We start from the raw sequence: 144179 nt of genomic DNA, 5'->3' as shown, positions 1-144179 counted from the left end.
AAATCTAAAAACATAGAATTATTTCCTAAAACAGAAATATGTTGATTCTCCAAGCAAAATATAAAATATTTTTCCAGTTTTTCTTTAATATATCCTTTTTCATTTACAAGGTTTGTTAACTCACCAGTTAACATTATTGTATCTATATTAAACATTTTACTTATTTTATGTAAAAGAATAAATGTATATTTTAGTTTATCTATATTTTCGCCATTTAAATTTATCTCCATACTAATAGGTGTATGAATGACTTTATCATTAACTATATTATTTCGATAAACACAAAAATAAAAAGTTTCACATATTTTCTTAATGATATTCATTATGAAAGTAAATTTTTCTACAATATTATTATCATCTTTTTCATAATTGTAGATATTATCAATAGTTCGTATTCTAATTTAAGCGTACAAACTTCTGATAAATATAAATTAAGAAGTTATTTAGATACATACTTAAGACCTTATAATGAAGGCAAAATTAATAGCAATCATATTGCTTATCAATATCTTGAACTTGACTGGAAGATTATAATAAGTTAGGTCTGCGAAAAAATACTTAATGCGACTAAAATTACAGGAGTTAATCAGTTAAGAGAAGAAGATATTTATAATGATTATATAGCTAATGTTAGTGTATTTAGTAACAATTTAAATCAACTCGTTAACGCATTTAATAATATAATCAAGAACAAAACTGAATCTAATTTAACATACGATAGCATTATGAAAACATTAACTTCCAAACAAAAAGATACATTAGTTAAGTATAAAGACCAGTTAAAATTAAACGTAGCCGCGCTCGAAGAAAGATTTCTAAACATAAAAAATTAATTATAAAATTTAACATTATCGTATATAAAATAATCATGTATAAATCAATAATTTATATTTTTTTTGCTAAAATTATAAGTAGATATTTATCAATTTGAATTACGTTATTTTTAAGCAATTAACACAGCATTTATTTAAAATTAGCGCTTGCAGTGCATTTTCCGCACTCTTCACTCACCCTCCCACACACACCTTACATTTCTTTACACTCACTCTCTTTACACAGATTTGCGCACTGCATCGTCTCTATTTACGCACGCAAAAGTAACATTAATAGAGAAAGATATAGTCGGGCAAATGGGTAGAAGAGCAAATAAAGAAAAAGAAGGTTATAATGGTAAATCATTGGTTTCCGCATTTACACAGCGTGAACTTGAAAAAGGTTTAGACGGCATTGTTGATGAGATAAATGATGAAACAATAGATGGATGTTGCGAGATTGATTTACCATCATATGGTGATTTTAACGATAAAAAATTTCCTAAAGATTTTATTCTCCGCGTTGAAGAGTTTAATGAAAATGTGAAAATAGAAAGATTCATAAAAATTCGCAGCCAAAAAATCTCCAATGATGATTTAATTAAATCGAAGCGTTGTCCCTCAGACGATCTCATATTAATGCATTCCTTGTTTCTACAGAGAAAATTTTATGATCACAGTCATATTTATACTTTCGCTGGAGGTGCGGTCATAAGCATTACAGTGAATGATTTTGTTTATCTGCTTGACGGCGTTGAAAAAATCATGTCTTTAAGCGATAAAGAAATAATGGCAGCTTGTAAAGGGATAATATGCCCTATGATTAGATATCATGGAAAAAAGAACAAATTGCCTGATTTCACAGCGATGTCTGAGAGCATGCAAGAACAAGTCGAATACAATATAAAAAGAAGGATAATGGACAACGTAGATAGAGCGGAATCGTCTAAACATCTTATATCTAGATCGCAAAACTATGAATATAGTAAAAAGATAGATGAAGATCTTTTCGGCGATCCTGTTGGTTTCCGCGAATCATCCAAACGCGTAGATGAATTTTTCACAGGCAATCATCATCCAAGTAGTCAAAATGAAGATCTTTTCGGCGATCCTCCTGGTTACCGTGAATCATCTGAAGCTGTCGATGATTTCTTTAAAGGTAGTTATTTTTCTTCGTCGAGCAGAAAAGATGATCATGGTTGGTGATCGTTAAATCAATCATTCTCCATGGTATTAATATATTAATATACGCTGTTATATAATTAATATACGCTGTTGATCCATGGTATTAATATATTATTTATTATTCAAAAAATGAATAATAAATAATATATTAGATCAACAGCGAAATATTGCAAAATATAATAATTACGTAAATGAATATACATCGTACTTCTTCGATATTGATAAAATAACATTTATAAATAAATCTATCGAAGAAAAAAATAATTTATATAATGATGCCCGAAAACAATCATATCGATCACCTCATAAAAAACAAAAATTAATTAATAATTTAAAATATTTCTGCGACGATAATATAAGAAAAATAAATGATATATTTGCCGGCCATATATGTTCTGAATCGTATAAATATGACCTATATGTGTATCAATATATAATATCATTTGCCGAAGATCTCGACCCGTATAGTGAGAGCAGTTTATTTCAAGCATGTTATACGTTTGGATTGACCATCGAAGAATTAATTTCTTTTCACGAAGAAAAGAAATCGCGCAAATACATTGTTGAAGAAACAATCAAAAGACTTGAATTGTTATAATATTTTTTTTCGCGAGTGCAACTAAAATTTGAATTTATTTTTAACAATTAATAGATATCAAACAAAACATGATGGATAATTTTTTAAAACCATGGTCCTACTTAATGGACGAAAACCTACTGAAAAATATGGAAAAAATTGTACCGGTCGAAAAATTACAAAATTTACTAAAAATATTTTCGATGATAACAACGCCGAATAAAATAAAATTAATTATTATCGGAAAAGATTTATTTCCATTCATAATTAATAAAAATATTTTTGCATCGATGATAAAATAAACAAAATTCAATATTTATTATATTGTCAATTGATGCATTTAATTTCTCAAAATGTTCTCATACTCAACGTTGAGATACCAGATGAATACGGAATTTCATCATTATGGAAAAAATTTTATAAACATGTTTTTGATAAATATACAGGTATCACATGAAGTATCAATATATACTTTACCTAACTCAGTTGTGATTGATAATTATCATTCAAAGTGATAATTATCATTCATGTCAAGATATAGCTTGTACTTGTCTAAACAAGATTAAAAATTTATTTAATATAAAATGCAATCCGTATTTGTATGTGTTTTATTATTACGATTACCAAAGATATGCCATATCAATTCGAAATGGTTTTAATGAAACATTAGCGATCATAGATAATAAAGTTTTTCAATTTGCATACAATATTGATAAAGATTATACTCTTTCACATACAAATCAATATATATGTTTAAACCAAGAACGAGCAAGAATATTATCAATACTTGAAATATATCGATATTTGATTAAATATAATCGATTTACTATCACAATGATAACATCGATGCGCAGTGCTATACATCAATCGAATATAGCAGATAATATTGTTGATCTTAAAACAATTATAAACAAAGTTGAGAAACGTATGACCAAAGTAACAAAATCAAATATATTATTTGTTTATAAAGCTTATATCAACAGTGATATATTAACGCAAGTTAAGCGCGAGTTAAATATTATTTATTAACACAAATATTAATTTTAAGTCCGACGATTCTCATATGAATATTTTTTTAACATATCGTATTATTGAGATGTTCGGCAGTCACGTTAATCGGAATCACGCAAAAAATAAATCTGCGACTATCGCAGAACACATTGAAGCTGCTCGCATTGAAGCACTCAATGGCGCAAGTTTTGTGATCAAAGTTGTTGCGACTTTGACTACGCAATTTCAGTCCTCCAGAAGTTACAGAATATTTAAAGCGATTCGAGTTTGACTCTAAAACCAAGAATTGTTGAAATAGATTTTCTACTCAACTGTCTTTATATGGGCCTAATATGTTCATTTACCAAACGAACATAATTAAATAAATTTTTTTCTTGAAAACAATTGCAGATTTACTAGCACATTAATTGTATATAATTTATAAGCAGATTTACACACCAACTCAAGCATACCGTAAGAATATTACTCAACCCACCGCATGGACTTTGTTAACGCAAGTCTCACAGCCTAAGCAGTTTCAGAATATTTAAAGTGTTTTACTTAGTCGGGTTTCGTCCTAAAATCAACACCATATCTATACACTAATTCTGTTTAGCCGCATGGACTTTGACTACGCAAATTCAGACCTACAGAAGTTACAGAATATTTAAAGCAAGTCGAGTTTGACTTTAAAACCAACAATAGATGAAATAGTTTTCTACTCAAATGTCTTTATATGGGCCTAATATGTTTATATACCAAACGAACATAATTCAATAAATTTTTTTCTTGAAAACGATTGCAGATTTACTAGCACATTAATTGTATAAAATTTATAAGCAGATTTACACACCAACTCAAGCATACCGTAAGAATATTACTCAACCCACCGCATGGACTTTGTTAACGCAAGTCTCACAGCCTAAGCAGTTTTAGAATATTTAAAGTGTTTTACTTAGTCGGGTTTCGTCCTAGAATTAACACCATATCTATACCCTAATTCTGTTTAGCCGCATGGACTTTGTTTAATTTCAGACCTCCAGAAGTTACAGAATATTTAAAGCGATTCGAGTTTGACTCTAGAATTTTAGAAATACATTTTCTTCTGAACTGTCTTTACATGTGCCTAATACGTTCATATACCAAACGAACATAATTAAATAAATGTCTTAGAACCTAAGAAGTTTCAGAATATTTAAGTTATTTAGTCAGGTTTCGTCCTAAAATTAATAACATATCTATACCCTAACCCTGTCTAACCACATGGACATAGTCTACGCAATTTTAGACCTACAGAAGTTACAGAATATTAAAAAACGAGTCGAGTTTGAATATTCTGTAACTTGGTTAAAACCAAGAATTGTTGAAATAGATTTTCTACTCAACTGTCTTTATATGGGCCTAATATGTTTATTTACCAAACGAACATAATCAAATAAATTTTATTCTTGAAAACGATTGCAGATTTACTAGCACATTAATTGTATAAAATCTTTAAGCAGATTTACACAACCAACTCAAGCATACCGTAAGAATATTACTCAACCCACCACATGGACTTTGTTAACGCAAGTCTCACAGTCTAAGCAGTTTTGGAATATGTATTTTACTTAGTCGGGTTTCGTTCTAAAATTAACACCTCATCTATACCTTAATTCTGTTTAGCCGCATGGACTTTGTCTAATTTCACACCTACAGAAGTTACAGAATATTTAAAGCGATTCGAGTTTGACTCTACCGCGATAAATCCGGTAAATTTATATCAAATAACAAAATAATTTATTTATTTAGTTTAATAAATAATTATGTCATTGTTAACGAAATGCTTTTTCCCAAAGGACGTTACCCTCTCGATGAAAATAATGAATTATATATAAGATAATACCATATATTAATAATACAAATAATAAAATATATAAATTCATAAAGTTATATAACATATATAAGAACAAAATAATAAATGAAATAAAACGATATAAAAAAAATATGAGAATATTACTGTACGATGAAGATTCCGCATCTTCAGTGATAATGGAAACTATACTCCATATTGATGATTTATCTGACAAAGATAACAAATAATATAATGTTTTCGCAATATGATTTTTGTTAATATTTTTATTTTTTATTACCGGTGGTGTTCGATGATAAAAAAATGAATTTCAATATATATGAATATAAACAAAGATGTCATATAATAATATTTATGAAGCATATACTGATCAATTAATATTTCTTGATAAACTAGAAACAATTTGTACTGATACTGATATAATTTGTACTGATAGTGATACTGATATAGTGAATGATTAAATCATATTATTCTATAATAAAACTAAAGATCAAGATGCGATTAACAAACTAATAATTGATTTTTTTGGAATTGATTTAGTATTCAATGAAATTCTTTTAAAATTGGATATAATTGGTAATTATATCATTAAATATGGATTTGATGATAAATCAGTGTTCAGAAAGATGGTTCAACAATCAATTAATAATATAAACAATAATGAAAAAGTATATCGCAATTATAGATTAATAATGACGAGAGTCGAGCAAAATTGGTCAATGATTATCCATCTCAAATGAGAGAAAATTTAATTAAAAACGGAATGACTAATGAAGAAGTCGAAAACTTTATCGAAGAATGTTCAGTAACTGAATAAACAATTATTATTTTTTCGTCTCAAAAATTGAATGCCAATATAATTATAAAAAATAAATATGGGTTTGAAGCCTCCATTTGCGGACATCTATCAAGCACACAGCGCGATAATCACATCAATGAATATTATTGATTCATTGCAAAAAAATTTCTTTATAGGTTTGGATCAATTACATGGGCAGTATTCTAGTTCTTTTATTTCGATATGTAATTTTGTGAACTCACAAAATTACATATCGAAATAAAAGAAGAAGAAAGTAAAAATATTGATAAATTACATTTATATATAGGGAGAATATCATATGCCGAACCGATGCTTGAAATCAATGCTGAAACAACGCTCGATGATTTGAAAAATTTAAAACTACTATATGAAAATAATTATTAAACTTATGTTGAACATCGTGTCCGCATCATTGATCAGATTGCTAATATGATAGAACAAAATATCGAAGGATGCGGACCCGAAGATAAAAAGAAAATTCAAACAATGATCGACTATTATCGAACATATGATGATTGAATAATAATTTATTTTATATATATATTAATAAATTTGAATCATTTTTATTATATAAATATTCGAAAATATGGTTTTCCATCTCTTGTCGAAGTTCATAATGAATATTTCAATATATTATCGTGTATTAATCACACATGGGGAATAATATTAGATAACAGTGTAGTAAAGACAAACCGATAACATGTTATATTTTTTTGATATTTAATAAATTTGATTATGAATTAACCCCAACATAAGTTGTTATCTAAAAATGACGACCGAATATGTTAAAATATTATCGGAAACAGCTCATACAATGAAAAATGATTTAACACAATTATGTGAAAACATTGATCAATTAAGTGAATGTTACGATGAAAACAAGTTAGATATGATTGATATAAATTCAAATAAATTTTTCAATGGTTGTTACAAAATTTAACAACCCATATTCCAACTTCGAGTCTCAAATTATTTTCTGTGATTATTTTTTACCAATTCTTTATAGTTCAGATCCTTATAATCAGGTGGGGACAAAATTTTTAAAAAATAAAAAACTATTTAATTTTATTGAAAAATTAAAGAATTCTAATTATTTTAATTTCTTAAAATCTGTAGAATCGGAATCAGCCCACCTTTAATTAAATTTTATTTCATTTACTAATTGTAGAATCAAGTATTACCTAAGTCAACTTATAATATAAGTTTAAATATATTATGTTAAAAACTTGAAAAATAACTATATAATTGAAAATCTCATACCTCTTTTTTTTATTATTCAAATTTAGATCAAAAATAAAACATCCTTTAATTTGCATAGCATATCTTTGGCTGCGTAGTTTAGCTTCATTTCTTGAAATAGTTTCACCTTTATATTCAAGTAAAGCATCGCCGACTTTAAACTCTTTTTTTGTAAATACTCCGTATCCTTTAAAAATCATATGATTTGTTAAATCACAAAGTATATATAGGTATGAAATAAATATATATACATATATATATATGTATATATATATATATGTATATATATATATATATATATATATATATATATATATATATATATATATATATTTATAGAAGCTGTAGTTAGTTAGATCTGCAATTTGATTTCACACATTTTTTTAAGGGACGACAGATATATATGTTTGTACATTAAATCACTATTAGGAAATACATCTAAATAATCGAATTAAGTTACTTACCAATTACATTATCAATGAAAATCTTTTGAAAATCCTTCTCTTTATAATTAACATCATAGATTTTTTCTTGAACTGACGGTGAACTTTTACGTCTTCTCTTAAATATAACAACTAGTTTTACTACAAATAAACTTACATACTTTACATACTATACTAATAACATGTTATTAACACATAAAATATGAGTTTGTGTATTTAAGAGATCTAGAGTAAAAGTAATATACATATATTTATATATATTAGTAGAAAATCACTTAACAAAATTTTTTTTCCATTTAACACTGTGTTTCATCAACAAAGATGTATATATATTTATTTCATACCTATATATACTTTGTGATTTAACAAATCATATAGATTTTAAAGGACACGGAGTATTTACAAAAAAAGAATTTAAAGTCGGCGATGCTTTACTTGAATATAAAGGTGAAACTATTTCAAGAAATGAAGCTAAACTACGCAGCCAAACATATGCTATGCAAAATAAGGGATGTTTAATTTTTGATCTTTCTTTGAATAATAAATATAAAATATATATATATATATATATATATATATATATATATATATATATATATATATATGTATATATATATAATGTAACAATATATTAGTATATATACAGATGTCACAACAAATGTGTGTGCTTTATTTAAACACTTACATTAGGATAGTTTTTTTGAAGGTCCAATCTTTTTATTAAATAAATAAAACTATACTTAATTTAAGTATAATAAACTATGGTATAAACTAATCTATATTTCAACTTAGATGCCCAACTTTACAAAGTGATTATTATATATTATGTTCAAAATAACTATATTTTGATTAAAACTATACTCTATTATTCTTTATACTAGTATAAACTCAAGTTAAAAAAAATAAAAAATCAACAAAAACAAGATGCGGCCTAATAACTAAAATTATTAGGAAAACAAATCAACGTTTTCTTGTGAAAAAAATAGTAACAATAAATAAGTCTCAAAATCTAACTCAAAAACGGAGTTCAAGACAATTAGAGCAATCTGTGTCACCTCGTAATACTGTAAGCCCTGGGTTTACAGTAAAATTTTATTTCTAAAAAAATTTGTATTGATCTTTTATCTATTATATTTATAAAGAATCCATGTGAAGTATTTCAATTTTTGCATGGCTATTTCCTTTTATTATTTTATATTAGCTATTTAAGACTTAATAAACGAAAAAACATATAAGGTAGACATAAGTCTTGTCTAAATAACATACTTCAAAAGTACACAAAAACTGATTTTTTATTTCTTTTAATATTCATTTTCATCCAAAGACTTTGATTGTCTGTAATTTTTTTATTTAATTATAAAATTTAATTTTAGTATTGTATTTTAAAATATTAAATTAATTACATTAATTACGCAAAATCGTTACGCCTTCCCCCTCACTTCTGCAGCGCAACCTATTTTATGAATAGCTGTTTGTTCTCTATGGGTATTTTTATATTTTGAGGTAATTGAACTTTAAAATTAAAAAATAATAATTAAAAAATAACAATTATAGACTACCAAAGTCTTTTTTTGATGAAAATAAAATATGTCTACCATATATATTTTATCTTTTATTTACGTAAAATATAAAAAATTAAATAACTATGCAAAAATGGTTCTGCTGTTCTAATTTCATATTTGAAAATGTGTCATTAGTGGGTAATTATTCTTAAGTCACTATTTCAATCTTTGAAATTCAATTTTTAGAAAATGTATAAATAGTTTTGATAGTTATTTCTGAATTGACTGAATAGTATAAATAGCAAAAGCATAAATAATAAAACAGTTTTGAAGAGTTACTATTGAGCTCTGTCTAATAATTACAGAAGGCAGCTTTTTATAAAAATTAAAGTTATCTATGTTAAACATATCGCGATAAAATAATTATCTTGTTCTACCTCCATTTTTTGAAAAAATTGAGTTATTGATAGTGTTGTGTACTTCAGAATAATGTATTTCTACTGTATATAAACCTAAGTTATAAGTAAAAAAGTTACGGAGAAAACATAGTTGTTAAAAAAATTTTATATCCCGTCTTTTAAAGTCTTTCTTTTTCAAATCGCTTCATCTCAAAACTCAAAAATAAGGACATAGAACGAGATAATTCTACCGTAGTGATAGGTTATTGTTTTATAAAAATGAAATAATATAGATATTTTTTATTATGGTAGATAAAAAGTCAATGCCCATTTTTGAAAATTAAATTTTTCTGTAAACCCAAGGCTTTAGCCATATTTTTATGGGATTAAAACTTAGTCATCAGAAAAAAAAGTTACTTCGTTTTGTTTCCAAAAATTAAAAAAAAAGTAAAAAACTATCCTACGGTCAAGCCTTGGGAAACCCCGAAAGTTAATAGTATTAAAATAGGGGCGCCCCTATTTTAACAAATAAAATTACAATACATGTTTTGACTATTTTATTGTTATCTTCAGTTGGCTAAAAAAATTTTCAATTTTATATAATATTATAAAGTAATAAAAAATAAATTACAATTTTTTATTATTAATTGCTAAAAAATAGGCAATAGCAAAAAATTACAATAAAAAAATTATTGAATTATTTAACAAAAGGTTAACGACTAATAAAATGATAACTTTTACGTAAAATGTGATATTTTATAATGGTTAAACTGTTTTTTCATATCTAGATTTACATTCAATGAATAAACTTTCCTTATTTTAAATCAAAAGTTTATTGGAGGCAGAATCCTATATTGAGAGACAGTCATTATTAAATTATTAAATCAATTATTGTTGGCATGCATATGTTTGTGTCTGTGCGAGTTTTTGTCTCTCCTTTAGTGTTCAATCATTCATGTTTTAAGGTGGCGAGAAGTTTTGCCTCTATAGCAGGAATTACATCCTGCGCATACTAGTTTATAAACACAACGGCTGATTTAAAATCTACAGGAAGAGGATCATTTGGTGAAAATATATTAGAAATTTAAAGGAGGTAAAAATTTAACTAATGTTAGTAGGTTTGCAATGTTTTTTAATAATATAGTTTAAACTCTTTTTTTGTTTGATCTTATATATTACTAACATAAGTAAGCGTAAGTTAGCTTTTTATGATTTCTTGGTTTTTGGATTCGTGTTGATTAGTAGAAATAGTTATTTTTGGCAAGATAAGAGTTATATACTTTATTTTTAAACCAAGTTTAATACATGTTGCTTTTAAGTACGCTAAAAAGATTTTTAATATCGTAATAAAAACCAAGCTTTGTATTATTAATTTTAAAGATTCTATAAACTAGGCCTTAAATTAAATTTACCTTGTGTGAAAAAGAGATGATACTACAAAAGGAAGTATGTAGACCTGAAGAAGTCTCCTTATAAAAAATAAATGTAGATAAGGAGCTGTTTACTTTGTTTATATTAATGTCCGACAAAGAGATATTAGATTCTTTTTTCATTTTCTATAGTAAAAGATATCGAATTATGTTATTTATTATATAGTCAAGAAATTAGTATGCATCATTTTTTGATAGGAATGTGGCAAAAATGTCATCAACTCAACGGTTGTAAATTCTGGCTTGACTCCATTGTATGATTTTAGTCATTTTTCTTTAAAATGACCCATAAATAAATTAGCAAGAACAGGAGCTATTAAGGATTTTTCAAATTGAAAATTTAATTGCAATGTTGCAAAGATGAAGAGTTTCTTTAAATCTGTTTTGTTAATTTTAAGATTATCATTACTGCCTAAAGTTGAATACTTGTACTTGTTGCCAAATCATGGAAAAAATTATCAACTCACATATTGTTGAATATCTAAATAAATATTACATAATATCTCCTAGTCAGCAAGGTTTTATCAATAAACGTTCTGCATGTACGAATCTTTTAGAATCTACTAACAATTGGAGTACGGCACTTGACAATCATCTGATTACAGATGTTATATATATCGACTTCCGAAAGGCGTTTGATTCCGTATCTAATTCAAAAGTGATATTTAAACTTTCATTAAACAAAATTCGTGGTAACCTTTTAAAGTGGATTACTGCATTTCTCACAGACAGATCTCAACAGGTAAAGATTAGTAGTGCTTTATCAGATCCGATTCGAATTGTAAGTGGTGTACCTCAGGGTAGTGTGCTAGGACCAACTTTGTTCTTATTATTTATAAATGATTTATCATCTGTAGTAAACAATCTCGAATGTACAATAAGACTTTTTGCTGTTGATTTAAAGTTATACAGTTCGTACCGCAATATGAATCATAGCTACGATTTAACTGTTGCTCTTGATAGAATAATTATTTGGTCGGATTCTTGGCTATTGCCAATTGCCCACAAGAATGTTTTGCACTTAGAATAGCACTTTCTCCATTGCATAGTATTGGTTTTAATTACAAGTTAGGTGATTGTATTCTGGATTAGTCATCTAACCTTAAAGATCTTGGATTTATTATGGACTTCCGCAAAAACTACAAAAAACACATTGCCAGAGTCATTCATGTAGCAAATACTAGAGCATATCTAATCTTAAAATGCTTTAAAACTCGCAATCCTATTATATTAGTACGTTCATTTACCACTAATATAAGACCAACTATTAAATATTGCTCTCCAGTGTGGTCGCCACACCAAATTATGTTAATTAAATCTATTGAAAATATTCAAAAACGATTCACAAAAAAATCGCTAATATTAGTTGTTTAAGCTATTCTAGCCGTTTTCAATTGCTTGGTTTGGATTCTCTGGAACTCAGACGTTTAAAACATGATTTAGTCATATGTTCCAAAATTATGCATAGTTTGGTTTGCATAGATAAAAACTTTTAGGATTCGAGAAGTAACGATGTCAACTCGACATTCGCAAATATTGTTTTTCTCAACGAGTTGTAAATATCTGGAATAATCTGACATCAGAAGCTGTGAATGCTGATAACATTTGTATTTTTAAAAATAAAATAAAATCGTGCAACTTCGATAAACATTGTGTCTATAAAGAAAATGAATGAAATCTTGAATGTTCCTATTATGAACTATATTTGTTCCTAATGTACTTTTTTTTCTTATTTAAGGGCATATTGTCAGTGTCTATTTATTGGACCTGTATGTCCTTTAGAACATGTATTTTTTTTTTAAGCCTCTTCTAATAAATCTCTATTTATTATTTATTTTATTTATTTGATTTGAATAATTCAAGTCCATTCAAACTAAGCTGTAACAATAAAAAAATTATTTGTCAGTCCAGCTTTAATTAATTCAACTACTTGATCTTTAATGTAAAAATGGTAATATAATTTATCATTTAATATTATCTATAAATTATGGAACTTTTTTACCAAGTAGACTATTAATGCTTAAGGGTAAATCAGGATGAAATAATTTAAGTCGACTTAATAAATCAGCAGTCGCAGCATCAGTTATGTTAAATTGAGTATGCCACTCACGGGGACTTGAAATAATGTCTGGTATAGCTGACTCATTATTAAAAAACATTTCTTCGTTATCCAGGTAAGAACCACAATAGCTGCTTTCTTCATCAGATTGCAAATTTGAATTTCATTCAGTTTCAAAAAAATGTTCTACTTTTGTATTTTTATCATAAAGTACACTTGTGAAGAAATTGTTGCACGGTGAACTAAGATTTGGCAAACTCAAAGAAATATTCTAAAAGTTATTTAAACATAATTCACTTTCGTTTGTTTCTATAAATTGTTTCATTATATTATTCGTGGGATTCAAATGCTCGCATATTTAATTCTTCACTAAATTTATTTCAGATAAAACTTTCCTTCTTTTTGTCCAGGTTGAACATTCGCTTTTCCTTTAAAATCTCATGAAGAAAGAATAAAACAATATTTAAATAATATAAAGTAAATGTTTTAAACCAATTTAGATATAACTTTTATATTAATATATTACAAACTAGGAAAATATATTATATAATACTATTAATGATAGTATTATATAATATATTATAATTTTAATACTATTAATAATAGTACTATATCGAGGGTATACTGCCAGAATGCACTAAGTCATTTTTTGTTAGTTTTTAGTTAAGTCAACATAAACACTCATTATTATATGCTTTATAACTTCCGAAACGCAGCAGACCTTATGTTCGTATAATAATTATAATAATTATACGAATATAAGGTCTAGTGCGTTTTGGAAGAGGTAAAGCATATAATAATGAATGTTTATGTTGACTTAACTCAAAACCAACAAAAAATGACTTTGTGCATTCTGGCAGTATAACCTCGATATAATACTATTATTAATAATAGTATAAATAATAAATTTATTATTTATATATATTATTAATACTATTATAAATAAATAGCATGTCAGTTTGTAACATTATGAATTACATTACACTATTATTTGCTGTTGTATTATAATATAACCTGTTCCAAATTACAAAGTTTCTTATCATTTATTAATGAACTAAAATAAATTTATTACAAATAGAAAATCGATAAAAATTAATAAGGAAAAATTAAAAAGAAAACTGACGTTAGTTAAAAAATTAAAGATGGTAAATTTTATAAAATGGGACATGCGCAAACGCAAAACTTTTATTTTATGACAAACGTGGTTTAAGCCTGGCACAAGCTCGGCAAGATCGGCAAAGTTGACCGATCGTAAAAAAAGCGTGGCCAACGATTGGTTGATGACCGGCATCACAAGCGCGGTGATTCCGGTCATCAACCAATGAATCCCATGCATGGACCATGTAAGGCAAGTTTACTGGGTGTATATATATATTTATATATATATATATATATATATATATATATATATATATATATATATATATATATATATATATGTATATATATATTTATATATATATATATATATATATATATATATATATATATATATATATATATATATATATATATATATATATATATATTTATACAACTTTAAAAGGTATTCTACACAATAGAGTGCTCTATGTTCTTAACAGAACAGAGCAATTATATTAGTAGTAGAAAATCACTTAACAAAAATTTTTTCCATCAAACACTGTGTTTCATCGACAAAGGTTCATCAGAAATCATTTCTGATGAATCTTTGTTGATGAAACACAGTGTTAGATGGAAAAAATTTTTGTTAAGTGATTTTCTACTACTAATATATATATATATATATATATATATATATATATATATATATATATATATATATATATATATATATATATATATATATATATATATATATATATATATATATATATGGACCTCAGAGGTAAACTGCACTACATCATTAATATCAAATTTCTAGTAAAGCGGTTTGAATGTGATTGAGGCTGTTGGATGTCTTTCTCTACTTTGTAGTAAATTTATTTGCAAATTATAATAGTTTATTTAAATATATATATATATATATATATATATATATATATATATATATATATATATATATATATAAATATGTTATATATATATATATATGTTATATATATATATATATATATATATATATATATATATATATATATATATATATATATATATATATATATATATATATATATATATATATATATATATATATATATATATATATATATATATATATATATATATATATATATATATATATATATATATATATATATATATATATATATACACATATATATATATGTATATATATATATATATGTATATATATATATATATATATATATATATATACATATATATATATATATATATATATATATATATATATATATATATATATATATATATATATATATATATATATATACATATATATATATATATATATATCAGATTAGAAGAATTGCCAGAGTTGGTGGTGTCAATGTAAAAGAAATTATTGCAAACGTTTTAAATAGGTATATAATTTTTGCCTATTATTTAGTGATTTTTTACTTTTATTAAAGAATTTAAAGAAAGGCTTACGTAAAAAAACGTAAAAAAAATCGTAAGGCAACTTGCTAGTTTTTCTACGTACATCACTTTTTTTTTAATCTTGTTTTCAATGTTGTTTTTAACTGTTTTTTTAATGTTGTTTTTGAATATTGTTTTCATGGCATAATTTTTTATTAATAAAAGGTTGATGGCGAACCGTTTAATGAGCAATTTCAATATGAAGGGCAAGCATAGAAAGCAACCCTTCAGTATTACTTGCGTTTATAAAATAATAAAGGGAATAAAAAATTTCATTAAATAGTTATATGTAATTAAATAGTGAAATAGTTGAAATAATATGTTTGTTTTATTTTAGCAAACGCTCTTAATGTATGTAGCTCTAATGAAAAAGAATTCGACGAGGTCATTTCAAAACATCTTAAACATGCGCCAAAGAGAAAAGGTGGTCGTAAGTTTATCAAAAAAGATGTTTAATAACAGTACAGTGATTTATAACAGAAGTAATTTTTTTATAACGTATACCTTTAAAAAAAATATATACTTTTCCAAACTTATTTTATGTTTAATTTATTTTGTAAACCAAAGTAACTCCAAAGTATATTTTTAAAGCAGGTATCATAACGACTTATGAATCGTTATGATACCTTTACTGTAAAACCAATTTAAGTTGGGGTTTTTGATATTTAGGTATGCCGTTCGTATTTTTTATTTTACCGGTTCGGATTAAAACACCGGGATATGGACTACACATTATTTATTCGCAAAATCTTAACTAGTATGTAATGTTTACTAATAACCAAAACTTTAAATCAATATTTATCATCCTTAACTATGAATGTTAAATATTAATGCCAAATTTGGTTAAAAGTAAATTTCGCATTAATGTGCAGTATTTCTACGTTATTTCAAATCTAGATATAACCATTCAATTGACGTAGAAACGATACCGTATTTTGACGTCAAAATATAGTCAGTTTTCTGCGTCAAAACTCAACGTTTATTTCATGTCAAATTTCAAAGTTATTCAGTCTTTCAAATCGATACCTATATTTAACGTCAATACGACGTATCGATAACCTAATTTTGCTGGGTTAAACATGTAGACAACCAAACAATACAAGACAATAAAACAAGAGAAATAAAAAAGAATGCGCTTTTACTTTGGCTAGGCAATTTCTTTTTATAGTTTCAGTCCAGGTTATTCTGCTACTGGTAACATTTAACCCTGTAAAACCTCCTTCATGTCCTGCTTCCCTGTAGGAAACGCTTTTTTACGCTAAGGGTAGGAGAAACCAACTCCAACTTAAAGCACCATCAGCCTTGGGGCTCTTGCTTGAGTAAAGGCTAGAGAAACCTCTTTCCATTCAGTAAGCTTGCTGTTGAATATAACCTTTTGTTTACGATTTGAAAGCAACTTTGCAATCCAGAATGATAATCATGATGAAAGGTTGATTTCAAGTTTTTGCATAAAGATAATGCGGTCACCTAGGACAAATGCTTTTGAAAAATCATAGAATATAGCGGTTGATGAGGTATTGCAGTTAATAACGTCTTTCCAGCCCTCAATTACTTGTTGATGATGGGATCAATTCACGTGTATGATGGTATTCAAGAAGTTAATACATTTTTTAATAAAATGCTTTTTAAAATGGTGTTTTATTTGAGATTTTAGAAGAGATGGTGTCTCGATAATATTCATCTTGGGCAGATGTGAAATGGAAATGGCTATTTTCTTGTAAAAAGCCTTCTAGGAAAAGACTTAAGGGGTGAGCAGATTTTATTTGTTGACCAGTCTTGCACCCTTTCTTCGTCTATTAGGCTGGCGCAGATGTACTTTTAATACACTGTTTCCATTTTCTTAACATAATGCATGGATCTTGCTTGTGTCTCTGTTTATATGCCAGGCAACTTATTCTGTTATCTTGTAATGAGGGCACAGCTCTTACTTTCAGTTTTATGATTATGAGGCCGGCTAGTAGTCAGGTTTCCTGAACTCTGTGGTAGCCCTCAGAGAGGCTGATTCCATCAGCAGCTAAAAAATATGAGAGTACTTAAAGAGTTATTTTGCGCATGGATGGTGTCCTGTTTGTACTATCGGATTACTACTATTGAGGCATTATTTGGAACCTTCTGTTGCGGCTTAGGGTCTAATAACAGTAAGGAGGCAATTGCTTGGGTTATTATACAGTGAACTGAGTTTTGCCTATGTTTTGAGTCAAGTTTTTTAACAAATTTAAAAATGAATAAAGTGCCAAATACAAAACACACAAAACCATTGTCACCACCAAGTTCTCTAAATCTATAACACACTAAGATTCGTGGTCTTTAAAGTAACATTTTTTCTGTTGAGTCTTATCTCTTGCTAAGTTCACCAGACCTACTTGCTCTTTTTGAGACAAATTTAAGTTCGATTTTTCCACCTTGTGATCTTGGTGTTGATGATTACCTTCCTTTAACTGGTAAAGACTCCATAGTCACATGCTTGGCCTGGGCATTTACATTTGAAAAAACTCGCCCATTTGTCTGGAAACTTGGTTTGAATACACAGACTATTCTTTTACGTGCTTTCGTTTAACACCATTTCACTCTATCGCCTTTGTCTTTGTTCTATATCGCTCTCCTTCATCTCTATACATTCTTTTCGATGTTATTTCTGATCAAATTGACCAAGCCCTTTTTCTTTATCCATCAGACATTATCGTTGTTGTTGGTGACTTTAATACTCATCACACTAAATGGCCGAGCTCTAGTGTCAGTCACTCTGCTTGCGTTAAGACCCTCAACTTTTGCCTTTCTCACTCTCTAACTCAAATAGTCAACTTACCAACTCGATTTCCAGACAATCCGAATTATTTACCTTTTTTACTCGACTTATGTCTTTTTTCTGATTCTAGTCAGGGCTCAGTTTCTCCACATTAACTCTTAAGTGATTTTGATTATGGTTTGATCTCTCTAAAACTATTATCTCATTCTCCTCATTATCAGAATCCCCCTATCATTGTTCCTTTTTACAATTACCTTAAAGCTGACTGGGACTCTTTATAAGATTTTCTTTGTGTTGGCATTCGGGTAGAAATCTTTCGTCTTTCTACTGACAAATGTGCTTCTTACGAAACTTATTGGATTCAGGCTGGCGTGGAATTTTTTATTCCATCTCGACAATTTCAGATCAAGCTACACTCTTCTTTATGGTTATCTTTACATTTTGCTGCTGCAATTTCTAATCGAAACCATTACTTCCATATCTATCAGCAAAACAATTCTTCAAAAAACAGACGGCTGTTTACTATTGCTAGAAATCATTGTAAAAAGGTTTTGCGTAACGTCAAATCTCTCTATTCTCAGGTCATAAAATCTCGTATTTCATTACAAAATTTGGCTCTTGTGACTTCTGGAGAATCTTTAACAGTATCAATAAAAAGGTCAGTTCTGTTATTCCACCTCTCTTGTACTCGTCTGACTCGTCTACCATTCCATTAGTCATCTTCCTATTATAAGCATGGTTTTCGAATCTTTAATTAACAAACACTTAATCTCTCATCTTGTTTCTAATAACTTACTTTTCGATCATCAATATGGATTACGATCTTTTCTGTTCTACAGCTGATTTGCTAATAGTAATAAACGATAGGTTTTATCGTGCATGTGATAAAGGTGGAGAGGTTAAGGCTATCGCTCTTAACATTTCTAAAAATTTTGATAAAGTTTGATATGCTAGTCTTGTCCATAAATTTTCTATTTTCGGTGTGATCTGGTAACATCTTTAAGTTTATTGAGTCCGTCTTCCTATTCGTAGTATGTATGTTCGTGTTAGTTTTCCGTTTCTATTTATTCTCTATCTCTATAAATCTCAAATCCGGCCTTGCATGGAATTCTGTTGTTGCGGATCTTCTAATAATGCTTATTTTTTTTTAGACAAGGTTTAAATGCATCGACACATAGTTAGACCTGCTCTTGCAGGTCTAACTATGTTTCGATGACTTTCGAGACTGCTCTAAAGGGCTAGCGTCTCTTGTACCATCTACTAAAATTCATTCTCGTGTTACTCGTCATTCAGTTAAGTCTCATTCTTTTACTTGTACAGTTCCTAAGAGCTCCAAAACTCTTTTTCGTCTATTTTCTTTTTCCTTAAACATCAGTTACTTTGAATTTGTTTTCTTTATCTTACTATCCTGAGTTACATGATTTGAAACCTTTTAAGTCGTCTGTCACTCGTTATCTTGCTCCACAAACTTCATCTTTTTACTTTTAGTAACTTCTAACTCTTACAGTTGTTTCTTGCAGCCTTGTTGGAACCGAAGATTTGAAAAAAAGTATTGTATTGCTACCAGGAAAAAAAATAAATAGCCAATATTTTAATTATTTATCTTGAACATGCAATATAATATGTTTTGCAAGGATGCACTCAACTGTTTTAAATGCTGCAGATGTTATAGAAATTGGTCAGTATTCAGGTGGTAGAAAAGGAACATTGATTGATGGAATAGGTATGATGTTAGGATAAAGCCTTTTAGATGCTACAATATATTTGTTGATACAATGGGTAGAAATTATAACAAGGGTTTTGACTAGTTTAAGACATGCCGCATAGAGTTGTTTGCTACTTATGCTGTCATGATCGGCTGATGTCAATTTGATGCATTTGAGTTGTTCACTTACGTTAGAGAATGTGAAAGAAGGCAATTCTGATCGAGATCCAATGGTTTTGTAATATGTAGAAAAATCTGGCTTAACAATTCCTTGCCAAACTATATGTGAAAATGTATTTATAAAATTATCTTTAAAAGACCTGTTGCAAACAGAGGCATTTATGACAGTTTTATAAGTTTCTGAAACAACATATACACAGGCAAGACATTCATTATTCTAAAAATTTGTTTTGAACACTTATATAGAGTTGATAGAAGTCTGAGTAAAATGTTTTAAATGGAAATTTTGTGTAACTTTCATTAACATTTTACTTATTTATAAAAATGGAACAAGAAAAGGTGTTAAGTGAGAAAGAAAAGCAAAAGTTATAGATTAATAAATGGGTTTCTCCAAAGAACAAATTGCAACGAAAATCAAAAGATCTCACCATGCAGTGAAAAATTTAATATAAATTTAGGATTAAAGTTAAAACAAAAATCACCCTACAATCGAAATGAAAAAATAACTTAAAGGACACATTCTTCCATTTTGCATCACCAGGAGTACAAACATCAAGTTTTTTTTTTGTGTGTGCAAAAAAAAATTAGGCGCCTTTGAATTTTTTTTCAATAAGGTACTAAAAAGCCATTATATAAGCAAACCCGGACACTATTTTTTATGGTTTTATATTATTATCGTTTAAAAGTAAAGCAAAGCCATTATCAATTTTTTTTATGTTTTACAATTTCTAAGTGTCAAATTATTTTAAAATAGGTTTATAGTTTATAAACTATAATATTTTGATTATAATTTTAAGGCAAATTAAATTTATTTATGGCAAAAAATTAATCAACAAGAGTTGTGATTAAAACTTATTTCTTTATTAATCAAAAAAAAAAATCAACAAAATTTAAATAATCCAAATAATAACAGTAATAAAACGAAAATGAAACTAATTAGAAAAACATGACAAAAAAATATGTTTAAATAAAACATAAAAAATATTGCATAAAATATTAAACTTTACTACTTAGGGATTTGCCTTGCTTTGATTTTAGCAAAATCTTTACGCAACAGATCAAGGTTAATAGATTTGGCAATGTCCGATTCTTTGGAGATTATTGCCAAACCATTCAATTTTTCTTGCTCCATAGTTGATTGCTGGTGATTTTTAATCATTTTTAATTTAGAAAATGTCCTTTCACCTTAAGCAACAGAAACGGGCAAAGTTAAAAGCACTCTTAATGCAATCAGTGCATTTGAAAAGAGTTGTTCAACGTTGTTATTATAAATCCCTTTCAAAATGTTTTCTGGGTTAGTATCATCTTCATTTTTTCGAAACAACAATTTCATCTCAATTTGTAATTCGTTTGCGTCAAGATCTTTTTGCTTTGCTTTAAGTTAATGTTGTTTCTAATAATTTACATTTATCTATGAGTTCATTGTTCTCCATTTCATCACATTTTTTAATATCATACAAAAGTTCAAAAGGTAGCATAACACTTGAAAATAATTCAAAACGTTCTTTCATTGAAGAAATTGCTATTGTAAATAATACGTCGAAAAATTTCCTTATGAATTTCATTTTAGGAATAATGGACTCGGGTGCTTCAGGCTCCTCTCCAAAAAAATATCAATAAAAAATTGCATGCAAAGAAATCGTTAAAAAACTAAAAATAAAAATAAAGAATAAAGATAAAGAACGCGGATACTCAAAGATGACCATACTGGTCATGTCACCGAGAACCGCTGCTGAAGAACTTTGAATTTAATAAATATAAATAAAATAAATAAATACAAATTTTTAACTTTTCTTTAGTTATGGCCTTTATGGTTTGAATTAAAATACCAATTCTTCAAAACCGCATGACTCAAGCGAAAACAATAATATAATAATATTCTTGATAAACAAATACGTCTCGCATTTTACTCGCATCTTTACGATCACTGATTCTTGTTTACGCTTCCACCGACAAAAATGCTAAACCACTGTCAAAGGATGGTTAACTTCCAAAAGTGTCATACATACAATATTTTCAGATACATCAATTCACAAACTTAATTTTTTTTTTTTTTATTTATTTATTTTTTTTTGTTTTTATCTTTTTATATATTTTTTTTTATTTACAAAATTAAATTCAATATTAAAACTATATACCGTTCGTGATACAAATTATTTACAAATATTACGAATTAAAATAAAAATTAAAGTAAACAAAGTAAATAATAAATAACTACTGCACAAATAATGTCAGTGCAACTTTTAAAAAAAAATTCAAATAATGGTGTTTAAATATAGTTTCTCACATAAACTTTAAATCGATATTATATAAAAGTAAAATATAAATGAGTGATGACAAAACTGGGTACAATTAAAAGTATATAAAAATATTTTCAATTTAGAAAATTACTTTTTTTAGTTTTTTTTTGAACATATAATAATTCCATTCATGAGAAAAATCAAAATTTTTTAAAATTGTTTGGTTCCATAAAAAAGCTCTACGAAAGGAAATGCAAAATTTACCAAAGTTTGTTTGAAATTTTGGTTGTTTAATAAATTAATTGTTTAATATCATTTCTTAAAAAATGTTTATTTTTTTCTTTTAAAGAATATAAATAAAAAAAGAATATATATATATATATATATATATATATATATATATATATATATATATATATATCCAATATATATATATATATATATATATATATATATATATATATATATATATATATATATATATATATATATCATGCCTTGTTTAAGATGTTACTTATAGAGCGATTTGCGTACGCCTTAAGTAATTATATTCAAACCAGTAACCGATTTTGGTTAAGCTACTTTTTATCATTTTTTTACTTTTTAAATCATTCTTTTCGCGGTAAGATAAAAGAAGTTATTAAAAACTGCGTTAACTTTAAAATGACATTTATATTAAAATATTCGTTACCAAAACTTGAATGACAATCCAGTTTGATATAAGCGCTGTTTACTAATGAAAAAATCAAATAAAATTATTAATTTATTCTAATTTTGTTTTTGTTTTTGTTGTAAGGATTGATCTTTTAGCTTGAAAAACGCAAATACTTTAACTTAGAAGCAAAGATCGTAATAATATTGTTTAATTCTGATAAATAATATATGATTTATTTTAAAGCTTTATTTATTAAAAAACTTAATAAAAGTATATAACTTTATTCTGATAAAAAAAATGCATAAATTAATTTTGATTTAAAAAATATATTCAAGTTTATTAACATTAATATAAAGTTTAACTTAACGTTCAAATTTATTTAAAAGTATTACAAAAAACTGTTCAATATTCAAAATTTTTTTTATTAAAAAAGCTCATTTTTATTGCAATTGTTTTTGCGGTTTTCCTTCCTAAACTTTTTTTTATTACTCAAATTTAAATTTTAAACGGCTGGATCAAACATTTAACGCAAGTTAAATGGCAGTTATCATTTTTTTATAAATGTTATAAACTAATATACAGCACAGTGAAGCGAAACAGTCAAAAAGCGGCCAAAACTCAAAATTTTGTAAAGTAATAAACGTTTTTATTAAGTTACTGTTCCTATTCAAAAACAAACTTAAAAAGTTGGTGATTAAAAACTTTTCAAGTTGTAGACCACTCCCTATACCCCCTCTTCTCTCCCCCTCCTCCCTTGAATTTTCAATGCAATTTTTTTTAATTTTTAGATTCTAGAAGTTATTCTTAAAATATTTTCAAAGTGAAAAAATTATTTATCTTATTTATTAAGCATTAATATGTAATCCCTGATTATATATACTGATAAATGAATTTTTATATGAAAAAGTTTAAATTTGAAAAGATAACATTTATTAAGAAAAAAAAAACCATTCATTTCCTCTGAGGAGGTCCTGTACGTCAGGACCTAGGTTAGGACCAGAAATTGTCTTGGGGTTCCTGAACGCAATCGACGAGATGACAGGGTCGCTTCTTACTAGAAAATAATAGAATTGGTTCTGCATCACATTAAATCTAGATATTTTGCATGTGTGATTAAGTCTTGCATTTCGTATGGCCTTATTTTGCGCTTCCTGAGCCTCCTCCGAATACGCTGCAATGGGAAAATCTAAATGCTCAGCAATTAAAAATCCATGTTCCAGAACCTTTTAAAGTGTAGGTGGCATAATGTACCAAGGATAGGTTTCCACTATCAGCTCTGAAGTTTTATAACAGTATGCTTTAAAAGCATCCAAGTTCAGGTGGAATCCACTGTAAACGGCATTCAATATGTTTCTTAGCCTTAAAATTATGTCCAAACTAACAACTGTTATTTCAGAGGAAGATTCTGCTGCTAGAAATGCCTGCTTAGGAGTATCAACCATTAAGCTTAACCTCTCTCTAAACTTTCTTTTGATTTCTTTTTTTTGAGATTTTACAAATAATTTATTTTCTGGAGATCGGGACTGGTATATTTTAATATCCATTTTATATCCTCCAACTCTTTGAGAGGAGGGACAGTATTTTAAACATAATTGTTTTCAAACCTTAAAATAAAATTTCATTTTATCAATAGAATTCAAATTTCATAAAAAAATCTTTTGGCGTTCAGAAGTAATGACCACGTACAGTTTACAACCCCCTCGTTGTGGGAGGAAAAATATTTTACACAGATTTTTCTTTTTTATACTTATGCCCATAAATTCATTTCGGGCAATTTGGGGTAGCTGCTTTTTTTTTTTGGTTATCCATGATAGCATCCCCAAGGATAAAAAGTCATTTCATAGTGGAACTCTGCGGAACTTTTGAAATATATTTTTTTCAAAAACAATATTTATCGGAAAATTTATATTTTCACCTAATATTTTAATTATTCATTTGGCACAAGCTATATTCAATATTTTAAGTTTTTTAGTTTTGAAAAAGATAAAAGAATGCCTAACTAATGCTTTATGATAAAAAAATAAAAAAATCATCTAAATGAGTAAAAAAAAATAAAAATTAGTAAAGTATAAAAAGTTCGCGAATTTTAGCGAACTTTTTTTACCTTCTTCTAGGTAGGAAAAAATGCTTCTCTGACTAGGATAGTAGACATAAGAGAACCAAAATATATTTTTTCTTATCATTTGATATTTTTTCAAATAAGTTGTTAAAAAAAAATTAATGAAATGGTGTATTAAAAAAGTTCCACCTATAGCCACTTTTTGAGCTTTTTGCTTCATAGTGTACAGCAATGTAATTTTAACAAATTATGTTTGGAAAAATAATCTTTGCTTTCACAACGAAAAAAAATTTTGATTATAAAATAATATTTACTATATATGACATATATTTACAAAATTTTTTATTTGTTACTCTCTAAATATTTTTTAAATAAAAAATCATTTGCAGTTGCAAAGCCCCAATAGAAATTTAAATAAAATTAATTTAAAAATTTGAAATTAAACGTATTTTAACTCATTTATGCAATTGCCAAGAAAAAATAAAATTTTGTTAATATCAAACATTTTTAAAAATGCAATATTAAATTTAATTATTTAATATTAAAAAAAAAATAACAACCCTTATAGTAAAAATAAAAAAGAATTTCAATAATATTTAACTCGTTTTGCATTAATTAATATTATTGCCGTAATTTAAAAAAGGTAATCTCTTTAAAAAATAAAAAAGTAAAAAGGATTAAATGATGACAAATTCGCATTAGGCTAACGTGTTGAGTATTTTTTATTCAATACAAGGTTTAAATATATATATACATATATACATATATATATATATATATATATATATATATATATATATATATATATATATATATATATATATATATATATATATATATATATATTTATATATATATATATATATATATATATATATATATATATATATATATATATATATATATATATATATACACATATATCACCCCCTAATGGTTTTTCAATAAAAACAAATTTTTATATCTATAATTATAGACTTTTGACCCGAACTTTTTTTTTAAATATTGAATTTACATCAAAAAACATTTTTATTACAAAAAAATAATGTTCTTATACTTAAAACAAAAATTATCCACTAAATTAGAAAAAGTCAAAAAAGTGTATGACCCCTTAAATAATTATTTTGCTTATATAAAATTAATAGCCTATTTGTGCGCCTTTTGCCTTGATGACTGCAAGACATCATTTAGGCATTGAATTTACTAAGTTTTTAAGCCATTGTATGTCAAATTTTTCCCACTCCTCAATGAGAATTGCCTTTAATTGCGACAAACTGGATGGTTTTTGATTAGCTACTTTAATTTTAAAAAGATTCCATAAATTTTCAATCGGATTTAGGTCTGGTGACTGAGGAACCCAATCTAACATCTTAATTCTGTTTTTCTTTAACCACTCAGTAACTAACTTTGTTGTGTGTTTAGGACCTCCATCCTGTTAAAAGACAAAATTACGAGATAAGCCAGCACTTCTGGCGCTTGATCTCAGTTTTCGCTTCAGAATGTCTGTATAAACCTCTTTTATCATTATTCCGTCAATGAATTCGAGTTCGCCAACACCACTCCAAGCAAAAGAGCCCAAAACCATCATTCGACCTATGATAAAAGGAAAAAATAAGTTAGAAGTATATATTATATTGAAATTTTATAATAAAGCTTAATGTCACCTCCCCCATGCTTGACAGTTGGTCTCATACATTTAGGATTTAGCAGTTTGAGGATTTACAGTTATAGCATGATCTGTTTGTAAATCTTTTGCAAGCTTTGGTGCAGATAACCCTTGATCTTGTTCAACTTTTCGAATAATTTCTCTATCAATGCATTGGGTAGTCTTAGCTGGGCGTCCTTTTCTTGGCAAATTTTAAACTGTACCCGTTTTTTTATATTTTCTAATGATATTTCCTACACTATTAGGCTTAACATGGACTATTTTAGAAATAGTTTTTCCACTTTTATAGTGTCCCATGATCAGTTTTTTTACTGAATCATGAATTTCATATCTTTTCGCCATAATTTTCTTATTAAGAACCTAAAAAGAAAATAAGCTTTGTTAAAAAATTGGTTAGAATAACTTCTTTCAATCAAATTTGATTGTTTTTTGCTTATTTTCTGCAACTTTACTAATTTAAACATAAGAAAAGTTAAAAAATGATTAGGGGTGACTTTTTTGACTTACACTTTTTTGTGAATAATTTTTGTTTTAAGTAAAAGATTATTAATTTCTTGTTATAAAAATGTTTTTTGATATAAATTCAATATAAAAAAATATATTGAGGTAAAAAATCTAAATTTAAGCATACAAAATTTAGTTTTTATTGAAAAATCAACAGGGGGTGATAGACTTTTTTGACATACTGTATATATATATATATATATATATATATATATATATATATATATATATATATATATATATATAAATATATATATATATATATATATATATATATATATATACATATATATATATATATATTTATATTTATATATATATATATATATATATATATATATATATATATATATATATATATATATATATATATATATATATATATGTATATATATATATATATATTTATATTTATATATATATATATATATATATATAAATATATATATATATATATATTTATTAATAATACATAATATCATTGTCTAACCAAGTCAGTGCGTATTGCAATCACTGACGCGTTTTGCCCTTAGGGGCTCCTCAGGCGTGACGTTGTGATACCGAAGGTGTGTAAACACACTAGTTCAGCGTCTTGGCAGGTTAATGATACTTGCGGTGCTGACAATCCTACACAGAATTGTTAAAAAACCTAAATATTTGAAAAAAATTTGAAAAAATATTTTGATTATATGTTTATTTTACGTTTGGTAATAAAACTCTTCAAACAAAATAAAAAAGCCTGTGGGTAGGGCTTATCTTGCATCTTTAGAAATAGCCGCTTATCTTGCATCTTTGGAAATTTGTTCTTTGATCTTAATCCTTTAAATCTTTTTTAGTGATTGTACTGACTTGTAGATGTGATCAGTACTGACGCACTGACTTGGTTAGACATTGATACTACGTATTATTTATATACACCAATTTTCTGTGCTAGTAGTTACTAGTCGTCTTGTGAGTGCCGTACCGTGGTTGAAACCTTTTTCAATTATATATATATATATATATATATATATATATATATATATATATATATACATATATATATATATATATATATATATATATATATATATATATATATATATATATATATATATACACATTCTTTTATGGTATTGTGTAAAAATAATGTTTACTAAATATTACATGGGGGTTACATACTAAATAAGAGAGTACTATTAAGAATTTCATAAATTTACAATTAAAATGTAACTATTTGTATTATTTTTTTTAAATTTAGGCAAGATAACGGCTATGTTAACAAAAAGTTTGGGGAAATCCAGAGCTATTTAAATTTATTAAGTACTTTATTTAAGTTGAACAATATAATAATTATATTGTATAACAATTATTGTATAATAATTGGACATTAAAACAATATTTCAATTTCAAAAGAAAATTAAATTGAAAAAAAAATCAGAGATGGTGAGCCGTCGGATTAATGTTTAGGCATTTTAATCAAGTACCTTTATATAATGACAAGTAAAATTATGGCTACTGAATAAAATAATTTAACTAGGTATAAATTTTATATTTTAAATGTAAAAAATTATGCCTTAATTTGAAAACAACAGTTTATTTTTGTAGAAATAGGTTTTAGAAATGTATTTTTGAGAATAATGCTTTTGAAATAGAGGAATTGTAAAAAAGTACACACTTCATATTTTAGAGAGAATGGAGATTTTACATCTTTATAACTTTCAAAAACTGTAACAACTGCAGTAAGCTTTGGCGAAATATAAACTTTTAATATATTTGCTTATAATTTTCCTCTTGTTAATTGTTTTAATGATTTTCTTTTTAACTTTATACCAGTGTTAACGCTATACGAACCATTTTTTTTTCCACAAATTTTTCCACATCTTAAATTTCAGAGCATTATTTGTTTAAATAAAAAAGGTGTATGTAAAAAGTGGTTAAAATGCCTTCGTTTACGATATGTAAATATATGGGGATTTAAATTAATTCTTTTAGTATTATTTAGAGTATAACATAATAGAGTCAAAACTAATAGCTTTTAACAACATAGATGTTTTAATTCCATTTGTTGTTACAATAATATTATCAATAAGTTTATAAATTTGAATATTAAAATTCTTAATCTACAACTTACAGCTATTTTCGCAAAGTTTTATTATTAAAAAACAAATACACTTGTCAATGCAACATTCTTTTGATACCAAATGAAAAATATAAATATTTAAGAAATCTTTAAGAACTCTATAATAGTTTACTTAATTCTTAGTTTTACTTAATTCTTAGAATCTTTAAGAATTCTATAATAGTTTACTGAATTAATTCTTAAAAAAATATTATTTAAACAAAAGAACTTTTTATTTACTTGTGAAAAGACGTTAAGCGTTTTAGTACACAATAAGCGTTTTTTACTTAATCAGTTTATGTACATTAAATACGTGTCAGCCAATAAAACTTTTACAACAAATAACAATAATTATGTGACTTTAATTGCAGCCATCTTATGTTACTTTTAATTTTATGCTTTTGCTGCGAATTATGTCCAATAAAGGTCCGTCAATGGAGTACGTTCATTCATAGAGGGGTTGGGGATCCGCTACTAGCGTTTAAAAGTACGTACTCACTAATTTAGAAAATGGAATTTTATTTCCATGAAATTGTTAATTTTTTTAATTTATCTTAAATAAGAAGTACTTATTAATAAATAAATGATTTTGAAAGCAAACAAATTTATAAAAATAACTTTATTGTCTTTATAAAAATAACCTTATTGTCTTTATAAAAATAACCTTATTGTCTTTATAAAAATAACCTTATTGTTCATAATTCGCCATCTAACCAATAGAAATGGTAACTTTCTGAAAAAGGTTCTTAGTTTGCCAACATAAAAGAATGTGTTTAATGAGTAGGGGGGGGGGGAGATGTAGTGTTTTCCTACGCGCACACACACGCGACCCTTTATACACTGACCTTGAGTACGACAGACGTGTATATTAGACAATTATTTTTGAATTCACAAAAAACAAGCTTTATGCTTTGTATTTATCACATATTTCGCGGGAAACTTGCTTTTTATGGACTTACTAAAAGGGTTGTCTAAAAAAACGCCCAAACTAAATAAAGTTATTGTTTATTTGATTTTTCATTAAAAAAGCACTATAGATGTGTACACTTACTAATAAAAACTTGTTAATAGTAGAAAGTATTTAATTATAACTTACTTTTATTATAAACCGCGATTCGATCCGGGGCCATGGGTTTGCAATCGCTCACAATAACCTCTCGGAAATATTAACTATTAGGGAATAGATTATTAATTTAAGACAATTAAAAAATATTTGTGATTATATTCAGTGTTGTTGTAACATATTCAGTGCCGTGGAAAGTATTTCTGAGGGACCACCCCACACCCTCAAAAAAAATAAATCATGTCATCAGGGCTCCAATACAAAGAATTTTTTTCAAAAAATAAATTTTCCGCATTATTTAAAAGGGCCCCTAATTGGAGGGTGTGGGGTATTTTTTTCCCTAATTGGAGGGTGTGGGATAACTTAGACGCAGCTACAGCATATATAGTTCACGAGAGTATTGGTGCAAATAATACTTAATTTTAAATAATAAAATTGTAATATAATTTTCTCTAAGCGCCATATATTCATCAAAAAGATGAATATATGCCTAAGCTGATTAGGTAATTAACCACTTTTTCTTTTTTTTTTTGAACATTATATTTTGCGATGAAGAAATGTTACAATCTACATAATTTACAAATAAAATTAAAGACCGGAGCAGGAAGAAAACATTATTTTTGTCTTAGCGCGGAGCACCGTGTTACAATATATATATATTTTCCAAACTTTTTTCCAAGAGTATTACGTCTAAATTAAGAAATAAAATTATTGTTTAAATAAATATTACCATTCAAATAAAATTATCTTAATAGGTAACACCATAACTAAATAAGATAAAATAAACAAACAAACAAAGAAACAAAAAACAAAAAAGAAAGATCTAAAAAATTATAAAAACGTTGCGATTAATGATAATGATTCACATCAGTAACTATTTAATTTAGTTTGAACTTACAGGGTCATTGAATTTATGATTAACTTAAAATAATTACATCGATTTTTGGTCGATTTAGTGTTTTAGATAATTTTATTTTATTGAACTTTTTTACAAGAAACATGATAAATCAACATCTGTGTGTTATAAAGACCGCTTTGATTTAACTTTAAACTAATTAAGCTTAATATTTTTCTCGGCAGCAATGGTTGGAAAACTTTTTCACAAAAATGCGCCGCGATTTCGATTTGAATAAGAACTCAGTTTTAAATAAGATTTTGGTACAACAAATTTGATTTTGGAAAGTCTCGTTAAATACCTATGATATATTTTTTCAAAATAAATTTAAATTTTTTTTGGAGAGAGACTACATTTTGTTTTATACATAAACTGTAAAACTAGATTAATGTTTTACAGTTTATGTATAAAATGTTTGATGTTTAATTTTAGGATATATTAGGCGCCAAGTCTACATAATAGAGGTTCAAAAGAAACAGCATTACCAGCTCCAAATACAATTCTTACTGCATGTTTTTGCTTGCTGCACAGTTTTCTTAACTTAGTGTGGCTAGTATTGGCCCATAATATTTTGCCGTAAGTTAAATGACTATGTATAAAAGAAAAATAATTTTTAAGGAACTAAAATTTAAAAATGACTTTGCTCGATCACGCCAATGCTTTTTGGAATTTTTTTTTTTTCAATACAGCTTAAATGCTACTTATATGATAGATTTTCATCAAAGTTCACTCATAATAAATTAACTTAGTTTGCCTGTTAATATCACTTTTTTAAGTTTTGAGATCAGTTTGATTAATTTTGAGTATTGCTTTTTATTATTATTATTTTTTTATTTGCTTGGTTTGTTATAAAGAGAAAAATTTGTTTTTTGAATTTTTAAAGGCAGTTTGTTGCATATAAACCATTTGTTTGCTTTATTAAGTTCTTCAATGACTACTTTAAAAGGTATTTTAATTTTTTTATGAGAATAAAAAAGCCATCTGCAAATAAAATAAATTGAAATAAGTTTGATGTTGAAGATAAATCATCAATGTATAGTACAAAAAATAAAAGTCCTAATATTGAACCATGTGGAACTACTGAAGTTAAAGTATTTTTGGTTGTTTCTACATTATCACGTTATACTTATTGTAAATAGGTAATTAAAAAAGTTTTAAAAATAACGGGTGATGCGGAAGTTATCGGACAAAATAAAAACGTCAAAAACTTGTTTATAAATAAAAAAACAAACTACTATTATATTTTTTTTAAATAAAGCATTTATCTTTTAATAAAAATATATTATATTTTATATGAAAAAACACCACCATCTGCAATTGATCTCAATTTTGCTCTGACGCTTTTCATATGCGACTGTAAAAAGTTTAAAACAATTTCTTGTAGTTTTAGTTTAATGCGATCAATCAAAACTTGCTCTGTTGAAGCTTGCTGATCTCCCTCGTAAACCTTCTGTGCCAAATGTCCCCAAAAATTTTCAATTGGTCGTGCTTGAGGCACATTTGGGGGATTGGATTCTTTATCAACGTAATAGACATATTGGTCCATCCAATTTAGAGAATCTTTAGTATAATGAGAACTTGCTAAATCTGGCCAAAATATATAGTTAAAGTCTCCATGATACTTGTGAATAAATGGAAGAAGTCATTTTTCTAAACACTCATTAATATAGATTGATGAATTGATCGCTACAGCCTTGGAAGTGCGAAACAATGGCTCGGACATACCACTGTCAGATATGGCTATCCACATTAATAATTTTTTTGGAAATTTCTCTTTTCCTATAAAATGAACACTTTCTGGGCATGTCTTTTTGTTGTTTGTGTAGTATCCAGAATTTCCAGGCATGTTGTTCTCTGCAAAACAAAAGTATTTTTCGTCATCGATGACTAGAAGCGATTTTGTGTTATAGAGTTAGTTAACTAGTTTCCTGCTTCTTTTCTTTGCCTTTATTTGTTGTTCTATAGTGTATTTTGAAGTCTTTTCACGTTTTTTATATTTAATATTCATTTTTTTTAACTGACGACCGATTGTCGATTGATTTACACCGAATTTAATACCTATTTTTCTCTGACTGCCCCTTTTTCGATTGTTGACAAGTCTTGTTAATTCGGCTTTCTTTTTTCTAGTCCATGATGTCGGACGACCAGGCTGCTTTCTATCAGAAAACGATTGAAAAGTTTCAACTCTTTTAAGGTTATCATATATTGTATTTCGAGCAAATCCTTCTGTTTCAAATCATTTACGATTTTTTTTTTATATTAGGTTTATTTACAAAAAACAATTTTAGTCGCTTGCGAAAAGATTCTTGTTCAGCTGCATTTGACCTCATTTCAAATAAATGTGTTTCAAATAATAAAGTTTATATTTTATAGAACGTTTATGCCTACGCATAAAACCACAAAAACTAATTATTATGCTCAAATAATAAAATTAGGATTTGTCCTATAACTTCCGCATCACCCGTTATCTGTAATATCTCTCTGGGGAAATATTATATGATAAATGTATTATCATACAAACAGTTATATAAAAGTAGCGTTTTAGTATAATATCGATTTGCGTTAAATCGAAATATTTAATGCTAAAAACTTCACGAATTATTATTGAGTTTATGTGCGTCTTAATTTTCTCACGAACATTTAGTAGCCGAGAGTAGTTTCAAGCAATTGAATACGGCAATGAACAATAGTGAAAATAAACGTGAGTTGGATGACGTTCATAATTGGATGGTTCAAATTAAACAAGCTAAAGAAAAGCTGACGGATTTACTTTAGCCCGACCTTCCGAGCAGAAACAATGTTGAGAATGTTGAGAGAAGATTGACGAAGCACAATTGGATGCAACGTAAACAATAGACTAACTTTCAACAGAGTATCGGAAAAAGAATGAATTTGAAATGGTGACAAAAAACACTAAAGAAATTAAAGCAATTGAGTCTGTCTACATGGAAGCAGACGAAATGACGCACAAATATCTTTACTCACGAAAACATGATGCATCAAGCATTGTCACAATAGGAGATTGCGCTGAACGTTAACGGAAACTTGAACTGATCTCTCAAAAATGAAATTAAAAAGTGGAAAACAAGGTGGCTGTAATGAACAACATGGGGCGGGAGAGATGGAAATGGGATTAATGCGTTGTGAATTAATTGGTGTAAAGATATAATAATATATAAAATTGATGGAGCAAAAACGGCTAATTGAATTGAATGAGTTAAAAAATAATCAAGTGAATGCACAAGTTAAACGGCATGCTCTGAAGTTAAGAAGAGCTATCAAACACGCTCTGTTGGAGCCGTGTGGCGGCTAGAACCAGCTAGCATCTCGAGTACGAAAAAAAAATTGGACAAGACTTACGGATGCATTTATATGGAGTATCGATTTCTATCTTTTCAGGAGATAAAACACATTACGAAAATTGGAAAGCAGCGTTTGAGCATCTAATAATAGAGCTCAGGCTACACCTGAATACAAACTGTCGTAACTACGCGAGTATCTGTTAGGAAAAACTTCCAAAATTGTTGAAAGTTTGGGCTATTCAATAGCTGCGTATAAATCTGCAAAATGTTGTCTCAAAAAGAAATACGTTGGCAAACGACGACAAATAGCCTTGTATTTGGAGAGAGTATATAATATCAGCCCAGTAAAACATCACAACCCAAGTAATTTTGAAAATTTTGCTTATATGTTGGACAATGCATTCATAAATTTAAAAGAGTTGGGAAAATTCGACGAGTCAGCAGATGGCTCACTTAAGAAGAAACTTATGAAAAAAGTGCCGAAAACAATATCAAGTTTATTTTTACAATGGTGATTTGAAAAGCAAACATTTAAAGGCTTCAAAAAAGAAACATCCGGATAGCACATAACGTTGGTCCAACGTTGGATCAATGCCGAAAAACTTTGCCAAAACGTGGATTTGGAAGTCGGCGCGATGTCGGAGCCAACCGTTGGGCTAACGTTGGCCCAACGTCGACATCTGACGTTGGGCGAGCATCGCATTCTAACGTTGGTCTAACGTAATATTATAACATTACGTTAATCAATTTGTGCTTATCAAATGTATTAAAATTTATTAACGTAATATTATAATATAACGTAATCAATTTTGATGCATTTGGTAAGCACGTGCTTATTATTTCAAATGTAATATTGTTTAAAACTATTACATAAATTTTTTTTTCCTCCAAATAAATTTATTTGTTTATTTGTATTTGAAAAATGAACAAAATGCAAAAGTGAGACAGGTAATTACTAAATTACTATAATGTAACACGAAAAAGCAAAAAACGAAAATTCAATATTAGTAAATGTGGAAAAATCAAATTAGTAGCCTGCGTGACAATTTAAATCATACTTTTTAAACTCGATTTGAATGCTGACAGTGAGAGCAAGCTCACTATGTGTTCAGCGAGTGACTTCTATACTTTAATGATTATTTCGCTGTGAAAAAATCTTCTAGTTTCATTAAATCTTTCCCTACCACAAGCCGCTGACAGCGGCTTTTGTTTTTTAATTATTTTGACTACAGGCCGCTAGTTGCGGCTTTCTGATGTGCCTCATTATTTATCATGTTTTGAACATTAGGACAAATTTATGACTCATTTGACTAATTTATTCAAAAAGTGTACTTAATTCTTTGCATTATTAACAAAAAGTAACAGCCATATTGTATAAATTATAGCAAAGTATGATATTAAAACGTTTGTGGTTTTTCAAACCGCTATTAAAATGAAGTCAGCTAAAGTAACGTACAGTGCCAATGAAGCTTCTAAAATAATGCTTGAATGGCTAAATGAAGATCATAGTGAATCATTATTGGTCTCTAACTGATATATATTGCAGACTTTGGTATAACTCTATGTTTCCAAGAAATATATTTGAAGCAATATACCATACAATGCTTAATGTTGCTTCATCTCAAGAAAGCCATGCAAAAGAAAAAATTGAACCATTTATGAAAAATCTTATACAAATTATCAAAAAGCATTTTATTCATACGAAGATTTTTCTGTAGATGAAATGGTCATTAGATTTAAGGTAGATGGAAAAATAAACAATATAACCCCAGCAAACCAAGTAAATACCATATTAAAACATTTGGTTTGTTTGACAGTACTACTGGCTATGCCTTTAACATCTTTACCTGCTTTGGAAGTAATACATCTTATAACTCTGATACATATCTAATGGGAAAATCGGAAAAAAAATTTGGAATACTAACTTAAACCTCTTGGAAAGGGTCAGTATATTTTTGCTGATAGATATTACAAAACACTATCTTTGATCTCCTATCTAACATCCAAATCATTTCACAACACTTGAACCTTAGAAACAAATTGCCAGAATTTTCCAGATAACATCAAATTCCAAAAAGGATGTAGAATAAAACATTATCAAACATTATTATTGCAGTGAATCTGAAATTCTACTTGTTCAGTGGTAAGATAAGAAAGCTAAAAAACCGATAGTAGCTCTTTCTACTAAGTTTGCAAAAAATGTTGTTGCAGTATCTTCTCGTCGCAAAGGAGTCAGGGAAATACCACAAAATATTCACCGGTACAATCTATCAATAAATAGTTGTGATCATTTAAACCAATCTGTTTCATATTGCAGTAATCAAGGTAGAAAGACAGTTAAGTGGTGAAAAAAATTTTTTAATTGGCTGATAGAAGTAACTCAAGCTAACTCTTACATATTATATTTGTTAACTCGTTCTCATAATTCAAAAAGAATTACTCTAAAAAAATTTAAGGAGAATCTTGTTGAAGAACTAGTTAATTCTTGTATTACCATGATGCCTGATAATTCTACACTTTTAAAAAGAGCACAAATTTCAAATCCAGTCTTAGAAAGATTCAACAATACTATACATCTGCTTAAATATGTTGAAAGCGATAAAAACTGTGTAGTCTGTAGTACTCCTGTCAATAGAAAGCGCACAAATTTTATATATGAACCTCATTTGCGTTCTAAAGATTGTTTTCTAAATTACCATTCCAGATAATTTCTTAAAGTATACAAAAGAATTTTGTTTTTGATTCAATTTTTTTTTCTTTCAATAAAAAGCAACGTTTTTGAACTCCTTGCATTTTCCAGTATAAAATGCTGTGTATTTAATATTTGTATATTTAAAAAGATCTTTTCTTTAGCTTCTTTTATATATATAGTTTGTTATGGTTTCAAACAAATTTATTATTTGAATTTCTATTAGTTTTGAAAAATGTGTGATCTTCTTTTTTTTTTAATCAGAGCGGTGACGGCGAAAAGTTTTTTTAAAAAAACTGCGGTAGTGAAAGAGTTAATGTATTTATTACGTGGAGTAAACTTTTGTGAATGACTTTTAGTGAAATATTTTGAATCGGAAAAAAGTAAAAATTTCTGAAAATAGTAAAGATTCTAATACAGACGCACATAAACTTTGTTAGCTTTTTACAAAAAGTGAGAATTATTAGAGATAAAGGATTTTAAAAGTAAGTAAATGCAAAGTGTGCTATGCTTGGAATACGAGAGCAATGATTAGAGAACTTCTTAACAAAGGATATGGTGATTCTAAAATCTTGATTTAAATAAACAGTTTCAATAATGGTTACGGAGTTTAATGAATAAGGACGAGTAGGTATGTTATATCTTCCGTAGCATAAATGAAAACATTTGTTAGTTGCTTTTTTAACTTGCCAATCATTGAACCATGCCAAAATTTTTTTTAGTGTTTACAAGATCAATGTTGTTGTAATCATTTCTCGATTGATACAACCTAATATCATCTGCAAATAGCCTAATGCCACAATCCATCAGTGCAATAAACTATGTCGTTAATAAATATTAAGAACAATATAGATCCTAGTACAGTTCCTTGTGGTTTACCACTCGTAACTGGAGTGTTTTTAAAATGTGAGGTACTAACACACACATTGGAAGCAATTAGTTACAAAATTTTTAATCCACTGAAATGGTTTGTATTTAATTCCATAGTATTGCAATTTGAACTTTAGTTTAGGATGAGTTACTGAGTCAAAAGCTTTTTCGAAATCAATAAAAGTGATGTCAACTGTTTTTATTAATTACGGCAGTGGTCAATTTGTTTAAGTTTGCCAGCATTTTTAAGCATGGGTGTTTGCAATATATAAAACCGAATTGGTGTTGAGAAAAAGAGTTATTTTCTAACAGATAGTTTTTTTTATGGTTATAGCAATGATTGGTTCCATAACTTTGCAAACGATACAGGTCATTGAAACAGGTTTGTAATTGGTTGGTAGAGAAGGGTTGCTTTACTTAAATATTGAATAAAATATTGCTGATTTTTAAATTTTAGTTATAGCACTAGTGGTCGTTGACATTTTGAACAAAATAGAAAGAAGAATGGTAAATGGTAGTTGCGATTGATTTTAAAAATATTGGAGGGTAACCATCGGGAGATTTGGAAAACTTTGCTGGGAGTTTTAGTAGTAACGAAACGACAGAATCATATGAAAATAATACTTCACTCAAAGAGTTTTGATAAGATGGAAAATCTAATAGAGGACTAACAACATTGTCAGTAATGAAGACAGACGCAAAAAATTCGTTCAAAATACGCGTTTTTTACTATCGTCTAAACAAAGGGAACCATCAGAACGTGCAAGTGGTGCAACATAATGGTGACGCTTTTAAAGTTCTTCAGGAACATCAAAATTAATTTTTACAGATTGGATGTTATTTTGCACTAATATATGTGAGCCACCACCATTGCCATTACGATCACGTCAAAAAATTTAGAAATTGTTTCCATTTAACAATAGCAAGTCTGGAATTTTGTTTTTAAGCCAGGTTTCCGTGATAAGAATAACATCGATCTGTTTCGCAGAAGTATATGTAAACAATGTAGTTTATTGTTAAGTGATCTTGCATTAAAGTATGCACAATTATTGATTTTATTTAGTTGTCCGTTTACATTTTGTTTCGTAGAACTGTGTTTCAAAGAATTATGTTTTAAAGTTTTAACAATGATCTGTATAGGTGTGATGGAACGTTTTATTGGAATATTCTAGAATAGTAAATGTGTTGTTGGAGGTGTTGCTGGTTTTTGATTAACAATGGTGGCTAATGATGTCTGGTTATTTCTTTTATTGTGTTACCTCGAATAACATAGATTGTTGTAGCGCTTGGACTAAGAGCGACGTTACTTTTTTTGCATTCAGTTCTGAGAAGATAAATCTGGTTTTGTCTATTTAAAGTCATATCAGGGTTGATGAATGAACTGTGATCATCAGGGTTGATGAATGAACTGTGATCTACTCTGTTGTTGGTTAAGCAAGAAAAGTGGCTTGTTTAAGTACTCTGTTTCTATCTGATTCATCTGTAAGGATTGCTACTATTGAACTGGGTAGTTCAAGGTCGTTACATTGGATTTGATGCTGAAATGATTTACAATAAAGGTTTGTCTGTCCCTAATAATAGAAATATTTTTTCTGCTTCAGATCTGTCCCGAGCTTTTGCAATTGATGGATCGGTACTGGAAGATTTCTGGGCACCTCGTATAATTATGTTCTTAGCTCTGTTTTCTCGTTGTTTTGATTCGAAGGCTATTGTGTTGATAATGTTTATTTGTTCTTGATGTTTTGGTGTTGTTTTTAAACCCTTGGCGACTACAACGTTCCAAGCATTGGTGTTTCCAGCTGCGGTAAGTAATGGAGTTGTTTTGAGAGTATGAAGTTCCAGATTCAGTTTGGTAATGCGTTCTTTTGAGTCTATCCATAAGTGTGCGTATAATCGCATCTTACTTAGAAGACAATTCTATTCGGAGATTTCCAGTTGCTTTGATCATTTCAAAATTTATATGGGAAAAATTGAATTTTATAGGATAATTACTGTTTAGGTTGTTGCTGATATAGTTTCTTTTTAGTATAAAATGATTTTTAATGCTTTTTAGTAAAGTATTTTATTGTTATAAAAAATAACAATCATTAGTGAAATAAGTTGCTTAATTTTTATTTTAATTTGTGATGTTTTGTAGCCATCTGTTTTTAGGTTTTAATTATTCTCTTGGGATAAAGTGTTTATCAAAAAATACGGTCTGTTGAACGCTAATTATAGTTCCAGAGTTTATAAATAAAAACAGTATAATATCTAACATAAGCAATAAAAATCTACTTTAACTGGTTAAATAGCAGTGTAAATAAATAAATAGACAATAAAAAAACGTAGATAATACTACCATTGATGGTTTGAATAATTTATTTTCATTATAAACGAAAATTAACTTTTATGATAATAAATGAAGCAACTTGAATTTCATAATAACACAGAAAACCAAATTTTTTGTAATAACTATTACAATAACGTTAAAATATTCGTACCTGTAGCAAATTTTAGATACATGGATTTATTGAATAAACTTGCTCCAAACTTGTTATTTTTTTCACTGATATTGTTATAACTTATAACCATTTTACCCAAATGCCTATAACTTAGTATCAAAAGATAGATGCAAGAGTAGGCTAGAAGTTTAAATTAGTCTATAAATATGAGGGGTCTCTAGAAAGCCAGAGCACAGCCAGAGAAAGTATCGGCACACCATCATAACCTTAAAAAAATACAAGTTTTTAACCCGAAAGAGTGTTTTTCTGATAGAATTTGTTATCTTTATACAATAAAAGGTGTTTTAATTTGCTTCCATTCTAATTCCAAATATTTGTGGTCCATCTCAGATTAAAGTGTAGATGTTTTTGTTACGTTTTAAAACCCTCGTAGTGAAATGTTACCTTCTTATAAATATTTTAAGCTTAAAAACACTGATTACATTTTTTGTTTAAAAGTATAAATCATATTTTCTTACTTAACAGCATTTACAAGTGGTGTATAAATTGACATTATGGGCGGGATTTGTGCCACGTTCAACCCCTCCCACGCCAGTCTTCTTCAACTTAAAAAAAAAAAATTTAAAAGAGATTTGAAAAAGGTTTTAAATTGAGTTTATTGAAAAATAGAAATTAGTTTACAAGATTATTTTACTAGATTAGTTAAGGGAGGGGTGTGTGCCACAACTTACGCCCTCTCTCCTCTCCTTCTTATTTAAACTTGAAAAAAATATCGAAAGAAATTTAAAAACGTTTTTAATTTGCGTTTATTTAAAAAGAGAGACATAACTTTACAAATCCTACCACATTACAAGATGACATTTGTCATTTCAATAAAATTTTAAACGTAAACTTAACACTGTATTTAATATGGGCGATGAAATCTGATTGTATTTGAAAGTCTATAACTATTTATAGAACTTGACCACTTTTTATACTACATCTTTTAATTCCATTGAAAACACAAAAAGTATTTAATTAGAACTATTACACTTTTCAATGCTTAATTTTTTAATTATTTTGAATAAAAAACTTCAAATAAATAATTCAAATGTTAGTAATTGTAAAAATTGAGACAAAATGGAAAAAAAAACTTGATAATAGTACATATATATTTTTAATAAAAAAACAAGAATTGTGATGCCTTATGATTGTGTATGTCACCATTCATCACAAAGCTGCCACCATGCTGTCTTCGCCTGCAAACTTCAACGGTTTCTTCACATCGATTTCCCCTTCAGCTGAAGCTTCTAGTACCCCTGTTAGTAGGATGATAAGTCAAGGTAAAGGATTCTTCATCATTTCCTCCTAAATGAACCCATCACAAAAATAAGCGATTGCTAGTCTCAATTGAGTAATACGCACCATATGTAAGCTCTAAATGACAATGAATCATAAATAGATTAGTACTGATTGGCATTATGTAATATTTAATATAAATCAACTATTTGTTAAAGTTATTCGCCTAACAAATAAAATGAAAGACTAATAAATCAACTATGGCTTTAAAAATGTTAATCAAAGTAAAAATTTAAATATTGATATTGATTTTAATTACATTGCACTTTCAAGGATAACATAATACAAATGTATTAAATAGTGTATATAAATAGAAATATTATGAAATAAATAATCATTCAGAATCAAAATCTAAATTATAAATTTACCAGCAGAAGGTTGTGCAAGTCCTGGAGAAGGTTATGAAACTAAATGTAAAAAAAGTTTGCAATTGATAAGAAAGGCATAAACATATATGAATTAATTGTTTTATGCATACATCATGCAAAAACAGATTCGAAAATAATTGTTTTTAAACTTACCAATTGTAGCAGCTGAAGATGTAACTCAAAGTTAGCAAAGGTGCAATAAAAAATAAATTTGCAGTTGACGAGAAATGCATACATATTAAAAAGTAACAATTGTTAAACTTACGATGAAGCTAAAGTTAAAAAGTTGTAATAAAAAGTAATAGTTGATCACTTTAAAATTGTTATTAAATCTATATACAGATTAAAAGTTACTAGTCTTTAAAACTTCAAACCGTGGCAACTGATGAAAGGAGTGAAGAATAAAAATCATATTAATTAAACCAAAGCATACGTACTTGTATTTGTAATTCTCTAATCATTAATAAAAGTTACCCTAAACAAATTTACTAGTATGCTGTGTAGATAAAGATAATAAAAAATTATCTTTATCTACACAGCCTGCTAGTATATTTAAACTAAAGATAATAAAAAATTGTAACATTACACAAAACGCTGTTTAATTGTCAATTCTGTGTAAGATGCCACATTTTCATTAATAAAATGAAAATAAACAATGAAAATATATAAGTGTAAAAATATGAATAAAATATGTTTATAAATAACCTAACATTAGGAATGTATATACTTTGGTTTATACTGGTATAATGGTATTTATTTACTAATGCTGTATACTTTTTTTTATATATAAATTATGTTATATTGGTTGTAGTTTTAAATAAACTATGTTGTTTATACTTATGAAATCTTAAAAATAAGCACAAAGTATGGTAGGATCTTAACAACAAGTAAAGATTAGGCATGCTTGTATAATGATTTGAACAATAATCCACAGTTAAAGAAGTATATAATCGAAGTAAAAAATTATGATAATAATATCTTTCATTATATTTGAAAAACACTAACAAGTTTTTTGTTAGGAATAAACCAATGAAGTATCTGATTTATGTACTTATTTATATGTGGTGTGTTAATAAAATTGTCAACTGATACGATCAGTTAATAATCCATTCAAAAGCAAGAATTTTAATCTGAAACATTATTCTTTTTTTTCATGCTACACATGAAAAAAGATTAAGGTTTTATCATTTATCAATAGTTTTTTTATTTAAAATAGTTATAATATTATTATGAAAAAAAAAAATTAAACTTAATGTCTGCGAAAGGGTCTAGAAAAACATTTTTCAGTTTTATCCATTATAATTTAGATCTAATAATAAAAATCAAAATAATACAATATTCGCATTATTTTGAAAGTTTTTATACAAGTTATATTAATATGAGCTGTTACAAGTTCAACAACATCAACAACAAGCTGCAATTTTTTCATGTTGCAGTCAACAGCTTCAGTATTAATATCATATTTATTCCAGCAAGAAATAGTTTAAACTATATCTATACATAAATATCTTGATAATATATTCTAATACACAACAGACATCCAAATTAGTGCACACCTACATTTAGATTAAACCCTAAAAAATCCTCCCTAAACATTTTTGCAATAGAAAGAACCTTACTAGTAAAAACTTGCGCTCATAAGGGAAAGCAGGTGCAGACACTTTCTTTCACCAATGAGCGTAAGTGCTTTATGGGCGACCTAGCTGTTTAAAAGTCATTGTGTAATAAGTTTTTCCTAATTTTGCTCAAAAGGACTCAGCTTAAAATAATGTTTATTTTATTATAAAAAAAATAATAAATAAAAAAGCTTTTTTGTATTTAACCCTAATAAATTACTTATATGATTCTTTATAACCGTAAAAGAAAAGAAAAAAAAGGAGGAAAATTTTATACAGTTTTAGGAAAACCACTCTAGGTTTATATCACGATTAAACAAAATTGTAATACAATTTAACATTTCTTTCTAAGAAATAAAATTTTATGTTTTAATAACAGCGGTTTGTAAATAAAGATATGTTTATTCAAGATTCAAATAATAATAAAAAAAAAATTAAATGTCAACGCAAAACATTCAATAAAACGTAAACTACGCATACAGGGGAAAACATATTTTTGCCTTACGCAACTTTTATAACTTAATAAAAAAAAGTGTGGAGTTTTTAGGAAAAAATACTCATAATGATTACCCAAATTTTCAATTTAATTTTACTATCAACGCAAGTTTTATGTTATCAATCATCAATAGCTCAGAAAAATCGTGGATCACAAATAATACCTAAACATTACGAATCACCGGTATTTCGATTTGCAAATCATTATGCTCATCACATGGTTTTGCAAAAAAGTCCATATAGATCAATTATTTGGGGTTTTGGACAAGAAAATAGTGACGTAATTATAGAGGTAAAAGAAAAACGCTATCAGACTGTCGTTCAAAAAAGTAAGTCTAACTTATAGTAAAACTTATGCACCGTTAAAAAAGTTAATCTTTATTATACTTGATCATCAGTAATAAATCATGTATTTTTTTATTAGTGGTAATCCAGGAGGTGCGTATACATTTTATAGTTTAACGGTTACAGTCGCGGAAACTAGAATTTATTGGAACAAACTCTTTAGTGCTAGAACTTTACTTTTTTCTGATTCGTAAAAGTATAGAATTATTTTATGCAGGGTTATAAACATACAACTATAGAATTAAAAATTGTCGAGATATTGAAAAATTTAATTTTGAGTTTTTTTTATGCAGGGTTATATACATACAACTATTTAATTAAAAATTGTCGAGATTTTGAAAAATTTAATTTTTTAGAGACTTTCAAAAAATTGCAAAAGTTGTAAATTTAGTCGTATATGCTTTTAAAGAAAATTTAAACAAAAAAAATTTATATAAAATTAATGAGGGGAGATTTTTAGAAAATTGGGCTTTTGCTTAAAGTTTTTGACGAATGGTGCTACTATTATAAAATGCAAAAAAATATCTATCTAATAAAATCGAAATGTAAATTTATGAATTATACTATTTTTATATCATAATTATTACTTAATAATAAATTAATATTACGTCGTATTACAAATAATATAGCCATTTTTTAAACACTGTATATTTCACTTAGAAAATTACAAATGGATTTACTTGACACAGCATGCTATTGCCATAAACAAACTCCCCTTCCCCAAGACTGCAATTTTGCTTGCCATCAACTCCGACCTAAATAACGTACTTATATAAATAACATATAAAAACAATTTGAGATAAAATTGTTTGTTATGTATCTAATTTAAAGTAACTTGAGTAGCTGAATCAAACATACATAATTTGCTTACTTAGTTTGCCTAACTCTCTCCATCATAACTAATTCTCTCCTATACCTAATTCTCTCCATCAAAACTAATTCTCTACTATACCTAATTCTCTCCATCATAACTAATTCTCTCCTATACCTAATTCTCTCCATCATAACTAATTCTCTACTATACCTAATTCTCTCCATCATAACTAATTCTCTACTATACCTAATTCTCTCCATCATAACTATATATACATTTTTGATATAACTATTTAAAAAAAACCTTATTTATTTCAACAACAATTTATAAAAAGGAATTTTTTTGAATTCAAAAACTAATAATGTCAAAATCTAGAAAAAAAAATTTTTAATTTTTTAACATGAACTAATGCAAGTTATTATGCAAGTATTATATGCATTATGCACAACTGTGTAAAGTATTTTTGTATATATAATTTTACATCTTAAATTATTCAAGTTAAACTTATATCTTAATAACTTATTAAAGAAATTCTTAGTAAGACTAAAATTTAAAAACAATCTTGAACCGTAATTCAAGTTTTTTGCAATCAAAAGAACAAAAAAATGTGAAAGGCCTTGTTAAATGGTACAGCAGGAAAAAAAGTTCTTTAGAATTTCTATAAACTTTTGAAACATTTGACTATAGAAATTTTATAGAATTTCTATAAAATGTCTATTAATTTATAATGGAATTGCTGTAAAACTTCTATAGATGCTATGAGATAAACGTAAATACAGGCTTTTTAGCTGTCTTAGCTATAAAACCTTCTAAAAAAGAAGTAAAAATTTTTTTTAGGATTTTTTAAAGAATATAACAGAGACATAGAAATTTTCAGAATTTTATAAAATTTCTCTAAGCCATATGTTTCAAAAGTTTATAGAAATTCTATATAACATTTTTTCATAGGATTCCGTGGTTCTCTGTGATAAAGCCTTAAGCACTTCTTGGAGTACCAAAATAACTAATAAACTGAAATAAATAAAAAAGACGTTTAAAGCCAATTTTTAACCACAACTTTTTAAATTAAAAGACAGGTTTTTAACTGTTAAATGCAAAACTAACAAACAGGTAACCTTATAAATTTTCTAGGTATATTATTTCTGACATAAATAATATACCTAGAAAATTGTCTGAACTAATGAGTCAGAAATAATATACCTAGAAAAAAAGTCTGAACTAATGAGTCAGAAATAATATACCTAGAAAATTGTTAGTCTCAAATACACTAATAAAATTTATAACCTACTTAAAATAGAGGCAATGTTATTTTAAAATGTTTCTATTGATTATTTTTATTGCCTGTTTTATTGACCGTCATGAAAAGTCTGAACTAATGAGTCAGAAATAATATACCTAGAAAATTGTTAGTCTCAAATACACCAATAAAATTTATAACCTACTTAAAATTGAAAGTATTTCACCTTGATAGAAATACTCGTATCTATACTCAAAAAACTATTATATATCTAATAAATGCTTTAAATATGTCATACAAAACATTAATAACGTTAATGTTTATTGAAGTGTTGTGCTAATGTTGTCACAAGAAAAATTGAAAATCAATTGGCCTTTATTACAACGTTTCACAAAAAACGCTAACGAAAGTTTTTCAGTTGGCACCAATGACGTATCAATGTTGTATTATTTTTACTTTGCTGTTGTATGTCGATTTGACTTTTAACGAGTTCGGGTGCCCACTGGGTTTATATTCAGAACACTGTTTTTGAATTTTTTAATGAAAAAAAATGTGTGCTCTTTATTATATTGAATGTATAGTTAAAATTCGTTAAAAATTAAAACAAAGTTATTGTCAAAAAGTGAAAAATATAAATATAAATATAACTGAAAAATATACTTTTTTTTATTTTCTTAATAAAATTAAAAACATTTACTTCCATTAACATCTAACATGAAGAAGTTTTTCTTTATGTTAGATGTTAGTGAAATCCTTATCTGCATATTCAATAATGCAGATGATTTTTTAGTCACCGATGTCAAGTTAAAATTTAATTAAAAGCTTTATAAATACATTTATATACTTTTTAATATAAAACGAAACTTTAAGTCTTTTTAACGTTTTAGTTTATGGCAAAAGATTATTTTAACAAGCATTTTTGAATAACCAAAGGCATAAAAATCCAATATTTTTTGTTTAAAACAGGCGTTGATACGCAATATTTTAGCTTAATTTATATTATCCTAGTTATTTACATTGTTTTTTCATTAAAATGTTTTGAATTACAAAATATATATCAAGGCAAATGTGTTTGGCCGAAGCCCAAATCCAATGCTACTCCATCAATAACGCAAATTGCATTTAGCTGAACCTGTATACTTAAGAAATGATTGTTTTAGAATATTTTTATTTAGTAAAATATGTTATGAACAGTTTGACAAAATTTAGTAAAATATTTTATGAACGATTTGACAAAACCAATTTATATTTAAACATAGCAAACGTTAAGAGTAGTTTTGTTCTATGATTGTGTAACTCTATGTGTAAAAAAATAGCAAACTTTAAAACTGAGTATTTATTATTTATTACTATTTATTATTATTTTTTCAAACTTTCAAACTTTTATTTTCCGTAGTAGAACAAAACTTTAATTTGAGTTTCTTTTTTTAGTTTGAAAATCTCTGAAATGTCAAATAAAATTGTTTTGACAGAAACCAACTTAATCTATTCCTTTTATTTTGAAACTGGAAAAACCACCAACCAACCCACCTTAATATATTTTGTATTTGAGGAGCCCATTTGCAAAACGCGTTAAGTCACAAAAATAAAAATTCTAATAAACTCTAGATAATTTTATTTCCACACTCTATATACTGAAATCTATCATTTATTTAAATATTGAACCAAATGAAAAACTTTGGTTCTAAAAATGGGCAAAAAAAATATAAATATCTGTTAATGAGCAACCAAGAGTAGTTTAGTTTTTCATTGTTTTCTCGAAGTCAGGGTTAGGGTTTCATTGTTTTCTCGAAGTTAGTTTACTCAAACTTAGCGCGTTTTGCAAATTCGCTCCTCGATTTTTTTTTATGGTTAACCATTTAATTTGACACCAATATAAGCATTAAAATTATAAGTTTAACAGTACTTTTTTCTTTGTACTTCGTTTAGTACTTTATTTGACCTTTTATTTACTTCATTTAATACTTTTTTTTCCTTTTTAGCAGCTGTCCATTAATTACGTCACCAATTTTTTGCCATTTTTTACCTCCCACCTCCCATATGTCAACAACCTGCCAAACTTTCAGCGACCCCCTATAAATATTACGTCAACAATTAATTTACCCCTATCCCCCTTTATATATAGTATATATAAAAAACATCGTCGAAAGATTGTGTTATATAAAAAATGATCATTCTGTTTTTTTGCTCTGTTGTTTCATAGGCAGTAGTATGATGATGATGATCTAAACTCGAGTTTTTTAGTAAAATATAAATATATTCAAATGGAAACAATAAACTGTGAAAATTAATTAGTTAAGGTGGTTATAAAGTAAATATAACCACCTTAGTATATCTAACTTTTTCGACTTACCAAAATTAGTAGTAAGGCTAAATAATGCTTAATTTAAAACGTTCAAATAAAAATTTCTTTACCTTTTTTAATGTGTTAATTCAGCATTAAATGCAAAAAAATTAATAAAAAAGAAAGCTACATTTTCTAAGCTTTTTCATGGCATTACAAGCTAAAACATAACGCATTAATGGATTATAGGGTAATAAACAAAAGTATACTAGAAAAACTTTAAATAATAATTATTTTTAAATTGGAAGCACTTTTAATTTTAAAGGAAATTTTTGATGCAAAAACCTTTGTTAGATATAAATAGATTTTACCAAAAAAGAAAAATTATCAGATTTGTTAAATTTTAATATAATTGAAATAGCTTATCTTTATTACGAGTTAAAAAAAACGTTATAAAAGCCATTTTTTTAATTCTGAAATTTTACAGAAAGATTTTATTTATAAATAGATTTCCAGCCGGAATTACTTTACTTATAGCTTTTTTATATTTATAGATGGCTTTTATTCAACTATTTGTTTCTAGTCATAATTTTCTTTCCTTTTTATTACATTAATATATTTCCATTTTTACATCAACATTTTGTTTTCATATATCTTTAACCTTGCTAATTTTCATAATTTTCTATTATTCCTCATTGTGTACATAAAAACAGTTGAGTTAAAAGCTGATAGAGAAACTGATTAAAATGCATTGTATAAAAATAATAAACAACTGCGTTTATTTAGATACACATCCAGTAATTTTATCTTTCCTTTTGATTTTTGTATTAATTTGACAAAAGCTACTCTGTTAAACTTTTTAATTATTTGAATTTTCAGCATAAAAATACTAAGTTTCAGTAGCAAATATAAATACCTTTTCTGTTTGTATTGTTGTATACTATTGATAATTTATCTACCCTTTAATTTACACTATTTAAAACAACTTTTTCTGATTAATTACCCAACAAAATAAATTAATACAAAAAAAGTATTTTTTTATATATTTTTTTAACTTTTAGGCAAATTTAATAGATAATAAAAAATGCCCCGTCCCCTTAAGGGATGGTGGTGCACATTATGTTAAACCTTAAACAAAGCTTGCCACGGCAATGAACATCAATATGCCTAGCAAATAACAAGATAAAACATTTTTTGAAAACTTTGGAAACAAATTATCATCGTTGCTAGTAACTATTACTATCACTCAATATACTAGAATCAGTCACCTATTATATTTTGATGGGACTTCTGGTGTTAATATAATACAAAGCTTTTATCTTTTAAAAAAGAAAAAAAGCTTGTATTATATTAACATCGGAAGCTAATTAACACTAAGCTTTTTTTATCTTTTTGCAAAAAATAATATATATATATATACTTTATTGATGACTATCGCTCAAACAGCAGTCTCAATATATACATATATATATATATATATATATATATATATATATATATATATATATATATATATATATATATATATTGCTCTGTTCTTTAAGAACATTGAGCACTCTATTTGTAAAATACACTAACATAATTTACATATATATATATATATATATATATATATATATATATATATATATATATATATATATATATATATGTATTTATATATATATGCATTTATATATATATATATATATATATATATATATATATATATAAATATATATATATTTATGTATATATATATATGTAGTTATATATATATATATATATATATATATATATATATATATATATATATATATATATATATATATATTCTTATATTTGAAAAGTATGTAGTATAATACTTTTTGTGTATAAAAACATTGAAAAATTTAAGCCTGAATTTTTGATATAACCATACTTGTTGTTTAGATGCTTATGGAGAAAACGTTTGGAATGTTACCTTAGACCCGCAAGATTCCGAACAACCATTTTTAATTCAGGGATTTTCAACAGTTAAAAATAATTTAGTGACTATTGATTTAAAAGACGTGTTATTTGGAAATGTATGGATTTGTGGAGGACAAAGTAACATGCAGTTTTCAACAAACCAGGTATAAAAAGCAAATTTTTATATGTTGATATATATACTTAAACGAATTCTAATATATCTAATTCTTATTAGCAAAAATAAAAACTGATTAGTTTTAAGAAAAAAAAGTTAGTTCTCTTTATATTACTGCCTAACTTAATAATAGTAGTAGCAGTAGCAGTAGTAGTAGTAGTAGTAGTAGTAGTAGTAGTAGTAGTAGTAGTAGTAGTAGTAGTAGTAGTAGTAGTAGTAGTAGTAGTAGTAGTAGTAGTAGTAGTAGTAGTAGTAGTAGTACTAGTAGTAAACTCTAGACAGCCATTAAAGCCAAGTTATGGCTAGAAAGAATCTTTCAATTTGCTTTTATAAGAAAGAGAATAATTTATATAGAAAATAGAATAATTTTATAAGAAAGTTAAGCCAAATTTATTTACAGATATGTAAATAAATACGTAACAGCATTGTATGTCCTTTAAAGTTATGCAAATGTAAAAATTCAATTTTTATAACCTTACGTGAAAACGTCTGTAAGTGTAAACTTCCTTAGCATAAGTTGGTTTTGCTGGTAGTATAATGAAGGATCGTTTATAATATATGTACCTCATATTAATTGCTTAAAAAATAGAAATGAGGCAAACCTAAATGTTACAAACAGTATAAAAACTTATACTGTTTTTAACAAAAAAAAAAAAAAAATAGTATAACGAACTGCAAAATAAATAGCTTACATGCTTAAATTGACATAGATTACAAAGAGCATGAAAATCATTATTTAATTTCAGAAAAACTCAAGAGTTCTTTTTTCAACATAGGCCTAAATCTTGCTTCAAAAGTCCATTGTCCGAACAACTCGTTTGAAACTTTTCTAACTAGTGTAAATACTGAAATAATATTTAAAGTACTAAAAGTTGATGAACTCGAAAATGCATTAAATTCGTTTAAAATAAACAGGTCTTCAGATATAGATGATATTAGCAGTAATGTTATTGTTAATTTCTTTTCGGAGATACGCAAACCTATTTTCCAAATAATTAAATCATCAATAAAAACTGCAACTGCACCAGATAAGTTAAAAGTACCTAAAATTGTACCTAAGTAAAACCGGTACAACATTTTTAATAAATAATTACAGCCAATCTCAATACTTCTAACCTTTTCAAAAATTCTTTAACGAATAATCTACATTAGACTATATGAATTCCAAATTCAAAACAAATTCTTAAATAAAAAAACAGTTCGGTTTTCAAGCACAGCACTCAACAGAGCATGCAACTTTACATTTAGTTAGTAGCATAAGTGATACTTTTAATAAAAAAACAATTTGTATTAATAACTTTTATAGACCTATCCAAATCATGTGACACAATTAATCATGATATCTTACTAAAAAAAATTGAAAAATACGGAAAAAAAAATACTAGCCGAGATTGATTTAAAAGTTTTCTGTGCGTCAGACAACAATGTGTTTTTTTGAAAAATTAAAAAAATTCAAGTTCACAAAATATAAAATGCGGAGTTCCACAAGGTTCTTAATCCTCTTTTATGTTTAACTTATATTAACAATTTTCCAAACTCCCTAAAAAAAATTAATGCAATAATGTTTGCTGATGACACAAATTCGTTTTATTCAACAGCATCAATTGAAAATCTTTTTGAATTTGTGAACAATTACCTTGAGAATCTAAACATTTGGTTTAAAGTAAAAGTAAAATAAATCTATTAAAATATTTTATTTTATCTATTAAAATATTTTATTTATGCTCAAATATATGCTCGGACTTGTCCCAACTCGTGTAACTTATACTTTTTCTCAAACAAACGCCAACATATCACACGAGAAACAGGAAACAGAAACTTCACATTGCCACTAAAGAAAATATAATTTTTGAGATTTTTAATTGTATACGGTGACCCCTAATTAAACAATAACATAATACCTCAAAATATAGAACTTACTAAATTGGATAATCTTATTGCCCTGAGGAAAAAACTAAAAGATCTCATAATTAACAAAACCAGTTTTATCGAAATGTATTAAATGTAAAAGAACAATTAATATAATAAAATGCAGTAAGAGAAATTTAAATTATAACAATAAATAAATAAAAAATAAATAAAAAAAAAAAAGCATAAAAAAAAAAGAATAAATTAGTTAGCCACTATACATAGCAAAATATTACTGAACAGTAGACCTTAATAAGTTAATGTGTGTTTTATAAATTAACTTTTAAAATTAATATTCTATTTTGTATTTTAAAGGTTCTCAATGAATAGACTTCACTTCGTCTTCTGCGAGTTTCTTTACAACTCCATAGTATTATCAAACATATTTTCAACGACAACCGCAAGCAAGTCTATAGGACCCGCACGATACGGGTGGGTCCTATGGACTAGCTGGCAATGGATTTAAAAAATATATTTTTAAATCCATTGCTAGCACTTTATATTATAAATCACGGATTTTTAAATTAATTATTATATGTCACTGTTAAACACGCATGTCTAAAACAGCATTGTTAATGCTCCTTATATATTGTATATACGTGTGATGGACATTTATATAAACTAGAGACACGTAAATATTATTTATTTTCGAAATATATAATAATGATAGTCGTAAAAAAAAACGATTATTTTAAGAAAACTTTAAAATCTAATTTAATAATTCGAAATCTCTTTTGCTTTATATTTTTGCAATAAATAATTACAGTAATACAAAAAAAAAATTTTTTATGTTATTTGCCTATGAGTATATATGAACCCTCAGAAACGACACTTAGGACAGTGCACTAATCTACTGACATATCGAAGATATACAAAATATAATAAAAATTTAGGCAATTTTTATAGCTAAGGTAAATTTTATTTACTTTTAATGGCAAGTTCATTTTTAAAAGGATTTTAATGACCTCTTGAGCTTATTTATTTCCGAAAAAATGGATGTTCTTATATTTGTAACACTTAATCCTTTTAGTATTGCGTTAAGTTTTTAAACGAAAAGTATAATAAATTTTTTTTTTTTTTTTGCGTAAAGTTAATATAACAACTTTTTACTAAAATTCAATTAGAAAAAGACAATAAATCCATATTATTCGTATTACAATTTATTAATGTAAACTTATTTTGGTGCTTTGCAAACACGAATCAGTCACATATATATTAGTAAATTAAGTATATATATATATATATATATATTTTAGTAAAAAACATTTGTCTAACTTTTATCTTCTACTTAAAGTTTCACCATTGCTGGATCATCAGAAAGAGTTCTTTCTGATGATCCAGCAATGGTGAAACTTCAAGTAGAAGATAAAAGTTAGATAAGTGTTTTTTACTAATTTATTATTGCTCTGTTCTTTAAAACATTGAGCACTCTATTTGTAAAATGCACTAACATAATTTATATATATATATATATATATATATATATATATATATATATATATATATATATATATATATATATATATATATATATATATTTATATATATATATATATATATATATATATATATATATATATATATATATATATATATATATATATATAATATATGAACATCATTAAATACGAATTCTCTCAATACTAATTTTTTTATTTTTCTAAGAAATTTTCGCTAAATTATTGATACTAGCATCTTCAGCTTTAATTACAAATTATTAATTAAATTAAATTACAATCAAACGGTAACGTCACATTTAAATGGCTTCTTTAAATTTCGCTTTAATTGGGCTTCTTTAATATTACGTTAGTGTAAAAAAAATGGCGTCCAGAATTGCGTCTTTACATATTTTTGTTCACACTCGCATTCTAATAGGTATACTCCGGGATGGCTATTTGATGGTAGTTTTGTTTTGTTGCGTGAACTCTTAATTTTGCTGCTATAAAACTAGAGTATAGCAACAAAATTGAGAGTTCACAAGACTTACGCAGAAACGTTTTGAGGCAACTTAAATTGCTTAAACCCCAAAAAAACAGTAATTTAAATTATAAACAGAGGGAAACATTAAAACAAATAAAAGAGGACAAAATATTGATATATACTTTTTTGATAAAGGAGCAGGCTTTGTTAGAATAGAACACAGCAAAGCCATTGACAAAATTCGTCAAGGGATTGGCAAAAAAAAGATAATTAAAGAGGACCCATCCATTACATCTGCTACTAAAATTAGAACTTACCTATCAAAATTGAATAAAAAAGGGCAAATTACCACCAAAAAAGAATAAGTCCTTACCCAACAATTCAGTACCGCCACGTATGTATGGTGTAATTAAAGCGCACAAACCGGAAAAATCATACCCTATGCGATTAGTAGTTTCAACCATCGGGACACCAAGTTATGGAATATCACAATATCTAGTAAATATATTTCAACCAATTTTAGATAAAAACATAACAAAGTTAAAAAATTCGTCAACTTTTGTAAAAACAGCTAAACTTAGGAATATATCAAACGAGGAAATACAGGTATCTTATGACTTTGTCAGTTTAAGTCCATCAATTCCTCTGGGAGAGGCTACAAAAATTCTTCTTGAGATGTTAGAGCACTTTTCAAATTTAAATAAACTAACAAAACTAAGCGTTTCAGAAATAAAATCACTAATAGAACTGTTTTTATATAAATGTTATTTTTTATGGAATGAAGAAATTCACGAGCTCGTAGATTTAGGTCCAATAGGACTGAATTCACTCATAGTAGTACTTGCAGAAAACAAAGCAATCGACATAGCGCTTTATTCTAATCCACCGTTCGAAATAAAATCGTTTTTCAGGTACGTAGATGATAGCCATGCAAGATTTACAAATAAAGATAATGCCATCCGTATATCCGTAAATAAAGATAATGCCATCAACAAATATTAAACAGTCAACATCATGCCATCAAATACACAATCCAAATAACCAATAATTAAAAAGGTAAATATGATTTTAACATTCATCATAAAAAAAGCAATAACAAATATTCAGTTAAGCCCAATTCAAACCACGATCCAAAAATCTTAGAAGGAATATTTAAAGGATTTATTCATAGAGCTTTATCAATTTGCTCTGAAAAATTTTTAAATAAAGAAATCGATTTCCTAATAAATGTGTTTGCTGTAAATGGATATGAAAAGAAAAAATTAAAAAACCTTGCAAATATTGTTATAAAAAAAACGACTCTCAAATAATGAAATAATTTTATCCAGGGCCGTACCAAGCCAATTTTGCGTTTCGGGCAAGAAAAGAAAATTGCGCCCCCACCCCACCTAAAAAAAAAAAAGAAGAAAATTAAACGAAAAAAATGATTTATTGATCACAAAACTTATCACATCATGTTAGAAGTAAATATTGTCATTAAGGTTGCACAAACTTAGTTTAATGTCACTTTTCTGGCTTTTCTTGAAAAAAATCGATGTTGTTTGCCACTTCATTTTCAATAGAAATTATAGCCAAACTAGACAAACGTTCTTGGCCCATTGTTGACCTCATATAGTTTTTTATGAGCTTAAGTTAACTGAAACTTCTCTCACACGTAGCAACTGTGACTGGTATGGTGAGGAAGTTGCGAATAGCAATTGCCGTGTTGGGATAAGCATCGGTCAAAGAATATTTATGAATGAGCTGCATAATGTCGATCGGGCTAGATTTTTGCGTCATTTCATCATTGCGGCAGCTTGATATTTAAAGATTGCCATTTCTGACTTGAAATTGGAAGAATCTAAATCTGCTTTGTAAATTTGAGATAAATGTGCAAATTTATCTCAAATTTACAAAACAAAGCCTCAAACCGCCACTCAATTTCTGTAATAATGCTTTCAAACACAAAGTTGCACTGAGATCCGAATTCTGTTTCTGCTGTAAGAAGGTTAGAGTCATCTTTAGCTTCATAAAGTGCCAACCGTTTCACTTTGCGCTTCCTCTTGATTGGAAAGCCACCATCAATTCCGCTCTGGTTAGCTTTTTCTGTGGCATCTTTGATAATGTTGTCCACCCCAACATCTCAAAGATTCTGAATGGAAGCCTTCAATTCTTTCATTTTTTTTGCGGCAATGTCAATTGAAATGTTTTTGACTGAACCAGTTTGTTTTCCCGGTCAATTAGAGAAAGAATTTGACACCAGAAATCCAACAAACACAAAAAACTGAAATCAATTTGAATAAGAAGTTCTTTTACACTGCTAACTGTGACAGCATTTGTCATGGGATTGTGGATAATTGATTCCAAAACTTGAAGAACGTCTTTGATTTGTCTGTGCAATGGTGTGATTGCTTCTTTTTTGGCAGACCATCTTGTGTCACTGTTTCCCTTTAATGATCAACGTTTTCATCAGTTTTTCCCATATTGACGTGGAAATTGAAAAAAAGATAAAGATGGCTTGAACCTTTCCAAAAAACGAAATCATGAGTGGGGAAACCTCAGAAGCATGAAAACCAACAAGATTTAAAGTGTGAGCTGCGCATGGAACAAATCTTGCTGACTCATTAAGAGAATAGATGTGAACTTTGACGCCATTGTATTTTCCAGACATTTTGGCTCCATTGTCATAGCCTTGGCCCCGGCAATTGGAAATGTTTTGACCATCCTACTCCAATTCTTCAGTTATCTCCGTTGCAAAACCTTTTCCAGTTTTTTTGTAAGATTCAAGGAAATCCACAAAGCTTTTCCTAATTGTGCTGGTTTCATCACTGATGTGGACATGCCTGATAATTGAGTCATCTGCTCTTTGTGGGAGCTATCTGGAGTCCAGTCAAACAGAACAGAATAGTATTTAGCTTTTTTGATGTTTGACAAAATTTCGTTCCTAACTTTCTGCCCAAGTAACTCAATCAGCTCATTTTGAATTTGAGGAGAAAAGTAGGATGTTGTGGTTTTTTTTGCTTTAACGTACGCAATGTGTTCAGCCACTAAAGGATAATAATGGCTGATCAACTCAATTTAGCTCAGAAAAATACCAGTTTTGTTGACCGATGTCTTCCATTGTTACCTGAAGAGCGAGATTCTTGGCACAGAACAAAATTGCATCAACAACCACTTTTTCATCTCTCCACTGATAACTCTCTGCAGATCAGAATCCAGGGTCTTTCCTTCCTTGAGGTTTTTTTCAAGAGTTTTCCAATCAGAATAGCTTCTTTGGTGTTCATTGCTGTTTTCATGCTCAGGAATTCTTGGGTTTAGTTTTTTCCAGTCACAAAACCCTTTGGAAATTTCTGAGAAATTGTTGTTTTTTGTTGTTTAAAATAACAAGCAGCAAAAACGAAATAAAGAATCTTTTTTGTTGCTGTGCTGCAGCCAAATGCTAACAAATATTTCACCATTGGGATGAATTTTTTTATACCATTTTGAGGTAAAGTGTCGCATTCTGTTGTCAAAATTACAAAGCGTGTTTGGGAAAAATTCTCTCCTGTCTTGCTCTGGCCCGTGATCAATCAAAAAGCATCTTGTTTTGCCCGTTGTTATAGGCCGTGTCGCTGGATCCCTGTGTTGAAAATTTTCTTCCGAGGCCACTGGAACTTCTTAGATTGATGAATGAAGTTCATCCTCGTCCATTTCAGCTGATAGTGTTAGAGGGCGCTCTTTCGTTCAGTAAATGAGCTTTAATATATAGGAGTTTGTGTCAAGAGGGGGATTTTTATCTAATTTTCTTACCAACAGCAGCCATGCCGTGAAAATTTGTTCCATAAACTGATTATTGTTTTTAATTTACTAAAATTTGCGCCCTCCCAATTTTGGCGCCTTAGGCCGCGGCCTGGCCGGCCCCGCCCTTGGTACGGCTCTGATTTTATCTAACAACGAAGCAACCATGCCAACTATATCACTACCGTGGATCCCAATATTATCATTAAAACTTCGAAAACACTTTGGGAAAGCAGGTTACAGGGCACTCTTTAAATCTAATGCAAATCTTAAATCTTTGCTAACTTCACGCAACAAACAAAACTACCATCAAATAGCCATCCCGGAGTATACCTAACAGAATGCGAGTGTAAACAAAAATACATCGGCGAAACAAAAATGAAAATAGCAACAAGAACAAAACATCACCTAAAAAATGTTTTTGAAAAAAAAATTAGAACAATCTGCAATTGGGCATCATAAAATTAAATGTTTAGGTAGTATAAAATGGGATCAAGTAAAGACGTTAAAAGTAGAATCCAAAAAATTTGAAAGAAAAGTTCGAGATGCAAACGAAATTCAGTTCAACAAATGCCGACCTAAAAATGGAGGTATGAATTTAAATGATGGTCAATATGTAAAGACGCAATTCTGGACGTCATATTTTTTATACCTATGTAATATTAAAGAAGCACAATTGAAGCGAAATTTAAAGAAGCCAATAAAATGTGACGTTACCGTTTGATTGTAATATAATTTAATTAATAATTTGTAATTAAAGCTGAAGATGCTAGTATCAATAATCTAGCAAAAGTTTCTTAGAAAAATAAAAAAATTAGTATTGAGAGAATTCGTATTTATTGATGTTCATATATTAAATTTATTCAACTCTCATACAAGATGTTGTTATTTAAAACATATATATATATATATATATATATATATATATATATATATATATATATATATATATATATATATATATATATATATATATATATATATATATATGTATATATATATTAGTTTAAAACACTTATCTAACTTTTATCTTCTACTTGAAGTTTTACCATTGCTGGATCATCAGGAAGAGTTCTTTTGTAATTGTCAATGTTTTGTATACAAAAGCTATTGGAGTTAAAATTTCTGAAGATGCTATATCTTGAATGGGTTTATCGAGTATATTTTGATGTAATTCTGTGATAATTTTTTTTTCTATTTTTATATGACAAGATTTTATTTTTTTATAAAAATATTTATAAAGCACATGTAAATATTTTTTAAAAATCTTTTATTTTTTTGATTTTTCAGAATTTAATATTTCAATCTTAAGTCTATTATCAACTTTTCCATCACATAATTCAAGTTGTCTCCATCCATGCTAAGTTTCATGCATAGCACTGTATAATGATTTATACATTTCAATTTCTTCAGTTTTTATGTTTGCTAATTTAACAGTTACTGGTTTTTTCTTTATTGTTTTTAATTTTTCATATTTTGGATCTATTTTTTCTTTTTCTTTTTCGCTTGTTTTACAAATTTTTCTAGGTCTACCAATTGGTCTTTTCTCATTTACTACTTTAAATGGATGTATTCTAGGTCTACCAAATGATCCTTTCTCACTTACTTCTTTCACTTCAGTCATAATAGATTATTTATAGAATAACCCATTATCTTTTTTAAAAAATTTTAATAAACAATATTCATTTTATTTCTGTCTGATTGAAATTGTAATAATCAGATATTACAACAGCAAATGTTTCAATATCTGTTGGAACAGCCGAATTAAATGTTGCTTTAACTTGTACATCTACTACTGATAATTTTAATCTTTCTAATTGTCTACTAACATCAAAAACCATAAGTGGGTATAAATCTTTATAGTCAGAAGGAGTTATGTTGCTTTGTGAGATCAGTTCATTCATTCCATAAATTTTTTAACTAAACAAAGGTGCATCTCTTTAAGCTCTTGAAAATTGATAATTTGGTAATGATAAATTATAATAAACAGGATATTTTTCCTGATTAAGCATAATATACATATGTTTCAATTCGCAATGATTGAATAATGAAGAATTAAGTTCTAAACTTCCATCTTTACTTGTTTGAAATCCAACAATAATGTATCTTGGTTTTTCAGGAGATGATTTTATGTTCAATCTCCAAGAAAATGTAGTAATTGTGGAACAGATATAGTATCACACTGCCGTGCGTGAAAATATACTCAAAGTGTCACTACTGATTCAATAGTTTTATAAAGATTAACCCTTTCTACATCTGATGGGATCACACGTGGTTTAAACAATGATATTTTATCAAGATTAACTTTTCTTGCAGCTGCAGCAGCAAATCTAAAAATTGCATCATCATCACCTTTTCTTACAAGAGTTAGTGTATGTTTAAATCCATAAATGCATTTCTAGCAGCAGTTAATGCTGATGTTGAAAGTTCTTTTCCTGCTGATTTAGCAGCAGTTATTGCAGTTTTTCCTAAATCGCTACCAGCCAACTTCTTTAACATAGCTGATGATACTCTTTTTGCTTTTGATGCTGCTATACGTTTAAATAAATTTTTCATAGAATCAAATATTCCATTTCCTCCAATAACATGTTTCTTTACATATCTCTTATTACGAACAACTATCATTTTTTATGCACTATATATTTTTTTTATATGCATTGAGATATAATTATAAGTTATATTATATTGCTTTAAACTGTTCACGATTCATAACACCTTGCCATAATAATTCATCACAAATTGCAACAGCTTCAATTCTTGATCCAGTGTTACCTGCTTTTAATGCAGCTATACGTAATTTAAGCATTTCAATTAGTGCGTTAGGATCGCTAGGAAGAATTATAGCTTGTAATCTTTTTTCTTTTGATTCATGATTCCAATTTTTCTTTACATCTCTCCAAATTGGAGCTATTGATTCTCTGTATTTTCCACTCCTAGATGACATTAATTTGTATGGGTTTTCAGTAGTAATTGCATTTTTTTGTATTAATATATTTTTATAATTTTTAAGTTCATCTTCAGTATATATTGTCTTACTTGGATTAAACTTTGTTTTCAACTCACTTAAAACCAGGAGTACCATAATATGTTTTACAATCAATAGTTATATCATCATCATTAATAAGTATTGGTTCTTTTCCAATGTACTACTTATCATCCTTAAAATGTATTCCAAATGTAGTATCTGTAGACTTACTATTTGTATACATTTTTAGATAATATGTTGAATTTTTCTGAGCCTCAAGTCCTTAATTTCTTCATAAGAAGGAGTTAGTTCTTTATATGCATGCTCAGCCATTATCTTCGCCCATCTTTTCATATAAGTTATTTTGCTGTATTCTTTTTTTACCATCTAACAATTTTTTAACAATTTGATCTCTTTTTTCAGAATCTTCAATTTTTAGATATGAAATTTTGCTTTTTTTGAAAAAATGATAAAAAAAATAACATAAAGATTTATGTTGTTACTTATGTTTTATTTTAATAAATTTGTTTGTGTTTTTACGCTTACATTTTTATTAAATCTACTTTGGAGTATATTAAATGCTTCATCTCTTCCTTGTTTAATTAATGATGCCTTAGTTTGTTCATCAATTTCAGTTTTTAATTTTGTTCTAATTTGTTCAAGCATTACTTAAAATTTTTCAAGTTCACCAAGTAATAATTCATATTCATTGTCACTTTTATGTCCGTCTACTAAACCTATAGAAATATAATCACTTATTATATTTAGTTTTGAATTAGCAAGTACCTTAATCTTTTCACGTTTTTCTCCTTTTAAATTTAATTTTTTACTAATTTGTTCACCTATTATTTATAAAACACCTGCTCCTAATGCTGCACCCTCACATGCAATAACTACTGGTGCTGCAATTATTGTTGCTAAAAACCAATTCCAATAGTTCCAAGTGTCATAGTGCTTGCTAGTAATGCATTATCAATTGCTGAAATTATTTTTACAGCTCTATGATACTTTTTACTTAACATAGTTCTCTTTTCTCTCTCACTCACTATTTCTTTGAGAATCTCATTAATTTTTTTTAGATGATATATATATCCACTAATCAACTGATTTTCAGTAGGTGCAACTAGAAGAGTTGGGTATATTTTATATTCAATTTTTAATACGGAAAAAAAAAATGTTTTTAAAAAAGCTATTACAATAGATTAGTAAAGCATAAACTCCTTTTTTAATTAATACATCAGAATTAGATTTATTAACAACATTTACTACAATATCATCAACAGTCTCTGATATCACAGAATTTTGTAAAGTCAACATTTTTAATTTAAGTTCTTGTTTTAGTGAAACTAACGCAAAACCTTCATTTATTGTTGCGTCAAACTTTAAAAGAGTATTTTGATGTAATAGAGATTTCATTGTAATGTCAAGTTGTGCAAATATCTCATATATATTCTCATTTATTAATACTGAAGGGTGTTCTAAATCTTTGTGTAGCTTAAAAAGCATTTGAGGAAGCTCATTTTTTTTATTTTTGTTTATAAATTTTTTTACTGGCGGATTATATCCTAACATTTTATATAATCAAAAAAAGATTTTCAAGAAAAATTTCAGAAAATATTTAAAAATAGATTTTTTTATATAATTTCATACTTAAAAATATATAAAAAATATATAAAAAGATATATTAAAAGATAATTTCATATTTAAAATAGAATATTAGCAAATGGTGAATTTGGTCCTAATAATAAACCTGATCCTGTTGATATATATATCCATTTCCAGTACGTAAGTACAATCAATCACCTACAGAACCTCCCTTACTCCATGGTCTCAAATATAAACCAGATCCTGCAGCTGTCATTTTACCTCCTTTTCCATTCTTTTTCAAGTACACAACAACCCTTCCAGCAATTTTATCAACCATAGCTGATCTGGCTTCTTAACCTACTTCTGTTAATAGACCTGTTGCAAGTGCTGGAGCAACGCTTAATAATTAAAATCTTCCAGCTGTACCAAGTAAAGATAAAAGTACAGCCATAAATCCTCCCTCTATTTGAGAATTGTGAGCTAGTTGTGTTTTACTTAAATTAATTATTACATCCTTACCTTTTTCATATGCCCTTTTAACTCTATTCAATTGCGCATTTGTTACAGCTAATACATGTTCACCGTTATGATCTGAATGTGATAATTTAATACTAGCTCCATAACCATCTTCAATGGCTTTTTTAAGTTTTTCTAATTGTCCCTGCGAAACATTTACTTTAATATAAGTATATTTAACTCATTTACTCATTTTATATTATTTAAATTTTTCTTTCTCTTATAGGAAATCTAATAGAAAATTCTTTTCCTCGCAAATTCAAAAGATTTCCACTTTGATCAAGCAATTTAGTATCCATTTTTGAAATTGTTTTTATTGTTATTGGTTAATAAATTAAGTTTAACGGCTCTTGAATAAATTTAAATCCAGGACCAACACTTGGGAAAAATAAATATACAATGTTTTCTGTTTCTCCATTTACGTATTTTGATCCTATTATATCATTTGTTACTCGTATAATGTTAACTCTCAATATGTTTACAATATTAGTTGATTGATAGGAATCTGATTAAAATAATTGACTTTCAAAACCTAAAACAGTTCTAATTGAGTTAGGAGCTGTAAAATTAACTTTATAACCAGATGCAATATTTAAAACCAATTTTAATATATTATTATTTGCTTTGATTAAAATACCTGCAACTCCTGAGATAGTACTACCCTTTTGAGACAAATTAAATTGAATATCATCATTTATATCAGTAATCTCATAACATTTTTTGGTATGTTTATATCATACCAAGTTGCTGTATTATCATTGCTATATCTAAAATTGTCGTTTGAAAAATCAATATTTAGAAAATAGTAGTCTGTAAAATAACTAGAGCCATTTCATATTCTTTATCTTTACTAAGTTGAATAATAGGAGCAAACAAAGTTTTTATGTTATTGCTATTTTCACTTATTATTATAGAAGGCATTTTGTTTTTTTATATATACAAGATTATGTTTTAAAGTTCACAAGTTGATATATAAAAACAATTTAATCCACTTCTATATTTTCTATAATCTCATTTAGAAGATAGATCTATAATAACAAATCTATGAGGCTCTTACCACACATCCTTACAAAATCTTATCTTAACTCGTCTTTTGTCATATCACTTGAAACATGATCTTTATAAATATTTTTTAAATTCTTTGAGTTTAGTGGAAAAAAGCAATAAAAATTTTTATTTTCTCTAATAGTTTGTCTTGGTAACATAAATTAATTTTATGCAAGATAAAAACAATCTACATTACTTTGCCTTCCTCTTACATAATATTTTTCACACTTATTTTGCTTTGTTAATTGTAAATCATCAAATATCATTAAATTATTCTTAGAAATATTAAGATCTTTAGGATCTGGTACATCTTCGGATGTTTTAAAAAACTTACACTCCATTTCTGTTTTCTCATTTAAATTTTTTGAAATCTCCTCAATTACAAAACTCAGGGTTTGCATTTTGTTTTTCTATTTTGTCTTGTAACTTAAATAGTTCAAGAATAACTTCTTCTTGTAATTTTTTTTTCAAAAGGTCGTTTTAATATTTTTTTATTTTGGTTGAAAAAGAGATTTTCCAAAAATTTGTAAATTATTATAATCTAACCAACGAGGTCTTAAAAGTAAACTCAATAAAAAAGTAGTTTTTCGGCAACCTGACTTTCCAACAATAATTCCTCTTATACATTTAGGTAATAACTTTTTATTACGATTACTTTTGTTTACATTCCATGATAAATTTATAATATGCATTTTATATATTTAAGAATTTTTCTATCTATATAAAAATGTACTGAGTTAAATGCAAAAACAAAACAAATACAGTAACCCGCGAAGCTTCGTGAGTAAAAACAATAGAATTACGCTGCGTGGAACTTGCGCTATTTGTGGAAAAACAAAAACTAAATTTGTTGCTGCGAAAACAGGTGGTGATTTAGTTAGTTCAAGGTTAAACATAAACGAAAATGCACGATCAGAGTCCGTAAAACCAAAGTTTTTAATTGGTGATAGAGTTACGATAACTAAAAAGAAGGTAATGTTTGAAAAAGGATGCAGTCAGAGATGGACTGAGGAGATTTTTATTGTTTCAAAAATTCAGTTCACAGATCCGCCGACGTTTAAAGTATATGACAATAATTGTGAAGAAATACAAGGTATTTTTTATGAACAAGAACTGCAAAATACTGATCAAAAAATATTTAGAATTGAAAAAGTTTTTCGTAAACTCAAAAACAAATCATAAGTAAAGTGGTATGGATATCCTGAGTCGTTTAAATCATGGGTTGATAATAAAGAATTGATAATTGTGGAAAGTTAGTTATTTAATAGGTGTAGTTTACTATTATGCGTAGCAATATCACATTTACGCTTAGGCTATATTATATTTACGCGTAGCTATATTACATTTACTCTTGAGTTCACCTTACAATTATAATTTCTTTGTTGAAATAATAATTAAATTAAAACCATGTCATGCTGGTTGAAGTAATCTCATAATATACATGTTAAAAAATGGTTGAGATGTATCATACTTTCTAGCTCAAAGTTTTTGTTAAAAAATGGATGAAATAATTCTATACTTTCTAACACACACACTCTTTTTGATAATGCACTTTTTTATGAGCTAGAATCGGCAGTTTATACTACTTATATATATATGTATATATATATATATATATATATATATATATATATATATATATATATATATATAGAGAGAGTGGCGCAAGACTACAGATATGTTTTGAATGTGTATAACTTTTTTGTTTAATGGTTAATTGTTATTATAAATATTGAGGGTAGTTGAAATAACTTCTAAGCAAAACAATACTTCCGCCAAAGAGATTGCGTAACAGAGCCATTGTTTCGCTTGCGGTGTAGGCTCTGGCTCCATTTTGTTTGAACCACAATTGTAGATGGTTTTCTGCGGCTGGCTTCAAAAATTGTCCAGCATCTTTAATATTCAGCACCATTAACCGCAACTGTGGTGCCATATGCATTTTCAAAAAAATATCGACTAATGATCCTTTCAGACAATACACCGCACCAAATAGTACACTTGTTGGTTGTAATTGTTTCTGAATAACTGTTCTTGGATTTTCTGTAGTCCGTATTCTGTAATTTGATTTGTAACCATTTGATTGGAAATGTGCTTTATCGCTTATTGTCAAATTGTTAATGAAATTGCAATTTTCTTCTGATTTTTGTCGTAATGAAATGGCATAATCAAGCCGTTGTTGATACTCTGAACGGACTTCCGCGATAACACCAGTTGTGCCAAATGTCTATTTGTTGGTGTTTCTGAAATCTCCAGAATCATCAAAAAGTAGAGGTTTAGCACAACTCTCCATCCGCAACAGGTTAGATATTTACTTCCGTGTGGACCATACGTGGTCTTCCGGTACATGGAAGGTGTGTTACTGTGCCATGATGTCGAAGATTTGCAACCAGGCGGTTTATTGTTGGTGTGAAGGTTCAGTGCGCATATTAAAAAAACGGCGAGAAACACAACTGACAATGTTCAAAATAATTGACCGTATTTTTTCAAAATAAAGTTCAACAATTGTTGATCGCTGTTCTGTAGTGTAGTGTTCCATTTCAAATTCCCCAAGTGTTTTCACAAAATTCTAAAATAAAATTAAAAAATTTAAATGAATTTAAAAAGTTATTAAACATTTAAGCCATAACGGTAGTTTTGTGCCACCCCATTTTAATTTGAACTACTTGTTTACATTCCGAAAACACTTTAAAAGCATATTTTTTTCTAAAACGATGTTGAATAGAAATAACTACAAAATCGGATTAAGTGTTGGCAAACTTTGACAAGGAATATTTTTTTTTTTTTTGCTCTATTAGTTTGTTTAGTCTTGCATTGTGAAGTTTTTTCATCGATTCTTTGTTTTGTTTTTCAACAGCTGCACCACGTAATACATGAGGCTTTGAATTATTATTCAAGATAGTTTGTTTGGTATCAAATTTACTTGAGTGACAATAATAAGATTTTTATATAAAAAACTCACAATAAAATCCATGCACTCATATCTAATCTTATTTAGGTATTACAAACTTTATATTTTTTTTTGGTGTAATTTAATTTCTTCTCTTTATTTTTATTCTTGCTTTGCTATTAGACGGATAACTTTATCTTAATTGAGATTTTTGATTTTGTACCTTGATTGATTTTATGGGGATTGAGCTTTTCAATCCCAATAAAAATTCTTTCGTCATATATTTTTTTCATCATCGGTACTTTGGTTTTGGAATAATCAAGCAGTTCTTTTTTTTATTCATCTGTGTTACTATTTAGCCATTCTAAAGTTTGATTTTGAGATTACATTGTCAAAGCGTGGAAAGCATTTTAATACTTTGTTAGTAAAAAGGAAAATTAGAAGCTCTTTCAACAACTGAATTAGATGGGCTGATTGATAATTTATCAGCACATTGGCGTTCCAAAATAATAACGTTAACTTGTTATATAATAAAACTCATTATTGTGTGCGTTTTCAAATGGTTTTGCATTAAACCATATTCTGATAAAGACGATGAGAATCATTCAAATAGTTTTCATCCATAAAAAGGTATAAATGTCTTTTTTTATGCGGAGTAGGTAAGGGTTTAAAAGCAAAATGCCATCAAGGAATTCATTAATTTCCCACAAAGGACCTGTGAGTAGTTTTTTATTATTTTATAAAGCACGGATTTTAGCAATACACACAAGACTTGTGATATCTTTCTGAACAGCTTTTATTAAATTATTTAGGTAAGATATGTATTGAGAAACTCTATAATAGTATCTTTGTGATAATATAGTGCAGCTGCATTATTATAAAAAATATAAAAACAATTTCCAATTAGTTAAAAAATGATACTTTTTCGTTTTCAGCAGGAAAAAAAGAGATATCATATGAAGCAACACCAGCTCCCATTTTACCCTTTGGATGAAATGCTCTACATGTGGTACAAACTAATCTTGAAGCATTACTTTCCTTACTAATTAAAGTAAAAACATTCTCATAATTATCTTAAACAGAATTTTATCAAAATAGTTTAAAACATTATCAGTTTCAGATTGAAAATGAACAAGCAGATGGAGTTTGCAGAAAATTTTACTCAAACCTTCAAATAGTCTTTGACATTATAAGTTTAATTGCATTATGAGGTAGTGTTGCTAACAACATTGCAAATGTTATCTATTATATTAGTAAAAATCTTTTGGTTTGTCATAAGTGGTTATGATTCAACAGTAGCTGAATCATAACCACTTATGACAAATCAAAAATTAATAATGTCGCACTTTTTGTTGTTGTTTGAAAGTTTTAAAAAATGGTATGATACTTCTGAATAGCATTGCCATGCAAACAATTTCCAACGTTAGAGTTTTTTGTATTTCAAAGTATTTTCAAAGGTTTTTTCAGCAATTTAAAACTGACATATAACTGAAGCATTAATCTTCTTTTTAGAGTGGCTAGCGACATTTTTGATATGCTCTTTTTTGCTAGATTGTTTAATACCGCTGTAATGATTTTGTTGACGATATTCATACTCACGTTTATTGGAAGAAGTTTCATAATGGTTTATCAAACTTCATTACAATTTCTATCATCTTTTACCGATAGGCCGATAGAAATCTATCGTGAAGAAAAAAAATGCAAGCAGAATTAGATTTAGCATTAACAGTCTATTAACTAATAATGTTTGTAAACTTAATATATTCCGGGTTTTGCTGTTTATATTTAAAACAAAACAGGGTATACCTCCAAAATATTTATTTTAATCTAGCAAAACCTTTCATAAATACGACAAAAATTTTAGGAGATAATTTTATTGCACCAAAACTTTATTCAAAAATAATTTCCAAATACAAAATCGTAGATCATTGGTTTAGAAAAAAAAAATTTTAATAAATTAAAAAAAAAGCTGTTTTAAAATACTTTTCGGAATAATTAAAAAAAATCTAAATATTAGTAAAAAGAGTTTAATTTTACTTCTTTTAAAAGAAGTGATCAAAATAATTAAACTAGAAATTCATCAGTACCTCCTTATTTTTGTTTTTGAATTATTTATTTTATAATTATATAAAATTCTTACACCATTGTTTATTCATTTCCTACTTATTTTACATTTGTAATATCGGTATTTATGAATAACGATTTTCGCTCTTTTCTTTTTTTTTTTTTTTGTTATAGGCTGATGGTAATAATGTAAACGAGACTCGATATTAAAACTCTTTTATCACCTTCTTTTTCCATTAACTTATTATATATGTAAAAAATTTTATTGCAATTAGTATTGTTTAACAAAAAGGAAATTAAAATACGACAGAGGTCCGAGCATAGCACAAACATATATATAATAACTTATGGGTGAGCTAAAGTCGCGTCTGAAGCACAGACAGAACACAAACATACGTGCGCCCAGTAGAACTCTTTTTTTTATAATGGTTAACAACTTCTAATTCTGAAATCTACAGACAACTTTCAAATATTCCATTTTCTCTAAAATCTTAGAGCATTTTATAAATAATCAGATTTTTACTTTTCTGAACATAAAAAGTATACAGTATAATTAACAATTTAGACTAAACCCAGGTAGTTTAATTAACCATTATTAATATTGTTCTCAATATATTTAAAGCATTTGACAAAAATAAGTTTGCCTTTGGTGCTTTTATAGATCTTAACAAAGGTTGCGATAGAGTAGACAATAATAACTGATAAAAAAAAGTTCAAAAGTTATCTAAAAAATAGCAATTAATAATTATCGTAAGTAAAGTCTGAATATATGACAACGGGTTGAATTTTTTTTTTTATGTAAATTTTTTTCATAACTTTTTAAAAAGTTAGAACTCAGTTTTGTTAGCAGATGCTGAGACGTATTTGAATTTTTGGTGCTTTGTTCCTTTAAACGCCCTTATTTAAGAATAACTGTCAACTTTGATATGGGGTGATTATTAAATAACAAAAACATTTTCTATACAAACATATACTAAGCTATATTAATCACTATAGAAAATTATAATTTTCTAGGTGAGTTTTGTTTTGCAAATATATTTATAATGTCATCAAAGTTCATATCTATGATAAGTGCATATTCTATAGATAGAATTGCGAACCTATTAAGACGATCACTTGTCATTCGCGACCTCCAATAAGGTTTAACCCTCTTTAATGCTGAAAATGATCTTTCGGCTGAACAATTGGACGTTGGGAAGCATAGATATATTCTTAATGCTATATCAACGGAAATAACATAATATATAAAAAAATATATTCTCAATGCTATGTCTGAGGAAACAGCTCTTGAATTTTTTCATTTTATAAATATCTGTTATAGTTTTAGGTCTTACGTTTTCAGCTTAACTAAAAAATAACTTCTGAATTGTATACACTCGTTAGCAAATGAAGGCGAAATATCATTTTTATATATATATTTTGAAGTATTTCTTATTTATTTGTAAACTTCTGCTGGCAACAGTTTTATTATTTAAAATGAAAAAATAAATTTTTATTTGCTTCATCATAGCACAGTTTTCTTCTTTCTAGTTCAGGATGAAATTTATCAATAATAGCATAATATGTATTAATTCTTAAAGAATCTCGAATTTTAAAATATGTTTCTCCTTCTCTTTTTTCATTTTCAGTTAGTTTTCTTTTTTTTTTGCGTATTTTTTGATATGCTTTGTGTTCCGACTTATTAATTGCTCTCTCTTTATAGATACCAAACATACTCCTTAAATCTAATACATATCGAATTAAAGATTTGTATAAACTTACAACTGTTTTTAAATCAATCTCAACTGACTGCAATTGTTTACTAGTTTTGTTGAATCTTTCTAGTATATTGCCCCATAATGTGGCCATTTTAGCTGTTTAAAGACTGTCTAGTTTTAAATACAGCCCGTTAGCTTCTGATCTTGAAATAAATTTTTCTGTTTTATCATCTTTGATTAAAGACAGTGCATTAATTATTTCAATCTGATTTTTATTTAAACTAATACTTACATCAGATCTTGCTGAACACCTGGTATCTGATTTAAGTTTTATAAGTGATACATTTTCTTTTTTTAATCAAATTCAACTGAAATATTTCCCATCTATATGTAGAGGCACTGAAAAATTATAAATTATAAATATTTTCAAGCAGAATAAAAAATTCAGAAGCATAAATACAACAGTCCATAGCGCATTCACCAACAAGATTTAAAGAGTGTGCCGAGCATGGCACAAATGTAGCTAAAGGATTAACTTCTTTAGCTTGAAGTCCAGTATATCTACCAGACATATTAGACGCATTTTCGTAACTTTGACCACGACAATTGTTAATATCTAATCCATGCAATTCTAAAACTAAAAATACAGCATTTGCTAATTCTTCAGATTTATGACCAGAACTGGGTAAAAACCCCAAAACTTTTTCTTCCGAACAGCCATTCCCTGGAGCATACCGAAAAATGAATGAAAGTTGATCTACATGACTAATGTCAGGAGTAGAACCAATACTGATGAAAAAGTATTTAGCTTCCTTTGTTTCTTTCACCATTTTGTTTAATAACATTATCTGTTATTATACTTATAAACTGCTTATATATATATATATTAAATGATAGGTACAATGTTGAACCTTTTCTCAATGTGTTGTGCTAAAAAAGGATCAAACTGAGCAATAATCTCTATGCTTATCATGAATTTCCCATTATGAACAGATCTAAAACGGTCATCATCACCTCTATAAAACTTTCGACGAGAAAAAAGAGGTGTCACAACAGCTACAACTCTTGTCAATACAATATTTTCTCTTGTCAATATAATATTTTACCAATAATTTATTTTCGTTTTTACTTGATACTTTACCCTTTGATACACTTGATTTAATTGATTATTTTCTTGATTATTTTCATGACGCTTATTTTTTTCTTCTCATTTTTTCCAATCTAAAAATCCAACTGTGGCAAACAATGTAGTGCCACCAAATAATTAGTAGGGCGCACAAAATAATGATCCTTTACTTTCGGAGTAAATCGAAAATGTTCAGTTATTTTTTTTACCATTAACAACAGTAGATATAAAAATACTTTTTGACAAATATCGAAAACAAGTACGTCTTACCCCACCAATTATTTGAGTGTAAATACTTTTTGACTTTTGGAGATTATTTTTTTCTAAATTTTGGTTAAATCCATTGATTGATAAATAATCTATCGTTTCTCTATTTTTTATCCAATTGGTTGGGTCATTTCTAAAGAGAAAATATATTTATTTAATATACAAAAACAAAAAATTTTATTCACAGTTTCTATCAAAATATATAAACAAAGTTCTACAAAAAACATTCAAGCATTAGATAATAGATATAAATGCATAATATAATATAACTAGATGATATAGGTATTGTTTCAAATGTACAGAGTGTACTATACTTAACAATAATTTATTTTCAAACAAAATTTAACATAACAAGCGACTAAAAAAATAGTCTACCTATGTGCATGTTTATAATTGTAACCTTCCATGAAAAAAATTAAACAATTAAAAAAACCTTACTCAGGAACTATACATTGTTTAGAAAGACTGTTATGTTCATTGATTGGCAAACGTAGTGTATCATTTATTTCTTCCAATTCTGTAAACAATAGAGTTTTACTCATTTCTGTACTGCTGTTATTTAATAATATTACATTTTCTGGGTTTGATAGATTATCTTCATTAACAGTGAATCTGTGATCGTAAACGTTCGGGCTTGCTATGTTCATGCATTGACAAACAAGGTGTATAATTTAGTTTTGGGGATTCTGTAGTCAATAGAGTTTTACTAATTTCAGTACTTCTCTTAATTGATAATAATAATATTAGACCGTCTGGATTTGATAGGTTATTCTCATTAACAATAAAGCTGTGATCATTTTAATTGCTTGTATTATTAATACATTTTCAACTGAAAGCATAAATAACGATTACTACACATAACTACATTTTAGATATACAGTGTCGGACAAAACGAGTGCAACCAAATAATGCTAATTTAGTTTCTTTATATCTAAGTCTGCATTTTTTCAATTTAGAGAAATAATTATTTAACTGTTTAGAGACAAAGTTCTTCAAGTTTTATTCATCACAAAGTTCATTATTTGTACACGAAAATTAATAAATTAATCAAAAGTATTAAAAAAAGTTGATTTCCTTCTGGACAAAACAAGTGCAACTCGACAAAATGTTGACCAAGCTGTATTTCGCTATCAATATTTCGTGGCGAATCCTTTGTTGTCAATCAGAGCTTTGCACCTTCGAGGCATAGTTTCGATCAGGTGATCAATGAAACTTTGTGGAGTCGCTGCCCAGGCCTTTTGGACTTGTTCAAACAGTTGATCCTTATTACGAACACCTTCACGATTAATTCTGCGGTTGACAATCTCCCACAGGTTCTCAATGGGGTTGAGATCCGGAGATTGAGGCGGCCAATCCATCACCTATAGGTGGTTGTCTTGGAGCCACTGCTTGACTTTCTTTTGCAGTGTGTTTCGGATCGTTGTCTTGCTGAAAAACCCATTTTATTGGCATATTCCATTCAGCATGAGGTAACATAATATCTTTAGGATATTTTTATACATGAAACGGTCCATTATTCCATCGTTTCGATGTATTGAACCTTGACCGTTAGCAGAAAAACACCCCTAGACCATTACATTGCCTCCACAATGCTTCACGGTCTTATGGCAGTAACGTAAATCGAGGCGTTTTCCGGCCGGTTGACGTACACGGCAAATGCCATCGTTCCCAATGATGTTGAACTTCGATTCATCACTGAACAGGACAGTTCGCCATTTCTGCACATTCCAGTCAATATGAGATGTAGCAAACAGGAGTCTTTTCTTCTGGTTTCTTAGTGAAATCAGCGGTTTCTTTGCAGGGCGTCGAGAAAACAATTCGGCTTCAACAGCACGTCGTCTGATTGTTCGGTCCGATACAGGCAGCTCTAATTGCTTTTGTATCTTGACTGATAATATCCAGGATCCTTCTTAACGGACCTTACGATCATAGAATCCTCTCTAGAAGTGGTGGAACGCGGTCTTCCACCTTTGTTATCTGCTGCCAACTTCCCCGTAGAACGATATTTGGAACATAGTCTTGATACGGTCCATTTTTTCACGCGATATTTATCACAAATACTTTATTGTGACATTCCACTTACGTAATCGCCAATAATTTTCTTTCTTAGTTCCATTCCAAGACTGTCGGGAGCCATTTTTGCACTTGAAGTCATAAAAATAGTAAAAATAAATAATCACGCTTCTCAAGGCTTACCGTGTTACATTTACCTTGTGACGATACAATAATGCTCTGTGGAACACAACGTCTTGGTTGGATGTGGACTGTATTGATGTAATGAAACACTTGTTGTATTTCACTTCTTGTATTGATGTTCTTCGATAAAACACTTTGATAAAACTCACTTCGATAAACTGTCTTAATAATTCTGACTGATTGACTTTATATTCTGACTGAATTACATGTCGATTTACATGTCTCTTATATAGTAAAATAAACCTGTGTGAACCTTTTCTTGAAGATTCTAGATGCTTCTTTTTGATACTTCTGGAAGCTTCTGGATGCGTCTGGATGCTTATGAATGTTTCTGGATATTTCTGGATGCTACTGGATGCTTCCTGATGCTTCTTCTGGAAACTTCTGGAAGCTTCTGCATGCTTCTGGAAACTTCTGGAAACTTCTGGATACTTCCTTTAACTATTATAAAACTTCCGTTACGTCGACACGGACCAGATTAAAGAAAATGAAACAAACCAAAAAAGTTGCACTTGTTTTGTCCGCTGCAAAATGGGACTTGTCAAAAAAATTCTGCCTGTGTGCTATCACCTGTCAGCTGATTGCTCATGTCATGGCATGCTATGACTCCAGACTCCTGAACTGTTTGCTGTGGTAGTATAGTTCGTTTCGTTTTTAAGACATGTAAAATTAGGAACACTTTTTTGCATTGTTCGATGTTGGTTGCAAATGTTTTTTCCAATACTGTAAACAATTTACATTAATTATTAAATAACATAAAAATATGTAGTATAAATAACAATATGAGGAATAAACAATAAAGAACATAGCAAGATGTACCTATTTGTTTAATATATTTGTAAAATTTATAAAAGGTATGGTTTTCTACCTAAATAAACTTACTTGGCGGTATGTGAGGCTGTTTATCTGTAAAGCTAAAATAAGTTTCTAACTTAGCAGTCTTTAAAAGTATTTTACCTTGAGCTTCATTTTTTGCAAGGGATTGTTTTCGATTTTCTGCGCCACTAAGCTTTTTACTATAAACCATCATCGTTTTTTAAATTAAGAATCCTAAAAGGTATGTATTATTATAAGTTTACATCAGTATGCAATAAGCATAATATTGAATATTATTAGAGATTATATAAAAAGCTCACTAGGCTCAGTTGGCAGAATACAAATTATATATGATAACAATAATGTTAATACTAGAACTAAAACCAATAATTGAAATACAAATGATTACATTTTTCAAGACTGTATACAAGGCATTAAGCAGACAACATACTGAAGAGCAAAATACTTAGGCCAACAATAAAAAAAATTGACTACAATCTTAAAAGTTCCAAATTATATTGTGCACACGCGGTATATACAAGATGGTTACCAAGAGAAAGTATCCCTCAAAGGCGATCAAAGTCTAATTGCTAATTTAATATAATTAATGCGTAGTTTATTCTGCTAATCACTTTAAATTATATAAAAATAAAATAAAAAACAAACTGATTGGGGCATTTTATTACAATGTTTATTTAAAGTTTAAAGTATTTTTAAAGAGTTTTTTTTTTCTTTCAAAAAAAATCTTGAAGAATTATTTCATTTTTTAAAACTAAATAGCTGTGTCTATACCTAATTATTTTCGTTAATAGTTAATTAAGCGTAAATGGAAAATAATTGGTAAACCCACCATTTATTTATTTCTAGTATATCATTTACTAATTAATAGATAAGGATCAAATATTTAAATAATAAAAACTATAAATCATTTATTCAAAAATAATCTATATCTGGATTACTCCGGCGCACGAGCGTTGAGCTTATCCACTACGCAATCGGTTCATGCTATACATTGTTTATTTATAATAGATAAATAATTTGTTTTGACACGTGACTTTCAGCATCAAATCTACGTTTTTGGATGAATAAATGGCGCAACATTATGTATAATTTGCAAGTTTAATTTAATTGCCATTTGAGTGATATTTTCTTCTGCTGACCAAATTTTGCAGAAAAAGCTGGAGATAATTAGTAAACCTATAAATAGGCCTATGATTTGGACATAAAAACAATATAAAATGAATATTTTAGGATTTTTTTACAACTCTAGCATTCTGAAAGCTGGCGTCCTGTCAAAACTTGGTGCCCGGGGGCCAAAGCCCCCCTGGCCCCCCTTAAATACGTCTCTGAGCAGATGACACGAACTTATTTTACTTTAAAAATTTTAAAATTAAATTAAAACTACCTAAAAAGCCTTTATTTTTCCTTCATATATTTTTGTATAAAATTTGCTAATATTGCATGGTATAAGTAAAATTAGAAAACTGCTTAGTTGAGAAAAACGCTATGTAAAAATAACTTTAACTTTATTTATTTACTTATTTCGTCATTAAAAAAAGAATACTATGCCGTTTTATCTAAATAAAATCTACATGACTGGTGCTAAAAGAAGACAATATTTGCCTTATCACTACACCCCGAAAATTGCAGATCGATTTATAAATTCTAAAGAACTATTTGAAAATCATCACATACTCAATTTTTTTCAGTTAAATGTTTATCAAACTTATATTTTTATTTACAAATATTGTAATAAACTTTAATAATATTTATTACACTTTAATAAAATTAATTTTTCAATGATATTAATTTTCAAATGGCAGTTGTGAGCGACCTAAAATGCACAATTAGCAACCCAACTGTCTATAACCATCAGAGGTTCTAAGTTATGGAACACTTTAGAGGGCTAAAAAATCTTTTTTGCCGAGGTAAACTGTTTATGATGCAGGAAGGCTTTGCTTATAGATGTTTGTTTAGAGAGCGATGTTGATGGAGTTGAAGTTGAAGACAGGAAGAGGTTAAAAGATATCCTAATCGTGCCTTAAGTAAACAAATTCAAATTGAAACAATATTAAATTAGAGTGCCAGGATTTACATTCACAGAGTACATGCAACTTATTATTGTCTGTATTATTTCAATAAAATTTAAAGAAATATAAGTATTACGTTCCACATAAGTTCATCCCTCAACATGGCTTCTTCCCCAAAGAACTCTTTGAAATATTGCTTGCAATTTTTCTTTGTAATTAAACAACTTTTCTCTAATGAAAAAACACAATTATTTTAAAAGAGAGCACAAAATGACAGAATTATTGCATCTAAACGAAGCTCCAAAAATAATGTTTTAATGGCTACTGATTTATATATTAAAAAGCACTTATTCAATAAGATTAGTAAATTATTTATCAGGTAAGGTTTGAGTCATAGCAATAAGCTTATGAATGAAAACCAACTTGCTTGCTTCGATCCGCCTTTTCAAAATACCTTCTTACAAAAATGCCTTGCTTGAATGCTAAACTTCTTTTGTTAAATTTTTTTATCTCAGGCTTCTGGGTTAAAGAGATAGAGGCTTTGTTTGCCTAATGATTTTTCGATTTTTGATTTTTGAAAACAATAAACGGGAAAAAAACTATAGGAAATGTTTCTACAGCAACGTACTTTTTGCTGTTATTTGCACTAAATTTTTTAACAAACAAGTCCCTTTTTTTTTTAATTGGGCAAACATCATAATATTGATAGGTTGCAGAAAATTAGTAGTATTTGGAGGAAAAAAGATAAATATGTATTTTTAAATCTGCCAGCTCTTTTACAAGATGATAAATCATTTTGATATATGTTTGTCTGACCAGAAAAAAAAAATCAAAAACTGAGTTAGTTGTCATTTATTAAAATAAAGTATTCAAAAATATCAAAAGAAAATAAAGTGTAAAAAAAAAATATTTTAAACAAATAAACACTTAAAGAGTAAATACTTAAAATTAACACTTAAAAAACTAAAAAAAAATTCGAACGTCGATAATAAGTCGCTACTAACTTTTATACTCCTTTTTTTCGTCAAAAATAACGAAAAAAATTTTTTTTTTTTCTTGTAGACGTTTTTGTGTTCGCATATAAAGAAAAGATAAAGGCTATCATTTTACAGAGTACTTTGGCAATTTAGTGTTAGTTCAGCATATTTCTCAGTGAAAAAACGTCGGCGACTGGAGTGGCCGTCGAGTACTGGGTGGTTTACCATAAATTGCTTTAAAATGTTATGAAGTAATTGTATTTTTTTAATGGTTGTAAGACACACTTGCTAATGAAAGCACGTCAAAATTTAGAGTTGGGTTTAGGGTTTGTATATGGTGGTAAGACAAACATTGTCTTTTTTTTCCCCGATCAAATATATATATTTTATTATATATAAGACGGCATTCTGTTTTTACTGAGGAAATAAATAGTTAAATAAAAAAAACAGCGACAGTAGAGTGAGAAGTTTGAGTTTCGTATTAATTGAAAAATAAGCTAGCAACTGACCGGGTAAAAAAACCAATTACTTTTAACTCAGTAATTTCTCAGCTTTACGCAAATAAGTTTTATAGCAATTTTGATCAAATTTTTATTAACGTAAATTAAATCACGTAATTAGAAAGCTGAGCATTTACTCCAAAAATGCTGAGTAGAAGCAATTGTTTTTTTTTTAGTAAATCTGTCTAATAGAATGAAAAGTTTGAAACCTGTATTGATTGGAATAAATTTAGCTATACCAAGGCCTACTTTATTTATATGGACGGATATTTCGCATTTTGAAAAAAAGGCCAGTTTACTCCAAAAGTGCTTTTTAAGAAGCAGCTTTGGAAGTTTAAAAAGATGGTTAACAAATGTTGCGTTGTAAAATGTCGTTCAAAAATCATAATTATGGTGAAGTATCTACAGTAGTATTTTCTTTTCCAAAAAATGAAGGGTGAAAAAAAAATGCATTAAGTTTTTAAATAGAAAAGATTTGATACCTACTAACTCTTCCGTTATATGCGTAAAACATTTTAAAAAAAAATATTATTAGAAAGGTAACATGAATCAACGTTTTAGATTAATAAAAAAAACTAAATATTTATTTTGTAAAAGCATGCTTTATAATTTTTCAACCTACATTAAATCACAAGCCGAACAATTTTCATCGGTATTGACTGAATTATTTTAACTTAATTATATGAAAAAACCTTTTTATTTAGCTAATATAATAAAGTGTTTACTAATATTATAATATACTTCTATGCAGTCATACCAACCTTTGTGTAAAGAATTGCGTTTACGATCATTATCATTATTTAAAAAAATAACTCCTGGTCATATTGATGGTCTTAGTTTTGTAAATTTTTAAAATTAGAAGGTAAGATATCTCAAGACGTTTGCTTGTTTTTTGATAAAATGTACTTGCAAAAATGTGAGGAGTATTTTGCTGGAGAGATGGTTGGTATAAATAAGTCTGGAGAATGTATAAGGAAATAGTTTGTTTTATGATAGTTTGCCTGAAACAAAAATTCCATACATAAACGTCTCCTCAAAAAACAATCAATGCTAAATGGTTGAAAGAAGAAAGTTTTTAATGTTTTCGTATTTTAACCTAATTTGAATTTAATGTTAGAGTTATTGTGTTTGACAACCATTCCTCTAATGTTTCTTATTTTAAAAAAATCCTTTGTGCATTGAATCAACAAGCCGAAGGTTTGTTTTTTATTTACAATCTTAAAAAATATACCTTTGTTTTAATGTTGTACATCTTAATAAAAACATCAGAAATAATAATATATCAAATTGCAAAAGATTTTTATTTTCAGATTTTAAACTTAATGGATTTAATGATCCTATAACACTACTAGACATTTTTTTACTTTTCACTTTATATAAGAGGTTTGGAATGAAAATAATGTTCTTTGGATGGCCCTGAAGACCAAATGCATAGCCAAATTTGTCAGGGTCAAACTTTTTTTTGGTAAACTAGACATACCGGTTTTCTCATTTTTGTAATAAAACTACGCAATGTTGTTAGGGCATATAAGTGTATAATTGACAAAAGACAAACTAAACAGGATTGTAAATCAGCCAGCAGAAGTCAGCCATCATTCTCTCATCGTCGCGCTCCTGGTAGCGATGCTCAATAGTTGAAATCGTTTGGTGGAAACGTTTTCCATACTCGTCTGTAATGTTTCTCTCAAAATGCTTGGGGAAAAATTCCAAATGCTATGCAAAAAGTGAATCTTTGGGGACATGTGCACATTCATTTCGTTGAAGGCTGATAACAGTTCTGAGATGATGTCTTTATAGCCGTCCGACCGGTGCTTGCCTGAATAAATCAGTGCAAAGAAGCAATTCTTTAATAGAATACAAGTATTACGTACTTAATTCCTAAAACTTTTAGATACTTACCCAGAAAGTTCTCCACACAGTCTTTCAAAGCCTTCCATGCTCTGAGTTCAATCGGGGACAATGTATTTTACGTAACCTCCTTGCATACCTGTCAGCAGACATAAAACTTTCAAATCCGAGCAAACTCTCCACTGAAATGTGTCATAAGAACAAGCTGCAAAATAGATTTCATAGTTTTATAAGATTCTTTTTCTGTAATTGATATTGGATATGCGTTTTCATTATGCAAAAGGACCGTCTTTACACTTCTTGTGCTACCATCGAAAAACAACCACCAGTCACTCTCCACTTGTGTATAGATACCCATCTTCATCAACAAATCAGAAATATCACAACAAAATACAAAGTTATTGTATTCACTTCTCTTAAAAATTGGCACGTAAGCTGTGTCTCTTGTCTTATAAACAGACGTTCTCATTTACTTAGCAAGGACACCGAACTCTCTTAGCATTTAACCAGCCAAACACGCATCCTGTTTGGACAGGCCAAGTCTCCTAACAAACAAGTCCAACTGTCTCTCGCTGATAGACTTCGGCTCGTCTTTAGGCAGCCAATCATCATCATCTTCAATGCTCTTCTTCATGTTCGGCACATCATCATCACTCAAAACAACATTTAGAAGATCAGAAGAAAACACTCATTTTGTTTTAAATGTCAGATTTCAAAGGGACCTTATAAAAAGGAGATTTGGACAATATAGACAAATGAGCGGTTGAAGATTTTTAATGGGTTTAAAAGTCACTTTTTCTGAAAAAATATTAAAAACCAAAGTATAGTTGAAGAAAGAATAAACTTTGATGATTTGAAAAACTATCTTCTTGATATTGATAAAGCTCATTGTACTCCAGAAATCATTACACTTGCACCAGAGAGTAGGTTAGTAGGTACTTATATTGCTGAGTATATAGCGAAGAAACTTAAAAAACGTTTTGGTACAAGTTGTAAAGATTTTTTATGTTGTGTCAATATTAATGAAAGCAATCCTCATTATACTTATTTAAAAATAATTTCTAGGGCTGGTCTCACTATTCCTTTACAATCACTTTTGGATTATGTTTGCATATCCTTTGCTACGATTGGATTATGTTTGCATATCCTTGGCAACGATTGATAACTCTTATAACAAAATAAAGAAATTTAATTTACATGCACGACAAGCTCCAGAATATTTGTTAAATCACTTTTATGACTATTTTCAGACTTTTTCCTGTCCCATGCATGAAAAAACTGGGATAAAACTTGCTAGAAGAATTGTTACCGACATTTTTCTTAATAACAAAAAAATTATCTGTACCAGCGAAGTAGCTGTTGCTCATGTAAAATCTTTTTAAATAAGAAAATTTGAGAAAATTTAATAAACTATATATAATATATTTATTTTATTTTTTGATGAAAAAAGAAATATATTGAAATATTTTTTATGACTGTTCTTGTTTCTTACATTGTTTTTACTAATTCTATATTTTAAAATAAAGACTCTTTTTATTTATTTATTTTTTAATAAATGCTCCTTTAATATCTAAATTTACGAATATGTATACTACTATTGTGGGCTTTTTAAATTTAGAAAGTAAAGCAATATAAATAGAAGTAGTTGAGACAAAAAAAGACGTAAATTTGTCTTTTTTTACTAAATCCCTTGTTTTATGCCAAAAATTTAAAGCACAAAAAATTTAGGAAAATTTATCACTATTCGTTATAAAACCACTTTATAAAGACTTGAGTATAGCCTTACGAAATCATTCATTATCATCTTAAATAATTTTGCTGTGCCAAGCCTAGGTTTGTAAAAAGTTCCACATTTAGCAAGGGCCAGGGCCCCGGTCACCTAATACAGTTGAGTCAAGATAATCCAATGTTAATCATCCCGGAAATAACGTAACAGGTTTACATTTGCGTGAGCCAATTAGATAAAAGAGGTAGTGCTTGGCTTATTAACATATATTTTGTTTTTACCCTAAAAACTTTGTTGTGCGGCCTCTCATAGGAAAGATCCAGCATCTTTCTTGTTAGCAAATAACATCTGCTATTCCTAGGACATGGGATATTATGGATCAGAATTTAATTTTCCTAGCCTTTACTTAGAGAAATGAAACCTACAATGCTTCATGAAATTGGGAAGGTTGTTCTAGAATTCAGAAAAATCTTCCCTAGGTTAAATAAACCAGTTACCAGTGTAATGGATAATTAGAATGATGCTAATTCTAACCTATTTTATAACTTGACCCGGCCAATGTATTACTGGAGCCTGTTACATATTACTGGAACAAATAATTTGGAAACACTATTTTAGTCTATAATTGAATTGTTTAAAAAATAATTCTTTTTTTTATTACGAAAACTTATCATTTCTTTATCTTTTTTACATATGCTTACATTAAGAACAATTCCCTTTAGAATAATTCTGAATATTTTTAATCGATTTTAAACCTTCGGAGCTTCGCACATTAGTAATCTAGCAGCTACACCTATTAATACACACACGACAAGAACCAATAACATTTTTACATAGTTGTAAAACAGCAATACATCAAGTGCCTCAAATTTAATTTTTTTGTAACACTTCTCATTTATTTTTAAATAAAAAATTTTTAAATGAAAAGTTCTTAAAAAAAACATTCATAGACAAAAAAATGTCACAAAAGTTCTTTTTTCACAATAACAGCTAAATTTATACATTCTTTTGCAAAATTAATCACATTATTACTTGCTAACATAGCAGCAAAAACTGCCTCAGTTATACATTTGTTTTCTGACTTTAATTTTAATTCCAATACAAATACAATAAGTTATTATAAAACAATTTATACTATTATAGGCGTTTACTTCAACTGAGGAACTGAATATCTCTTCAAAGTACACAAGTATTCGTTTGTTCACAGCAGGAAGGTATTACACAAACGTAGCAACAAGAGAGATTTCAACATCTAATATTTTGCAACAATGGACTCTACCATCAAGAGGTAAAAACTCATGTGTTTCAACTTATAAAATAAATTTTTTTTAAATAAAATGAGACACAATAGGCCGGGTGAATAAAAAAAACCAATTGCTTTTACTCAGTAATTGGTTAGTTTTACGTGATTAAAAACTTCAGGATTTTTTCACAAATTTTCATTCACGTAAAGTTAAGCAACTTACTCAGTAATTGCTCAGTAAATGCTGAATAAAAACTTAAGCAAAAATGCTGAAATTTTATTCACGTAAAGCTGACCAATTACTAAATAAAGCAAATGCTTTTTTTGATCACCCGGCCTAATATATAAGTTAAATTTTTTCACGAAAAACTTTTTTGTTTTAAACAAAACGTTTTTTCAATGATTTATTTAAGATTATTTTAAGATTAGTTTTTTTTTATTTTTTTTTTATTTTTACCTGTTATGTTTACCTGTTACTTTTAAATGATAGCATGTGAATTGTTTTTTGTTTGTTAGGTTGTTTTTGAACCAAAGTAAATTTTTGTTTCTAATGTCATAGTTTTCAAGTTTAGTTAGCAGTATATCATGGTTTACTATATTAAAGGCTTTAGACTGATCAATAAAAACTCCTAATGTAAAATAATCGTTGTTTAGAGCTTCAGATATTTCGTTGACTAGATCGACTACGGCGTGTTCAGTTGAATGCATTTTTTTGAAACCGGATTGTTTTTTATACAGCATATCTTTCTTTGTTAAATAGTCGTAGAGTCTATTGTACATTATGCTCTGAAGTATTTTAGAGAAACAAGGCAAGATAAAAATTGGTCTATAGTTTGAAATCAAATCAAATATATTTTTTAAATCAAATATATTTCGAAATAAGTTATAACATTTCAAGGAAATTTACAATAGTACAACTACTAATACAAGTATCTCCTCCTTTAAAATTAGGTGTAGTTCGGCTAGTTTTTAAATTATCAGAAACATTACCCAATTTTAAAGTAAGTATAAAGATATGAAATAACGGTGGCTCAACGACATCAAATACAGATTTTACAATATTGACGCTAATTTTATTAAAACCTGCGCTTTTAGTTTGTTTAAGGCTGTTAAAAGCATCTCGCAATTTGCAAAGATTAATTTTCATAGATTAATTTTCCATTTATTAGAAGTTTTTCTGATAGAATATTTTTTATAATTTTGTTTTTTCGTATTATTTCATAAATAACATGCCATGTTTTTTGGTTGTTTTTGTTTGTATTTTCTAATAATTTCTAATAATAACTTTTTTTTTTTTATAAAAAGATTTTTATAATTTTTGTATACTTTCTCATTTTTATACGTTTTCTTTTTTAGAAATTTATCATACATTTTTTGCTTAGTTTTGAGGATCTAAGTAGATTTACGGACATCCACGGAGTTATAAGAGACTTAGTTTTAAAGACAAACTTTTTTTTCGGAAATACTTATTCGTATAACTTGCAAAACTATTTAAGAAATAAATCGTATGTACTATTAACCTCTTGCGACTCTTGAATAAGATCCTAAATGACGTTATTTTTTAAAAGATTTTTAACTTTTTGTAAGGAGTTTTTATTGATCAGTTGCCAATAGATAACCGTTTTAGACGGGTATCTGCTTAGATTATGGAATTAGAAACTAAGAAAGGGGGAAAATGACCAGAGAGGTCACTCTTGATTATACCAATATGAAGTTGGTCGTCAGAAAAGTTATTCGTTATAATTTTATCAAAAATGTTTATGGAGGAGTTTTTGGTTACTCTTATCGGCATGTTTATTGTTGGAATAAGGTTGATTAATTAAGGTTAAGTAGAGAAATTTAATAAATGTTTAACATTTTTGTTTGATGTATGATTTAATAATTTAATGTTTATTCCCCCGCAATGCAAACATGCTTCCGCGTTTTGTTTACTCTGGTTAAGAATGTTTTAAAATGATTTTTAAACTTTTTAAAATTACGAGATGGTTTTCTATATATGTTATTAATTAACTATGCCTTTTTTTGTTTTGCTAATTAATTCAATGCATTACGACTTACAATCTGTTTCATTCACGCAAAGATCATTAAGTAAAACAATGTTAATAGAATTGTAAACATAAATACTCACGCCTCCACCTGTTTTAAATTCTCGCGGTTGAAAAATTGAAACCTAGTTTTATAGTTGAAATTGTGAATTTGTTTCATCACTTTTGCACGAAGTTTTCGTAATTCAAATTATTTTAAAAGCGTATTTAAGTTCATCTAATAATATTTTAAAATTTTTGAAAATTTTTAAGACTTCTTATATTAATGTTCAGAATTTAGAACTTAATTTTATCTAATTAAAGAAGTTGTGCACATTCTGCAATTGTGTAGTGTTATTTTCTAAATTTTTTGATTTAATTAATTAGTTTTTTAATTAATTGGTTTTATTAACTAAATAATTAGTTATTAATTATTTTAATTAATGTTCGTTTCATTATCAAAAAAGCCATAGCTTTGATCAAAAAGTATAGTAATGAAGTTTCCCTCCATTTTGGATAAATATGATAAAATAAGAAAATAAAAGTTGAAAAAAAGAAAAAGGTAAATAACCTGAAGTTAGGTAAATAACCTGAAGTTAGGTAAATAACCTGAAGTTAGGTAAATAACCTGAAGTTAGGTAAATAAGCTGAAGTTAAAATGCTTAGAAAATTTTTTGTATTTTTGTATTGCTTGCTTTAGGTTTCCAGTCCCAGATAATCAATTTGTCGTAAAAGATTACCGCATATTTACCTGACTCTCGTTCTTGTTTTATTTATTCTTTAAATCTTAATCTATGAAAATGTTTTTGCCTTTTAGTTGGTAAAATTTTTTTATAATTTCTACTTTATCTTTTTAGTCTAGTAATTTTAACACGGTTGTTCGATTCTTTCTACCATTTTTTTACCAACTCAATTAGCTCGTTCAGTGTTAATTTTTTTTATCAAAGCCAAAACGCCAAAGATTTCGTTCTCACTTTCCTTTATACCATCTATTCTTAAATTATTTCTGCGGGTTAGGGGTTAGAGTTAGGGTTAGGGTTAACCGTGACCATTACCATAACCTTAACCCTGACAGATTTAGAAGGTCAAATCTTTTATTAACTGCACCGGTAATCTTTTCCGCATCAAGTATTGAGTCTGACACAACTATCTGCAGGTAAATTGTTTGTAACAAAATCGTTAGTTCAAAATGCTAGTAACTTACTTAATCCAATTACTTTTCTTCAAAATTCATTTTTTATCAAAAAATTACAAAACTATGATACTAATTAGCTAGTCGACAATTTATTTTTTCGACAAATTATTATAGTTTATTTTTCACATTTTATGGCCTTTTGTTACTGTCTGTAACTTTTTCACCTTATTTCCAGTATGAGATAAAGCAGATGTTAAAAATATAATAGTGAACTTTATTGCTTCTACAACATATTAAATCAAAGCTTAAAAGGTTCTTATGTGCAAAAAAGCTTAACATTGTTTTTCCAATTTATACATAACTTTAAGTTCATATAAAAGAAAACCTTCATACGTAAAAATAAAAAATTGAATGTAAACAAAAAAATAAAAAAATAAAAACAACAACCTTGTAGTTCTAAGATTTTTCTGACATTCGTTTGGCAACATTTGCCACCAACTTCAATAAACACTCTTCTCAGGAATGAAAAACGATTTAAATATTATTATTTTGTCTAAAATTTATATACTGGCATAACTTCAGTTTCAAATTTAGTTAATTATTTCCTTGTCGTACTTTGATAAGAAACCTGATGTCATACTGAAAAAATAAGCTGTGAAAGCTTTAGTATATACATTGACTGAATAGCTAAGGAGAATATGAAAGGGATTACGGCTTTTTTATCTTCTCTTTTTTTAGTAAAAACCTTTTGGATTTAAATTAGCATTTTGAACCATATTTTACTCACTTTTTAGGTTTATTAGGTTTTACATAGTAAGTGTATATATATTAGAGTGATAAAAAAAATCAAAGTGCTTGAAATTGGACTTTCAAACCCTTATTGCGTTCCTTTTATCTAAAAATAAACTGTGCAAAATATTATAAAGATAATTTTATATCTAGAAGTTATTTAGTGCAATTGCTACCATCAGATTCTTAAATCTGATAAATTAAAGTTCAAAATTAAATCTCAACGGAGAATAAAAACAAATGATTTTTTTCTTTGTTTTAATTTTTTTCTAAAACAAAGTTTTAAATATTTTCTTTAAATTTGCGTTATTATGTAATTTTAATCAATTTTATTCAGGTTGTTCACTTGTTTTTACTTGTTGATTTTTACTTGTTTTAAGTAATGAGTTCACAATTGGGGACTTTCGCTTATCTGGAATTCGACATTGATGCTCTACTACGGTTTGTAAAACATATTGCAATTAGATTTTATTTTTCGTCAAGAATTTTGGGAAATCTAAAAACAAGTTTCATTCCTTTCTCGGCTGTTTATTCACAATATTCATAGAATTAACAATTTTATGTAGTTCCTGGTATTTGGTTATGTATGCTCCATATATCTGGACAATGTTCCGCCAAAAGAGTCCAATTTATTCCAAGCACTTCAAGTGTATATTTTGATCTCTTTGTTACAAAGTCATCTAAGTTAAGCTTACAATTGTATCCATTAATCCATTATATTGAAGCATTAACTTATTTTGGTTGGTTTTCAAAGTGCTTTCAACGTTTTTCTTTAGTTTGGTTATCAAAATATTTGCTAAAAAAAAGAGTGACTCACAAGGTCTTCAGTTTAATACCATAAATGTCTTGTTGTGCACTTGTTTGATGCTGGCATATCCGAGACAATATCTTCAGCCCAGTTTCACCTACATAATATTTGCCACAAGAGCATTCTTATTTGTAAACACCGGGATAGGAACTAACTGGTAGTGTAGATTTATTTTCAGATCTTTTTGGAATCATTAAGAAATGTTGATTTTCCTTGAGATCTTTTTCGTTGTTAGCACTTTCTTTCGTAGACTTTACTAGTTTTTCCAGACTTTTCCTCTCATAGCCGTTTTCTACAAATTCATCAATAAGGAACGACAACGCATCATCAATGTTATTTATTGTTCACAAACGTAGTGCTCTGTGGACAAAACCAATAAAGACACTACTGATAATTTTAGGTTATGGCATGTGTTCATTTTAATTTGAACGTGTGTGATGTATTTCAAAACTATATGTACCGGTTTCATTGTTGATAACTGAAACATAGATATAGCTTAATGTATTTGTTAAGACGACAGATTCCATTGTGTATTGAATACTTTTGTGTTGTTTAATAAGTAGATCTAAAAACTTCTGCGCATTTTCTTCTACCTGGAACCTTGAATGAATATCATTGACATAACTTTTAAATGATTTCACATGGATGTTATTGTTAAGCACCAATGAAAAAGCATTGCTTTTATGATATTGTAAAAAACAATCATCAACTACCATCATAAGAGCTAACCCAATTGGTCTGGAGTTGAAACTCTACATAGTTATCAAAATAAACCTACACTACCAGTTAGTTCCTATTCCGGTGTTTACAAATTAGAGTGCTCTTGTGGCAAATGTTATGTAGGTGAAACTGGACTAATGATATCATCTGGGATATGCCAGCATCAAACAAGTGTACAACAAGGTAAAGGGGAAAATTCAGCTGTATATTCTAAAATTTGCCAAGGAAGTTTTCACTGCAATGGTCGCAATACCTTAAAAATAGAAATAAATAGTTTTAATAGGAAAGTTAGGGAAGCGTTGGAGATACAACATAACGAAAGCACTTTTCGCGACAATGGTCTTAACCGGGATGGTGGCGATTATGTAACGACGTCATTTTGGAAACCTGTTTAAACTATTACGTCACAAAAAACATTCTTAAAAAACTCTTAAAAAGAAGCTCTTACAAAGAGCATTGTTTCTTAAATTTAAACGGTTGTGTATAATAACCGGTTTTATTTTTTATAACGGTTTTCAAGATACTTGATAACGAGGGTATCAATATTCCCTCGAAATATCATATAAATAAATATATTTTTAACGAATAGAATCTAATCCATAAAATGAAATTTTGTTTTAAAATATTTATACAAATAAAATCTATTGGAGATGTCAACATTTAAAAAATATATAAATATTTATTTATTTTTATTATGTTTTAAATTTTTTAAATTATTTGCAATGATTTCACTTTCCTCACGATTCATATTATTTCTTCAAAAATATTAGTACTTTGCAAACTTGGGTGAAATTAGGGTATTTTTTGTTTGTAGTAAATCCCTTTTTTACTGCAGTATGAAGTAGGCGTAAATTGTGGGGTTAAGCATAAATGAAGATGATATTTATCTGACTGGATAAACTAGATAATGGCGCTGAGCCTCTTTGAAACGCCGGTTATAATAAACCCGATTCTGAGGAGAAGTTTATTACCACCACTACATAAATAATGATTACACAAAAGCAATATTGTTTTTTCTTTCTTTTATACCTCTATGCATATGTATATTTGTTTTAAAGTAACTTATGTGTACAGTTTTCGATAAACTGAAACGATAAATTTACTGTTAACTATGATTGTATATAAACTTTTTCTACATAAAAACAAATCAGTGTTTATTCTGAACATCTGTTTGTCTTTCTTTATTTTTATTACTTATCCTCTTTTATTTAACAAGTTTATCAATGGATATGTTTCATATTTCTCTGTGGGATTTTATTACTCAGTCAAGTTCAAGCACCACAGATTACCTGCATCAAGTGTAACAAAAAAACAAAAAAAAACATCAGGTGGATGAAATGGACTTTGTATCTTCAAAAAATCCGAATTTGCTTCCACTTTTGACTAATTTTAAAGCAGAAATTGTTATTAAGTTATTAAGTTAACTATTTCAAAATATTGCGTTCCATCATAAAATTGTTCAAACCATAAAACCATGTGAATAATATAAATTTTATAACAATTGTGTAAAATAGAAATTACTGGAAGTAGTTGATTAGTTCCTAATACACAATATTAGTTACATAATACGCAGATATTTACATAATACACATTCTTGGTGTAAATTTTCTAGCTCAGGCTCAGAACCCAGAGGTCCGAGGTTTGAAGAGGTCCCGAGGAGGTTTGAAGAGGTTCGAGGTTTGACGATAGCTCTAGCTCAATTAGTAACATTGGTAAGTAAGCAGGCGTAAACTTCCAAGTTTAATGCTCTTCCGAGGTGCTTTGTGATAAAACCGTAAAGACTTCTGGGTGTACCTTAGTAATTACAAAAAAAAGTTAATGTTGTTGCGTTTTCTTCAGGCATAAAAAGAACTTTTATATGTATCTTATTTTTTATTTGTAAACAGAGTTAAAAACAAATTAAAAATGCTTAAATTTGATTTAACTAGGATCTTTTTTTTTGTGTGCGTGTTTTTTGTTTTCGGTATCCCAAGAAGACCTAAGGGTCTTGTCACAGAGCACAGCGGAAGAGTATTTAGCTAGGAAGTTCACGCCTCCTACCAAACCGACGGCGCAAAATATGCCCAGAGCTCTTTTTGAACAATAGATCTCTTGCATTTAATACAAACGCTCTAACCACTGCACCGCAGCAGCTGTGGTTTAATAATATAGTTTTCAGTCTGTTTGTTTTTTTAGTTATCTTTATGTTATTAGTTAATTATACTATATAAGAAGTTTATGTTGTAAAATTAAAGAAAAGTTTAGTATGAGTTCAAAAAATCTAGCTCAAATAAAAAAGTATATATGTTTTGATTTTTTTAAAGCGTTATTACTATATATAGTTATAGTAATAGTGATGCTTGTGAATTTCAAAAATTTGTGATAAAACATATAGTGGCATATTAAAATCCTAATCTAATATTATAATCTTAGGTTTTAATAGAATGAGGAATAACTTAATATTATTAAGTTATGTTGTAGTAGCCTGTGACTCATTTTTATTGATAAAAAAATACTTTGTTTAATTTTTACAGATAGTGTGGCAACTTTTTCTGCAGTTTGCTGGATGTATGGTAGGAGACTGTACGATATCTATAAAGTGCCAATCGGGTTAATCTCGTCTAACCAAGGAGGATCTTGTATAGAGTCTTGGTCATCTCCTCAAACTCTTAAAGTTTGCAATGCGACATCTAAGTATAATAAGACATACAATGTAACATTCATCAATACAAAGTTTAGTTTTTAACTTTTTTTTAAATTGAATATATATTTTATACTTTTAAATAGATATCCCATAACATTCAACAACGACAATGTGTTATGGAATGCTATGATTTCTCCATTTCTAAAAACTACAATTTACGGAGTGATATGGTATCAAGGAGAACAAAACGCTATAAACCCTGAGGGTTACAATTGCACTTTTCCTGCAATGGTTAATGGTTGGCGAAAGGAATGGAGCGACGGAACAGGGGGACAAACAAATATGAAATTTCCTTTTGGATTTGTACAGGTAAATTGTTGATTTAAATAGTTTTTACATATTTTCAACAAACTTTCTTAAATTTTTGAAATTAACAGTAATTCAAAATTTATATGACAGACAATTATATTTTAGCTTGCATCATTCAACGACAACACAATACCTGGGTTCCCAACACTTCGTTGGCTTCAAACTGCCGGGTATGGTTATGTACCAAACAAACAACAAGAAAATACTTTTATGGCAGTTACCATGGATTTGGCTGATAATAATTCACCTTATGGAAGTATTCACCCAAGAGATAAAGCAGATGTTGCAGAAAGGTTAGTCTTAGCAGTAAGGGCAGTTGTCTTTAAAGAAAATGTCCATTGGACCGGACCAATATTTAGTAAAGCAGCTATTTGTTTACCTTTTGGGATGAAGTCAACAACGATAAAAAATATTGTTGTATACTACAAAGTAGAATCAGTAGAAGCACAAGGCATTATGATTGCCAGTTTGGATGGATTTGAGGTTGTTTTTATTATTACAAAATTGATTTATGTTAATTTATGTAGGATTAGATAATGTAAAAATTATGCATTATTTTTTATCGCTTCAGATTTTAAAACTTTTATTTTATTGATTTTGTTAATATAATCTTATATATCTTGTTTTATGTGTAACTATTGGCTTTTTTTATGTTTAAAATTTACAAATAGTTTGGACAATTAATAACAACTATGTGGGGCATTTATTAGCCAAAAACATTGGGCAAATATTGGGGAGCGCAAATTGGGCCTTTATTTGACAAATATTGGCAAATTACTGGATAAATCATGGCTCCAATATTGGGCTATTAATTGCTTTAAATGGCTAATTATTGCCCGATATTGCATCATTGGTACATAAACGACATCACTTGCTTGCTGGGGTGGCATGACACACTAATTTAGAGTATGATTACGCAACTCAAAAACATGGATTGAAAAGGCAAAAACAAATTTGAAACATCAAAGTTTTTTCTTTTAAGTAGCTTTTGATTTAACTAAAAGTTTATCTTTTAAAAATCATCTTCTTGTAAAATAAAAACTTGACCGGGGTAAGAAAAATCCAAACGGTTACCTTGGCTGTAGCATAGAGAATTTACCATGTGCTTGTTATAAAACACTCTTTAGCACGTGCCTATTATAAGGTTAATAGTATTATTTGTTTTATAAATATCACATACAAGCTAAGAAAAATTATATATGTACGGCTGATATCATATATTACAAACTGAACACAAACTTATAAAGCCAAAATATGTTTCAATAGAATGACTTTAATTTTTTTGTCATTACTATCCCAGAGTTTCTAAAATTGGTAACAAATAAGATATTGGTTATATATATATATATAGATATATATATATATATATATATATATATATATATATATATATATATATATATATATATATATATATATATATATATATATATATATATATATATATTAGTAGAAAAACACTTAACTAAATTTTTTTCCATTTGACACTGTGTTTCATCAACAAAGATTCATCAGAAAAATTTTCAAGATTTTCTGCCATGATTTATCCAGTAATTTGTATATAAATATATATATAGGAATAAATATATATATATATATAAATATATATATATATATATATTTAAACAACTTTAAAAAGTATTCTACACAATAGAGTGCTCAATGTTCTTAAAAGAACAGAGCAATTATATTAGTAGTAGAAAGTCACTTAACAAAAATTTTTTTCCATTTAACACTGTGTTTCATCATCAAAGATTCATCAGTAATTCATTTATGATTAATCTTTGCTGATGAAACACATTGTTAAATGGAAAAAAATTTTTGTTAAGTGATTTTCTACTACTAATATATATATATATATATATATATATATATATATATATATATATATATATATATATATATATATATATATATATATATATATATATATATATATATATATATATATATATATATATATATATATATATATATATATATATATATTATGCCTATATATATATTTATGCCTATATATATATATAGGCAAAAATATATATATATATATATATATATATATATATATATATATATTTATGCCTATATATATATATATATATATATATATATATATATATATATATATATATATATATATATAATATATATATATATATATATATATATATATATATATATATATATATATATATATATATATATATATATATATATATATATATATATATATATATATATTAGGGTGTTTCATATTTTATCATTTTTCGAAATCGAACTTGCGAATCAATTTATAAATTGACTATTTGTATAAAAAAAAGTTTGAGCAAAAAAAAAAAAAAAAATTTAATTTTTAGGGTCCCCGCCAGTTCGATTTTTGGCCAAAAATGATGGGTGTTTTAAAGGCCTGGCGGGGACCTTAAAATTTATCTAAATTTTTTTTTTATTCTTTTAAATGTTATATGTTGGATTGAATATTAATCACATAAATGGAGCATGTTGAAAAAATTAAGAAATTAGTCTACAGAATCTTTTAAAATTGGTGAAAAATCCAAATTTTCCATCTTAAAAATCTATTTTATCACTCAATCGCGTATAAAAAACATTTTTGATTTTCTAATAAACTGTTTCCAGGCGCGGAAAAATCAATAACCTAGATTTTTTTAATAATGGTGTCAAATGAGGTATATACAGGTCTAAAAAAAAATTTCTTTTATCCTTCGAGGTAACCTAACCCTTACGCTAACCTTAATAGCCTAATAACAATTGTTTATTTTAGTTATTTTTATAATAAAAAAGACTTAATGAACTTACTGCAGCATTGTTAAAAGTGGTATTGTTGTTATTAGTTTTATTGCCTCAAGATTAGAAAGTATATGGTTGCTTTTCAACTTTAAATGATTTTCTTGGTATTGTTGCAAAGTTTTTTTTGGTTTTGTAAAAAATAAAAAATAAAAAAGAATGATATGTTTAAGTATAATTAAATAAAAAATACATATTTACAAATCAATATTACATCATTAAATAAAAGTCATCATTTAAAAACTATATTATCTATTTTGCAATTGCTTGATATGCTAATTGCAAATCTTCTTTAGTCTTTGCCTTGTTAAGGTTTTCTCTCCTTTGGTGAATAGCTAGCAGTAAATCCTGACGATCGTCTTCATTGTGAACGTTATTTACAAAGTCTGATACAACTTTAATAGATCTTTCAGAAACGTCGTTAACCACTGCAAGGTTGGAAACAAACTGGGAAAAAATCTTAAACTGTTCAATATACTCCCATTAGTGGTGCCGGGCTGTTTAACCAAAGTTTATCATTTAGCTTAGTAAGGTTTAACAAACTAAATATGAACCAAGAGTTTTCTCCCACTAGTTGGGCAATACTTGGTGGTTTTTCTAGTTTAAAGTTAAGAGTTTTTAACAAATTTAATTTTTCGGAATGCCGAAAAAATTCAGGAACTGGTTTCGAAAAGACCATTTTTGCAACTTCTTCTCTCTCTGCAACAGAAATACCTTGGTCTAGAAGAGCCAGCGGAATTAAAGTTTCATCAAGGTACCATAAATGTGATTCCATTGAAACCACTGTGGCATCAATTCCATTTAAAATTGTTTCAGAATTCTGAACATATTGTTCTACGTAACCTCTATATTTTGTCATTTGCCAATAGGCTTTTGTATCTTGGTAAGGCGCAGCGTAAGTTAAAGAGGTTTTTAAAAACCAGACGGTATAAAAGATTGAGATAAACTCAGCAGTAGACTGCACTTCGTTCTTTTGATCGTCTGTCAATTCATAAGACAGTTGCAAACTCAATATCCGAATCTTGAGATAATAAATAGCTTTGGACATAAAACGTGCATGAGACACGCACCCTGGAGCTTGAATTTTAAAATCTCTTTCAGGGCATAAGTACATTAGGGTTAGTTTCAATAACTCCTTGTAGTCTCCTCTGGGAAAAGTGTTTTTTTTTAGAGCAATCTCGCAATATTTTACAGCATCGAGTTTATGGATTTCTAAGAAAGTGGTAGCAATAGATTGAATGTCATATTTTACAAACTTTGAAGAGTCAATGCTACTTTTAATGTCATTCCAGTTTAATTGGAACCGTTTAAACATTAGGTTTTCTGGAGATTTAGTTTTTCCACTGCACTGTCTTTCACAGAAGTGTTTTAGATGTAACTCATAAACATGCCTCCTGCAAGCCAGCTCTAGTAGAATTGAGTTTTGTTTATGACTAAACCTGACATTTGTACCAGAAAGTCTTCCTGTATTTGTAGCTGATTGTATCAAAACATAAACCTTTCACGTCATCACATATTCCATACTCATCCAGTATTTTAACTAAAGCATCGTATTGAGCTTGTTCAGTACCGCGATCAATTGCTGGAATGCCAAGGAGCTTCATTTTACCATCAATATTTACCGAGACCGCAAATCGATCTCTTTTTGATTTTATACCTTCTGTGATGTCTTCGATAATTTTTCCATCAAAATGTGCTATTATGGGAAAAGTAGCTTTAGCGGTAGCAATTTTTACATTTTTCTTATATTGTTCAGCATTTTCCCGAATAGATTTTTTTTGAGCTCGCCAAATAGTTGAATGAGACACTGAAAAATCAGCCACATTTCCGCCTGAACTTACGATTAAATCCGTACATACATGCACTAGATCTCTTGATGAAATATTTTTTGAGACTGATGTCATGGCAATATCTTTAACAAAACCTTTCCTTAACTCTTGTTTTGCGTTACTTGGGCCGGGTTGCGATAAATCAAAAGAAATATCTGATTCTGTACTCACGTCACTGATATCTGAGAGAAGCTCTAGATCTGTAGTTGATTCGTCTATTTGGGGTAACTGTTTAATATTACAACTTTTTAAAGGCTTCTTATCTTTATTTACCGTTTTATATCTCATGTCTTTGCTCCCCAAAGTCATTAGACGACTGGACGTTTGGTCTTTTAAAAATTGGATATCAACATAGTATGAAAGTTTATCAAGGCTCGTTTTTTTTAAGATTTCCTTAATATTATCTTTACCAATCCAAAATACCTGCTGCCCCTTCTTTTTGAATTCTTCCCTAGATTTCTCTGCTGCTTTAGAGTCTTTATTCTTACTTTTCTTTAATGTCTCCCAACTATCGATTAAACGAGTAATATTATTCCTGAAAAAATTAAGATAATACATTAAATAAAATAGAAATATTAACTTTAAGATGCACCTTATGTTTTGCATTATTAAGCTATAATCCACACGTAATAACAACTAAAAAAATTAGTTGCAGTGGTACTACAAAAAAACCTTAATCATCTACTAGCTTATTAAGTTTGAATGATTATACAAATTTATAATAACTATTTTATTATAAATTGAAATTATAAAACTTACCTTATAGATTTATCCGTTAATAATCCATCTTTATAACCTCCGTCTAACCATGGTTTTTTTACTGCAAAAAGAATACAGTTGTCAGGGCAATTGACAAGTCCGGAGCACTTTGCGAATTTATCGGGCCCATCAGTACAACCAATAAACCTTTTGGATGGAGTTAACTTGTTACTAGATCTTTTAAACTGAAAGTTAAGAATTAATTCTTTATTTGTTGCAAAAGTTATCTGAGTTAAGTTTTCTATCAGGCTTTCTTCTTCAAATAAATAAGCTCTAGCTTTTAGTCTCGTAATTTTAGCCATTTTGAATATTATTTAAAAAAATATTAAAGCACTTATTATTAGTAACGCAAATTTAGTTTAAATACTTTGTCTTTGCATTGGAAAGTAGTTGTTACATTTTAAATTATTATTTAAGTACCTTGGTATATACATTTTCTAAAAATATTTTCCGATCAAATTTCCGGATTTTCAATTTATTGCTCTCTAATGTTTATTAAGTAGGGGCCATTAAGGTTAGTGTCCGGGGCATGTTACTCCATGGATCCAATTATTATTTTTTTTAGACTTCATTTAACACTAATAAAAAAACTATTCAAATTATAGTTTTTTCCGGGTTTGGAAACAGTTTATTAGGGTATAAAAAAAGTTTTTTATACGCCACCGAGTAATAAAATAGGTTATTGTGAAAGAAAATTTGGATTTTTCACCAATTTCAAAATATTATGTAGACTAATTTCTTTATTTTTTCGACATGCTCCTTTTATGTTATAAACATTCAATCCAACATATAACATTTAAAAAAAAAAAGATAAATTTAGATAAATTTTAAGGTCCCCGCCAGGCGTTTAAAACACCCGACAATTTTGGCCCAAAATCGAACTGGCGGGGACCCTAAAAATTAATTTTTTTTTTTTTTTGCTCAAACTTATTTTTATACAAATAGTCAATTTATAAATTGATTCGCAAGTTCGATTTCAAAAATTGTTAAAATATGAAACACCCTAATATATATATATATATATATATATATATATATATATATATATATATATATATATATATATATATATATATATATATATATATATATATATATATATATATATATATATATATATATATATATATATATATATATATATATATATATATAGTCAAATTTCAATTATAGTCAATATAGTCAAATATATATATTTATATATATCTATAGATTATTAAAATTGGTAACAAATAAGATATTGGTTATATATATATATATATATATATATATATATATATATATATATATATATATAAATATATATATATATATATATATATATTTATATATATATATCTACATATATATATGTATATATCTATATATCTATATATATATACATATATATATATATATTTATATATATATATATATATATATATACATGTATGTATATATATATATATATATATATATATATATATGTATATATATATATATATATATATATATATATATATATATATATATATATATATATATATATATATATATATATATATAGTCAAACATATATATATATATATATATATATATATATATATATATATATATATATATACATATATATATATATATATATATATATATATATATATATATATTCATATAAATATATATATATATATACATATATGTATATATATATAGATTATTTCTATATATATATTATATATATATATATATATATATATAATATATATATATAATATATATATATATATAACATATATACAGAAATAATCTCTATATATATATGAATATATATATATATATATATATATATATATGTATATATATTTATATGAATATATATATATATATATATATATATATATATATATATATATATATATATATAGAAATATATATTATATATTTCTATATATATATATATATATATATATATATATATATATATATATATATATATATATATATTCATATAAATATATATATATATATATATATATATATATATATTAGATATATATATGCATATATATACATATATATATATATATATATATATATATATATATATATATATATATATATATATATATATATATATTCATATAAATATATATATATATAGATTATTTCTAATATATATATATTAGAGATATATATATATTATATATATTATATAAATGTATATAATATATCTTATATATATATGTATATTATATATATATATATATATCTAAATATAAATATATATATATATATATACATATATAGATATAGTCATAATTGACTATATATACATATATAGTCAATTGAAATTGACTATATATGTATATATAGTCAATTTCAATTGAAATTTTACCTTGTTAATTGGTTGTATTTATCCCCATCCCTTTACTCAAAATGAGTCTAGTTTATAAATCGATATGTCAATCAAATGCGTTAAGCCTCTAAATAATGGTGGAAATTTTACAAGTGTTCTAATTTTTGGTGATCTTAATCATAGTGATATCAGGTGGAGTGATTTGGGTGGCCAATGCAAGGATAGTAAGCAGTCGAATCAACTTTATTTGATATTATCAATGATTGTTACCTATGAAAATGTGTCGCCAAACCAACTTTTATTAATAATACGCTAGACCTAGTGCTTATGATAACCCTGATCGTATTTATATTTTTACAGTTGGTCCTCCACTTGGAAGTACTCAAAAAAATTGTTTTCACAATTCACTCTTATGGGATTACCCATTTCAGTCATCTTAAATGAGTAACTTATTTTTGAATAAATCAGGTGACGAAAGCTTTGAATTATTCAAAGAGGCATACATTATTTTGATCGAACAGCACATTTCTAAGATAATTGTGTTCTTTAGTTTGAAAAAAAGTATTCCAAAATAGTTTAATTCTTAGTTAACGCTGCGACTAAAGATAAATTAGACTATTTATGAAGTTACGCTGTGCTTTTTGTAAACTTAAAGACATTACTTGAGTCTTATACAACAAAAAAAATTGTCTGGTCAAAAAACTTGTGCCTGACGCAGTATTAAAGTTTGAGAGTAAAACTATCTTTGCTTGCAAGTCTTGCCCGAAAAGACTCTTCTCTTATGTAATCAGCCAAAGTCTTGTTAAAGTGACAATCGATATCTTTTTGACCACAATGGAACACAATTGTTTGATAAAAGGTCTATTGCAGACTGTCTAAATTACCAATTTTTTAGAGCATTTTTTTCACCTGTAACTTACTCTCGACCCTCAATATTTTTTATAATACAACTTTTCCAACCTTTTCAATGGATTCTCGTGCTTTTATCACTTTTTGTACACCTATGGTTCTGATATGTGTTCTCTTACCAATTAGCATAACAAGCAGAATGTTTTTTGGAGATGCAAATTAAGCATTCCGATAAATTACTGGGTCAATGACGTTGCCGTTAACTTGATTCAAGTATTTGGATGATTGAATTAAGTTGAAAAGATGCCCTGCTCTATCCTTAATTAAATTATGGATTTTGATGCGGAATCAAGAAGGTGCATAAACTCTGAGAACGAGCTCTACTATGGTATGTAAGATATTTGATGGTTCTGCGGTTGTCAACTATCGTGATATGTTTAGGGGGCATGGATTGTACCAATATCCCAATCTTCTGTTCAAGTCGACGTAGTACTCCATTATGAAACACTGTATTTACAACCGTTCCATCACACCCTAATACAAGAACATTGTATAAACCTTTACTCACTTCTTCTGTGATATAGTTGTATATTCCTTCAGCAATAGCTAGACTTGTTCCTGATGCTGGTGTAACAAAGTTAACGTAGCTAGATCCTAGTTCTTTTACCAAGAAATAGGGCTCCTCTATAATTTCACTTTGTTAGTATTATCTTTCTCTTTTTCTGTTAGCAATGATTTGTCCCGTCAGCCGTTGAAATAAAGACCTACTAAATGATCCTTATCAGTGTTTGAACTGTCACTTTTGAGTTCTTGTATGGTTCGACTCACGACTTGAATCAGTTTTAGTATTGAAGTATTTTTGAAGTATTTTTAGCTAAAGTTGTAGGTATTTAAAAAATAAAATTTTGTTATGACATCGTAATTCTGAACCTTGAAGTAAAGTTTTTCTGAAAGGCAAATTAGTATATTTACATAACTTATATAGATTGACACCATACATATCTTAAACTTTATACAGTTTTAGTCTAAAAAATCCTTTTTTTATAAAAAAAATATTTTAAAGTCGCACTTTTTACGATAAAGAGACACTTTTTAAGAAAAAAACAGACGGAAACATGTATGTAGGTATAAATTTAAATTTGTTAACATCTTATAAGTATATTTAGATAGAATAAAACGTATACTAATAGCATTTTTATTTTTTTCACATTTTGAAAGATCTGTAGTTATAGTTTAGGCAAAACAATATTTAAGGAAACCAATAAAGTACTTTGTTGTTTTAATAATGTATTTCAGTAAACATGTCAAAACTTTGAATCCGTTTACTCAATGTTCAGATCTTTGTAAAAATTTGACTAGTTGATTAAATCAAGATTTTGAGTGATTTTTATGTAATTACCACATCTATAATTCGGTCTTTTGGTTAGCGTTTTAGTTTTATAAGTATATGTGCTGATGTTATAGTTCCAACTCAGAGTTGAGTGAAGATGGTTAAGATTAGAAGAGATTAGAGGTAGACCAAAACTAGTTGAAAATATTCTTGTAGAACTTTCAGTGGTGACAAGAACTAGAGTGTTGCTTGCAAAAGTTGGTTCGTGCATGTGTTGTACCAGGAAGTTGTTGTTCATAAGATCAATGAATTCACGACTAACAAGTTTACCTCTGTGTATACACAGACCACCAAGATAAGTCCATTTAATGTCTGGATGATTGAAGTCTCCCACGATCAGTGCTCCAATGTATGTTTTTTTAACTAGATTGATGGCTGTTGTAATAGAATTATTGATATCGAGAGTAGTATTGTTATGCGTTTGGAAGTCGATAAGTTGAAATCTTTTAAGATAAAATAAGTAAATATTGTTTTGTTTAAGAAAAAGCAATAAAATATACACATTACAAATCGCTAAAAATGCATTAAAGTATGTGTCATCTTAAGCGTTATATTTTCTATCTTGATAAATATATGCTTTTAAACTTTAATTCTTTAGTTTCTGAGAAATAATTATTAGTTTAATATAATCTAACCTATTTTATAAACATATTAACAATATTTATTAAACGATGCTGTTCTACAGTATGTTTTGTAAAGAAATTTCTAAAAAATAAAGCATTTAAAATTCGACGCAATTTTGTCGCCTTTAAATATTTGACGACTTAATCAGCTTTTCGATACTTAAACTGTCGACTTAAACGGCACGCATGAATATTTATATATTTATATCTATATATATATATATATATATATATATATATATATATATATATATATATATATATATATATATATATATATATATATATATATATATCTATATATCTATATATATATATATATATATATATATATATATATATACATATATATATAATTAAATAATTAATTATTTATTAATAATATTATACATACTTTTACTCTCATAATTTTTATTATCATTGTTATTGTTATTATTATTATTAATAATATATTATTATTATAAAAATTTATTTATTATTGCTCAATAAAATTATTGCAATAAAAATTTATTTATTATTGCTCTGTTCTTTAAGAACATTGAGCACTCTATTTGTAAAATACACTAACATAATTTACATATATATATATATATATATATATATATATATATATATTTAAACAGCTTTAAAAAGTATTCTCCACAATAGAGTGCTCAATGTTCTTAAAAGAACAGAGCAATTATATATTAGTAGAAAATCACTTAACAAAATTTTTTTTCCATTTTACACTGTGTTTCATCAACAAAGATTCATGATTTGTTGATGTGATTTTCTACTAATATATATATATATATATATATATATATATATATATATATATATATGTATATATATATATATATATATATATATATATATATATATATATATATATATATATATATATATATATATATATATATATATATATATATATATATATATATGTATATATGTATATATATGTAGCAATAACAAATAATATATATAGCAATAAACAACAATAAGATGTTTACATTCCTCAAAATTTACAATTATATAATTACAATAATATATTATTAATAATAATAATAACAATAACAATGATAATAAAAATATTAAGAGTAACAGTACCTATAATATTATAAATAAAAAAAATAAAAATATAATTATTAAGAATAAATATATATAATTGATTTAGGAGTCACTCATTCAGAATCTGATCAAAGAAGTGACACTAAATAATTATATTAATAATATTAATTTAAAAAATAATAATAATAACAGTAATAACTTTATTTATTAATAGAGCAAAAGTAACAGCAAAAAAAAAAGTATATATAATAATTGTAATAATAATAGTAATAATAAAAACAGCAGTAATGAAAGCAATAAATATTAATGACAAAAACAATAAGGTTTCTATAGAAATAGTTAGAAAAACAAAAAAAAAACAAAAGGAAGTTTAAATAAAGAAATGAAGATAAAATATTTTGAAGTTTTAACTTTTCAAACTCATTCACAATACACACAAGACTTCGATTCCATTCACTGATGCACTCATGTGTAATTGAATACTTACGACACCTCAAAGTTTTATAGGGAGGTACATCTAGTTTTCCATTATTGATGTTTCTAGTTAAATGTGAATGTTTAAATTCAGTTTCAGTGAAAAAGGTTGTAATAGAGGAAGGTAAATTTTTATTAAGCTCGTCAAAAACAAAAAGTTTCTGTATTATGTAGTTGAAAATTAATTATTCGGATTGATTGTAGTATTACAGTTGCCAATTTGTCCCAAAACTAGACAACAGTAGTTGAGATGAGATTGAAAAATTGCAAAACATAGATTCTAAAGGGTAGTTTTATCAACATAATGGCGAATTATTAAAAGTATGCCATTAGCTCGTTTAAGTTTTTTGCCGAGTGCATCTATATAAAAGTTCCATGAGAGGTTTGAAGGTATAAAAATACCAAGATATTTAACAACGTGTGTTGCATGTAAATGTCTATAACTAATTTTAATTTTAGTTATATGATTGTTGTATAAAATTTTTTTTCTTGGAGATGAAAAAAATATCAGTTTAAATTTTTCAAAGTTCAGAGAAATTAAGTTTGCATTAAGCCAATGAACTAAACCATTTAGGTCTAAGTTTATATTCTTACACAAGGAATGATGAGACTTATTAATATGCAAGATATTAGTATCATCAGCAAACAGATGGACTGATGAGACGTGGACGAGTTATTTATATCATTAACATAAATCAAAAACAATAAAGGGCCAAGAACAGAACCCTGGGAAAACCAAACTTATTAAATATACTTTTTAATAAATTATACTTATTAAAGCGTGGCAGGTAGAGTGTTTTGATCGAAATCCAAACTGAAACTCATTTAAACAGTTAAAGAAATTCAAAAATAAGTATAATCTAGAGTACATTAGTTTCTCAAGGAGCTTGCTAATGTTAGAAAGAATTGAAACTGGTCTTTGGTTAGCACATGAGAGCTTTGAGCCAATTTTATATACTGGAATTACACAAAATAATTTCGAGAGAATATGAGAAAATTCAGAATTAAAATCAATAAGAATGTTTGTGGGGATGCTGTTAGGACCTATTGATTTAGATATTAAATGGAAATTGTATAAAAATTATATCTAATATTATAAATATATTGTAATCAAAAATAGAAACAACATAAAATAAAAATAAATAAAAGTAAAAAGAATATCTTAAAAACTAAATTATAGATAATAGTAATATATTTAACAATAATATTCTTATAATAATGTATAATATAAATAGAGTAAAGTAATTAAACAAAATAAGTTACAACAAAATCAAGTTAAATAAATATTATATTTAATCAAATTCTTCTCTTTCTTTTTTAATAGATAATTATTTTTTTTTGTGTATTTCTTCTTTTCCTTTTTTTTTTTTCTTGATGATTTTTATTGATTATTTGAATGATTCAAATTGTTTTCGAAATCGAGATTCTTTTGCTAACTAGTAAACGTTTTTTACTATTTTTTTGGTTTCTTTATCGAAAGCTGTATTTAAATTAAGTATTAATTTAAAATTACTTTTTCCTTTTCTTTTTTCGTTTCTTTTTTCTAATTTGCTTTTTATTTGTTCATTAAATTGATTTTTTACTTTATTTGGTTTAAATTAAATATCTTTTCTTTTTTCCTATTTATTTTACAAATATATTTTATAACAACATTCATTTTAAAATCGAATAAGTGTTTAAATAATATACATAAATTTTCCACAACCATGGAATAAATCACATAAATTTGATATAGTATTTATTATAGCTCGTTTGCTTTAAAGATAAACCTATTGGTTTACGTTTGTTTTGATTGGATACCATTTTTTATTTTTCTTAATGTAATAGAAATTTTCTCCCAAAGCAGTTTCAACTGTAGGATATAACATGGTTAGATTTTGGCGTTAAAAGTCTTCTAATAACTAAATTTAGTCCCGCCGTTTTCCAACTGGAGATATAAGAATACAAGTTTATTTTATCGCCGGTGTTAGAAAATGTCGTTTTACTTTTAACCAGTTGATAGCTTATCGCAGGGTTTAACGGAGAGATAAGAATACAGCTGCTAAACTATGGCCTGAGTAGTTTAGTTGTATGAGTACTTGAATAAATAAGTAAAAACTTGGTTTACGCTGTCAGTTTTGCCTGTATATCATGAGTTTTGAACTCACTTTGCCTTCGCTCAAAAGTCACTACACATAAAAGTTTCAGACAGGAACTTGTGAACTGTAAACAGGACAAACTTCTATTAACAATAAAAAATCTTGCATTTTTGTAAATATTGTTGAAATAGCAAATACTCGAAACTTTTTAAATCACTAAACTTATAACTGACCATCAAGAGCCCAATTTTTATCTCAATACACTGAGCTTATTTCATTTCGTTTTTCATTGGGTTTAACAGAAAGCAAAAAGATATAAAAACAACGTTGGTCTTATTTTGACTAATGTTTTCAGAGTACTTAAAGCTCAACGTTTGGTAGAAGATTAACAAAAAGTTTGCCAGCTATTTTTGAATTCGTCCTGATATTCGTTCTTTTATTTTAAAAAAAAAGGCACGCTGTCGGTCCATTGAGTTCACAATTTTTTACTGGTTTAAACGGATGACATGGTTTATAATTTAACAAATAGCTTTTAGCGGACGAGAGCAGACAAAACTAATTGTTTCATTTTGAAAATGGCACCTTATTTCCAAATTTGCCACAACCAATTTGTCGGCAAGCGACATTCTATGATGAAATTAGCAAAAGATTGATAAACCCAATGAAAAATGAAATGAAAGAAGCTGTGAGAAAAATAAATGAAAAAAAAGACAAACAAAATGAATTAATCTGATAAACCCAATGAAAAATGAACCGAAAGAAGCTCTGTGTGTTGAGATAAAAAATAGGGCTCTTGATGGTCAGTTATAAGTAAATACAATGTTAACTTTTAGTTTTTAATTTTTGTTTTTATTAATTTAATATTCCATATATACTACAAAGTTTTTCAAAAATTACTATTTTCTGTGTTTTAATGACAATAGAAAATTTAGCTGAAATTCAGTATATTTAAGATTTATTAATTGTTCTTTATTCATATGCAACGTGTTAAGAGTAATTATTATTTAAATAAATGGTTTACATTATATATCAAAAACAGTTACAACCTATTATCTAAAGGTAAATTAATTTGACTTTTTTATCAACGAAATTAAGAAATATGAATTTCGATTTTTAGCAATTTTTTTGCTCAAAAAACGAAAATATCCTACTGTGATTAGGGATCTGGCAAAACTAATTATAAAAAAATATTTTCATGATAGAGTTAGAAAAATCGTAAACTTATATTATAACCATAAACCTTGCAAACAGATTTTTGAGGTTTTCTCAAAAACCAAATGACATGACACACACAATCCAAGCTCATCAAAGTTTATCATTTTCACAAGCATTCAGAAATTCATATAGTTTTACTTGCAGCTTTTTTCATGTAAATCAAATAATTATGGTCTTAATTAAACTCTTTGACTTTTAGTAAATTCATTTTTTGGGTTGATAGTTTTATTCTCTCTTAACCTTATATTTTTTTTCTTGTAATTTCTAACTTTGCAAAATTTGCAAAGTTAGAAGTTACAAGGTTTAAGTTAAGTTTTGAAAAATTTCCAAAACTTTTCTTTGATGAACTTAAGGAAGTTTTCAAAAAGTTGTATAATCTGTTCTAGCAGATACACTAGATGCATCAAATATTAAATAGGAAAATATATTTTTTATAAAATTGGATTCATAAAAATCATGCAAGTTTAGTACATCCCAAGTTGAAAATATATCTTTAATGACAAGTTTATTCATTTGTGATGAATTAAAAGTTATTTTCTGTCTGTTAATAAAGATTCGGAATTTATTTTAAAAATTTCAATTTAGAAACCAACATTTTCGAGAATTAGTAGATAAACTTTTTATTGTTTTTAATGATTAACTTAATTAATTTACTCATTTAAACTTTTTTTTTTTTGGGGGGGGGGGGGCGTTCTTTGTTGAATTGTCAAAGAAAGATATTTTTCAAGTCTTCAACTTTTTATTCATCTTTGTTAAAATTAAGGTGAGCATTTTTTAAAAAAGAGTGAGCAAAGTATATAAATACAATGTTAATCTAAATTCATTTTAACATATATAAATGTGTGTTTGTGTGTATTTTTTTGTGTGTGCGAGTATGTGTAGCGATGCTGTTTTGGTGTGCATATGCTATTAAGAAAGTACTCAATAAATTCTCAATAAATCAGAGCTATAGTAGGGGAGCATGGGGTAAGATGACGAATGGGGCAAGTTGACGACATACCAAGTTGACTGTAGCTGAGAGCAATGTAGATTGGACAATTATGCTAAATAATAGAATATGAATGTAGATTTATTTATATTTTCTTTATAAATATTATTTTCGGGATGAAAGATAAGTATTAAATACGGTTTTTCCGATATTAGGAAAAAAAAATTATCCACTTGTATTTGACTTTTTTTCATCATTACATCACCAGCTAAAGGTAAGCGAGAATTTTTTGTTTAGCTTGTTTAATTTGGAAGCCATGCGAGTAGTATTAAGCTATGATAACTTATTTATGCATAGTTCTGAATCACTTTTGAAGATTGTGTAGTCTAGGGGCAAGATAAACGGGGTGTATATATATATATATATATATATATATATATATATATATATATATATATATATATTTATATATATATATATATATATATATATATATATATATATATATATATATATATAAAAGGTTCGCAACTATATCAGAACTAAAAGTTGAGGTGCCAATGGATATTGAACAATGCAGAACATTACTCAAGCTATTGAAGCTTGCAATTCTAATGCTTGCAGCAAGAGCCAAGATGCTGTAAATTTTGGAGTTCCAGAAGCAACAATGAGGCGTTACCTTAAAAAATCTTCTAGTCAATTTCCAATCAGCAATTGAAGGTTTCGTCCTATATTTTCAATGGAAATGGAAAAATTACTTGCAGAATATTCAATTGAGTTGAGTAAAAGATTTTTTAGTATGATGACCAAAGTACAGTATGACCAAAGTACAGCTCAGAAAATTTGCATTTGAATTTGCAGAACTTAATAATGTTCAAAATAATTTTAACAGGGAACTAAAAATTGCTGGTCTTGACTGGTTAAGTGGATTTTTGAGGCGCCACATTAATATTTCATTACGAACTCCTGAAATGACGTCTTTGGTTAGAATTCAAGGTTTTAATTCCCCACAGGCTGCAATATTATTTGATTTACTTCGAGATCTTTTGAGAGCGCATAAATTTTTACCTTCAAGAATTTTCAATGCTGATGAAAGTGGGTTACCCACTGTACCAACAAAAATCCCAAAAGTGCTTTCTGTCAAAGGCATTAAAAGAGTGGGCAAAGTTGTTTCAGCTGAAAGAGGAAAAACCGTAACCATAGTTTGTAGCATGAATGCTGTTGGAACTTACATACCTCCAGCTTTTATTTTTCCACGAAAAAGCATGCGTAATGATTTTCTGGGCAATTCTCCACTTGATTCAGTTGACTTTGCCCATAACTCTGGTTGGATGACGCAGGAAGTTTTTGTAGATTATTTAAAGCACTTTGCTTATGACACAAAACCAACTATTGCTGACCTTGTTTTGTTAATTGTGAATAACCATAACTCAAGTTTTTCAGCCATTGAATACTGCAGAAAACATTCAATTGTAATGCTAACATTGCCACCACATGCCACCCTTATGATGCAACCTCTGGATGTTACCTTCTTTTCACCATTAAACACTTACTACAGTCAAGCTTTTGATAACTGGATGATAAATCACCAAGGTAAACCAACCACTAAAGCACAGATTCCTGCACTTGTAAGACATGCATATGACCGATCAGCAACAACTGGCATTGCAAGAAAAGGATTTGAAGAAACTGGAATCTGGCCCTTCAATCCGCAGATCTTTTTTTTAACTGACTTAACACCATCATTGACCAGTGATAGCCTAATACCAAAAAATCAGACTATATCAAATAATCAATCAAGAATAAGTATGTAAATTATATAATATTTAGACAGTTCAGTTTTTAATTTGTTTCTTAAAACTAAAAGTTAAAAAATGTTTGTCTTTGTTTTTTTTGTCAACAAATCTTTATCTGACAATTTATAATTTAAATAAGCTAATAACTTCAGCTTATCTATAATATTGGACAATTATGCTAAATAATAGAATCCCTGTGGGCACAGGACCTAAATAAGACGTCTTTTGAACGTTCAAAAGACGTCCGAAACGTTCAATAGACGTTTAAAAGACGTCTTTTTTACGTCCTGTGCCCACTGGGATATGAAATAATACAAAATTAACCTAAATAATTTTATGAAAATTTTTATGACATTTGTTATATAAATTTTTTTTGTAATACTTTGTTCCAGTAGTTGAAACTTGCCAGCAACAGTCAACATCAAAGGTGAAACTTAATGCAGTTACATCAGCATTGACCTTATCATTTAACAACAACAACTCTTTATAATTGCCTACTGTTAACACTGAACCAAAATGCATTCAGTCGAATGCAGATGCAAATGTTGATGGAACCCAAATAGAGTTTAACGATGTGCAAAAAACTGTATCACCTGAGAACATTTAACCTTATCCTATGCTTGTAGGATTACAAATAGTGCTGCCGCAAACGAAAATTCAAGCGAGCAGAAGTGGCAACAAGCTCCCCTTTTAAAGCTGCAGTTCAATTAGCTGCACTCGAGAAACAAGAAAAATTGATGAAGGAAAAAATAAAGAAAGCTGTTAGGGAAAAGAAGGGCCAGCTTAAAAAAACAGCTGTAACTAACGATAGAAAAAAAAATGACAAAGCCAAAAAAAGAGCGATAAAAAAAGTTGATAAAACTGAAGAAATTTCATGTTGGTATTGTGAAGTTATCTATGGTGATCCTAATGATCCATTGCTTGATGATGACTAGGATATGTGTAAATCCTGTGAACACTGGTGTCATTTAACTTGTGGGCAATATGTTAAACTCAAATTTACTTGTACTGCATGTTACTCTTGTGAAGCTTAGCAATTATTACATTGTTTTATTGCGCATTAAAATATTTTGTTTGACATTTGCTTTATTTTGTTGTTTTGGAATTTACTATGAAGTGATTAGCAGGTTTTTTTGCATAACCCTATATAAATATATAACTTAATTTCTTTTTTAAATTACATCATTATTTATATTACTTATTTTATAAAATAGAATTTATGATACCGTTATATTTAAGACAGTAATGGTATCGTGGAATTAACTTATCTTAAAATTGTCATTTGAGGTAACATTAATTAATGAGTTTTTTCCAGACTATTTTCAATTTTTATGAGGTTTTTTTGATACATCAGAAGCGCAAAATTTTTAATCACTTCTTGATAAAGTTTTACTTATTGGAACAATTATTTAGGAAGATATAAGTGTTTTTCATAATGTTCGTCATCTAGCCCCATGTTTACCTATAATAAATATGTAGTAAATAAAACTACGTGATTTTCATGATTTTTATTATGTCATGTGAAAAAAAGACATCATTTTTTAACATGATGTTGAACTTGTTGATGTGAACATGATGTTGAACATGATGTTGCTTAAAAATATAATAAGCTATATAATATAGATAATATCAATATATAATATCTGCTTTGTGGTATGGAGAGCAGCTCTGCACTGTGAGTTCAAGATGTGATATTATGTAGACTGTTTATGTGGCAACGATGTCTTTTTTAACATACCGAAAGTTATATTTGCTGATGAAGCTGCGATTTGCACTTGACCACTGACATTTAGGTCATGCAAGACAATGACTTCAAGATCTGGTTTGATATTGGTTACTGTAAGATTGCGTTGAGAACCATCTCGAGATAGTATAAACTTTAAAACTGGAGATAGTATAAATTTGTATGCAAATTTATATATAAATCTATATAAAAATCTGGTTTGATTAATTTTGCTATTGTGCATAACCAAACATGATTGATGTTGAGCCAAAGTTGTGACCATTCTACGGCATTATCAATGTCGTTATGTCTATTTTTATTTATTTTAAAAAATAGCATAATGAAATGGTCCGGCAACTGCATTAAGTGATGATTCAAACTTTTGCCTGAATTTAAGTGTTCTTTACTCCTTTGAAATAATAGCTATTTCAGTAAAAATATCAATTATTGGACTAGCTAAATCATTTCAAAAACCAAAACAAAGTAAAGTTAAAAACAACTCAAAAAAAGCTGCCATTTTGTTCATTTATTTCCGATGAAAAATCTATAAACTTTGTGCATATCCGCAGTTATAATTCGTTCATTATATCTAACTATTAGCCCATTTATCCTTCATTTAAAATATGTCGAAGCTTAACATCTCCAAGGTAACATACTATAACTACGACTTAAAAGTTTTTCCTCCCTACATCTTTCCCTCCTACATCCCATCCCTCTCTACATTTAAGTAAAAATAATGTAAAACAACTTTATAAGGTTGTTTGAAATTATATTTCGAAGTATGTTCTTCATTTAGTACTATATGCACTTCCCCCAAACAATTGGACAATTAATTTTCAGTACTTTTAAATATTTTATTCAGAATTTTTTTTAGAATTTGTTACTATCATGTTATTTACATGTAAAAATATATTTTACAGGTACTACAGAGCAACGGAAATTGGATTCAAGCGCAAGTGTCTTATTCAATAAACAACAAAGTTCTTCTGACAACAAACGTCACTGATGTTCATGCGCTAAGATACGCTTGGAAACCAAATCCTTGTGCATTCAAGAGCTGTGCTATTTATTCGGCCACAAACTTACCAAGCCCGCCCTTCATAACATATGGTCCGTTTCAATATATTGCTCCTGCAATAGTTAAAAGTCATCCAACAAAATATGTTAAGATGAAATTGAATCACAAGGATGCCAAAATTTGTCAGTTTCAGTAAAAAGTAAGCAAAAAACTCTGTCTGCAACGTTTTTTTGATGATTTTCATGACTGTTTCATATAAACTTGGGTTTTTAATATATATACTAAAATATATTAAATGTATGTAAATTATATATCTATATCTACATATGTGAAATATATATATATATATATATATATATATATATATATATATATATATATATATATATATATACATACATATTTATATACATATATATATATATATATATATATATATATATATATATATATATATATATATATATATATATATATATATATATATATATGTATGTATGTGTGTATATATATTTGTGTGTGTGAAAGAAACTACCGCATCATAAAATATTGTTACAACTGCTTGAAATAGTAATGTTATTTTTTGAAATACCTAAAAAATTGAATTTATTTACAAAAAAAAAACTTAGTTTTAACTTGTATTATTTTAAGTCCTTTGAATATTTCCAATGAATATACGCAGGTTTTTATAGAATATACACTAGAGGTTTTTATAGAATATACGCTAGAGGTTTTTATAGAATATACGTTAGAGGTTTTTATAGAATATACGCTAGAGGTTTTTATAGAATATACACTAGAGGTTTTTATAGAATAAACGCTAGAGTTTTTTATAGAATATACGCTAGAGGTTTTTATAGAATATACGCTAGAGGTTTTTATAGAATATACGATAGAGGTTTTTATCGAATATACGCTAGAGGTTTTTATAGAATTAGCAAAAGCCTTCGCTACAATTGATAACAAAATTCTATTTGACAAAAGAGTATGTTGTGTGATTAAAGAAAATTTCTTGTTGCTACTTAAAAATTATTTAAGCAACTTTAAATATTTTGTTTACAGTAATACAACTAACTCTTCCAATTATTAGATATAACTTGAGTAGTTAGGGCACTATACTACAACCCGTTCTCATTCTTATTTGGGAAATCATCAGATCTCACTAATGCCTCCCTATTTGTCTAATCGTTATTAAAGACAGGTTTGCTCACCCCATGCCTCTTTTACTTGAAAAAAATCTTTAATTTTTGATTGAAATTATCTTCCATTTGAGATTAGTCTAAAAGAAATCATGTTATCTTTTTAAAAGAAATTTACTTTTAGTTATGTTTTCTTTCACTTCAATATTAATGATCTTACTGACAATCTGTCATTTAGAATGGTCTTATTTGCTAACAACACAAGTAAATACTATAGTCCTGGGAAAAAGTCAGCTTCTTTTTTTTTATTTACTATTTTTTATTAGTTTTACTTTTTAATATTCAGAACAGGCAGATCTTAAGCATAACCTTTTTTTTTCCATTAGAAAGAAAATCACATATAAAAAATTGGGTCAAAAGCTTGAGACTTAAAAATGGCTTGAAAGTAATAATCTAAACAAAACTCAGTTGCTTATTGTTTAAAAACTACTGCAGTATCACAACGTTGCTAATATTCCTGAATATATTGATAAATGACTCAGTGGATGGCAGCACTCTTACTGAGCCTGCTGCGTTGCAAAGTGTTAACTAAAAGACTCAGACTCTAAAATTCTTTTGTCTTTGTGTTTTCCTGAATAATACAATCTACAATCTTTTAAGCCTTCTTCCAATCACTTTCTCGATCTTTAAGATAACTCAATATTTTTTGTAACTCCTACTATTAATGGTGGTTGCTTGCAGCCTGGTCGGGAGTGCATTAGTTTTACAAAAAGTTCTAATGCATTATGCAATAATAATGTTTGTAAGTGTAAATTTGAATATGTAAACAAAGAATAAAAATTAAATTAAGCAACTTATAAAGAGCTTAAAACCGTTTATGAGATTCCTATTTTTAAAAAATTGCTCAATTCAAACGAGTCGTTAAACTAAGAAATAAAACAAAACATAAAAAAACAAATGGAAAAACGTTACTATAAATTGAAAACTTTTCAATGATGTAAACACTGCAATTAATAAATATCTTTTTTTTTTCTTTTGCTTTTTTTTTGCAAAACGCAAAATATTTTGAAGCTAATCATTTTAAGTTATGCTTTTAAATTTTAATTTATAAATTTATTATTCATTGTTTTCATATCTTATTTTTATGTCATATTTAGTTAAAAATGGTACAACAAATTTAAGTATTATTATTGATCTTTTGATTTAATTCTATAAAAAACTATATATTTAAATACACTGCGGTGTACCCATATAAATACACAATTAAAGTTACACTAAATAGAATGAACCGTAAGTTCATCATTAGCTTGTAAGTTAGCTCGTATAGCTGCAGTAATACAATCACAGAAAATGATTCCCTGTGGTTAATATGATAGTTGCTGGTCTACTTTTTTTTGAAAATGTCAATAGAAGAAGCATTGACAACATGATCTAGAAGAGCATTTCAAGTTACCGCAAACCACTTATCAAAAAATTTAAACTGAACGAGGCAATTGCTATTAATTTACCTAAAAAAGTGTTTTCGATGACCATAGATGGGAGAAATAAATATAAGGTCAGTGTGCCAGTTAATTAAGTCAGTTTTAGATTCAATTTTGAATTTTTGGATTAGGTCATAACGTTTTCTTCTATCACTTGGTGAAGTTAGTCCAAGTTTAGCACATCTTTTCTTGTAATCAAGGTGATTAAATTCATGAGGTATTTTTGTTGCATGACGTTGTGTTTTTTTAATTTCAGTAACGTCTTTTTTTTAAACGAGGAAGTGCGTATGTTTTAAAGAGGTTTATTCAGACTATAATAAGACTTTATTAGCCTTTGCAGCAGCAGTGAAAGCTTGATTATTGTACTTTAAATCATCAGAAAGTTGAATTCCAAGGTCTTTTTCTAATGTTGTTGTATCCAACCGAATACTTTTGACTATACTATTGGAATATTATCATTGATGAAATAGATGTGTGAGACAGATCTGGTTTGGTTGATTGCATAACTTTACATTTTTTAATGTTAAGTTGCATGAGCCATAAATAAGTTCAATTAAAAATGTTTCAACATTAGCTTGCACTGATGTTGATAACATTTATTATAATAGTTAACTAGACTGGCGACCTTTGTGTCATCTGCATATATATATATTTCAAATACTTTTACTGCTAATGTGTTCTGGTAAATCACTAATACTAGCTCTAGCTGTCCGGACCCGTAAAATACAGGCCTCAGTAAGTCTATTAACAGCAACTATTTTGATAGATTTGTTTTTAATCATTATTTTCTGATTTGTTTGCGTTTAAAAATAAGAAATACAAAAAGGTGATACAGGTTTTATCATAATTACTCTAATGTAACACCAAGAAAGAAAAAAAAAAATACTTAAAATAGAGTGCGATGGTGATGAACATTGTACTTTTTTAAATTTGATTTTATCAAAGACAAAGTGGACAAGTAAACAATATAATCAGGTAGAGAATACCAATTCTTGATAATTCTTTCACAGTAGAAAAATCTTCGTGTATTTTTTACATTTAATACGTGAATAAAGTTTTTGTGCATGACATCTTATGAAAAGTAAGAAGGACCAAATGTGAAAAAGGTAGATCGACAAGTTTTTGTATAATTTTCTGGGTCATAAAAAGATCACATTTTATTCTACGGCATTCAAGAGATTCTACCCAACGGGCATTTGTTTTGAAAAGTTGTGTATTTTAAATGTTTTTTAAACGTCTTTTAAACATTCTTTATGTAAAGAACGTTTAAAAGACGTTTAAAAAACGTTTAAAGACGTTTAAAAAACGTTTAAAAGACATTTAGAACGTAAGTTTGAAAAACAAATGCCAGTAGGGTAGGTTAATAATATTGAATTTTGAAAAATACTTTTTATAAGGAATACGACATCTTTTACAGACACTTCTAGTAAAGAGTTTCTGAACCTTTACTGACCAACGTATATCTTTCAAAAGACTCCACACAGGGATTCCACACAGAGGTACAAGATTCTATGGTAGGCTGAACATAAAATTTATAGCCTTAGACATGAAGCTTAAAATCGTTTCTGACGAAGGATTTTAAAAGTAAGTAGGAATTAGAATGTGCCTTGCTTGCAATGAACAGTAAGGTGGGTCGTACTTTTAAAATTTTGGATATGGGAGCGCGCGCAACATTTTTTTTATGTATTAGGGTATTAGAAGAGACGTGAATAATTTTTTTTTTCTTAAAAAGTTCATCTAGTGTGGGCGCAGGGCGTTTGAAAAATGTCAGTTTTACGAAAATCTTATCATATTGGCATTTTTCGGCCTTTTTTATATTAGCCAAAGGAAAGGCAATTATTAAAAAACAATCAGACATAATATAGACATAAAAAAATATGTATATATTCGGTGCTACTTTTTTAATGCTATACAAACACGATAGACGTAAGAAAAGTTGGCTACCATTATGGATTTTACAAAGAAATTCTACTTATAAATTTTAAAAATGAGAGCGTGCGTGATATTTTTTTTATGTATTAGGATATTAGAAAAGACGTGAATAATTTTTTTTTTCCTAAAAAGTTCATCTATTGTGGGCGCAGGGCATTTAAAAAACGATAGTTTTACTAAAAATGCATAAAATTAGCACTTTTCTGTCCTTTTATTTAAGCCTATGGCGATGCAATCATCAAAAAACAACCAGGTATAATATAGACATTAAAATAAAACATAATTTGGGGTGCTACTCTTCATAAAGTCATAAATAAAATATATAAAATGTCATCTAAAAGATACAATATATACTGTGATCATAAACAATCAAAGCAAAACATCAAAAAATTAATATTGCTTAAATTAATTTAAATAGATCTTTTTTTGATTGGTTCACGGGCATGATTTCTCGATGTGCTAATGTTGCTCTTATGAACCCATCTCTTCTATCTTTTCCAAATACTGATTGAGAAGCTCGTGTGACTTGGACACATCGTTCAATAGCTTGCCCATGAACAAGGTTCATACATCGGAATATCATTGTATTTTAAAAGTTCATCCTTTGACAATAAACATGTAAGTAAAGGTTCGTGTACATCCAAGCTCCAATCAATTAGATCAAAAAGTGATTCAGCATTTTCATTATGTATATGATGTTTTCTACTTCTTACACTAGTGTTTCCGTATTTTAAATCTCCTCTTAATTTTAAAATTGTTTCAACTGCAAATTGTCTTTCTGTTTTTTCTAGACTACATAACAACGTTTGAAGAACATTTTCACTATGAGCATTCCATGAAGAAGATAAAACGTAGGGTCATCAAAGACTTTAAGACTTTGTCATCAAAGACTTAAAGTTAAAGACATTGTACGTAAAACGTACAATGTCTTTAACTTTAAGTCTTTGATGACAAAGAAGTTTTAACTGCTTGAGTATATGATTAGGGGCCCTTCAGTCCACTTACACTTTACTTTGATTTCAAACCAAAGTGGCGCATAAACACCAACAATAAACTCCATCAAGCTGAATCATTAGATGTCGGAGAGGTAGTTCATTTGTATGAAGAGCACAAATTATCCATAATTTTTTATCCAAATTATGTTCAAGGAAATGGATAACACCTCCTTTCCAACCAGTGTTTAAATTTGTTGAGTCTGCACCAATGGCAACTAAATAGTCTCCGACATCATGATTCACAATCCATTCGTAAATATTATCAGCTATTTGCTCAGCTGCAGTCTCTACCCTTTCTTCAGAATTGTTAGTGAAATGAAATTGGTATTTTCCTCCAGGTTCAGAACAAACTGAATAATGTTCTTCTTTTTTTTCCGATGGGTGTAATTTTCCATCTTCTTCTTCTCTCATGTACTTAGTCAAATCTTTTCATCCATCAAAAAATATACATTGAATATTATCATTCATCGCTACTTTTTCAGCTCTACCTCGGATTTCTTTCATTAACTTAGTCTTACTTCGTTTTATTTTGTTGTGATCAACGAAAATATCAGTATTTTTCTTTAAAAAATTTGCATCTTTTGCAGAAGCTAAAGTAGCAGTAGCTATGGCTGCTGCAGCTCTGTTAGATACCCCATACCTAATAGCTGCTTGAGAAACCCTGGTAATATCTAAGTAATTTTTTTTCAAACTGAAGTCAACTTTTTCTGTATTATCTGCATTTTTGTTGCCAATGTCCGAATCGTCTGTTGTTTGAAATTCTACTGCTAAAGGAGAAAATAAATTATGTTAAACAATTTTAATGAAAAAAATTTATAATCAATTTATACTCAACTTTTTAATTCACAGTTTAAACAAAAATTGACAAAAATATTTTTAGTATTTTAGCATTTACTTGCATCCTCACTAAGTGTTCCAGGTATTTTAGAGTCTGATTCTTTTCTACCTAAATATCTTGTTAACCGATGTGTCTCTGGTATATCAACTAATCCTATTTGTAAAGAACTTTTGTTACCAATTTTATTTCTTTGAGCTTGTAGGAAAAATAGTTCTTGCAAAGGTTTTTATGCTACTTTTGGACATATGCAAGTTACATGAGCTTTAAAAAGACAACCATTGCATCCATTTTCATTACAGCTAAAGATGTTGCACCTACATTTCGTCAAGTCAAATAACTTATCAAGCTTGTCCGTATACATATTTCTTTTTTTTGTAGTTCTCAGTTTTCTAATGTCTTTTGCAATCTTCCATTCAAGGACAAGTTTATCGACTGCGTATTTTTCTGAGACCAACGGGATTGTAGAATTTGCTGACATCCAAATACTTTTTATTTTAATAAATATTTGTATACACATACATCTTGTATTCAAATGTGTAACTGATCTATCACGCAACAAAATTCCATACCGTAAACTATCTCTCAGCGTAGGCAGCTCTGATAAACAAAGTTCGAGTCCATTACCCAATAGCTCATGCAAATTAGGGCATTTTAACATTGTTTGAGCTCGAGTAGATTTAGCCATTTATAGCAATGAAATTGATGTTATGTTTGTTAAGAAATATTGGTACTTTTTGTAGTAGGTAAAAAAACGACCTTTATAAATATGTTATAAATTTGTTAATTACATTTTTATTACAATATTTAGGATGCCAAAGTGATCATAAATAAATAAAACTCGTTTAAACCGCAAATCGTCAGGAAACTATTATCTTAGTAATTATCCTACAAATAAGCTATTGGAACTTTATAAAAATAAAAAATCCTACACCATTTCATGTATTTAAATAATTTTAATGGTTTTTAATAATAATGGAAGGGAGGATATAAGTCCAAAGCCCACAAAGTTTGATGACTATGTTTCATGATTCACCTCATTTTATACTAGTAGCATTACGCACATTGAAAATAACAACAACAAGTTTTGTATACTAATTTTTTTTAAAGTTTTTCGTAAAACTGTCGTTTTTTAAACGCCCTGCGCCTACAATAAATGAACTTTTTAGGAAAAAAAAAATTATTCACGTCTTTTCTAATATCCTAACACATAAAAAAAATTTTACGCCCGCTCCCATTTCTAAAATTTATAAGTAGATATTTTTTGTAAAATCCATAATGGTAGCCAACTTTTCTTACGTCTATCGTGTTTGTATAGCATTAAGAAAAGTAGCACCGAATATATATAATTTTTTATGTCTATATTATGTCTTATTGTTTTTTAATAATTGCCTTTCCTTTAAGCTAATATAAAAAAGGCCGAAAAATGCCAATATAATAAGATTTTTGTTAAACTGACATTTTTCAAACGCCCTGCGCCCACACTAGATGAACTTTTTAAAAAAAAAAAATTATTCACGTCTCTTCTAATACCCTAATACATAAAAAAAAATGTTGCGCGCGCTCTCATATCCAAAATTTTAAAAGTACGACCCACCCTAATGAACAGTGCAATGAACAGTGGTTAGAAAACTTTGTATTCGAATATACGACTATACCAATATCTTGAATTGAATTAATAAATTCAATAGGTGTACCAATGTTCATTGAGTATGAATTTAAAGTAAAGAACTGTTTCCATAGCGTAAAAAAAAATATATTTTTGTTGCTGTGTTAAGTTGCCAAATTTTTGACTATTCTGAAAATATTTTTAAGGTATTGACGAGGTGTATGCTGTTTTTATCATTGCTTGCTTGATATTACTTGCTGTCACCAGCAAATAACTTAATGCTGCAATTATCATCAATACATAAAGTTACACCGTTTATAAAACTAAAAATAAGATGGGTCCCAAAACAGTCCGTTGAGATATTTCACTCTTAATAAGAATTTTGCTTGAATACGAGTTACCAACGCAAACACATTCAGAACAATTTGTTAAAAAATTGGTAATCTAGTTTATCAATTCATACTGGATACCATAACAATGCAGTTTGAACATTAACTAAGAGTGTGTCACAAAACCAAATGGGGTACACTATAGCAAATTTTCAGATTAAAGGTATGGGATTGGAACACCAAATCTTAGACGTACCATAATGAACGACAAGAAAAGATTAGATAAAGACAAAGACAAAGATTTGAAGTTTTCAGATGATCAAGAAAGCGATAGAAAGTTTATTCTCGGAACCGAGGATAAGAAATATAGTCAAATGTCAAGAGAGAGTATTAAAAAGAAAAAATGCAAGAGAAAGCACAACACTCTAGGAGTTACAGAAAATTTAGATCAGGAACCAATTTTGATGAAAGCGATACAGAAGTATTGAATAATATAAACTTTGAACTTTGAGAAAAGAAAAAGAAAAACCAATTACGTGCACAATTCCTCAAGATATATACAGTGGTAGTGTTGCTCTTGCAGCATCAATTAATGATATATCTCCAGCGGTTCTCCAGAAAGTTGTCATTTCTGTTGTTCATAAATCTTTTGTGGATGTAAGTAAACTTCATTGGAGCATTTCAGCAGCCTCATCACGTATGAAAAAGGTAAACTTGATAATAAGTAAACAAGCCAGAAATGACATTAAAGCTGCTTTTAAAACCTCCAAATATCCACCTATCATTAATTTCGATGGTAAAACCTTATTTGAATTAAAAAAAGGCAATTGATTCAAAAATGACAGATTAGCAGCTCCTTTAAATATTATTGGAGAGGTTTATCTTCTCGGAGTACCTTCCCTAGCATTATCCTCAGAGAAAGATCAGTATAAAGGCGTGATGAATCTCCTTAATGAATATGAAACCAAAAGAAACATTGGAGGGTTATGCTTTGATACAACTTCCAGTAATACTGGAACTAAAAAAGGTTTTCTGTTTACAGTCTAGATATCCATCCATTATGTCTCGCTTGTAGATACCACATATAAGAGCTAAAGATTGTTCACTTTTGTAATGTTGTGACACAAAGAAAGACATCTGGACTAAAGAATGTTTTATTTAAAAAACTGAAAGACATATTTAAAAGTCCTGATTTTCATTATGATACAAATGATGTTACACGATTTCATTGGGATAAGACACAAGGAACTGTTATCGAATGTACTACAGTTGAGTCACCTAATTTTTGCAAAAAGTATATTAAAAGTAAAAATATATTTAGAGGCGATAAAAAAAACTAGCTGAGCTGGTTGTTGCTTATTTGTCTTTTGAAGGTGTAAAAGTTAGAAAACCAGGAGTTGTCTACCATGCAAGGTTCCTTGGAAAAGCCATATATTATCTAAAATTGCAATTGCTTTTTAATCAGATTAAATTTGTTCAAGAAGATAAACAACTTTTAGACGAAATAAATATCATGGCGGAATTCATAGCATGTTTTAATGCAAAATGGTATTTGCAACCTGACAAAGCTATCAAAGCACCATATCTTGATATTTTATCAATACATAAAATGCATTTATACAAAGATGTTTGTGCCAAACAAGAGGCGACTGAGGCAGTATTGAAATCATTTTACAAACATTCCCGGTAACTTGATTCTACAATTGTACCTCTTTCTTCGTTGGATAAGGATGTTTCTAATGAAGAAAAAAGTAAGATTGCTTCTGCTATGCTTCAATATGACATGCCAAACTCTGATTATCTTAAAATTAACAACAAATTGCTAATTGAAGTGGAAAACAAGATTAGGATTAAAAAGAGAGCTTATAATGATCCCCCAAGTTTATCATTATTTCATTATCACTAACTGATTTTCGATAGAATTGGGTTAGATAAACAAAGGATTGAAGACTGGCTTACCCTCTTACCTCAGTATTGGTGCACACAATCAAGTTTTAGAATCTTCAAAGATTTTGCTAAATCTCTAGTTGTCGTAAATGATCCTGCTGAAAGAGCAGTGGGAATGATGCAACAGTTTGTGCACAGATACAATAAAGAAGAGGAAATTCAGAACAGGCTGCTAACTATTGATAAAGCTTGATTTGCTACAAAAAGGCCAGGAAAAAATTCTTCAAGTTTTTCTAAAAAGAAGTTGATTGACTCACTTTCTACAATGGCAAAAATGATTAAAAAATGAAAATAATTTATACAACAAACTTTAACATTATTTTAAATAATTTTTATTTAACAATAGTATTCATATTCTGCCTTAACTACCCCTTTTATTTAAAAATATAAATCAAAACCTGTATTATAACATGTGATTCCAAAAAATCTGGACAAACTTCCCGCCATTTTTTCTCCGCGTAAATTTATCAATTTTGATTGGCTCGCAAGCCATTTTGTAGAGAATTAAATTCTCTACAAAACTTATTAATTTTATACTGAGCAACAAATTTGAAATGATGAAAAAAGTTACTTTGAAACAAGATGACGTAAGAAACCGAGTGTACGAGTTTATTGAAATTAACCCAGAACTTTCCAAAAACGCAATTGTAAAACATTTTATGATGGAAAGTATTCCAAGATCTACGCTCTACAATATTCTAAAAAGAAAAGACAACAACATATTACCCGAACGACAAGTTGGAAGCGATAGAAAAGCAGTTAAGATGACAAAAATAAATATCAAACAATTGGAAAAAAAAATCGACCATTAACATGGAATCAGTCAACGTTCTCTTGCTAAAAAATTCAATGTCAATCAATCATACTATTGCAAAACGATAAAGCAGAAGACAATCATTCATTATCACAAAAAAATTAAGGCCCCATAAAGAACTCCTGAACAACTTTCTCTTGTTCGTCCAAAGTGCTCTAAATTGGTTGAAATTTTTCGAAAAAAACAGGTGATCATTGACGATGAATCATATTTTGGATTAAGTAATTGTAATATTTCAGGAAACAGTGGATTTTATTCATCAGATGTTACTACGACACCAAATGATGTTAAATTAAAAAGAAAACCAAAATTTGAAGAAAAATTATTAGTTTGGGTTGCAATTTCTCCAAAGGGATTGCAAAGCATTATGTTGCACCTTCCGGTCAAGCTGTCAATGAAAATGTGTACATAGACAAGTGTTTGAGATCATTTTTGCTCCCATTTATAGAGACTGTTCATAAAGATGATGAAATAGTTTTTTGGCCTGACCTTGCATCATCTCACTACTCAAAAAAAGTTCAAGAATTTTTGAGGTCCAAAAATGTCGAATATGTGCCCAGAAGTCAAAATATTGCAAACGTACCAGAATTGCGACCTATTGAAGATTTTTGGAATGAAATCAAGAGAGCAGTATATGCTAGTTGTTGGGATGCTAAAAATTTGATCCAACTGAGGAATCGTATCAACTACTGCTTCAAACATGTCGACATTGAGCGCGTACATCGACTTGGTAAGGAGAGTTTTAAAAGAGTTGATACAGTTCGCAGACAAGGAATGGAAAATTTCTAATTTTTTGTAATATTACTCTATGAACATTGCTCTTTTTAAAACATTGTTCAAAACTTAAAAAATAAGTCATCTTTCTAAAAATGTTTTAGAATTTAAATTGTCCATATTTTTTGGAATCACATGTTAATAAAAAATCAGTTAAAATTTTTTATATTATCACCTCCCCTTAGCCTAACGAACATAGGCGTTTTCGGCGTTTTTTTGACCATTTTTTTTAATTAAATGGGCTCTGGGGAGGCACAAGAGTGGTCCAATCAGGCTAATTTTTTTCCAAAGTTAGTTTTAACACCAATATCCCACATTTCAAAGGGTAGTTTTTTAAAATTCAAAAATTTCCTCAAAAGCATGTACTCTAATATATATATATATATATATATAAATATATATATATATATATAAATATATATATATATATATATATATATATATATATGTACTCTAATATATATATATATATATATATGTACTCTAATATATATATATATATATATATGTATTCTGTATATATATGTACTCATGTACTCTATATGTATATATATATATATATGTACTCATGTACTCTATATGTATATATATATATATATATATATATATATATATATATATATATATATATATATATATATATATATATATATATATATATATATATATATATATATATGTACTCATGTACTCTAATAAATATATATATATATATATATTGACAAATAAACAGTTATATCAAGTACGTTAGCTTTATCTGTTTGTTATTCATATAGAAACTTTTCTGTAACAAACTCTTAACAAAATCTTTTAATTAAGCAGTATTCAATACCAACTTTGGCAATTAAATTATTATAGCTATTGTTTTTGCCGAAAATTAATTAATGCAAAAAGAAATCATCTGGATTATAAAAACCGAAGGTGTATAATATAAAGGGTATAAATATTTTTAATTCATATTTAAAAATATAACAGAAATTAAAAAAAAAAAAAAAAAGAATGGCCAATATATCCATAAAATGTAATAATTTCAAATATAAAAATATATACAGTTTTACGTGAGAAACAAAAGAAATATTTTTCAAGAGATGAAATATTATTAATATATATTAATAAGGAGACACTTTTTCAAAAATAAAATTACAAAAAACTAATATACTTTACAAAGAGCTGTCAAAACCGGTATGATGGTACCGGTTTTGACAGCTCTTTGTAAAGTACGTTCCACAACCGACTATATCTATACTTAATTTTCTCTCTTTACTAAAATAAGCTTAGCTAACGGTAGAAAATATATTGATATAAAATTCTTGCCTTTTGGTTAACAATAAACTATTCTAATTTACTTTAACAGTTTTTACATAACAAAAGTATCTTTAACAGAGATGGCAGTTGCGTAACTTTTTTGGAGGCAGTGATAAAATTTTATTAGGCTAAATGCTGTAATAAAATTTTTTATTGATTTTTTGATTATTAATGGGTGATTACTAAAAATCTGGACAAAATTGCTTATATCATATTTCTATATGCAACTAATACTTATTTTTTTCAAACAATTTTTAAAATGTTGTAAATTTATTCTGCTTTTGAAATATATATTAACTTTTATATAAGTATTTTAAATTTAGTATTAAAAATGACGTCAAACGAAGAGCTCCAGAGAAAACGTGTGTACCAGTTTTATCAAGAAAATTCAGATAAACCTAAATCATTCACTGTATCTCATTTTGAAGCAGAAAACTTATCAAGATCGATTATATATGGAATTATTAAACGTGTAGAAGAAGATAAACCATTTGAAAGGCAAACTGGTAGTGGTTTAAAGCCGAAAATAATGACTAAGCGCGCCATCAGTCAACTTACCAAGCTTGACCATAAATGTGGCATTTCTCAGCGTATAGCTTCAAAAAAGTTCAAATGTTCTCAGTCACTTATTTCTAAGACATTGAAAACCAAAACATCAATAAAAAAAACAAAACAAATGAAGATTCCAAGTCGAACTGAGAGCCAGAGAGCAAAAAACCGACGTTTGTGTGGTCAACTTTATAAAAATTATAAAGATTTTATTTGGGTTCTTGATGACAAGTCTTATTTTACTCTCTCGAACAGCCAAATTAATGGTAAAGATTATTTCTATTTAAGTAACATCGAATTAACACCAAACAATGTTAAATTCAAAGAAAAAAAGAAATTTGAAGAAAAAGTTTTGGTTTACGTGGTCATTTCGCCTTTTGGCCTATCAACTCCATACATTGTACAGTCTGGAACAGCTATTAACCAGCATATTTTTGTCGACGAAAATTTGACTAAAAAACTATTACCACACATCAAACAGCTTCCAAAAAATAACAAATACATATTCTGGCCTGATCTAGCAAGTGCCCATTACTCAAACAAAGCTGTTAAGTTTTTGAATGAAAATGGTATAAAGTTTGTAAAAAAAAGTGAAAACCCCCCAAATATGCCTGAATGTCGTTGTATTGAAGATTATTGGTCTGGTATCAAAGAAGATGTTTACAAAAATAGAATAATTTACTGTTTTAAAAAATTCGACAAAGAGCTGGTACAACGCTTGGCAGAGTCTACTAGCAGAAGACTCGACACAATAAGAAGACAAGGTCTTGTTGAATTAAGATAAAAGTTTGTATTAAAATTAGAATAAATTTGCTATTTTATTCTTTTTAAAATAATAAAATAGGTCTACTAGATTAAAAGTTATTTAATTTTTAGTTTTGTCCAGATTTTTAGTAATCACCCGTTATATTTTACCGTTGAAGAAATTTTCAACCTACATTAATTTGTAAATAAAATTAATGGCCGGAGCAGGAAAAAGACATTAATTTTGTTTTATCGCCGAGCACCGTGTTACAATATATATTTTTTACAAAATTTTTTACAAAAGTATAAAGTATATTTTAAGAAACAAGAAAAATGTTTACAAAAATATTAACATTAAAATAAGATCGTCCAAATTAAGTGTATCACCACAAATAAATTAGATAAAACAAAAAACAAACAAATAAAAAACAACTTAAAAAAATAAAATGCGAATAATGATAATGATAAATGTCAGTAATTATTTAATTTAGTTTTTGAACTTACAGGTTTAAATTTAAGATTAATTTGTGAATAAGTAGATAAGACATAAGAAACTTACTCAGAGCAATGTTCTTTTTCTTTCAAGAAAGTTTCAAAATTTATTCTTGCAAGTTTGGATTAACTCTTTTTAAAATAGAGCCGACAACTCTGGGGTAGGGGAGGGGGAAAAGAGGTCGGGATCGCACGTGCCCCCTCCCTCCCCATACACACATACACACACACACACACACTTTTTGTACAAAGCCTTTTTTTTTTTAAAGAAATTTTAGATATAGAGGACTTTTTTAGAAATTGACGATTGTTCCCCTAATTTTGAAACCCGTGTTGTCGGCCCTGTAAAAATCAACATCAAAATAAATAAACGACATAAGATAAACCTTTGTTTATATTTGAAAACTGATTTTTTGGCATTTAGTGAAAAACTATATGTAGTCAGTTATGAAACAATATAGTAATCATTTTTAACAATAGACACTAACGTGAAGGTGAGGCAAATTATCTATTAACAGAAATTATCAAAACAATAATGTTACAAAATCAATAAATAGCATAACACGCTACAGTAAACTATTGATTATTCACATCTCCAAGGGACCAAAAAATTAGTTAGTTAGAGAATATTAGAGTTATTTGGAATATAATTTATAAGTAAAGCCTCATCTGGAATTTCAAAATTAGTTCAAATTATTAAGGGTTATCGAGTTATCTTGAGTTCATTGTACATGTTTTAATTACTAACAGTACACTCATAGAAATACATATATAATCATTTACATATATCTAAAAAATATGCCCATAACTTTATGTAACGCATACCATCATTAACATATAATAAATAAACATATATTACCTCATAATGAAACATAATAATATTTATCAAAAACTGTTACAAATATAGTATTTAAGAATACTATATTATTTGTGTAATATTTATTTAATTACATACCTTGTAATGCATATTTTTCAAGTTTATTTAACAAATTAGTTGTGCATACATAGAATTTTGTTGTTCAAAAAATAACACAAAATTACTGAACAAAATTATGTTTCAAAAAAATACAATGATAAAAAAAAGCAACTCAAACATGGTTCAAAACTTCTAAAGATTTTAAAATGTCTTTATTTAAAATCTGAAGTAAAATACAAATTTTGAGCCGCCACTTTTTCTCCTCCGAGCATCCTCTTTTTCTCTGGTGCTGTACAGAGTGCTATTCCTCCATCTAAAAGATGGATAACCTTCCCCAGCAAAAAAACATTTTCAGTTATTTTTAATTAATAGTTGATCCTGAAAAATTATTAGAATCTTTTTTTCGAATTCAATTTTTTATAATTTCGTTATGAAAATTTGAATTCAAAAGATTCTAATAATTTATAACTAATTACGAATAATATACTTATAGTTATAATAGTTATGATATATTTAACAATAAAAAAAATTGACAACTGCATTATAACTGCATAATTAACTGCCATAAACTTTCATAAAATGTTTTGAGTGAAATATATATTGGAATAATTATTTTTTTTGTTTACCTTACGATTTAAAGTCAAAAATAGAGAATAATTTATTAAATGAACAAGTGAAAACTCAATTTGAAATTAATAAAGAAGGAGGAAAATGTAAAATATGCAAAAAATATTACAAAGGCAAATAAAGTAACCTCAAAAATCACCTATTTCGAAAACATAAAGAAAAAGCCGACGAAATTGAATTAGTTGAAGCTACTCCAGCTACATGTCATCGAAATGACGATGAAATTTTATTAATTAAACGAATCAAGCTAGAAGTCGATGTAAATCAATTATTTAGGGAAATGATTCGATTAATGATGCGCCGTAACTTGTCTTTAGCATCAGCTGATGAAATCGGACAAATGTCTTTAGTAAAAATGCACTCAAAAAATTCAAAATTTTTATAAATCGTCACAGCATGAAACGCTACATTCAACATGTATGTGAAAATATTGTTTTATTAATAAGAGAAGAAACTGAAAATGTTCTTATGTCGTTGATGTTTGATAGTGCATCGCGATATGGAAGAAACTCGTTTTGAGTTAGCTGCAGATATATCAAGGACGGGGAAATAGTTGACAGAACCTTAGGCATAATTATTCAAGAAGGTCGACAGTTTGGTGAAATTTTTGCTGCTCATTGGAAGATGTGATGGGAAAAATTGAAAAATGTGCTAATGATATCTACGCAACTTGCACAGATCACGGAAAGAATATGATGAAGGTAATCCTTGAAATTTATGGTAGCAAATTTATAGATTTCGAAGATAAGGAAATTGATCTTGGCGCTTTAGAGAATGAAGAAGGAAATTATAGCACACAAAGCCCACACTGTTTGTGTTGAAAAATCGATTGGACTAATCTGTTCAGCCATGTTTTATGACGTACATGTGTGTCAGCTAGCTGCCAAGGACGTAGCATCAATGTTTGAAGATGCATTTAATAATATAAGAAAAGTTGCTATTGAATCCAAAAAAAGTAGCATATATTCAAAAACTTAAAAATCTAAAAAAGCCTCGTATAGACATTGCACCACGTTGGGAATTCGCTTTTTTGTTGATAAAAGATTTTCATACCAACACAGAAGCATATCAAAGGATAAGACATGACAAGTTAAAGTTAAATAATCCATCATGGAGCCTAATAGATGAATATTTTAACGCATTTTTACCAATACATTTGGCCATGATGGATTTTCAATCACCAAAATTATCAATGAGTGAATTCTACGTTCAATGGATTCAAATGAAAATAAAAATCGAGGACGTTCCAGCTGGTGATTTGGGATAAAAATTTTTACTGACCAACGCAATCAATACACAAGAACAAGTTTTTTTTAAATATGAAGCATTTATTGCTGCTTTAGTTCTGGATCCTAGATTTTGCTTCTTATCGGGTCACCTACTGTTTAATACAAAACTGTTGAATAGTGGAATCACACAGTTGATCAAAATCCATCAAAAACTTTGCACTCGACAAGAACAGTCAAATTCGTCATCAACAGAAGATTCCATACAATTAAATGCGTCATATTCATCAAATACTTCTGAAGAGATGATTCTGATGAACTCAGAAGGTGTTGAAGCTAAAAAAGTACGTCGTTTCTAAAATGGGCTCTTAATGAAACGCGAGTAACATTAGACGTTGAATTCAACATTCTTGATTACTGGAAGAAAAATCAAAAAACAAAATTGGATCGGCTCTATGAAATTTCACAAGTAGTTTACGGTGCAGCGTCCTCTAGTGTAAAAGTTTAACGTGATTTCTCTAGATTCACTTTGGTTTATCGCCATCAACGTACTCGCATTTCAATTTGAAATGCGAGAATAGAGTTTAAGAAATCAAAATAGAGAAATCAAAATAGAGTTTAAGAAATCGAAATAGAGTTTAAGAAATCGAAATAGAGTTTAAGAAATCATTTGAAATTCCAATGATTTCTTAAACTCTATCATGGTGGTAAAAAACAATCTGGATTTAATTGATAAAAGAAAATTCGTTTAAAAAACTCGTTTACTTGAATAAAAAACAATTTCTTTTAGTCAAACAGCTGTTTTTTTACAAGGTCTCTTAATTTGCAATAGAACCTTTTGAGATTCAATTTTGTCTTCATAGAATCTTTTTAGATTTTGTTTTTCATTATGGAAACTTTTGAGCAATTGTCAATTATTTTATTGTTTAATAAATTATTACTATTATAACAATAAGTATATTATTCGTAATAAGTTATAAATTGTTACCGGGTAGTCTTCTTAATATGAATTTAATGAGCTGAATATAATTTTTGCGAAATATTTCAAATTCTTCAGCTTTAACGAATTTAATTTGGCACGAAATTTTTGATATACTGTTAACTGTTTTTTTCATAGAATCTTTTGAATTCAATTTTTCAAAATAAAATCTTTTTCAGCATCAACCATTAATTAAAAATAACTGAAAATGTTTTTTTATTATTATTATTTTAATCAAAAGAATAATTTTAAGTTTGGTCATACTAAAACCACTTTCAGTAATAAAAACTCAGCTTGAGATGGTTTTTCATTCTTATAAGGGAAATCGCCAATACTAATCAATACTAATAAATTTTTTTTTTTTTTGTTTATTTGTTTTTTTTTAAAAGCAGATGAGCAAAAAAAAAACGTGTGGTGAACGGACGTTCTAAAAACGCGAGGTCAACGGACCACGTGCTCTATTACAAGTAAGAAGTTTATTAAAAGTTCGAGTAAAAATAGAATTTAATAAAAATATTAATTGAAAAAATGGTAAATGTCCAATCAACCGATTTAATCTATATAAAGCTGATCAAGATAAATTAATAAAATCACTAATCAAAACAATCGACGAGTTGAAAATTTGCAATTTACTGTTAACCGAGAGACTAAATGTTCTTGAGAAAGCTAAAGTTGTACCCTCCACGTCTATATCGTGGGTTAGTGTTGTTAATGGAAATACGCCACCGAAAAGATCAACCTAACAACTTCATTTAAGGAACGCTGTTGTTGCCGATCAAAAGAAAGAGAAAAATGGGAAAGTAACGTTGTAGTGTTTGGTATTGAAGCCTCTAAAGAAGCAGATTTATCAAGTGCTAGAGAAGAAGATAAAAATTCTATTCTCCACATGATGAACTCTAATGATGCAAAAATCGAAAATAAACAAATAATAAAATTAAAATCAAAATCCGACAAAGAATCACCTTTTGTTTTTGTTCTTAACAACCGAAATGATAGAAATTCTCGTCTGAAAGCTGCAAAAGGTTTAAAAAATTCAACCGAGTTTAATAAAGTGTTTATCAATCCCGATTTAACTGTAGCTGAGCGATACAAAGCAAAGTTATTACGCGAGGAGTGCAAACAAAAAAAATCCGAAAATTCGGAACCCTTTTTATTATGGTATACGAAACGAAAAAGTCATAAAAATTAACAATTAGCAATCATTTTATAATTAAAAAAACCAAAAAGATTTTAGTCACGGCTTACTAACTTCTTTAGTTATTCTGAAGTCATTACAAAAATATCATGCCTCAAGCATTAGTAAACAACGTATTATTACTGTAAACAACAAAAGCATTAAAAAGATTATCAGTTCAAAACTTTATGAACTCAAGTAATCACTTAACCACAAATTCGTTCAACAATTTTACAGTTTATCTTTTTAACCCAAGAAGTCTTGCCAACAAACTTAACGATTTTTTTTATACGTTGAGTCAAACAAACCTGCCTTAATTTGTGTTTGTGAAACTTTTTTCAATGATAAACTCCCGAACTCCATGGTCTGTTCAAAAAGTTATTCCAAGTATTGTAAGGACTGGATACAAATTGGCGGTGGTGTAGCTATATACTGCAGAAATGGCGTTAAATCTGCCATAGTAAGTATTACTCAAACTGACCTAGATATTGATATTATTTGTGTTGATTTAATTTTTGGGTCTAGTAAACTCCGTTTAAATACGTGTTACCGTCCACCGTCCTATAATCTTAATGATTATATCTATCTTGAATCAATGATTTCGATAATTAGCAATCTCTGTGAATCTGTTCCTCAATTTGTCATTGTTGGAGATTTTAACTTACCGAAAATTGATTGGGTTAACTACGCTTCGCCAAATGAGAAATGTCATAATGTTTTTTTAACTTTAGTAAATAGTCTTGGTATGCGCCAATATGTACTGGAGCCCACTCGAGAAAATAATATTCTTGATCTTGTTCTTTCAAATATCATTTCTCTATTAAGTAATACTTCTGTTGAGTGTCCATTTAGTACAAGCGACCATAACTCAGTCCTTTTTCATATAAACACCTTTGAATATTATCAGCCCGAAACAAACTCTGAATCTTTTTACGATTTCGATAATACAGATTTAATTGGTTTTATATCTCATTAATCAAAAATAAATTGGGACTTCGATTTTTCTTTTGTTTTTACAACTGAAGATTATTGGAACATCCTTTCTGATCATATTCGTAAAGGTATTGATCGTTTTTTTCCAATTAGAACAATATACCATATGAAAAAAAGTCTTTCTTGTCCAAAGTATATTTATAAAATGCTAATTCGCAAATCATTTTATGGAAAAGATAGTTGATCACTAAGCCCATCTTGCACAAAAAGGCATTTATCCAATATGCATCAAAATGTATAAAAGACATATCCAAACATCATAAAAATGTGGAACTAAAACTGGTCAAAAGAAAATAACTCAAACAAGTTTTTTAGTTACGTAAATAAAAATCTAAATAACCCCCAAAAAATATATCCTCTAAAAACCAATAGCAACTTTACTACTAGCAATGTTAAATTTGCGGAAGTGTTTAACAAACACTTTGGAAGTGTTTTACGGTAGATGACGGAAATTTGCGTAAGATAAATACTTTTGTTAGTAAACATATTAAGATGGATTGCGTAGATTTTTCAGCAAAGATAGTTCATCAAAAACTAAAAAATCTGAAACCTTGCACATCATTTGGACCTGACGGTATACCAAATATACTTTTAAAACAGTTATCACATAATATGCATTCCGCTTTCATATATATTCGAATCAAGTTTTATGTCAAGCTCGTTACCAAAACAGTGGCTTCAAGCTTCGGTTTTGTCTATTTTTAAAAAAGGATCTACTTCAAATGCTAACAATTATAGACCTTTATTCCTCACATGTACTAGCTGTCGAGTAATGGAAAGTATTGTTAGTTCATGTATCGCTGATTATCTTAAAATAAATAATCTAATAACACCTAACCAACACGGCTTTTTATCTAAAAGATCAACGTGCACAAATCTTCTAGAGTCAACTAATGACTGGAATAAAGCTTAAGACAGCAATTTAATTACTGACGTGGTGTACATTAATTTTCAAAAAGCATTTGACTCTGTACCTCATCCAAAACTTTTGAAAAAACTTGCAACGTACTTCATCATGGATAAGCTGCTTCATTGGACATCATCATTTCTTTCCAACAAATATCAAAGAGTTCTGGTTGAAAATTCAATATCCAATCCGACCAGCATCCTTAGTGGAGTTCCACAGGGTAGCGTTTTGGGTCCAACGTTATTCGTGTTATATATTAATGATCCACCCTCTCTAATAAAAGATCTTAACTGCTCCCTAATGTTATATGCTGACGATATCAAGCTATTTAGTTCATTTAAGGATGCCGACTACAGTCACGATCTTGCTGTTGCCATTTATAAAGTTTATCTCTGGTCAAAAAAATGGCAGTTAAAAGTAGCCAATAATAAGTGCTTTACTCATAGAATAGCACCTACTTTATTTTGTAAAGATATAAAATACAATTATCAATTAGTAAAAATTAGTAAAAATTAACAAAATACAACTATCAAAATTAATAAAATACAAATATCAAAATAGTCATATTTCAAATATCGTCCGCGCATCAAACATTCGAGGGCATCTAATCCTTAAGTGTTTTAAAAGTCGAGATCCAAGTGTTTTAAAAGTCGAGATCCAATACTGTTCCAGCTAACTAGATTTTGTTTTATAACTGTGGTCTTATATATAATTGTAATATATCTATATATATATATATATATATATATATATATATATATATATATATATATATATATATATTGTAAAATATCTCGCATATGTGTTTTGTGATTGTAGGGCACGTTGTCAGAGTCCTTTATATTTTATGAACCTGCGTGTCCTTTAGAACATGTATCAGTGTTCTAATAAATTTTAATCTAATCTAATATCAAATAATACATCGATAAAAAGGGCAGAAAGAACTTTATGAAACAACTGATGTTTGCTTATAGGGTTTAAAATAAAAGTTTTTGCAATTGATTGCAAAAAAGCAACAAGTTTGTTAAACTATTTTCACTTTACTCTTTAAATTAAGCTGAAATGCGCAATAAATTTGTTAGATTGATTTTTTATTTAAGAATATCAAACAGCAAATATGTCAGACATAAAACTGTCAAAATATGTCGTTAGAAAATATGTCTGACATATTTTATGTCAGCAGAAAATAATTCAGATGTAAAATTATGTCAAAATATGTCGATAGAAAGTATGTGGGACATTTTATGTCAGCAGAAAATAAATCAGACAGAAAATTATGTCAAAATATGTCGATAGAAAATATGTATCAGACATTTTTGACGGCAAAAAACCCTGGTTTTTAGTATTGCGGATGATCCATAAGACAATATCAAACTAATTCGGAATAGTTAGAACCCCTGTTCTAAAAGAAAAGTTCTGAATAGTTTACATCATATTAGAGTGTATTTATTTAGAAAAGTTAAAAAAAAAATAGCTAAAAGTTTAACAATCACGCAAGTGAAAGAACTATGAGAAGTCCATGAAAATACTTTATTAAAAACTTTTGCTAAGAAAATTGACAAACTTGAAGGGAAAATAGAGCAATTAAAAAACGAAAGCTTAGCGATAAAAAATGAAATTGCTACAATAAACAACGGAATAAACTTTCAAAACAAATATTACGAAAAAACCATAAAGGAAACGAATAAACTTAATGAAAACTAAAAAATTACATCAAAGAAAACGAAAAAAAAAATTCAAGCCAACTTTTTGTAGGCAAAATTGCTGAATTAGAAGATCGTAGCAAGAAAAACAACTTGAGGTTCGAAGGTTTTGAAGAAAAAGAAAACGAACCATAGGAAGAAAATGAGTCGAAAGTAAAATATTTTATTAAAGAAAAATTAAATATAAAAAGTGACATTCAAATAGAAAGAGCCCATAGAACTAGAAAAAAAAATGAATCTGGATAAAAAAAGCGACGAACAATAGTTGTAAAGTTCCTAAACTATAAGGACAAAGAAAAAAAATTACATCGCCATAAACGATCAAAGTTTTGGAATGAACAGATATATCTCAAGAACGACTACAGCAAAAGAACGATTAAAAAAAAAAATACTCTTTGCAAAAGCTAAAGAATTAAGATCCTCAGGTAAGAATGCAAAAGTAGTCTATAACAAACTGATAACACGCGATAACTGATAACAAAAAGAAATTCTTTAAACCTGCGCACATAAAAATAATTGCAAAAATGAATGACTTTCAATAGCTAATTTATAATATTTAGGAAAAATACATTATATCAGATGAAAACGCAGACCCAGATGTAAATTTCTATAGTTACATGTACACGGACAGTTTATATCATTACCCCAGCACCATTAAAGAATTTCTTTTTATAAATGTAAAGGATATAAACAGTGAAAGAGTCATAATCCTTCACATTAATATAAGGAGTTTAAACAAAAATAATGAAAACTTTCGACATTTTCTAGAAGAAGCTGGAAGGGTTTTTAATATTATATGTTGTACAGTAACTTGGTGCTCTTCTTTCAAACTTGAAAATACAGTAGTCTCTTGTTTGCTAGAAGGAGCTAAAAAAAAGTGTTTCGATTATCGTCTGGAAAGTTTGAAGCAATAGTAAATGAGCTATACATTTGGATTGATGCATTGCGTCGTTCGAAGATTGAAGTGCCTCCATCATTAGCAATTATGAAAGCAAAAGAAATAGCGCAAAAATTAAATATAAAAGAAGTTAATGTCTACTGAAAGCTTAGTAACTACAAAAGGTAAAAAAAAATCTAAAGAAATAGTGACTTTAGTTGTTTGCTCCAACGCAACAGGATCTCACAAAATACCCTGTTCTATGATTGGAAAAGCTGCGCGACCTGCTTGTATAGTTGGTAGAATATGGCCTATACCGTGTTTTTGTCAGAAAAATGCATGGATGGATGTCTCTATACGTTGAATGGTTCAATGAAGTCTTTTATCCTGAAGTTAAACGCAAAACTGGCTTGTCTGTTCTTTTATTATTAGACAATGCACCTGGACATTTCAAGGCGTTTGAGCGAAATTTTGTAAAAGTTGTTTTCTTCCCTCCAAATTGCACAAGTTGGAAGCAACCATGTGATATGGAGATTATTGCGGCTCTCAAGAAGCGATATAAATATCTATATCTCTCAGACATACTTTCATATTACAGTCTCGATGTAAATACAAAGGAATGTCTGAAATAAAGTAGTCTTTTGTGCAAAAGAGGTGCAGCTGGAGTTGAATACGGCAAGCCCGCACATCTTCTTGACGCTGCTAAGTATGTCGATTTGGCTTGGAAACCAATTCAACCTTCATGTCTCAAAAATTACTTCGACAAGGCAGAACTATTTCAGATTTCCAGTCCTGTTAACACTGAACAATGCTCTGAGGAGGCTAAAAGGCTTTCTGCTAAACAAAATTGAAGGAATAGGGAATATGATCAGTTCGGAAGATATCAGCAATTTTGAATCAATTGACTGTGAAGATTCTCCAACGTATATTGAAGCAATGAAGGAAGATGTTAAAGATTGTTTGTCTCTCGAAGAAAATAATGATAATGCAGTTGCTATGGATAACAATTCTGATGAAGAAGAAGCTAATAATGATGAGATAAACAATGGTACAGACTTCTTATGTATTTAATTTATACATTTATCTCTGATCGATATTGGCAAGCAATTAAAATGTCAAAAATCTAAATCAATTTTAAAAGACGACAGCGATAAATTAATGAATAGCTACGAACAACTAACATCAAACATACAGAATGCAGAATGCATATCAGCCAACAATTCATGATTTTTTCCGTCATGCATAATATATTTCTCAATAAAGATTTGTTTATATAGTTAATAATTTAGTTTTCTAAATTTTTTCTTATCTTTTTCTTATTTGCGCACTCCTAGTTAATTGCGCACCGCAATGCCTGTTTCAATTTGCTCAGTTAAGCGAGAGACTACAGTAATTCCAATGTTATATTATATATACTAGATGTCTAACTTGCGGGATTTTATTAGACGAAAAGTGAAGCCGCTTTTTTTGTTTACAAATTGAATCCGCCATTTGTAATAAGAGCAAAAGCTATATCCGACGTGCGAAACAAAAGTTAAAAATGTTCAGAGCATCTAAAGTTACCAATAAGTTAAAATCATTCGAAAACTCGTTTAAATAATTACTAAGATAAGTTTTTTATTAGCCTTCTTTATAAAATATCATAACTCATAAAAATGCTCTAAAAGCGTCTGTCCCAAGTTAAATAACTTGGACCTTTTTATTTAAAACTTTAATCCCTACCTTATCAGAAAAGAATTTAGGAAACATTAACCAAACATTCTTGTATGTTTTTTTAAAATTTAATAAACATTTTTACAAACCTTTAAACAAAAGGAGTTTATTTGTTTGTTGTCTTAGCCCAAGTGTAGACTTTTTTAAACTTTCAGTGTTCACCTGTGCATACCGAGCAAATCTCATATTAAAATAAATGCAACATACTTTTTTAATAAGTTGGGTAGAGTGAAAATCTTCAAATATAATGGAGGTTTCAACATCGTGTTTATTTAAGGACTTAAATGGAGCTAATGATACTAGAGTTTTATTTTAAATTGTTAAAATATTTTATGTGTTTAAAAATATGGTCTTTAAACTCTAAAAAAAACAAAAAAGCCCTGAAAGTTAATTTAATTATGAGGTTATAATCAGTAATTTCACAAAATAATTTATTAAATAAGTGTAATATTTTCTTTTAAATAAACAAACATCAAAAATAAAACAAAGAAAAAAAACAAAAATAGGCCATCTCATAAATAAAATAACTGAATTAAAATGCCAATTTTTTCACATTATTCCACACTATTAAACAATTCTGGCACTGAGAAGAAACCTCTTTTGCTCAAAATTTTAGGAGGGCTTATTCCTCCAATTATTGTATCCCACTTATAAAAAAAATCTTTTTTTTTTCAGAGGCCGTTTTCAATTATATGCAGATTTTACCATGATACTTACTGTTGCTCCATTCTCGTCAAAACATTTTATGATTCCAGGAAAATATTTATTTTTACAATTTATTACAATTACAAATGCATCTTGTTAATTGGTTTCACCAAGTCATTAGATAAATGGTTATCAAGAAGCTGGGTAGCTAATGATTATGTTTTACTGGAACCATCTAGTTCCATATCAAGTAACTCTAAATGAGAAAGACTTCTTCCTGCTGGTATGTTAACTAATTTCTTTTTTGCTAACTTTGGTTTTGTCACAATTGAAGTCATTGTCAATTTGAGAGCATCCAAAAATGACAAACTGATGGCTGACGCCTCAATTTTTTTATTAGAAATTCTATCAAGCAGTGGTTGCACATCACAAGGGTAAATTCCACACTTTTGAAAACCACTTTAAAGATTTTTATAATATTTGGTTCTAGAAAATCAAGGACTTGTTTTAGTAGCGACGGAAAGTACTGCTTAGGTAAGACCCCAAAACATAAACCTTCTGGAGTTCCTTTCCACTCTAACAAAATTTTTCTCCATGCTATTTTCATTGGCCTAAAAAAAGCAACATCTAAGGGTTGTGTAAGATGCGTACTGTTCGGAGGCAAACATACAAATGAAATATTTTCTTCTCTGCACTTTTGAAATATAGTAACATTAAGGTGAGTAGATACGTTTTCAGCAATGAGAACCTTTTTACCAATTAACTTTTTTAGTTTTGGCAACATAAGACTTTCAAACCAATTATTAAAAGCAAATTAATCAAACCAACCTGATTTAGTACTTTGAAAGCGACAATATTTTGGCCCTCCCTCTGTCCATGTATTCCAAATTTTAGTGGCTCTGTACAAAACAAATGGTGGAAGCAATTCACCAGCTGCACTACCACACATCATTAAGAAAGTGCTGGACTTTGAAAAACTACAAACTTTCTCTGGATACTTAATGCCACAACGACATATCAAACTCTTATATGTCGTCGAGGGCCCCTAGTAGAATCTTTTAAAAATACTGAGCCAAAGTAAAATGGCAGATAATAACCTGTAAAAATCATAAAAAATTGGTCCGTAGGGTATGTAAAATTTTAAAATCTGGCCAAAATAAAAACAATTTTTTGATTATTTTACTACCAGCCCTTTCTACTATATCAATGAACAAACTGTAAAAATTTTAAAGAAAAAGAGTAAACAGTTTCTGAGGTATCAATGTTCTAGTTTAAAAATATTTGAAAAAAAATTATTCTGAAAGAAACAGATTTTAAATAAAAAATATTATATACTAAAAAAATCTCTAATTAAAAAAATTCATACTGGCCTGAAAAATATGATTAACCACCTTTTATATTTTATTCTGTATCAAAATAACCTTTTTACAAAACCAATGAAAAAATTGTGAAAATAGGGCAAACACATAAACAGTCATGGTTTCTAAGGCCGTTGCTAGAGGTTCGAAAATAACCTTGTTGCCTTTGATTAAAAATTTTAGGACTTTCTGTTATTTTTTGAAGGAAAGTAAAGTGATTCTTATGATTTATGATGTTTAAACTTTTAGAATTTAAAGAAAATTTTTTTTTGTTTTTGCTGATTTTAACATGGTAGTACCACCTTAAAAACAATTCGTATCTGTTAGCAAGATTTAAAACCATAAAATGCTTAAAAATATATAGTCTAAGTTGCTTTTCACCACTTTCTCTTAGCTGGTGCAAAGTAGCCCCTTTTTAGTTAAAACATAACACACAAACTATTTTGAACAGCACTTTCATAAATAATAGTCTAAATTATTTTATTTTTTTTTTGCATAATTTAAACTACTGATAGTTTCTTCGCATAAAAAAACTAAACTTTGCTTAAGTTGATTAAGTTCTTGTGTAGAAACACGCCATTTTTATAGGAGGAAAAAATCGGTAAAAAAAAAAATGGCTTCATAAATATTAAAAAAACTTAATTAAAAATGACAGCATCATTCAAAATTAATTCCGAAAATTGAAGATAATGGCCCAACAAACAAAAAAAACCAAATATATTTAAAAATCAACATTGTTATTAGAGATAGTGAACTACAAAAACTTTTCAAAATCGGTGCAAACCCCCTTTGGGTTCACTCTACAAAGTTAGGTCTTTCCCAAAACAATGAAACTTTCCCAAAAATATTAGCGCCAAATTATTTCTCGTTTAGACAAAGGTATTATATAAAAGGTATTATATAAAAGGTATTATATGCAAATGTTGTATGGCACTGGTTTTATGTCGTGTCGCTCATATGAAGCCTTTTTTATTTAATTGTAATTTGCCTTGTAACAATAGAAAAGAGATTTTTTAAATCCGACCAAAGTGTTAAGAGTCATAATTGGAGCAAAAGGGTAAAATTGAGGAGATCTTACCCTATTTAGGCATTATAGATGTACGTTACAATTTTTTTTATTCAATAGTAATTTTTCTATAAAAATAGAAGTGTTCATAAAATGGTTTAGTGCAGCCGAGGCGCAGTGGTTAGAGTTCTGTCTCAGAACCAATAGATCCGAGATTTAACGCTGGGTCTAGCCCAATAAGCAACATTTTTAAAAAAGGAGGCGCGAACTTCCTAAACAAATGCCCTGCGACGGTGCTCTGTGATTTGACCGCACTATGCGTTGGTACTCCGCTCTCTGCGTCGCCAAGCGGAAATAAGATTTTACTTATTTTTTTGAAAAAAAATTTCAATTTTAATATTTTTTAACCGAAATAAGTTAGCATTAGTTAATAAAAGAATGTTTATTTCAAATATTTTCAGGGGTAAAAAACCCCGGGTTTTAACAAAATCTTTATTACATCCAATAATTTCCATAAAATCACAAATTCTTTATTCACAATTCTTTATTTCACAAAATCTTTATTCGCAATTCTTTATTTCACAAAATCTTTATATTGCATCCAATAATTTCCAAAATTCCTCATTATTTTTACATATTATCAAATAAATTTTGTAAATTAAAAACTAAGAAAAGAAAAAAAAAATGTTTGGATCATTGTTTTTGCGGGTCCGTAAAAATCGATTGATTAGACCATGTTACTACATAGGTAGTCAGTTTTTTATTTATTATAAAATTTCTGCAATAAATAGACATTTTAGAAGTGAAATTCTGGCTACCTCTGTAGTAACATGGTATAATATCAATTTATTTTTGAGGATTAAAAACCGGTTAGTTAATAAGTGTAAAAACAACACTAGATGTGGAGCGGTACATTTGTTCTTAGTCGTTAAGTTATATCTTAGTTAAGCGTGGTTTAATGTTTTAAAAAAATTCTTTTAATCTCAGAAAACTTTTGTTTGATGACTTTCCTCCAAAGCATTTTCAGGTCATATTTTCCCAAGTAAAAATGTATTTGCATGTGCTATTTTTGTAGCCCACGTTTTTATCTTTTTATGCTGGTTACACAGAGATTATATATATATATATA

General features: G+C 27.8%; 1 protein-coding gene and 1 long non-coding RNA gene across 2 annotated transcripts; one reads left to right on the top strand and one right to left on the bottom strand.

The window, feature by feature from the left end:
• Positions 1 to 42078: 42078 nt before the first annotated feature.
• On the bottom strand, positions 42079 to 42944 carry LOC136076612 (uncharacterized). Its single transcript, XR_010636424.1, has 3 exons — positions 42824 to 42944; positions 42671 to 42709; positions 42079 to 42380 (listed from the first exon to the last, which is right to left on the bottom strand). It is a non-coding gene; the product is annotated as an uncharacterized LOC136076612 (long non-coding RNA).
• Positions 42945 to 44730: 1786 nt separating this feature from the next.
• Positions 44731 to 114180, top strand: LOC100212614 (sialate O-acetylesterase). Its single transcript, XM_065791869.1, has 7 exons — positions 44731 to 45110; positions 51373 to 51554; positions 84542 to 84686; positions 92631 to 92790; positions 92884 to 93109; positions 93215 to 93592; positions 113884 to 114180. Exons 1-7 carry the CDS (start codon positions 44849 to 44851, stop codon positions 114175 to 114177), a joined length of 1647 nt encoding a protein of 548 aa, XP_065647941.1. The 5' UTR covers positions 44731 to 44848; the 3' UTR covers positions 114178 to 114180.
• Positions 114181 to 144179: the final 29999 nt, after the last annotated feature.

Source organism: Hydra vulgaris, chromosome 02, assembly GCF_038396675.1.
Source record: "Hydra vulgaris chromosome 02, alternate assembly HydraT2T_AEP".
NCBI classification, from domain to species: domain Eukaryota; kingdom Metazoa; phylum Cnidaria; class Hydrozoa; order Anthoathecata; family Hydridae; genus Hydra; species Hydra vulgaris.
Note: the sequence above shows the minus strand (reverse complement) of the source record. Positions and strands in the feature narration are given on the sequence as shown.

Excerpts from the sequence above, each read along its gene's own strand:
- LOC100212614 (XM_065791869.1), top strand. The coding sequence starts at position 44,849 with ATGATTACCCAAATTTTCAATTTAATTTTACTATCAACGCAAGTTTTA. Across the intron at positions 51,555-84,541 it reads TGCAGTTTTCAACAAACCAG|GCGTTTACTTCAACTGAGGA; the intron begins GTATAAAAAGCA and ends ATACTATTATAG. Across the intron at positions 93,110-93,214 it reads TTCCTTTTGGATTTGTACAG|CTTGCATCATTCAACGACAA; the intron begins GTAAATTGTTGA and ends ATTATATTTTAG.